The 120000-nt window shown below is 46.4% G+C and overlaps 2 long non-coding RNA genes across 3 annotated transcripts; both read right to left on the bottom strand.

Moving 5' to 3' along the window:
• Positions 1 to 26059: 26059 nt before the first annotated feature.
• On the bottom strand, positions 26060 to 68305 carry LOC134483614 (uncharacterized). The gene is made up of 3 exons (XR_010060415.1): positions 65436 to 68305; positions 37670 to 44914; positions 26060 to 37347 (listed from the first exon to the last, which is right to left on the bottom strand). It is a non-coding gene; the product is annotated as an uncharacterized LOC134483614 (long non-coding RNA).
• A 15371-nt stretch (positions 68306 to 83676) lies between these two features.
• Positions 83677 to 88457, bottom strand: LOC102555119 (uncharacterized). Of its 2 annotated transcripts, none has more exons than XR_597144.4 (3): positions 87956 to 88453; positions 86786 to 86903; positions 83677 to 83818 (listed from the first exon to the last, which is right to left on the bottom strand). It is a non-coding gene; the product is annotated as an uncharacterized LOC102555119 (long non-coding RNA). The 2 variants fall into 2 exon arrangements; XR_010060414.1 differs by lacking the exon at positions 83677 to 83818 and adding an exon at positions 85212 to 86581 and having other exon boundaries at positions 87956 to 88457.
• Between the last annotated feature and the right edge of the window lie 31543 nt (positions 88458 to 120000).

Below are 120000 nucleotides of genomic sequence, written 5' to 3'. Positions count from 1 at the left end.
TTCTGGAGCTGGGGACCGCACCCAGGGCCTTGCGCTTGCTAGGCAAGCGCTCTACCACTGAGCTAAATCCCCAACCCCGCCCTGAATTTTTATAAACAGGCACAAAGTCGTGGTCTACTTCTACACGTCTAGACCTCCAAACCCCAATAATCAGAGCCCTAACCAGGGCTATTATCTCCTCTAGTAAGCCAGCACACAGCTCTGTAGGAAAACTGCTCTCATCGATGTATAGACAGACACTGAAGCTCAAGCATTGCAAGGTCTAGAAAGCTAGGGAGTGGCCGAGCCCGAACTTCTTGTATTTAGGAGGTACAGGTAGAGGCAGGAGGGTCAAGTGTTTGAAACTAGCCTGGGACACGTGACAGGACTCTGTCCCCAATCCAAGCAGAAAAGAAGGAAAGAAGGAAGGAAGAGAAAAAGGAAGGGAAGGGGGGAAAGAGGGGTAGAGAAGGTAAAAATCCCTGCTCCCAGCTAGAGAGCTGGCCTGAGGTGGGACTATCCCTCCTTGGAATCATCCTGGTATCCCCCACTTTTTCCCAAGTAAGGCTCAGTGTCGATCCTTACAGATAATGAGATGGCCCTCCAGTGGTGTGTGGCACTTGTTTTCAGACACAAATACCTAAGTAAACATGCTCGGTGTGCCCACCAGCCCCGAGATTTCCCAAGTCTACCCACTAGACAAAAACTCTTCCAAGTGAACTGCTTTAAATCTAGTAAGGAAATGGTGACACAGCTGGGCACAGAAAACACAAAGCTAGCAAACAAAACTCCAATTTTAACTGACGTGAGAGAGCGTGGATCTCGGGCTCTTTGGCTTTAAGTTAACGGAGCAATGAGTTGAGTTTTAACAGTTCTCAGATTTGGTTTCTTAATCCGTAGACAAGGATTCTGTAGAATTCAAGGACCTATAGGATTCACGCGCAGGGTGTGCTCTGTCAAACTGTGGGTAGAGGCGTGGCATTCTGGGAAGATCCAAGGCATGCGTGTCTTGCTGTGAGCTGCTGGTCAGGGTGGGGAAGGACATTTTTGGATGGGAGATATGATGGGGAGCTTGGGCTAGGAACTGGGAATCCTTGGTGCCTAATTCCACTGGGGACCCACCCCAGACTGCTGAACCTCCCAAGTAATGAGATACAAATCCATTTAATCAAACATGGTTCTTAATTGCCAGAATTACCTGTAACATTAGCTTTCACAGCTGTGCCCTCTCTTGGGGCTGGTGCCAGTTCTCTGAGGTACACTGGGTCCTGGGGAGCCCAGCCCTGGTGAATTGGGCTGTCAGCCTAATAGCTCATTTTGCAATAAGGTTCTGTAATGAGAAAGAGGTGTGTGTGTAGCAGGGAGCACACGGTGTGCCGTCATGCCCTCTCAACTGGAAGGGCTTCTCTTCCCGGGAGCATCCTACCGGCCAGTTTAGACTCTTCCTCAGAAGCCTATCCTGATTAAAATGTTGAAGACATTATAATTCTATTGGAATAAAAAGATTAGAAGTCAAGACCAATGCCAGTGGTTTTGTTAGAATTCTATCCCAGAGCACAAAGTTCAAACAATCAGGTCAAAACATCGCCATGGATCTGTAGTAAGTGGAAGGGGCAGGGCCTGACCTCAATCCATAGGAAGTTGTGGAAGCCCAGGGCCTATCCTTGTGCCTCAGATGACCTGACCTCAGTAGCTATCACAAAAGAATTAAAATGTTCAAGTGAAGGAATAGAGTTTAGTAGAACAGGGCCTCTTTCATATAGGAGACACGTTTGACCTCAAGCAACACAATCACACACACACACACACACACACACACACACACACACACACACACGATCAGAAGAAAGAAAATAATTAAGAGTCATTAACTACCAAGGAAATGCAACAAAAACAGTGTGTTTGCCCATCAGAGTGCAACTGATTTTAATTTTTAATAGTTTAACATTGCGTGATGTTGAAAAAAAAAACCCCTTTATTTATCTTTTTGTTGTCATGAAGGATTGGAACAGGCCTTGGATGTGCCTGGCAATTCCTCCACCACTGAAGTCTGTCCCACATCGCAGGCACATTCCTACTTCTTTCGTATGCCAGGGAAGAGCAATTTGACTGAGAAAAATCTGTCAGGAGTTCTAAAATTAAAAGTGAAACGGGTTCAAGGATTCTACCTCTAGACACTTCCCTAGGAAACACTTGAACCTGAACCAAGGCCCGTCCACAGAGATGCTCCTGACACGAGTCTGATGAACAGTGGGAACAACGCAGCAATAAAGGATTGAGTGAAGAATGGCATCAGGGTAGACATCATCTCCTGGGGTAGCTTTTACCTCTGCAGGATTCATTCCACTTCCCAGTCCACTCGTGTCGACATGGGCTATCTGTCGAGACTAAGGCTTATGCAATGGCTAGTGTACTGTCAGCTCCATTAGTCTTATCATCCGCTCTAAGACACGCTTCTCGATGTCTCTGAGGGAGCTTCTAGAGAGGTTTAACTGAGGACAGGGGATCTACCACGAGTGTGGGTGGCACCATCCTCCTCGTGTCTGGGGTCCTAAATTGAATGGTGAGAAAAAGTGCCAGCCTCCTGGGGTCAGTCAGCTGAGAGTGATCCACAGCTGTGGGTCTGTCCCCTGGGGGCCATTACTTGGTCCCAGACTCTTGTTCCTGTGGTATGCCCCTTGGTAAGACTTAGCGTGGTAATGGAATATTGATACGATTCCTGCAGTTGGCAATGGGAGCCCTCACCTCACCCTCGATGTCGGAAGCAGAAACGAGGAAAGGGGAAAGAGCGTGCTCTTCCATTTGCATAGGGAGTCAGGGTGGGAGGAACGCGGGGCCAGAGGCAGAGGCAGAAAGGCACGCAGAGCGCTGCAGGTACCCTTCGCGCACAGCCCAACATGGCGATGACCATGGACAGTGCCACTGGTGGGCGGAACTACAAGAGAGGCAGGGATCTCAGCCATCTGCTCTTTGCACTGGGTGCTCAGACTCGAGCTCTACACAGATCTGTCTCTTCAGCCTCTTGGTTGTCACAAGTAACCATCTTACAACGCAGAGAACGGAGCTCAAGAGAGTTGTAGATGGAAATCATTGGCTCTGTAGAAAATGCAGGGACGTCAGACACCAGTGCAGTGCAGTTGAATCTCTTGGAATGACCCTTAATGGCTGGACTCAAAGCACTAGCCAGCCCAATGGAATGGCTTGCAGACCAAGAAGCAGACTGTTGGCACTGGCTGCAGAAAATGGCCACTGGGGCATGGGAAGCCTCTCAAGGAAGGCAGCAGAACTCGAGTCTGCTCGAGTGTCTTCTCGCCAGCCTGCTCTTTACTGGACCATGCCAGAAATGCCACTGTATGGTGCTCTCTTATGATTTTGCTGGGTTATCAGCTAAAAGCATGTTGTTCTTCATTGGTACCCAGACAAGCACAGACTTGATACTTTAGATGACATAAACATTGTACAAATGGGCTATGGAACAATTTCACTGAACTTTTCTTCAAAATAAAGATATAAACTAAGCTCTTCTGATTCATTAGCATGAGCTTTTGTTAATTAATTAATGAGGGAAAACCCTAAGACTTAAGAGCAAGTTAGCTTTTATTCATAATTCGGTGGAAACCTTTGGTGAGGTCCTGTTCTTTCTGAGGTCTCATCCTGGCTGTGTCCAAGCACTGTGGATGCTCTTGAGAGGAGCTGGCTCGTTTTGAGACAGTCTTGGTCTATAGTTTTGGTTGGTCTTGAACTCTTGATCTGCCTTTCTCAGATACAGAATGCTGGGATTGCAGACACGTGCCACAGCACACACTGAGGGGCTGATATTCACACAAGCCTGCGAACATCAGGGTTTGCCTCGTGGACAGGAGAGGAAGGAACCGTTTGACAGAGGGCAGGACATGAGAAAAGCTTTGGAGCAGGAGCCAAGCAGGCGGCTTGAGGTATAGGTCAGTAGGACAAGCAGTAGTGGAAGGACCCTGCAAAAACTGAGACAGGTCAGCTCAGCCTGAGAGTCGTAGTGAGAGATTCAGACTCTGCACACAGGCAAGGTTTTCACAAGGGAAAAACGAGACGTGACCTGGCTCTTAGAGCCATTGTTCCAGAAGGTATGGGTACCCCAGATGTCTGAAGCACCCCAGTCTTGGTGCTCCCACACTGTGGGACATCAGCCCCATGTATTGCATTCTAAACTACACCACCCCAGCTCATAGGAGCCAAAGCTGGGACTTGGGCTCGGCCTCATGCTCTCAGCTGGCCTCTCCTTTGCCTGCCTCACGCCATCAGGCTTTTACTTATCTTCTGAGGGGGATGAGTGGTTTTTAACTTTCGCCTGGAAATACACCTCTTTGAAAAAGACAACTTCACGACATGGTTGTCATTTAAAAAGTAAACGTTTTCCATCACCCCTTTCAAATACAAATCTGAGGTGGAGGGGCATCAAAGAAAGGGTCTGTTTATGGAACCCAAGTAAGCTTTGAACGCAACCAGTGTAAGCCATCCTCTTGCTTCAACCTTCCAAATGGTTGGATCATACCCAGGTGCCTCAGTGAAACTCTTATTAACTATAAATATATTTCATCGATAGGAGACTCAAGGGTGTGAACAAGGGATATCCTGGACAGTGGCCACACCCTAGGGGTTTTGGCCACAGGGTGATAGAGTGACAGGTTGCATGAAAGAGAGGCCTTTGGGACACAGGTTTGTGGGGTCTGTGGTGTGCTGCGTGTACCGGCGGCAGTCTCCCGTATTCGAGAAGTTAAAATGCTAAGTGCTCTGTGGGGTGAGTGCCATCTGGAAGAGGGCTGGCATGGGTCCGAGGACTTACTTCTCGTACATACTAGCAAGGATGGTGGCTTAGGAGGTTGGCCCTAGAACAGAAAGCATGCGATCAGCACCGGGGAATAGAAATCCACTAGTGAGCAGAAAGGCCTAGAAGGTGCCTCTCCCTGGCTTTGTTTGGGGGGGGTGGGGGGGACAGCACTGCCTGAAACTTGAGCCCTGGAAGCACATTAGGAACGTGACATTAAGATGCTTCACAGCTGTGCCAACAGGTGGATCTGAGAGGTTTGGGTGGGGTGGGGTGGGGTGGGAGGGATGAGTCACGGTAGCAGGAGACAGTGGTCTGAGCTCTCTGGCTACTGCCCCGGCCAGACCTTTGCCTCTCTGGGCCCTGGGTTTCCATGTCCTCTCAGCCCATCATCCCAGCTCCAAGTCAAGACTCCCTCCTCAGGCTGATTCGTTCCATGTCAGGACACTTCAAAGCATGGTAGTCTGTAGATTTTGTGGGTTTTTTGTTTGTTTTTTGTTTTTTGGTATACCCACAGCATAGAGGGTATACCAAAAAGAGCTCAAAGAGCTCAAAGATGAAATATATGAAACACAGGGTCAGCCAGGGAGACATTTGTAGCCTTAAAAGTTGCTCCCTCTCTTGGCTAGACACCTCTTTTTATTAAAATGAAATTTATAGGTCGAGATGTGAACGTGGACGTGGAGGAGACAGGGGGCTTAAAACCTGAGGAGGCCTGCAGCATGAACCAGGAAATCTCCCAAACTGGTGCTTTCGGAACAAAACTTGGTCACATTTATTTCAGTTCACCCTCTTCTCCACCACCTGTGATATGGGCCCCAAATTTATCATCTGTTCCCAAGGACTGGCCCCAGTCCAACAGCCTCCCGCCACCTCGCCATCAATCACTGGTGACAGCGGTCGGAACACAGCCTGGCAGAAGCAGTCAGCCCTCACGGAGGCCAGCCCTCGAGCCCTGAGTTGGCCTATTTGCCACAACCTAATCCTAAGGCAGAAGGGGCTGGGGATAGGATTTGGTATTTTCTGGGACTAGAATGCAAGCAGGGACAGCTGCCTTTTCCAGAACCCTTCCTCCTGGGTCTAGGTTTGGGGGTTCTTCAAAAAGGCTCAGCATCCAAATGTAACCGAGAGACTAGAGACTGCCAGCCTCAAGAGGAACATGCCCTGCTTTGGAACAGTCACAGCTCACTCCCCGAGTGGGCCTCTCATGGTAGGCTGCTGCGTTAAGAGTTCTATCAAGCCTCTGGGCATATTTATACAATTAGCACAGACATCGAAAGGAAAACAGCATGGTGGTGACACACCAGCCATGTGTGCTCTGATGAACTTGTTAGAAAAAATAAATGGCAGTGGCGCTGGACGACGCCTGTGCTGGTTGAAGCGAGGCAACTGCCTCTCATCAAGACCGATAGATGCTAGGCTAGGGAAGGTCTGGCAGCTGCCGGAAATGACTCCAGAAAAAATGGAGACCTTCATCTACTCCCATACAGGATGGCAAATCCCTTTAATAGTATGAGGTAGGGTGGCCGTTTAGGTGAAGCCTGCCTGTAGCAAGCCAACTCCGATTAACACAGGATCCGGGAAGCAGGCTGCCTTTTGTCAAACAAGCTTTCATTTTTGTTCTGATTTGGCTTGATTCTTTCATCGTCACTGGGGAGTGAACTCAACTCTTCACAAATGCTGGGTCAGCACACCCTTCTCTTAGCTATTTCACCCTCTGTCACCTCTGCCCCCTTCCTTTTTATATCAAATTTTAATTTAACTTTTCATAATTTCATACGTGAGTACTGTATTTGCATAATCTCCACCCCTCCCTCTCTCTGGTCCAACCCCTTTCATGTCCCGCCTCCTCCCTGAGTTCATGACCTCTTCTTTAATTGCATCCATCCATAATAATTATGCATAAATATATATTCTACTTAGCCCGTTCAGTGTTGTTCCTCCTTCCATGTGTTTAGAGCTGACCATCTGGGCTTGGATCTCTTACCAGGGAACTGGTCCCTGGAGAAAAACGGCCCCTTGATCCTCTCGTCAGCCATTGAGTCCTGGTAGTTCTTTATCCAGGAGCAGGACCTTATGAAATTTCCTCCATTCACGATGTCACCTGATGTTACCATTGTGCAAGTCCTGTTTAGGTAAGCATACTTTTGAGGTTTGAGGTGGTTGGTAGAGCGTCCCTGTCCTGTCTAGTAGACATCGTGTAACAGCAGGCATCGGGGCGTGGCTTTTACGGTCTGTACTCTCTTCCACAATGTTCCCTGAGCCTAATGGTTGAACTGTACACGCATCAAAAGGGCGCACTACCATTAATGTTGTCTCCACATTCTGACCAGTGGTGGATCTCTGTAATAGTCTCTAGATGCTACAAAAAGAACTTCATTAATGAGGGGCGCGACCTACAGATATAAGGATGAATATTTATAAGGCAGGTGAAATTACATGGGTTTAGGAAAATAGCAGTGGTAGCTTCTCCACTAGGGTCTAGGGTGAGCAGTCAGTTACTTGCCTAGGTTTACAGTACCAAACATGGGTAGACCTTCCTCAACTCCAATTGGACAGCTGTTGGTTACCCCAAGATAAAAGTGTTACTATTATATCACTGGGGCTAACTTGCCAGGCCAGTCAATGTGACTCACAGACTTATAGCTGGGTAGGACTATTGACTGAGTTTCTCCCTCAGGAGCTTACTGTGCCCCTTCAGACACAATGAGACCTAGTCCTCAGGAAGGATGCTTCCACATCCATTCCAGCTTGATCCCTCCAAGTCTTGTAAGGGTGTTGTGTCTCCTGCAATAGGGTTTTACCTTTAAGATCCGGAAGACAGCCAAAGACCATGGAAATAGTCTGTATTATTTTAGAAGTTTTCTGTGCAAAGCATTAGAGTTTTGTTAGATAGTTTGTGGCTCTTGGAGACAGGGAGGGAGTTCCTACTCTATAGTGCTTGATTCCATGGGCAAGACGGCTAGAACATGTAGTAGAGGGCACTCTTTCCTTCCTGACTGAACAGGAAGCTGGTCCTGAGACAGGAAGCAGGTACCGGTAATATATGCCGCCCTCCCCCACTCCTTCCAGCTTGACCTCACCTCTCCAAGTTTTTACAGCCTTCGACAATATTGCCACCAGCTGGGGATCAATCTTCAAAACCTAGTCAGGGAGGCGGTGCTTGTATTCATATTAAGTCTGTGGTAGTTTGTGCTCTTAGATTCTTCTGCTTCTCTCCTACCCAATAGGTAGGTGCTTTTGATGACAAGAGGCTACGGCTTCCTGCTTTGTAACCACCTCAGTGCACTTGGGGGATCCATAACAGAACGGATGTACCATGCATGCTTGTTGGGTGAATGGATGACTTGTGGTAGTGTCCTGGAGGTGATAGGTGTGAACACGACTGTGCTCTAGCTTGCCTGAGTCAGCAGTCTCTGATGTCACTTGGCTTTTCCTCTTGGATCTAGTCACCAGGGTTCCTTATATGTGAGGTCACCTGCTGCTGATTCCTCAGAGGGCTTCCCCCCCCCCCTTTGTTGAACTTTAGCTGAGGAAGAAAAAGAAATTTCAGCATTTTTCAAGGCAAAACAAACCAGACAACAACCACAGACCACGAACGGCCAAACTATCTTTCTCAGGGTTAATCAGTCCCGGTCCTTTTAAAGAGATACCAATTGCCAATTCTGGAGTAGTTTTTGAAGGCCTTTGAATGAAGTAGCAATCAAGAACCTTCCATCTCCATGGAGCAGCCTCTCTGGGCAGAACGAGGGCTTTGGACTGCGTACTTTCCATACTCCATACTCCAAGGTATGGCAGTTTTCTTCTGAAAAAAAAAAATTAAGGACATCGATGGGCTCAGGAAGTACATTTACCATAAGTGGGATTTTTTTTCCCCCTACAGACTTGGTGACACACACGTAGTGTCAGAATCAGAAGGCTTCCTTCTGTTCCAGACCCAGAAGGGGGGCTGACATCTTTTATCAGAAAGGCAGACAATCACAGTCCCTTGACGATTCCAGATTATGGGTCCCAGGAGGCTCGCCTTACACCAGGGCCTTATCACTGGAATCAGAGTGGCTGCTGTTTGTTTTCCGAACCTCGGCATAGTTTCCAAGGTGTTGCCTGCCAGCAGGGCCTGGGCTGACAGTGACATGTGTTATTTATTGTCACATCGCTAGATCTGAAAGAAGACGCGAGATAAATAAATATCAGTGTCTTCTTGGATCTCTCCTTGCTGTCGTGGGCACCAGAGATGCTGGCATTTGTTAATTCTCTGATCAGCTGTTTCCTGGCCAAGTTCCCTTTTCACATGGCAGGGACAAAGGGAGGGGAAGCACAGCTGGCAGAGGAACAGGAGCTGGGGAGGGTGTGTGGTTTGGGTCCTAGGCTGAGTGTGGAAGGGAAGTGGGCTTTGGTACAGCTCTACCCAGGAGGGAGGCAGAGCCTGGCTACAAGCCTATCTTCCTGTATTCTCCTCAAAATACGGGTAGATGACCTCTCTGTAAGGCAGACAGCGTCACTCAGGATAAAGTAGTGCTGGCTAATTTTTTTTTTTTTTTTTTTTTTTTGTCAACTTGACACAAACTAGACTTATCTGAAAGGTGGGAGGAATTCCCTTAATTAGTGATTGTTGGGGGAGGATCTGTCCCATTGTGGGTGGTGCCATCCTTAGTGTGGTCCTGGGCTCTATAAGGAGGAAGGATGGTCAAGCCATGAGGAACAAGCCAGTAAGCAGCACTCCTCCATGGCCTCTGTCTCAGCTCCTGCCTCCAGGTTCCTGCCCTGTTTAAGTTTTCATCCTGACTTCCTTCAGTGACGAACGGTGATACGGAAGTGTAAGTCAAATAGACCCTTTCCGCCCCTAGTTGCTTTGGTCATAGCAATTTCATCACAGCAATAATAACCCAACCGAAGATTCCCAGGTAGTTGAGATGATCCATGCTTTCAGGAGAGTCTCCCTCCTTCCGGCTATCTCCTGGTCCTCCTCCAGGTGCTTGCTGCACACACTCACCTCTCCCACGCTCTTGGTCACCCTTCTCTTTCTGCCTTTTACCTTCTTCGGATCTCCTTATCTGGGCATCAGGGAGTGACGTCAACACCTATGGGCCCATGGGCCACATCTGGCCTGTGGTGCTAAGGAAGCATGGCTGGGTCCAGGTGTCTACATGTTGTCAGAGGCTCCTGTTACTACAGTGTCAGAGGTCAGAAGTTGCAACACAGACCCTATGGCCACAAGGCTAAAAACACATTCTCCCTGGTATGCTACTGCAGAAGCCAGATGACCTTTGTTCCAGATACTCTCCTGGGCCAGTGGCACTTGGATTCCACTCATCCCTGAAGACCCTCGTAGACTCTTGACCTGCTTGGTGCCTGGGATGTTAACCAATACTATATTGAAAAATAGTTCCATGAGCAAATACAAGAAGGAGGTCCTAAGTAAAGGATGTATCTGGCATGTTTTTGTTTTGTGTTTTTTGTTTTGGTTTTGGTTTGGTTTTTTTTGCTTTTGTTTTGGTGGGGGGGGGGCACAGGACTTATTGGGGACTTTTAATGAGCCTACTGGGGTTTCCAAGGGGGGAATGTAGGGTGCACATTCCTCATTCGTACTGCTGAGCACGAAAGACCTGAGGCCCCTCATTATTAGACCATTCTGACACTATGGGTGGTGTTATCAACTACCATAGCTCCAGAACACTTGACTTTTTTTTTTTTTATTTAAAACTGGAACTTCCAATCTAGAACTCTCCCTGGCCATCACGTGCTACTGTCCAGTACAGATGTCTGACATCTCAACCCGAATAGCCTCCAAATTTCCCCGCTCTAACCTGGGAAGCAGCGACAGTGTTTAGCAGCTTAGGGTCAAGCGGATAGCTTGTCCTGATTTGTCCTCAATGCTGCTCAAACAGTCACACTGTGTATCTAATACATCAACACGTCTGTCCTCTAGGCCTTCAACGCCCATCCCATACGGGGTCACTTTTCACTGTCTGTGCCATGTCTGTGTGTGTCTGAGTCACACACACACACCCCTCACCCGGATTCCTTTGATATCCTCCTAGTGGGCGTTCTTTGCTCTCACCCCTGTGGCTTGAGTTCTGTACATTGAGTTCTTTCTGAGACTCTCATGCGGCCATGTCCTTTCAGGAAAATAGCTCTGTTCTACCGGGATGAAGCGTCAACTTCCTAGGCGGCTTCCAGGCTCTGTATGGTTAGACTTCCTCATACCTCTCAGCTCTAGGTCAGTTACTTCAAGCTCAGGGCCTTTGCACGTCATAAACATTCACCTCAGAAAGCTCGCTGTCATCCTATGGTCTACTCTCTGGCAACCGCCTCATCTTTTCAAGAAAGCTTTGATGTCACTGAAGCCTAAACTTCCTAGGTCATCGGAAAGTTCTTTGTTGAGTGGTGTCTTACTCCAGATTCCTCCCAACACTCTTCTCCTTCAGCATCTTTATGACTCTTGCTGGAGCGTGAAGCTACTAACTTGCCTATTGCTCCCCTGCTAATTCTGTTTCCTGCTGGATGCGAATTTTATAAGGGTTAGGACGAGGCCAGGCCTGCCATTTTCTTTTCCCACCACTGGGCATCCACAACTTTAAGACATGATGGCTGTTGAAAACCCACTACTTGCCGATAGACTGATTCCTAGGCTTGCTTGTCAAGAGAACTCTGTGCCCCGGTGTCTTACCCTGTTGTCGTGATAGTTACATGAGCAATGGTGTTTGACATTCACTGGGATGGCTTGTCAGAACCTCGCTGCAGGCCTGTCCCTTAGCAGCTCAAGCCATTCTCCCTGTGGACAGGCAGAGAACTCCTGAGCAGGAACCATGCCAGCCCCGCCTCACAGGTAGGGAACCGATGGCACAGTTCATTCAGCCTGACAGTTTAAACAGCAGATATTTCTTTCTCATGGTTCTTGGGGCTGGGAAAGTCAGAGGCCCCGTGTGCTAGGAGACTCCAGGTAGCTTTCTAGGTTTGCTAATGGCATCTCTTTTCTGGGTACACACACACACACACACACACACACACACACACACACACACACACACACACACACACAAAGGTATGAAAGTGCTCAATGGGTTGCTGAGTTCTCTGGAAATAAACTAGGTTCTTCTGCCTCACACAAGGCTTCATTTTCATGCCCCAGTCATCCACCAGTGTCATCTCTAGGACCAGTGTCAGCACAGGAATTGGGAAGATGGGGTGGCACAACCATTCCATCCATAAGCCCGAGGCTCCATGAAGCCACACATTCCAAAGGTGCCACTTCGATGTGTGGCAGGGCTGTTGGCTCTTAGTTTATGAGCAGACTCTGGCTGGTGTGGATTGGGGGCTGGCATTTGGCTTCTGAGAGTGAACTTTCAGCACAGAGCTTGAACACAGCTCTAAGAAGCTTCTGCCTGGGGCCATGGCTCTGTTCTCTCCTGTGCACCAAACTGGGAACGATGCTTACCTTTGTCCACACGGGAAACATCGGAGCAGCGTGTTTGTGTAACCTCCTCCCTGCCTGTCAGGCAGTTCTGCCTAGCTGGTGACAAGTTAGCTGTTACTTTCGAGGCACTTACCACAGCACCTGGCCCATGGTGTGAACTTTGTTTTAACTCGCGCTTCAGGAAAAGGCCTTCTCCTGAACAGAGCTCTGGTTCAAAAGGAGGAGTGTTCCAGTCTGGCAGAGTCCCTTCCCCTCGCTCTATGAGATGTTACCTGGTTACGGATGGCATGTTTGTGAGACTGACATTGAAAGGAAGTCCCCTTTTCCCTCAAGGAGGGTCTAGCCCAAGTTTAGCACCCCTCCGTCACCTGCTAATCTCCCTTTCCGTTTCTTGGAACCGACCTCTGGCTCAGAGCTTCTGATAGGCAGCAGTAGCATCTCAGACACGAGTAGTACTTTGCCTCACGCATACAGCATTTACATGCAACACACGAGGCTGTCCTGTCATTTAAATATTCATAAACGTGTTACTACGGGAAGCTTTGACTAAAGCACATCCCCATTTCCAATCACAGGAGTGGCATGGAGTTTTCTCTCAAAATGAATACACTACAGTTAGAATGTATTTGAAATGCACATGTACCGTGTGATCTGGGGATCCCACACATAGGAGCTCAGAACTGTGAAAACATCCACACACATTCTTTCTCACACATGCTCAGTGGCCATAGGCCACTTGAATACCCACCTGCTGGTGGGCAGATACGTTGCACATCCAGATGATACAGAGCTAGGAAGAATAAATGGGAACAGAATATGGAGGCACGGAAGTAACATGGTGCTTTACAAAAATGGGGTAAGCATGAGAAATCAGAAAGCGGTGATTACCATACACTGGGAACTACCTATAACGGCCTTCCTAGAAAAGGCATATTACAGCTGGTTTGGTGGCACAGGCTTATGACACCAGATAGTTGGGTGGCTGAGGCAGCTGGTTGCAAGTTCAAGGCCAGCCTGGGTGTCCTAGTTGTTTTCTATGGCCCGGATAAGTACCAGGACCAAAAACCAACTTGGGAGCAGGAAAGGGCTTATTTCATGTGATAGCTTACAGCCCTTGGGAAGGGATGTTATGGCAGAAACTCAAGGCAGGAACCTGGAAGTAGGAGGTAAAGCAGAGCCTGTGGAGGAACAGAACACAGCTTACGGCCTTGACCCTGTCATTTGCCCAGCCTGTCTTCGTGTGTGTGTGTGTGTGTGTGTGTGTGTGTGTGTGTGTGTGTGTGTGTGTCACTGTGTGTGTCACTGTGTGTGTGTATGTGTGTGTGTATGTGTGTGTGCATATGTGTGTATGTGTGTATGTGTGTGTGCATATGTGTGTATGTGTGTGTGTATGTGTGTGTGTTTTCTGTTTGGTTTCTGTTATTTACATTTATATTTTGAAATTAAAATATAACATCCCTTTCCTCCTTTCACATTAGCCATTCACATCAACCTCTCCCCTTCGCTGTCTCTCAAATATCTCTAAATATCTCTAAATATATCAATACAACCTATTCAGCCCACATAATGTATATGATTCCTGGGCCGATCACTTGGTACTGAAGAGCCAATCTGGGCTTTTCTCTGGGGAAGACGGTTTCTCCCCCTCTCGAATCCCTTACTTGCCTGTGGTTCTTTGTGTAGAGTTGGGCCTGGGAGCTTCCCCCACATTAGCATGTTTTGGGTATTGCTATTGTTCAGCCCCTGTGTTAGGCAGCCATGGTGATGGGACTTCATGGGTGCAGCTTCGGACGTTTCTAGGAGATAACCTCTCACAGCGAGTGTGTGTTCCTCTCACTCTGCGTGCTCGATGGCGCTGTGGAGAGCAGCCATTTGTTTCTGCAAGTTGACTCTGTGTCCTGCCTCATTGCTGATATTGTTGATCCCTTTTAGAAAATTTCCAGTAGAATTTTCAACATAGCTTATATGTCAGATGTCGTCAGCAAATGAGGATAGTTTGACTTCTTCTTTCCGTAGGTGTGGTGGTATGTCACCTCTAAACTACTTTCTTCAGGGCTTCTAATCACGAACCAATGTTGGATTTTGTGAAAGGCTTTCTATTCCATCTATTGAGATGATTATGCAATTTTTGTTTTTAAGTCTATGTTTTTCTATTTATTGACTTGCATATCCCTGAATCTCTGGGATAAAGCCAACTTGATCGTGTTGGATAATCTTTCTTATCTATGTCTGTATTCAGTTTGCAGGTATTTTGTTGGGGAGTTTTGAGTCTGTACTTGTCAGGAACATTGACCTGTGGTTTTTCTTTTTGTTTAATTTTTGGTGGTGGTGGTGTGTGTACATCAGTTGTGTTTCTTAATGTGCATTTGTGTTTGGTACATGTCTGCTCTGTGTTGAGTGTTTGGGTGTGTGTGTGTGTGTGTGTGTGTGTGTGTGTGTGTGTGTGTTTGGTCGGTAGATATGTATGTTTGGTGTGTGTCCTTGCTGTGTATGATGTGTATGGTATGTGTGCAGCATATGGATGGCATGATGTATCTACTTTAAACCCAGGGTGGTTTAAGATACCATTTTCCATAGTCATTAAGAACCATTCCTAGGAACCATCTTTCATTTGTGTTCCAACAAGACACACACACACACACACACACACACACACACACACACACACACACACACACACACACGTCTTGTAGGAGCAATGTCTTCTGTTCCCTTGATCTCTTTGTCGATCCCTAGACTGGGTCCACTGTTGGCTACTTTAGCTGAGACCACATCCACCCTCACTTGAAGGCCTGGATAGAGTATTGGTTCTTCCTGCCAGCCTCTTGCCTACTTCCAAAGCCTAAGGGTGTTTCCCAGGCCCCCTGAAACTTTACTCTATCTTGTAGGAGAGCTCAGCAGGTGGGAGGTCTCAGTTCTCAATACAAGATAGGAGAGGAAGACCCAGGCGCACCTGTCAGATCTTGCAAACCTCGAGAGATCTGAATTTCTCCTAAATTGCCACTTCCCCACATCCTAGCTGACTGCTAAGTCCAATTCAAGATAAGGCAAGTTCATCTTGGTTCCTCTCCAAAGACATTTGGTAAGGCCACGCAAAACAGGATTGTCTTGAGGCGCATTTCCCCTCAGGCCTGGAGGCAAGTCACAGTCATAGAGGGCACCTTGTCTTTCCAAGAAGTATGCAAATGGAGCTACTGGGGCCTCCTCCCTCAGACTGTGATGTGACCCCAGAAGGGGCTCAGCGAGGTAGGGCTGGTAAACAGGTCTGTTCTGTGTGCCCACAGATACATCTGCAGGGTCTGGGCACTGAAACCTCTTTCTTGGCTGAGCGTGGGTTGGGAAGGGACTGAGGGTTCTATGAATCTCTTGTCAGCCAGTGATAGATGAGTCAGGCCTACAGCTCCCTCTAGGTTTCTGGAAGGTGGGAGGAGCCGAGTGGAGCTGAGATGGAGTAGAGATAAAATGGTGAACAATGGGTATCCTGCTCCTACTCCTGCACACCCCGAGCACCTGGAAGGCCACCTGGCTGCTTGGCAAAAGACTCTCTGAGTAAGTACAGTGTCTCACATGGAAACCGGCAGCTCAAGGAGAAGCATGCTGGGATTGCAAGTGCAGTGGGCAGAGTGTCTTTGGGAGATAAACAGACATAAGTGGTCAATAACCAGTGATCCCTAATTGTAGTCATTATATGTCACCTCCCCTTTGCCTTTTACACACACATACAAGCTGAGTATCTGAGGCCTGGACTCATGGGTTCTTTATAAAAAGGACCCATGCACTGTCTACCCTCTGCTCTTAGCTGTGAGTAATGAGTCTCTTGAGTAGGTGGCTCTGGGTCAAATCCTGCTGCTGGTCCTAAATAGCTGTGTGGCTGGGTAAATTATCTAGCCCTAGTACAGGCCACTTTCTTCATTTGTAGAACAGACACCACGGTTTGGACCCCATAATGGTACTTGGAGGTTGATGGATGGAACTTGGTCCCTAGAAGTCACTTAAGAAGCTCTGGTCACACTTGGGGAGAAGAGCTGGGCTGCTGAGTTTGCCTGCTCTTCACGGCGTTTACGTTTTCACCCAATGTCCATCATCAGATTATGTCCTCTGCTGTCAGTTTCGAGTTGTGGAACTCAGTGTCAGCTGATGCCCATTCGGTTTACAGCTGTGAGGGTCACCACGTCTGTTTCCCTGGTTCTACGCTTCCCGTTCAATGGCCCTTAATGTCTGGATCGTCTAAACTTTAAAGTCATGAAAAGGCAGAGAATCTTACATTCATGCTAAGTTAAGAGACCTGGAACATGGCCAGGCGTCCTCAGCAACTCTGCTCACTTCATACCCTCCATCACAGCCAAAAAAGGGTATATGGTGTTCCTTTCAAAGCCTCATCATCAACTCTGATAGGGTTGTTTCAACCTAGTTGAGTTAGTTGCTGCTTCACAAAATCTACTGGACAGGACTTCTGTGTCCATTTTGAGGCTTTAAAAGCTCTTCTTCATAAGGCATTCAATGACAGAGACCAGGAGGACCCAGCAAGCCATCTTGGTAGGCATACTTGGTATAGTGTGAAAGGTGAACACTCCCTGAACTTCTGTCTCATTCATAATTGTTATTTTAAAATATCCTCTCCAGCTGTCACCCAGGCCACAGACTTCAACCCATGTGGGAGGGTGAGAATTTCCTTAAATGTCTGTGTCTACTTGGGGCTTTCTCTCTGAAAGGACGATTTTTTATCTATGGTCCCTATCAATTCTCTGAGAAGACTGGGGCTCTGCCTTTTGCTGGGCTCCCTGTACCTAGCGGGAGCTTCCAGGCTGTGCTCAGCAAGCTCGTTAGCTGGGCTAGATCATGAATCAGATGCCAGGGCATCTGATGGGACTGATATCATATCCCTACCTCCATTTTGCAATCGTGACTCTGATCAAGATGGGAAACAGGCAAGGGAGGAGAACAGGGCCCCTGGGAAGCATGCCCCCGCCTCACTAAGGCTAGCCAGCCCATTCTTGTTGAACAGCATGTTGGATCTCCATGAGCTGTCTCACCAAGCCTCCTGCCATGAACCATGCCTCTGGCAGTCTTGGCAGGGTAAACATTCTGTACCATTCTGTCCCCTGAGAACAGTGCTCTACATTTAGCTGCCAACTGGGTGAGTGGTGACAAAGGCTTTCAGAAACTACCCCTGGATTGTCTCGAGGTTGCAAAAGCATCCCTTGGTGGGTCCTTGACTGTCCTGAGGCCCAGACACACAGCTGTTTCTATCAAATTTTAATCCATCCAAGAAATAGGTACCAAGCACTCTGGTGTAGTTTGTTCTCCCGTGGTCCCCTACCCTACCCTGTTTCTCAAAACCATAGTCTTACTCTGGTTAATTTATCCTCCACAGCATTGTGTGCAGACACTTCTTGGCCCAGTGCAGGTATAAGTGAATGAATTCTGAGGAATGAGTACACTCCAAAGACTGCCAGTCCACTCTATAAGGTGATTTTCACCCTACTGAAAGTGACCACACCCTTCTCTGTCCTAAGGACAAACTTCAGTGACTAAGCCTGAAGGACACTGACGCTGGCTGGTTTGGTCCTGAGGTGTGGGTACAGCTGTTGCTGTGTCTAGAGAAGACAGAGTCATAAGGGCTGAGGGCTGCAGATGCATTTAGAAGGCTCTGCAGGGAGTTCTTGGTGAACTAACCTCAACTAGCCCTTCTGCAAAGTGACAGGGTTTGCAGTATTGTGGGTAGGAAGAAAAAGACAGAGCTATGAAGGCAGGCTTCAGGGAAGCAGATAACCTCCAACGTCAAGGCCCAAGTTCTGCTGGTTGGAATTTCCAAATATTGGGAGGGAAAGGTAGGGAGTAGATATAAAATAGTGTGCATGTATATATTCTATCTAGAACTACTTGAACTTATCATTAACAGGCATGCCATTTTTCTGACTCTTCACTGATGTAGTTGGCCTATGGTCCTCTGGTCAAGGCATAGGAATTAAATACTGATCCAGGAGGCTTGGGGGCCCTTAAAAATGTGCTTGCTTTGAGCAAAGTTCTGCAGGTATTGGTATTACCTTAGAACCTCACAGGGTGGGGAAGGGAAGATCAACTCTGACCTATGCAAGGGTGGGCCTGGAGTGAGGATTCTCATGGAGAAGCTTCAGCTCAAGAGAGGCCGGACATAACCTGTGCCACGGCCACTTGTAGCTCGCCGTAGGTAGATAGAACACACTAGCTATTTGTCTGTGTCTCTGCTCCATGTTGTGTTGGGCCTCTGTTGACTGACTGAAAGCCAGGAAGTATGGAACTACAGGTGGGGTCAGCCTCACAGGGGTTTGGGCTACACAAGAGGGGGGTGTGGCCGGCGGAAGGATCATCATGGAGAATAGACAGGGGAACCTTGATCCTTGGTCCCTAACTAAATCTAGCAGCATATTAGCCTGGGACCAGGGAAATCCTTTCTAGAAGACTGTCCCCCAAGTTGGTATTAACCTATATTTTCTGCTTTGAGGCAATAACATCTAATGTCCAGGGCTCCCCTAGAATAGAAAGGCAGCCTTCATACTTCTGTGTAAACATCCAGCTTAGCATATTGACAAACTGGAGGCTGGTTCACCCCAGGCTGCCAGCTCTGAAAAGCCAACCCAAGTGGAGCTTGGGGCTTCAGGTTCCACACACTCCTCCCCCACCCCCCACGGAGGGAGGGCCCAAAGCTGTTGTAATCTCCCGTACCTTGGTCTTTATCCTTATTTAGTCTCTACTTCCTGTAGCCCCTTAAGCTTGGCTTGGAGTTTGTTTAGCAACCTTCCTTCTTCACACCGGCTAGTGACTCATAAGTTCGTTTTCTTAGCAAGGCATGCAGCAAAATTCCAAAGTAGCAAATGACCGGAGTGAAAACCCTTAAACTCACATAGATTTAATCACTGCAGCAAATTGGAACCATTTGTGGTCAGGTTTTGATGACGATCTAGAAAGAATTTCCAACTCCCCCTCCACTTTCTCTTTAAGTGGCTTAGTTAAGGTTAGTGAGAAGGGAGTCCAGGGTCGGGGTGGGGAAAGAGGCTCCCATAGTTTCCAGCCACTCTCAGGGACATCTGTGGCCACCTGAGTACTTTTGAAAGGCAAAGAGCAAACTTCCGTGATAGACAGCCGCATGGCTCAGTGGTCCAGGCTCTGTGACCCAGAAATCAGTAAGAACTTGGCTCTGTGAGTTTCCACCAAACCTTTGAGGTATTCTTAGGAAAACACCGTGTTTTGTGACTTTTGTCGCCTCCAGTTATCCTAATAAGGCAAGGAAAAGGTCAGCACATTTTTTTTTCCCACAAAAAGAAAAGAAATCGAACCCGATCTGTTATGATTTCTCCTTAAGCAAAGCAAACAGAGAGATTTAATGAAGACTCAAGTCTGGGGCTGACCCCCACTGCACGGCGAGTGTCAGATCTGTTTCTGATAAAACCGACATTGAGGTTTTGAAGAATGAATCAGAAAGGAAGTTCAAATCCATTTCATGACTGAGCTGAACTAAATCGAAGGGGAAAGCTTGCTTGTAATTAAAGAGAAGCCTAAAAAACATTTTCCCTCTCTCTGAAACATCTTTAGAGGTTTCTAGAGCCAGGCTTGCTCGCCACCCATCAGTTTGTGGGGTTCCATGTGATTTCTTGAAAGCAAACGTGATGGTGACTTTGCAGGGACAGTGGCGGCAAAATTTCCTGCACAGATTATGGAAAAAGCTACCCACTAAGAGCCCTCTCCGGCCCCCCTCTCCCCCATCATCTCTGGTTTCTATGAGTCTCGTTTACAGAGAAAATTCTGGTTGAAAGAAATCGAATATTTATTTTCTGTGAACTTCAATAAAGAATGTGGCAGGTTTGAACATTTTTAGCTTTCAAGGTTCTTTGGACAACTCAGTTTTTAATTTTTCAAAGCTGTGCCTTTTGGTATAAAGCAGCTGGCACCTGATGGCTGGCCAGACTTGTCTGTGTTGAGGAAGGTTGATTAGAGACTTCTAGCGGGGTTTAGGTGGAGAGAATGCACTTTTCGTAGGATCCTCCTCTACCCCCCCCCCAGGACCTTTTTAAACTTTTAAAGACTCAGGGTTGAGTCTTTGCTTGAAGTCCTGTTTGTTTGGGCTTGTGGAATCCCTTTCCTTTCTTCAGCAGTCTCAGATGTCCTTGGTTTAGGCCAAGCCATCAGCCGTAATCCACTCCAGCCCCGCTGAGGAATAGCCCACTTTGTTCATAGGCACATAACATAACTCCAGCCCCCAGGGCCTCTGTCATGAAATGCAATCCCAGATGCTCTAAGATGTCTTGAGAGATAAGTGTGGCCCTAATCCTAGGGTCACCCTGGCCCTGGAAGAGCAGAGTTCTTCTATACCTCTTGACATTGTTATCAACCTAGCGAGCGACCCCAAGAAGCTACAACCCAACACATTTTCCACAGAGTCTGTAGTGTTAAGAAAATACCCTCTGGTGCTGTGTTATTTTAGGCTGAAACAAAAGTAGCCATGAATGGCTGTGGGGAACAGAGGGGACATTGTTCTCCCTGAGGTCAGGCGCTCAGAACTGGCCTGCAACTGGATTCCGAAAAATAGAGGCCAGAATGCCACCAAATCCAAATTTGATACTGAGTGTCAGGCAGGATCACTTGGTGCCCATAGAGGGCTTGGCCCAGGGTTCTGCCAAGCCCTTGGTCATGGGAAGTCTGATTTCCAAGGGAAGGCAGGAAGTCTACCCTATAGGCATTGGTAGAATGACTGAGTTTGAGAGAACGTCACCTGCTCATAAGTAGACCCCACAGAGGTGGCGAATAGGTGGGAGTGGGTTGACTTCCTGTGTAGCACAGGCAGGGATAGGCAGACACTAGTCTGAGCCCTTGAATGAACTGTTCCATTAGATCTCCCACCCAGCCTATAAGGCAGATGCTAATCCCTTTTACAGAAGAGGAAACTGAGGCAGAGCATGGCAGAACTGCCAAAAGTAAGTCAAATTGCCGGCAACTGAACAAGTCAGGATGCAAAGCCAGCAGCGTGCTTCCAAACCTACTTCTCCTGTGCTGGATCCTCTAACTATCATGTCTTCTCCACAGTTTTGTACTCCCTGGACGATACAGTGAATGCTCTGGGCCGGCCATGCCAGAATCATGTAGGTACCTTCTTTTGCCCTGGGCTTTCTTTGACTAGAGAGGAGTTTTGGGGGGAGGGGTCAGGTCTGTCTGTTCGCAAAAGGCTAGAAGTAGCTGAAAATTAGCCCTCCTATCCCAAGGTGTCTGGCAGCAGTAGCAAATAGTTCAGCTTGCTTGGAGTCCATGGGAAATCTTGGAGCTGGGGTTCTGTGTTCTACAGTTCCGTTGAAGTCTGGTTACCCACAGATTATACTTTTCTGGTATGTTTAACCCTTAAACACTTGGGATCTGCAGTGTCTGTGACCCTAACTCCTTCTGAGGCCTTTGGCAATGGAGAAAGCTAGTGTTCTCTGCTTCTTTCCTGCCGTCTGTAAAATGCATATTAACTGTGTCCAATGAAAATCCCATTTTCCCTATGAGAGCTGTTCTTACTAAAACAACCAACCAGTGAAGGCTGAAATGTGGGGAGTGGGCAAAGGGTGGCAGCCTGCTCTGAGCCCCGTGCTCCTGCCAATCTATGTTCCCCATCCTCCCACAGACTTTTTTTTTTTTTTCCTAGAAAGGACTTGTCTGACAGGCCACCAGCAATAGCTTCTGGGAGCTGTACCCAGCTTCCCATGGGCTCCTGGAGCAGCAGAGACAGGGCTTAGGGTGAAGGACAGGGACAAAGAGGTTGGTGGAAATGTTGGGAACGTTATCCTGAGCTCCCACAAAACTCCAAAGGAAACACAGCCGAGAAGCTACCAGAAAGTCCCCGTATCTCCCACTCTGGAAGCAAGTCCCATTGGGTGTTTCCAGAGGAAGTCAGGGTCACCTGACCTTAACTGATGTGACAAAGATGTTCTCTGCAGAGCCCAACATGGAAACCATATGACAGAAATATATAAATAGCAGGGCATTCATCATCTACAAGGACGAGCTCTCCTGTGGCTGGAGCTCAGTGCCCTGTGCTTGTGTAAGCAATAGTAGCCTGTGATATGCGGTGTTCAACATCCGTTTTTGTTTGTTTTGAGACAGGGTCTAACTCTGTCGCCTAATATGTCTGTAACTCATGATCCTCCTGCCTCAAGACCTAAATGTTGGGATTGCAAGCCTGTCTCATCACGCTCAGCACAGTTCTTCCCTTCCCTTCCCTTCCCTTCCCTTCCCTTCCCTTCCCTTCCCTTCCCTTCCCTTCCCTTCCCTTCCCTTCCCTCCCCTCCCCTCCCCTCCCCTTCCCTTCCCTCTATACCTTCCTTTCTTTTTTCTTTCCTTTGTTCCTTCCTTCTTTTTTCTTTTTTCCTCTTCCCTCCACCCCTTTCTTCTTAAGGTTGAGTCTGGCTAGGCTGTTCAGGATTATCTCAAACACCTGACCCCAACAATCCTTCTGGTGTAGTCTTCTGAGTAAATAGGGGTGAGTGTAACTGGGTCAGCCCCTCTAGCTTGTTTCTTTTTCTAGTCTGATATTTTCCCTTTGGAAACCGTGTAGCAATTCTCTTTATAAAACTTATTTATCTGATTTTAAGTCTCTGTCTCTTCTTCTCCCTGCTCCTGTGTGTGCACGTGTGTGTGTTTTTGTATGTGTGTGTGTATGTATCTGGGTGCGTGTATGTGTGTGTGTGCCTGCCTGTCTCTCTCTCTCTCTCTCTCTCTCTCTCTCTCTCTGTGTGTGTGTGTGTGTGTAAATGTGTGCATGAACGCAGGTGCCCATGAAGGCTAGAAGAGGACCTTTGAGCCCCTGGAGCTAGAGCAACAGGTGGTTGTGAGCAGCCTGACCTGTGTGCTTGGAACTGAACTCAGATCTTCCGAAAGGGTAGCAGCAAGCACTCTGATGTGATGAGGCCCTTTGTGCTAATTCCTGAAGACATGCTTCATCCTTTGTAATAGGTGTGACGCATTCAGCATCAAGGTGTGCCTTGCTTTGTTGAAGTGGTTGACTCTTGCTAATGTGATCTGGAAGGAGAAGAAAGGAAAGGAAAGCCCCAGCTCTCTCTAGCCTTCCACCCCAGGGCTGGGATTCCAGCCTCCAGAACCTCTTGCTCCTTTAACAATTTGGGAAATCCCTGACGTGCATAGTTTTTTTTTTTTTTTTTTTTTTTTTTCTCCTTCCTTGCATTGGCTCAAGTGTTGGGTTCCTGCTGACGGCCTAAACATGCCTTGGATCTCTTTATAACCCAGGTTGTAAGTGGAGGAGTCTTGATTTGGCCCACAGGACTATTTAACACCCCCCCTCTAAACCCTGTTAAACCCATGTAATGAGTTTCCCCCTGCTGCACTCCCAGCTGTGAAAGCTGAGAGCTGGCTCAGGACACTCACCTGTTCCAAAGATTAGCTACTCTGGAGGCCATGGGGGCAGAGGGAGGGGCAGCGGGGCAGCTGGGAAGGGAGTCCTGACCAGGATGGCTGTGCTAGTGCTCCTTAGGCAAGCGTAAGTATCTTCTGCCATGTTGGGCTCGAGTGGCTTGTTTGAGCTCATTACTCAGTGCCTCCATGGTGTGCCTGAACCATATGATGAGCCAGAGCTGACAGTTGCCCTTAAGGTGGAGTTGTGTGTTCTAGGTGGACCAGCGGGGCTCCTTTTAAAAACCAACAGACACAGGATGGCTGTCATGTGAGTCTCTGTAAATGTGTCTTCAGCACAGCAGTCTCTTCTGTTCTTTCCTTGCCTTGTAGGTGAGGTTTGGACCTGTGCTTGGAGTTGTGGATGGTTTCTTTTCTTTCTCTTATAGACCACAGGGGCAAAAGACACCAACTGTAGACCTACTCCTACCTGTTCTGGGCACATGACCCACCACTTGCAGAATATCAAGGCTTCTGTCCTGTGATTGGCTCAGGGCACCTCTTGCTCATCCATGATTGGTTACTTGGCCAGCTGGTGGCAGAATTGAGAATTTCTTGGTAATTGTTTTAGAGACAGTTTAAAGGCAGTTCAAAAATGCAACACCTAGACTCTTTTAGGGAATAACTAAGGAAGAAATACACATTTCCCCCCTTGTTAAGTGAGGAGAGAATGTCCTTTAGAAGTCTAAGGCTAACTTTTCACCAGAAGAGAAAGGCCGAGGAGAGAAAAATAAGACAGAAGTTAAAGGGCAGGCTGGTATCTGGGTCCACCCTTACCTGAAGACTTCATATTTATATAAACACATTCATTTTTATTTTAATTGGAGTTTTTTTTGTTTTTTGTTTTTGTTTTTGTTTTTTTTGCTTTGAGGCCATGGACTATTTTTGACCCAGAGTCCTAAAACATGTACAGCTAACACATTCCTGAGTAGGACCTTTCCAGGTTCAGTCAGACCTACCTCTCTATCTTTGTTTATCTGTTGCTGTGGTAAACACCATGAGCCAACACATTTTGCTGGAGGAAAGGGTTTATTTCAGCTCATAAATTCTAGGTCACAATTTACCATTAAAGGAAGTCAGGTCAGGAACTCAAATAGCAAAGGCAGAAGCCATGCAAGGAAGAAAGCTGCTTCCTGTCTCGTTTTGGCCTTCTGCTCTCTGATAGCTTTTCTTATACAGTCCAAGCTTACCTAGCAAAAACTGCACTGCTCACAGTATGCAGGGCCCTGTCACATCATTCACCAGTCAAGACAATCCCTCACAAACATGGCCACAAGACGAGCTTATCAGGACAATGGGGCTGTATCAAGTTGACAGCTGAAGCTACCTAGGACACTCTCCACACGCAGCTTGGCCTTTCCATTTGCCTTTGATGCATCCTACAGGAACCTTATTACTCAGCTTTTCTCTACATGGTCAGCTGTCTCCCACTCTTGCTCATAGTCTTCGTCATAGTGAATATTTAACTGGCATAAAATTCTCAGTCTTTCGAAACCCCTCCTATCTAATGCATAGCTTTTCATCTGCAATCCAGCTGCGGTTGCTTACCACAGAGTAGATGCTCACTAAAAAAGGGAGGGGTGGGCTGAAGGAATGAGTGTTTGAAGAACAGGCAGAGCTCACACTTGAACCGGTAGGTCAAGAAATTGGAGAGGAAATGGACAATTTCCTAAACTCAGATAAAAGTGAGAGCACGCCTTCTCAGGACCTTTGGGTTGTAGCTAAGACAGTGCCGAGAGGAAAGCCCATTCTGTGAACAGTCACATTGAAAACCAGAGAGAATTCGAGTCAGTGGCCAAATAAAGCATCCCAAAGTCTCAGACAAATAAGAAGCCAATCCCCAGTGCACCAAGGGGCACAACATAAAGACCAGGGCAGAAATGAATGAAATGGAGGCTAAAAAAGCAATATATTGAACCATAGAGTTGGCTCTTTAAAAAAACTAAGATTGACAAGTGTCAAACCATTCCAACCAAGCAAAAGACCCAAGTTAATAAAAGTAGACACGAAGAAAGAACAGATTCTAATGAAGTCCAGAATTTTACTAGGAAGCACTTTGATTCCAAAGTGCTTTATTCCAAAGACACTGGATAATAGAGAAGAAATAGGTAAAATTCTGGATACAATTGACCTATCAGAACTAAAACTGAAACCAAGGATACCAGCAATTTATGCAGATAGCAAGCAAAGGGACTGAAGCAATAAGAAGAATTTCACAACTAAGAAAAGCCCAGAACAGGATGGTTTCACTACTGCAGTTCAAGAAGAGTTCATCAAACTGTTCAATAAACCAGAAAAGCAAGGGATGCCACCCAACTCAATCAATGAAGCCAAAATTACCTGGATAACCAAACCAGGTAACTTAAAAAGAAAACTATAGATGGAATTTGCTGGTAAAAGTAGACACACATACATACATACATGCATATATACGTACATACACACACACACACACACACACACACACACACACACACACACACACACACACAGATAAGATACTTACAAACCAAATTTAAGAACGTATTAAAGATGACACAGCAGCACCAAGTTGATTTCATTCTAGGAATTCAAGGTTGGTTCAATGTACACAAATCAATAAATATAACATAGCATATCACATAAGTAGACATACAGATGGAAATTATGTAATCATCTCAATAGATATAGGAAATATCTCTGAGAAAGTTCAGTATCTTTTCACTATAAAGATCTTTGAAGTAACTAGGAATAGAAGGAATATACATCAACATGATACAGGCTATCTATACATGACAAATCTATTCCAAACATTATTTTAAATGAAGAAAAACTGAAATCATTGTCTCTAAAATTAGGAACAAGGTGATGGTGTCCCCTTCCTCACTGTCCTTGCTTAGTGTAGTGTGTGAGGAAGTATCAATAAGACCAACAAGACAAACAAGAGAGAGAGGAAAGGGATACCAGTAAGAAAGGAAGATGTCAAGTCATCCTTATTTGCAGATAGCATGATACTTCACTTAAAAGACCCTAAGATTCCATCAAAACAAAATAACAACAACAACAATAGAACCTTTTTAGTTCTGATAAACACTTTCAGCAAAATAGCAAGATACACAGTTCACCAAGTCGATGGGGAGATGGTTGTGTTTGTAAAATGTTTGTTGTGTAAGTGTGATGATCTAAGTCCGATGCCTACTGGCCATGTAAAAGCCAGGCAGTAGATCCTATAGTCCCAGCACCAGGGAGGCAGAGATAGGAGGACTCTCTGAGGCTTGTGGCTCCAGCCATCCTGTCTAGCTGAGTCAATGTGCTCCAGCATCAGTAACAGACCCTGTACCAAAGAACAAGGTAGAAAATGATTGAGAAAAATACCTGACATCAACCTCTGGCCTGGACAAAACACACACACACACACACACACACACACACACACACACACACACACACACAGAGAGAGAGAGAGACAGAGGAGGAAGAGGACGAGGAGGAAGATGAGGAGGAGGAGGAGGAAGAGGACGTGGAGGAGAGAGAGAGAGAGAGAGAGAGAGAGAGAGAGAGAGAGAGAGAGAGAGAGAGAGAGAGAGAGAATTGATTTATGGGGCTGGAAGAAGTTGACCTTCAGCATATGGGAAGGAGAGTTTTGGTGGAATTTTTCTATTTCTTGATTGGGATTGTAGTTCTACAATTGCCTGTGTTTGTCAGAATTCATAAAATTGTACATTACAGTGAGTCACATTTATTCAGGTGAAGTATACTGTAAGTTTTACTTGTAAGTTAAGTTGGAGTATGGCTAGAACATCTTCCCTGCCCAAGGTTTGAGCCCAAGGTTTCTTTTTGCTTTCTTAAAATAGATGACCAAGTGGGGAGGCAGAATTGACAGTTTCTTAGTACCAAACTGAGCCTTTCTTGGATCTTCTCAGATGCATACCTTGACTTGAAAGGAATGTCTGTCTCCATATGTGATCCAGTGTTAGAAAAAGCTGTGTCCTCAGCTCACCCCAGATCATCTCTGGGCCCCCTGAGAAAATGGTGCCAGGTTTAGGAGCAGTGCTCTTCTCGGACAATGGTCCCCTCCTAGACCTCCACTCCATTTCCTATCTCCTCACTGTCTATTTGAAATCACTCCCAGGTAACCAAATTCTCCTGTTTCTTGTACGCCCATAGTCCTTGATGTGTCCCAGGAAGCCTGAACACCTGGGAAAGCTCTGAAGCTCTCTGGGTGTTTTGGGATCTGCCAGAGGCAAGTTCTTGGGATCACATTGTTTTTGCTTGAAGGAACTCTTCAGTGATGAAGGTACACATCACGTCTGCACTGCCACGTCTCCTATCTGCCTGCCCTCTGCATCCACCTTTCCATGGCCAGTCAACAAACTTCCACTTTCAGAATGGCCCTGCTGGACCCACCAGTCAGCCTCCAAGAACACAGTGTGGAGACAAGGTGCTGCCTTGCACTAAGGGGAAATGCCCTGTGTTTTCCTTAAAGGTGTCTCTATATCTACTGGGACAGCCCCCAGAGCAGTGAGCTGCAGCCATGCAGGGCCATCGTTAATAGAATGTCCTTCTTTGTGTTATCAAGGCTATGTGATGTGACAAGTTCGACTCTACCAACTTTACCAGTGTATCTGATAATCAACTTAGTCTCTTCATTACTGGCTAGATGACTATCACTCCTTCTTAAAGCTTTTAATTCCACATGAGGTTGGCAACTGTGGCTGGTGATCTCCCCAGAGGAGTTTCTGAAGCACTTATTCACTCCATTCTCTCCTGCTAGATCACCCAACATCACTCTGCCCTTCTCTCCCACTAGAAATCTCCCACAGAGAACAAAGTCACTACTAAGCAGCTAAGGGCTTAGCACTCTCTTCCAGAACAGCAGCAGCCCAGGGCCACATATACTATTTGGGTTTTGGCTATGGCTGATGCTTAACGCGAGGCTTGGCTTCTAGTACAACACCCTCCAGAGCTATATCCTTTCCGAGCTGGTTACTCTCTGTCCCGAACCTTTGGCTGGACAAGTGGAGAGAAACCTTCACAAGACTGGTTCTCAGGCTGGTTTTGTTTCCCAAGGGGATATTGGCATCTAGGAGGCTGAGGCTAGAAACTATGATAAATATCCTATATTGCATAGGAGTGCAAAGGCACACACACAGATTATCTGTCACTCGGTGACGGGAGTGCCAGCAGGAGAGACTCCGCTTTCACAGGCTGGACTGTGCTTACCCTGCCTGCTCTTACCCAGGCTGGCATGCAGTGGGGCCAGAGGAAGCCCCACTGAGGCTCTGAATGTTCAGACTGATTGACATCTGGCTGCTTTATGGGGATGGCGGCTAATGAACAAGCCTGCCTTGATGGCTCTGTAGAAGACATTGTTCAAAGGAACCAATTACAGAGGATTTTTTTAATGTCAACTTTTAACCAGGTAGCCCGAGGGCTTGCTAAACTTGAAAGTACTATTTAGAAAGACACAAGGTTTCCCAGGAGGCCCCCAAGGAGAGATGCTAGCATCAGAACTCCAGGGATGAACAGTAACCAGAAACTGGTATGTTTCCCTGGCCTTACCTCAGTAAAAGGCCCAGAGAGCATTATATGAAGAGGGCCCAAGTCTGAATAGGACACTCTGGAACAGGATTTCTCTTAGCTATGGTTTCTAAGATGATCTCTGCCCCCACCCCTACTCCCCTCAGGAGGGACTACTCTGACTGACTCCCAGTGGCTAACAGATTCACTGCTCTCTTGCCTTCATTCAAGTCTTGGAGTTTGGAACAGGGTAATGACTTATTCCCTCCTTCCTTAGCAATGTGGACTGTGACACAATGGAGTAACAGAAAGGCCCAGGCAAGAGCCTGCCTGGATCTTCATGGATTCTTATCTCTCTAGCTCCAACCTCCCTTTAAAAAGGGGTGCAGCAAGGAAGGACACTTCCTCTGGGGAAGTTCCTCCCATTACTTTCCAGTCTGTCGGTTCTCATTGCTCCCAATCCTCTCAGACTCACTCATCTTTGGGTCCTCCAACAGCCATTTAGAACATTCAGTTTTCAGGGAAGATTCAGTTCGAAGATCTCTGGTTCCAAGTCCATCCTGCCACTTGGTGTTCAGCAAATTGGCATTCATGCAGGTAGATTGGGCTGCTGTGGCTGACTGGGGATTTCTGACCCAGCTCTAAACTGGTGGCTTCTGATATCCTATTTTCTGGGTATATGACATTTAAATATCTTTACTATTTTTTCCCTGTGCAATCAAATCGTTTGTAGAGTTAAAACATATGTCTTGAGAGTCTGCAGAGCTCTCAACACTATTCTGTGAGGAGAATGGTCAAGAGACCTGTGCAGTGGTAAACAACAGCACGTTAAAGAGTTGTACGTCACATTAGTGATGAATGCACTGAAATAAAGTGTCAGGAGCAAGGGCTGACTGGAGGGTGACCAGTAAGGACACCATTTCTGAAAGGGAGAAACAAGTCTCTGGGCAGAGATCTTTGAACTAAATCTTCCCTGAAAACCTAAAATTCTACACAGCTGTTGGAGGAGGTACTCTATGGCAGACAAGAGAAAAGAGGGCCTTGAAGTAGATAAAATGGTTTAGGTACCAATCAAGTGGAAGACCTAGAGGTGAGAAGCAGGAAGAGGAAACATCACTCCATGTTAACACTGAAGTCCAACAAATGAAACTAAGCAAATCACACATAAGGGAAGTCTCCCAGCCCCTTCGAAGCTGTGTCTTTGCACCATAGGCAGGCCGTGGAACAAATGTGTGTGTCTACTTCTAGCCACTTCTAGCACATCTATGGAATGCCTGTCTCTATCCTCTGTCTCTATGCCTTTAAGATTCCTGTGAGAGCAGATTGAATAGGACCCACGGCACCTTAACTTTTAAAATTAAGGATATTAAACTTTAAGAAACATCCTGGAAAGGCTTGTAAAGATACCTTCTGTCTTGGAGTTTGCATTGCTGTGGAGAGACACCATGACCAAGACAACTCTTATAAAGAACAACATTTACTTGGGGCCGGTTTTCAGGTTCAGAGGTTCAGTTCATTATCATCATGGCTGGAAACCTGGTAGCATCCAGGCAAGCATGACACTGGAAAAAGAGCTGAGAGTTCTATTTCTTATTCCAAAAGCAAAGAGGAGAAGATTGTCTCATAGGCAGCTAGGAGGAAGGTCTCAAGGCCCAACAAGGCCACACCTCTTCCAACAAGGCCTATCTAATAGTGCCTTACCTGAGCCAAGCATATTCAAACTACCACACCTTCTATTTGTGAGTGAGTCTGGTGGCTACCCTTGGAACCATGTTTTTATACTCCTACTGTTGCAGGTGGGTCATTATTGTAACGCACGAGATTATTAGCTGGATGTCTCATTTCTCCTCTAGTGACTTGGTCTCCTAATCAAAGTTTCTCTAGCTGTGAGGAAACACCAGGACCAAAATCAGGTTGGGGAGGAAAGGGTTCATATCACTTACTCTTCCGTTCACAGTTCAGTATCAAAGGCAGTCGGGACAGGAACTCAAACAGGGAAGGAACCTGGAGGCAGGAGTTAACGCAGGGGCCATGACAGAGTGCTGCTGACTGGCTTGCTCCCCATGGTGTGCTCAGCCTTCTGCCTTAGAGGACACAGGTACACTAGCCTAGGGGTGGCTCCACCCATATTGGGGTGGGCCCTTTCACATCAACCATTAATTAAGAAAATGCTCACAGTATTTATTTCCCTGAGCACTTTCAGCATCTACCTGGAAGAAATTACTGCATCAGTCCAGCAGATACTACGAGAGGGAAATACACATATTGAGTATATAGTGGGGTGCCTCCATTGCATACGGTCCCAGAAGTACAGTTGCTGGGTTAAAGGGGATGTGTGTATTCATCTTGACACTTCTTGACAACTTACCTAGGCAGAGATTACACCAATGTATTTTCCTTACTCATCTCCAAAGGCACCCATCTCCAAAAACACCTATCACCACCATGCTTAAGTGAGTGCTTTGTTCTCCCTTTGTCCAACTGGCGATCACACCCCATTTTTGCCATGGTGGATCCATCTTGTTCATTTCCAGTGGAGTTGAACATCTTTGAGACAGCTTACATTTCTTGTCCTGCAGACTGTCTGGTTGTGGGCTTGGTGAGATGAGGGGGTCTATTTTAAATGTCTACATAAAGAGAGCTGATGTCCAAAGTGAAGCTTTTGGGAACCTTCTGGAATGGGACAAGAATTTGAGAGTCACTGTTTATTGATATTTCAAACCATGAGGACAAATGAGCTCACCTTTGAGAGATGACAGAACTGAGAAAACAGGTTAGTTTCTAGAATCTAATGAAAGTAAGGTGGAGACTGAAGAGTGCTTTGGGGGCACAACAAGAAATGGCTGCTGGAGGGGTGACAGGGTGAGGCCAGAAGCCAAGAGAAGAGACTTGGGAAGAAGCCTGGGCTATCTGAGAACTAATATGAAAGGACCTGTGGACTTGATGGCCCAGGGCTCACTGGTAGACATAACAAAGAAAACTAGCCAGTTTCTGCAAAGCACAAAGCCACGTTAGGCTTAACCAAAAAAACAGAACCCAGAACTTGAAGATGACACTGGTTAGGCACTTCACCCAAATGAGAAGGAAGAGAATTAGACATACTTAAGAGTAAGGAGGAAGGCATGCCTGGCTTGGTGTTTTGAGATAGAAGTTATGTATATAGAAATTTCTGGTGAGAAGTCAAAACAATGGGTGTTTGAATGACCTATGTGAACAGTGGGAGTGGGGAGGGATTTTAGTCAGGCCAAGAGAAGGATGTCTCTTATGGAGAAGAGAGACATAGCTTGCACTATATCCGGCTTGCACTATATCTGGTTCACACTGTATCCAGGTTGAAGGAAGGTGGGGTTTGGTTATAATCCAGTTTGTGGGAGGGGAATGTCTTGGTTTGGAGCCTTTACTCCTCCAAAGGGAAGGCAGAGCCCTCAGCCCAGTGGGATGTGAATCCCAGTGTTTGGAGCCAGGAGGAGGCATGAAGCAGTCTTCCTTCTAAACAGGATTTTAACTAGAGACCCCTGACGCCAGGAGTTTTCCTGTGACTGGAGCTTTGCCTCCCATGGGCAGTTCTCCCTGGGAACTTAATCTGGCCACAGAGAGGTTCGGGTGGCAGGGTGTAGTTAATTTTTCAGATGTAAGATTGTCACTGTCTTGAAGTTATTCGTATCTGGGATGATGAAAAGCCATGCTACCCCTCCATTCTGGGCCTGCAATTAAAGAGCTGGGGAAGTGGCCAGTCTGGAAACCTGCCTTGCTGGGCCATGAAGATCAGGATTGTGGGGGCTGGTTTGCCCCCTCATCCATCTTCAGCCCAGTCTCCCCAGCTCCTGCCTGTCAGGACGAGCCACTGATCCCCACTTCGCCCAGCTTCCTGCCTCTGGGCAGCATGGGGCCTGAGCACAGCTGCCAGCAAGTGATTTTAATAAGCGTCAAGTTCCCGCCTGCCCCCATGCTCCTTCTCTGGCCTCTTTCATGGTGTCTGGACAGAGCAGATCTCCAGCTCCCACTGAGTGTGGGGCAGGGTTTCCCACGAAGCACACACTTGTCTCAGAATGGGGTATGTCCTGACACTGTGGGGATTATGTCCACTGGGGTGTTGAGTTACTGCACCACCTTGCCTAGATTTAGGAAGCTTGTCTGGAAAATCCTATCCTAGGAGAGGTGCAGGCTGAGGCTTACCTCAGATGCCATGTCCTGGAGATTTAAATTCTGGTGTCAACAAAGTTTCCTAATCCTGAAGGAACTGTCTGCTCCTTTCTAAAATGAAGGTGATTACACCTGCCCTAATTAGGTACCATAAAAGAATGATGGGGTTGTAAAATTAAAATGAAAGAGTGAATAAAAATTACACTTCCATCAAGGTTTATTTTTTGTTGTTGTTGTTGTTGTTTGTTTTTGTTTGTTTTAGTGTTTTGGGACAGTGTTTCTGTGTGTAGCCTTAGCTGTTCTGGAACTCGGTCTATAGAGCTGGTCTCAAACTCTGAGCGCTGGGATTAAAGGCATGTGTCAACACCAACAGACTATCAAGGGTTGTCTTTTGTCAGTCACTTTCCTTGTTGCCATGACTGAATACCTGGCAGGAACAACAGAAGCATTTATTCTGACCCACGGGTTATGGAGGGATTCAGTCCATCCTATCAAGAAAGGCATGGTGTTAAGCTCAGGAAGGGGATGGTCACATTGTATCTGCCATTAGGAAACAGTGGGTCAATAGAAAGTAGGAATAGACTATAAAACCTCAGGTCTCACCTGATCTACTTCCTCCAGTGAGGACCCACCTCCTAAAGGTTCCCCAGTCTTCCAAAAATAGTACCGAGAGCTAGGAACGAAATGTCCCAGCATGTAAGACTAAGGGAGGGATATCACCTCACAAACCATGTCTGTTACCCAGCCAGGCTCCTCATAGGTGTTCAATAAACATCTGAAGAACTGCTCAGTGGATAGAATAAGCGCATGCACAGGTAAATACCTGTGCGATGCTGTTAATTAAATAATTAATTAATTAAGGCAGGGCTTCTCTGAAGCGCTGGATGTCTTGGAACTCGCTCTGTAGACCAGGCTGACCTCGCACTCAAAGGTCCATCTGCCTCTGCCTCCCAAGTGTGGGGACTAAAAGCGTGTGCCACCACAGGCCAGCTATACTAGCTGTCTTTAAACAGTGTTCACGTAGCTCTTATTTCTCACTGATGGTAAGCAGTCCCGTCTGATTCTTCAGAAGAGACAGCACGGCTTGTTGAGCATCTCGGTTATGTTTCTGTTTCTGTGTTAAAATTCCTGACAAAAGGAAGAGTTTCTTATATCTTGTAGGTTGAAGTTATAGACAGTTCTTGTAGGGGAAGCACCATCAGGAGCTTGGAAAAACTGGTTATGCTTTATGGTCACGGCCATGGTCACAGTCATTCATGGTCAAGACGCACGTTCAGCTCACACGTTCCTTTCATGATCTCGTCCTTGGGAATGGTTCTACCATGTAGTGGGTAGTTTTTCCCCACTTCACTTAATCTCATAAAGATAGTACCCTACAGATTGCCCAAAGACTTCTTTCCTAGGTGATTCTAGATCTTATCAAGTAAATAATTGAGATTAACCATTATAATACCATGCCTTGTCAACATGGCACCCAAATATATCACTTTAAATCATGACATTTTACCCCTTGACCCCATAGTTATTTGTCTGTTTGTTTGTTCGGGTGCCATGGGGGGGGTTGTTTTCAACTATACTGATAATTTAAAAGCCTAAACTTCAAGTTCCATCCGAGATTTAAGATAATCTGTTAACTGTGAGTTCCTAGAAAATCAAGAACAAGTTCCAGCAAATATTGGCGCACATTGAACATTCCTGTTCTAGGAATTGGAACATAGCAAGGAATGATCAGAACAAAGGAATACTAAAGCCCAGAAAGGAAACACCAAGTCCTGAGGTTCCATGTCTGGCATCTGGGACTCATAATCATCTGGGACCTAAAGATTTTGGGTAGCCTCACTCCTTTATTTCTGCCACCTGCAGCAATTAGTCTCGTAGGGGAACTCCATCCCATGCCTTCAGCTTTCTTCAGTGGACGTCTTATGGTCCTGGCATCTCTAGTATCCTAGGGTACTCAGGCTTTCCCTTCACAGATTTATGCAATAGTCTGCCACTCACTGCTCTGCCTGAGCTGCTCTCTGAAGCAAGACTTCATGAGACTCTCGATTTTGCACCTTGCCCAGATCCACAACCAATACCACATGGACACCGTTTCCAGAACAATCACCCCACGTCAGGTTGACAACTGAGATCAACCATCACAGTGAGGACTGGCTTATTTGTGTCCTCCCTTGCAAGCAGTGGGTTTGAGATTTGAACCCACATGTTTGTCCTTCCAGAAGCTATGTTCTTGACTTTGGTACTTTGGCAGCAGAGGCACTGACATTAAAAAGTTTCATGACTGCCCTGTGCTAAAATCAGGTTATGTCTTAGGACTGGAAGAATATTATTCCAGGGAGTCGGGGGCAGGCTCCTGAACGCATCAATAAGTAGGAACTGAGTGAATACATGAAAAGTTTTCTGTTCTGAAGACAGAGTTCTCTGTGGGTGTCTGTTGCCAGCACAATGGTGTCCAGTCAACCATTCCACCAGTTGGATAAAACAAACAAAGTCACAAGGATGACCTTCCTGCTGCCTTCCTGAATCAGGTGACTTTGGACTTGAGTGGGGCTAACTAACTGTCATATCATTTTCTTTTGTCTTCTCTGGGAGTGAATTCAGATGAGGTGGCCAGCAGTGCCCTCTCCTGTCCTTCTGACTTTTGTGTCACTGGAGTCACACGCTACCTACCCAAGGTGTACACAGACAAGCTAAGTACCCCACTGAGATCCCTCTTCAATCTTAGCACACAGGCCCTCTTGGGCTTGGTGGTTGCTGCCTGAGACCTGTTGCTTGTTCCTCAGACAACTGAACAGTGGAAGAAGGCAGGGAGCAGTAAGTCTGGAAGCCTGACTCCCTCAGCTCTCTTGTATCTCTTAGTCAGTAGAAGGTGTCCTGTGAAAGTGGAGGGCTTGCCCTAGGGAGAGCCCAGGGAGCTCCCATCTGAACTTGGGGCTGTACCCACTTGGGAATGAGAATGCCAGTCTCACACAAGGCTCTCTCAGGGACTCTGCTGGCTGCTGCCTCCTCGTTTAATAAATTAAATCTGTTATATCATTGCTGTTATATTCCTGAGACAGGCACTTCCAAGGCAGATTAGAAAGGAACTTAAGGGGATTAAAAGCTTCTCTTAGTGAAAAACAATGTTTCAGATGGGAAATCCATTTACCAATATGAATTTCAGCAGAAAAGCATGTTTTCTTTAATGCACTGCTACTGTTCTGAGAAACGGGGCTTTCCCCCCATGCTGCCCGCCCTCTGTTTTGCATAAGTTATAATGTGGATTCTGTTGAGCGTGGCAAGGCTTTCAAGGAGATTGATGGCTTCCATAAAGTTGCACGAAAACATTTCTCCTTTGTTCATGGGGGAAAAGAAAAGTGTCTAATGGATTTGGAGTGTTAAGAGAGTGTCAGTTTGCACTGTAAACCAGAAGAAGTCGAGGGCTAAATACCAGACACCAGAGGAAATGGATTAATTGAAAATGGAAGCAGTCACTTCTCAGTTATCTGCACGTGGCCTATCTACTACAGTAAGTTTAAAGGGGGAGGGGGAGAGAAAAGACTCCCCATGTTTCAGCTGGCTGCCTGGTTGCCTCTTTCTATATTCCTGGGAACTGAAAGTCGTTTTAATAACTTGGACCAATATAATTTGGAAGGCAATTCTGCTGCCACAGCTATAAAAAAATATTAGAGGGCAAGCCAAAGGAGATGTAATTAATTTTCCCCTGTTATCCTTAGGTTGGGCTTCTTCAGTCCATTAGAAATTTGACTTACAGAAATAGCAGGAGACTGGCACCAAAGCCTACATTCAACTCCTTCAGGTGCTGAATGCTTCCAGAAAGTATCAGTCAACTCCAACATCCTGGTCTGGTCAGCAGTGGGCTTGGAGTTTGTCCCTGGTGATCTACCGGGGCCAGTCAGTGAGTGAGTGTTGATCTGTTCTGGTGATTCTCTGGTATGCTTGGATGGTTCCCCGGGCAGATCCTGGGGCCTTTTGTCCTCTCTGGATTTGGTAAGTGTGAGCACTGCAGAGAGCCCCTGGTGGCAATAAAACAGGACTCCTTCATGCCATCTCAAGCCGGAGAAGAGTTCCAAGCAGGGGACCCTCGTGGGACCTATGGCAATGGGGCAGAGTTATTATGGCTACATGACAAGGATTCAAGTCCCATTCTTTCTCCCTCTCTTCCTCTTCTGGTTCCTCTTCTCCTTTCTCTCTTGACTGAGGGAGGCTGAACCCCAGTTCTTTAAGGTTTCCGGGTCTCTGTGGCATATCTATGTCCTAGGGCTTCTTTAAGAGGAGAATGTGGGTTCTCAGCCAAGTTCTTATCTGGATGCTAAACAGACTTGGCCAAAGAACCCCATGAATCCCCACATGAACCTTCACCTTCCCTATTGTCTACCCTTTGGGACTGCCACATGCCTCAGGAGGATTTGTACCTTCACAGGAGAAGCTGGACATCTGCAGGTCCTGTCCCCGGCTTTCCATCCTGCCAAGGACAATGCTTGCTCCCAGTTGTGGATGCTGACTAGGTGACAGGCACAGCGTCACAGACTTAATGTGGAATTCTCCATTGGAGCCACTCTGCAACTCTAGTGATGTCGATGTCCTATTTTACAGGAGAGGCCAAGAGAAGTCAGCTTGGCTAAGATCAGTCAGCTAGCAGCTAGCACGTGGAAAGCAAGACTGGAAGCCAGGTGTCCTGGCTCTGTAGTGTGTGCCTCAACTACAGTAGTGTGCGACCTGGATCTAACTCACAAAAGGCTGTTGTTGTTTTGTAAAGAAGCTTTTGGGTTGAAAATGACAATCTGTGGCTGAGAAAAGCCAGTTTCCTTTTCTTTTCTCCTCTTTCTTTCTTTCTTTCTTTCTTTCTTTCTTTCTCTCTCTTTCTCTCTTTCTTTCTCTCTTTCTCTCTCTCTCTTTCTTTCTTTCTTTCTTTCTTTCTCTCTTTCTCTCTTTCTTTCTTTCTCTTTCTTTCTTTCTTTCTTTCTTTCTTTCTTTCTTTCTTTCTTTCTTTCTTTCTTTCTTTCTTTCTTTCCAAACATACAGATACTGTGAAAATAGAGGGTAGAAAAATTCAGACTCCGGTGACAATCTCCTCACCTGTGCTCTCTAGCGTCCTGGCCTTCTTCCCCTGGGCTGCCATACAGCCAGGATCCTTCCAGAAAGCCTGGTGCTAAAATGTTGCTCAATTTTAATTACAGTCCCAGTCGTTGCTGTCAGATGCCCTTCTGAAATTGTTTTAATTGAAGTCCCATGAATCCTGGTGAGTTCAGACGGAGTTCATCTCTAAGCCCATCCTGATTTCATTAAAGATTTGATCTTTCTTTTTTCACCAATAAAGCATTTATTATCGCTATCTGTTTCGTAACCGTTTTCTCTCTCCAAAGAGGAGGGAGGGAAATCAAGCCCATCTTCATGCCAATAAAAAGGGAGAATCATCTGTTGACTTTTCTGGCATGGAATAGCAGTGACATGTTAAAATAATAATTAACTTATGTTCCTTTTAAATGAAGGCAACGCTCATTCCAGAGAACATTCGAGACTGCAGGTGACGATTTATGTAACAGCACACAGGGATCGGGTAAAAACGGCTTTTAAAATATTGGTAGTTCTGTGGTTGTGTTTGTGCACCTGTGACTGTGTACATGTGTTCATGTGCATCTGAGTGAGTACATGTGTTTGTAAGTACGCGCATATTTATGTATTTGTGTATGCATGAATAATACACATGTTTGAGCCTACATGCATGCATGCGATTGCATGCACGTGTTTGAGTACATCTGTGTATGTGAGTGCATGCATGTGTTCATATGTATGTGAAAATACATGCACGTTTGTGTGTGTGTGAATGTATACATGTGCACATATGTGTGTGTGTGTGTGTGTGCGCGCGTGTGCGCAGGCTTGTGTCTGTATGCATTTATCTGAGATTCGAAGGCTGCAGAATACCTGATATAGGGATGGCTTTTGAACCCCCCCACACGCACACACACAGAGGAATAAAGTTATAGGAGAATCAAATAAAGCAGAAGTAAAATCTCACGTAATGCTGTGTGTTGAGCCCTGGTGGTTACTTAAATAGACTATTATTTGGCCAGTATTGGCTTTACCTTCTGAAGACGGGCTGTCTTCATTTGTGTCAATCTCCTGCCAGGTCTGGGCCAGTCCACTGCCTACCTCCCGCTCCTCAGATCCGAGTCACACTTGTGAATGCTTTTGTTAAGATCTCAGCAGCAGCAGCACCACCAGCAGCAGCAGAAGTTCCTCCCAGATCTGCGTTTCGTGTATTTAGTAATGTACCTGAAATGCACTAAATGACAGTTTATAATATCATTATCTACAGTTAAATATATTAGAACTTCAAAAATCTACAGAAAGTGCAGCCATATGTGGAAATGGCCTATCCCATGCCCTTTTAACCTTCTCTCTCAAAGTTTCAACCGGACCAGACAGGCAACATATAAAAATCGTAGGTCTGCACAAATCATCCTGTTATTTTAGCCCACGGTTGTCATGAAAGGAGACCAGGTTATTTAGACAGTAAATAACAATCGAGGACTAATTTATTTTACTTTTCCCTTCGTTTTCTCTCGGTACCGGGTTCCAATGTGTTCTTTATTACACGGTTTGATAATTCAAGGATGCCTCAGTCAAGCCCTACTGCCCTGCTGCTGCCTCCCCAGCCCCCAATAACATGGGAGTTGATTTAAAACTTCACTCTGAACAGCCCTGGGGTCATTAGGAACAGTGCGGATGGAGTATGGATTAGGTTTAAAAGTAATAAAAAAGTAGACCTGTTGGTTAGGTGAAAAATTCGCTATCAGATTCCTGAGTACAGCGTTCCTTTTCATGTGCAAACAGCACTAAATGAGGCATTTAATTCAACAAATCCAAAGTTCTGATCCGCCAGAAATCGAGGCTGGGTTAGTTCAATTTGTTACAAACGATCCCAGCATGATCAAAGTCCCAAACGCTGAGTTCAGCATGCTGCTTAAATTAGTCTAACACCAAAGTCTTCGGCTGGGAGACAGTATTTGGAGTGTCTTACCAGAGGAGAAATTCTTTCTCACACATGGTTCTAATATCGTAGCATGCCAGCTTTCCTTTTTAATGGGCTGACAAGGAGGCGCAGCGCTAACTTTCTGACTCCAGAAACTTCTTGTGCTGTCACCCGCAAACCAGCTAGGATAATTTTTCCTCGGCTTCCTTATTAAAGCCTGAATGAAGGGATTGTGCGGCTTTCTTAATGTCACTTGGTCCTGTTTGCCATAAATTCAGGCGCTCACGATGAAAGCTGCACTTACGTTTGGCTGGGAAATGGAATCAAGAAGCATGCACCCCCGGTTCACAATAAATAACTAAGCGGGAGTTATTAAGGGAATTTCATATTGCTGCCTTATTACAGCGGCAGTTTAGATAATGGCTTCTGAAAAAAACACATCTCCATCTTCCTTGGCCAGAGCGTGGGGGTAGGCGGGCGGGGTCATTCCCTGGTGCCGAGGTGGACGGGCGAAGGCAGCTGGGGTGAGAATGGAAGAGGTGGTGTTTGAGAAAATAATATAATATTTACATTTTTGCATGCTGTTTGCCTTTTTCGCTCAGCAGGGAAACTCAAAGGCCTGTTGGCCAACGTGACGCCCACCGCTGCAGGCTTCCTGCCTCCGATTGTTTGTTTTTTTGTACGAGAGCGACTTGGAGTTGTTTAGACTATGAGCCTAATTTTAGAGGATTATAATTATGTTGCTTCTAAACCACATATTTTCCAGAATTTGCTGCCCCATGAAAATAACTCACATGTGTGTCCAGCCTGGCTGTCAGCCAGGCTGGATGCCCAGGGCCTTAGTTCTCTGAACGATTATGGGGGTGCTCCCAGAGATAGGGACAGGAGCCCAGGGGACGTCCTGACTAACAGGAGGCAGGAGAGCTGGGTTTGAGATCCTCTCTTCCTGCTGTTGGGTCTTGGATAGATAACATGCATTCTGGGGTAGCCTTTTGAAGAGGGTATTTTCTTATGGAATGGTGGATCTGCAAACATCCTGCAGGGCACCAAGATACAAAAAGTCTGGGAGTTTCTGCAGTTCCTTCCCCCTTTAAAAAATCCTACCTGCACAGGGATTTGTCTAGGCTGCATCCTATCCCATGAACCCTACCTACCCAGTGATGGAGAGTTGGCTCTGTTGGTAAAGTGTCTGCCCTGTAGACGTGAAGATCTGAATCCCAGCACCCCCATGTAAAAGCTAAGCATGGAAGTGGATATTTATAACTCCAACAATGGCGGATGGAGACAGGCAGATCCTAGGGGCTCACTGACTATCTAGTCAGCCTAGATACAGCTCCAGGTTTACTGAGAGACTCTGTCCTCAAAAGTAAGGTGGATGTCTCCATCTGTTTTAGTCAGCTGCCGGGAGGTCAGGGACCCTTATGGAGGAGTCGAGGGGAGGATTGAAGGCCCTGAAGGGGATGGGAACCCTACAGGAAGACCAACAGGGTCAACTAACCTGGACCCCTGAGAGCTCTCAGAGTCTGAGTCACCAACCAAAAAAGCATACAAGGGCTAAAACGGAGCCCCTGACACATATGTAGCAGACATGTAGCTCAGTCTCCTTGGCTGCCTTGTTTGGCCTCAGTAGGAGAAGAGGTGCCTAATCCTGTAGAGACTTGATGTGCCAGGGTGTGGGGAAATTCAGGGGGCCCTACCTTCTCAGAGGAGAAGAAAAGGAAGAAGGGGGGAGGACCAGGAGAGAGAGAGAGCATCATTTGTGATATTTGGAAAGAAGAAAGTAAGAAAGAAAAGACAGAAAGAAAGAAAGAAAGAGAGAAAGAAAGAAAGAAAGAAAGAGGGAGAGAGAGAGAGAAAGGAAGGAAGAAAGAAAGGAAGGAAGGAAGAAAGAATGAAAGAAAGAAAGGAAGGAAGAAAGGAAGGAAGGAAGAAAGAAAGAAAAAGAGTAGAGGCAAAAGAAAAGAAAGAATTTTCAGGTTTTTTCTAAAGCACTAGATAGAGATGCTTGTCTATCTCTGACCTCCACACATACAAATGTCTGTACATACACAGGAAACATGTATGTAGATCACACGTGCACACGCATACCAAAAGTTAAATAGATAAATAAAGTAAAAGGCTCTCTGGGTCTCTGGTTTGTAAGGATGCTTCCTTTATGGTAGAAATCAATAGCATGGGTCCAGAGGACAGTTTCTCATGACACATTTTTATGACGTCTTCATTCCCTCAAGATGGATTTTCTGACACTGGGTACACCATCCTCTCATGAATCCTCAGGTCAGTGTCATCCACACACTCCTCAGTGGTGATCAGTGGATACACTAAATCACACAGTGTTCAAACTAACATCGGGGCCAGAAGAGCCCGGATTGTTGAAATTGAGGAGTCGAGCCCTGCTGGTCAGGAATGGGGTCCTGGTATCTGCCTGCTCCTGTGTGCCATTGGCTTTGCAGTGTGAATGGCGAAGACTTCTAGAATTCATCTGTTCCATCCAAAGCAGGCCAAACACTGCTTGTCTTTCCCTGGTGTAAAGCCCTAGCCCCATCCCTGAGCTGAGCTTCATCTATAAAACAGTCCCTGTGTTTTCCCTGTGATTCGACTACACAGCCATTTGACTGATGCTGTTGTCGAGTCACCACTGACTCTGGTGCCTGGGCAGAAATGGATGCTTCTCAGGGTCCTGGAGATGTCAAAAGGGAGTGATAGAAACCTGCCGGAACCCTTCTGACGTAGTCAAGATACCGAGGGAGGCAGCTAAGTGTATAGTCATCGTACTAGCATCGCCCTCACAAATTTTCTGAGCCTGGACATGTGAGGCCAGATGGTAGAACATTCCATGTGTTCTGAACTCGGGCTTTGCAGAGGCAGGGAATCAGGGAGCAACACGGACAGAGCCATCCCAGAGACAAGAACATTATGTAAATACACAAAGAAATCTCGTGAGTCAACAATAAGAAAGCACGAATCACATCATTTTGAAATGGGCAAAATATTTTAATAGCCACCGTACCAAAAAAGATATGTAGATTCTGCTGGAGAGATGGCTCAGGGGTTAAGAGCACTGACTGCTCTTCCGGAGGTCCTGAATTCAATTCCCAGCAACCACGTGGTGGCTCACAACCATCTGCGATGGGATCTTCTGGAGTGTCTGAGGAGAGTGATGTGTACTCACATACATTTAAAAAAAAAAGACACTTAAAAAAAGTCAATGTCATTTATCAGTAGCAAGATTCAAGCAAGTAGAAAGAACAGTGAGATATCACTACACATCTAGTTGAAGGGAAAAATCCAAAACCTGGTGGCACTGCTGGCCCGGTGTGCAGCCTCTGGAGTTCTCATCCATTGCTATTGGGAATGCGAAACAAAAATGGCGTTGGAAGACCGTTGGATGGCTGGAGAAGCTAAGCATGGTCTTAGTGTGTGACCTTACAATTGAACCTCTAGATATTCACTTAACAGAGTTGAAAATAAGTAAATAAAAGTCTTTGCATTAATATTTATAGTGGCTTTATCAAGAACCATCTCAAAAGTGGAAGCAACCAATATCCTTCAAAAGGTGAATGAGAGAACAAATAAAAAGCCATAAAATGGAACATTATTCCTCGTTTTAAAATAAATGGGCTACCAAGCCACAAAGATGAATCTTGACGTGTTGTTAGATGAATGAAGCCAATTTGAGCTCATCTCACTTATGCTCTGTACAGAGGCCTGTGATAGTTGAACTTTTGGTTTTGAATGTGCGAGTTCCCTGTGTGTATAGCAAGCAAAGGTGGAAAGGAAAATAACAAAAGCAGACAGATAGAATCAGACGTGGGTTAGCAAAACACCACTAGACTGAGCACTTATAGCAGGTAGCAGAATTGACAGGACTTGTCCAGTTGGGAGAGCAAGCAAAAGTAGCATCATTGAACGAGGTACTTAAAACACCCAGCAGAAAGGGCTGGGGAGCCCTGCTGAAATCACCACATTGACGTTCCTGACCGAGAGATTTTCAGACAGAGGACATTCTCTCCATGTGTAGCTCCTCTCCTCATCCCTATGCCCAGTGCTCTGTTGTGAGGACACAGGAAGAGTAGGAGCTAGGCTTAGTCCTCAGCAGCATGGGCTCAATAGTACTTTCTACCCCATGGGCTAGAGGAAGGGCTAAATGATAGTCTCCATCTCATTCTTGATCTATTGAGCATGCTTCCTATTTATTTGAAGAGCTAACCCAAACTTTGCCAGTCCTTCCCAGGTCCAGGCATTGTTCTCGCTTCTGTTCCCTGACTGTACCTAGTTCAGCCTTTAGAGAGGAGTAGAGGTCACCAGAGAATATAGGCAGATAGCAGCTGCGTTCATGGTGTTGGGGCAGGATGGAGGTGTGCTTTGGCCGCTGACTTGGACGACAGGTTTCTGGGTACTTGCCATCAGGGGATGCCTAGAGCAGGTGCAGAGGCTATTTCCCAGGGCTGTAATGAAGATCAGTCCCTGTACCCCCCTCCTGAATATCTCTGTGTTGTTCAATATGTACGTACCTTGTTCCTGCTTGCCTGGTGCTGGCTGAAGACCTCTTACCTGGTTCTCTGTCCATCTTCCTCGTCCTCCCAGAGAAGCTGCTGCCCTCCCGACTTCTCTGTGGGATTCTGAGAATTGAACTGGTAATAACCCACGAGTGCCCTGTGGGGGGCAGGACCAGCAGAACCTGGAGTACAGCATGGTAGCAGAAATAAGAAGAGAATTAAGGCCAAAAGCTGTCCTTTGACCTCCACGTCCATGCGGTGTCACACACATGCTCACATTCATATTCTCTCCCTGACTCTGTCTCTTTCTCTCTCACACACACATACACCCAGAAAGAGACAAAGAGAGGAAGAGACAGAGAGAGAGAGAGAAGGAGGAAATGAACAAAGAAAGGAAAGAAGGAAGAAAGGAGGGAGGGAGGGAGATAGAGAGGAGGGAAGGAAGAAAATTATGGAATACCTTGAATGACAAGTGAACCTAAATATTCTGCTGGGTCCCAGCAGGTGACACAGATATCACTTTGTGGGATACAGAGCCCAGAAGCCACTGCAGAGGAAGCCTTGTCTCTCTAACCTACTCGAGTATGGAGGATAAACGTACCCTTCTGTGGCACCCAGAAGGATGAGGTAATGACGGCGGCAATGAGGCTGAGCAAATCCTTCCTCTTCAATCTCACAGTGAGAGAAGGCTTCAAAATATCTGACTTAAACATCTCTCAGTGCGCTCTTGGACACGCCTGGCAGCACCCCTCTCAGGAGACTCCTCTCTTTCAAACAGCCACTACGACGGGGTGTAAGTATTTTTGTTCCCCCCACTCATGTTGTAGAGATACATGTCATTTCTAGAAGTATGGAACTAATTGAGGAATATGTCCAACTCTTGTAGAGGTGAGCAGGGCAGATAAATAAGGACCCCGGTGCACGTAAATCTTTGCTTCAGACATCAAAGGAGCAGGAGCCTGCTAAGTGTATACGTATAATGCAGTAACTTATGCAAAAGGCAGCTTTGATAAATGTCTCCTAATTTATTGTCATGTATCTCAAATCAAAGTCAAGCGTTTATGGCCTGAGCATGAAGGAAGCCAGACCTCTGAGAGCCAGAGGGGTTTGAAGTGGGCAGAGCTAGGCTGAACAAAGGTTAACCGGGATCTGGTTTGAATGTTAAGAAAAAGAAAAAAGAAAAAAAGAAAAAAGTGAAAGACAGAGGGGCCTAGCCTGGCTCCAGGGACAAAGTGGGATTAGGTTCCCAGGATAGACAAGGCTGACCTGGTCTCAGAGACCCAGAACAAAGGGCTAACTCATACTCTTTCCTAGGTCACAGTAACATGTCAAATAGCCACCGTAATGAGAGAGCTACTGTAAACACCACCTTACTCTCCTAGATCAGTGCTTCTCAACCTTCCTAACACTAAAACCCTTAACATGGTTCCTCATGTGGTAGTGACCCCAAAATGTACAAATCTAAAACTATTTCATTGCTACTTCACACACTGTAATTTTGCTACTGTTATGAATGATAATGTAAACATCTGTGCTTCCTGGTGGCCTTAGGTGACCCCTATAAAAGGGTCATTCGACAGCCCCCAAAGGGGTCTCAACCTACAGGTTGAGAGTCACTGCTCTAGAGCAAGCATTGGACTTGCCATCTTGCCATTGATTTTCTTAGAACTTGTCAACACAAATTTAGGAAGGAATATTTTTTCGGTCTCCATATGTGTGTGTATTCATGTGTGTGCAGGGCAAAAGGACAGAGGACTATCTCAGGTGTTGTTCCTAAGGCACAGGTCATTATCTAGGTATCTATCTATGTACATACACACACACACATCTATCTATCTATCTATCTATCTATCTATCTATCTATCTATCTATCTATCCTCTATCTATCTATCCATCCATTCATCTATCCATCCATCCATCTATTTATCTATCCATCCATCCATCTATCTATCTACCCATCCATCCATCCATTCATCCATCTATCTATCCATCCAGTGTCTCTCATTGGTCTGAAACTCAGTAAGCAGGCTAGGCTGGCCAACTAGCCTTAAGGCTATTATTCATTTTTCCCTGCTTCCCCAGAGCTGGGATTGCAAGTATGCACCAGGATACTCAGCATTTTTTTCCACGTAGATTCTTGAGAGGGAATTCTGGGTTTGGTGCTCAGATGACAAGTGTGATGGTTTGCATACATTTGGCCCGGGACGTGGCACTATTAGAAGGTGTGGCCTTGTTGAAGGAAGTGTGTCACCATGGGGTTGGAGACCCTCCTCCTAGCTGCCTGAGGATGCTCAGTCTGTTCCTGGCTTCCTTCCGGTAAAGTTGTAGAACTCAGCTCCTCCTGCACCAGGCCTGCCTGGATGCTGCCATGTTCCTGTCTTGATGATAATGGACTGAACCTCTGAACCTTGTAAGCCAGACCCAATTAAATGCTGTACTTTAAAAACTTGCATTGATCATGGTGTCTGTTCACAGTAATAAAATCCCCTAGTTAAGACAGAAGTTGGTACCAGGGAGTGGAGTATTGCTGTGATAGGCCTGACCATGCTTTTGTTTGGAGGAATGTGGATTTTGGGACTTTGGGTTTGGAAAGCAGTGGAATGCTTTAAATGGGGCTTAATGGGCTATCCTAGTAGGAATGTGGAAGACTTTGTTACTGAGGGTGATTTGAATGGTTCGGACCTGACCCAAGATGGTTCTGTGCAGAAGAATTTCAGTTTGTGGCCTAGAGACTGTTTTTGTGGTATTTGGGGGGAAAATGTAGCTGCCTTTTGCCATTGTCCAAAGAGTGTGCCTGAGGTTAAGGTGAAGAAATTTAGATTAATTGCTTTGAAAAAGGAAGTCTCAAAACAGCCTGGTGTAAATTCTATTGCGTGGTTACTAAAATTCACTCTTATGAAGAGCATTTTAATGAAAAAAAGGGAAGTCGAGAAAGGAAAAACACAAAATATATGGTTCGAGTATTAAAGGGACACCTGGAAGTGAAATGGAGCTAAATCCAGTGCTCAAGAGTATTAAATTGAATTAAGGGAGTAATGACCTCGGGGCAAGGTCCCACCCAGCTAAGTGAGCTCCAGGCAACTTAGTACAAACCTTTAATCCCAGGAGACAGGCACACAGATCTCTAAATTCAAGGACAATCTACACAGCAAGATCCAGGACAGCCAAGCTTAAGCAGTGAAGAAGTTAAAAATATAATAAAACAAGGGGGCCATGCTCCAGCTCCTACAAGCAGCAGAACTCAGCAGCTTTGGCCATGTGTCTCTGGCTTTGTATGTAAGAGGAGTAGGAGAAAATTGAAGCTGGTCAGCTGGAGCTAAGAAAGAGACCAGCATCATTGAGGTGAAATCTAAAGGGAAGAGTTTTCTGAGAGCACAAAGAAGCTGTGTTCCAGAGATAGCCAAGGTTGTATCTCATGCTGCAGCTGGACTTGGTAATGTGTAAGAGTCACCCAGGTGGGACTGGTTTTGAAGGCATGAAGGGGTCATGAAGAGCAGCTGAGGCTGGGCACCATGAGAGACCATGGAAGGCCACTGGTGAAGGTGCAGCCTCAGTTGCAATTGATGAGCCAGGACTGAAGGGGTCATGCAAAGGAGTTGAGGATTGGTGCCCTGAAGAGAACCTGTGAGAGGCTACTGGTGAAGCCTAGTTGCAACAGAAGACCCCAGTGTCTTGGAGATGCTGGTACCATGGGATGATCACCAAGAACGGCTGAGGCAGTGGAGTGGATCAACCCGAGTGCTACAGAGGACAGAGCTGGAGAAGTGAAGCCAGCCCTTTGGAGGATCCTGTGTGGATCCAAGACATTAAAACAAGTTGCCTTGAAGACCCAGAGATGTTAAAGATGCCAGAGCCGTGGGCTATCTGTTGAGGAAAGCTGCTAACAGGGAGTGGGACCAGCTCAGGAGAAAGAAGTTTGTTTCAGTCAACAACGATGAAAAAGGAGGTGAAGATCTAAAGACTGCTTTGACATCAGACATGGACATGGCAGAGTGTGAAGTTTGCCCAGCTGGTTGCCTGTCTTAATTCGGGGGTTACAGTTCAGTGATTGGATGGATCTCAGAAGAGACTTTGAACTGTGGACTTTTAACATTGTTGATACTGCTATAGACTATGGGGACTTTGGAACTTGGACTAAGTGTGCCTTTTTTATTGTTATGTTTAGGTATGGCCTCCATAGACTCATGTGTTTGAACAAGCCAATGGAGGCCAGGGAGTGGAATGTGACAGTTTGCATATGCTTGACCCAGGGAGTGACACTATTAGAAGGTGTGGCCTTGTTGGAGGAAGTGTGTCACTGTGGGGTGGGCTTGGAGACCCTCCTCCTAGCTGCCTAAGGATGCTCAGTCTGTTCTGGCTTCCTTTGGGTGAAGATGCCTGGATGCTGCCATGTTTCCACCTTGATGATAATGGACTAAAGCTCTGAACCTGTAAGCCAGCCCCAATTAAATATTGTCCTTTATAAAACTAGCATTGATCATGGTGTCTGTTCACAGCAATAAAACCCTAAGACAACAATTATTTGCCCAACAGCCTGTCCTTAGCCCTAGCATTCTTATTGGTAACATTTTGTCAGCCTGGACCCAGAATACAAGAGTGTAGAGTTTCTTTTGATGGTTGTTATTGGTCGTCAACCAGAAAACCCAAATGCCTGGGCACAACCGTGAGGAATTTTTTTCTTAATTAAATCATTTGAAGTGGGAAGAGACATTTTCAATCCAGATCTTTTGAGGTGGGAAGATCAACCTTTAATCTGAGCCACACCTCTGCTGGCCACCTATATAAGTACTAGACAGCCATTGTTGAACTAGCTGGACCTGTAGCCAATTTAATAAATCACATTATGTATGCATGTATGTATATTACATGTGTATGTATATGCATGTGGACACTTACATGTATATGTATGTAGTGTGTATATATATATATGGGATTTATTAGATTTATGTATATATATATACATATATATTCATTCTGTAAATTTCATTCCTTTAGAGAACCCTGACTAATATAATTCCCAAGCTAAATGTGGGGTGCAGCCAGAGGCCCGAGACACCTGGAATATAAACCCATCTCTGCACCTTCTCAGTGTGGAGGACTCTTCTCATCCACGATCTCTATAAACTAATCTTACACTCCAGCAGGGGCATGCCGAGGATGGCAGCTGCTTAGAAGACTTCACTGTCCATCTGGAGGCTTGGCACTCTGTCCAGGCTGGTTTGAGGACACAGGGCTTTGCTGTGTGATTCCACCAGCTGGTAAATGGTATTGCAAACCCAGCCTCAGCTCTCCGCCTTCTGGTTAATAAACTCTGAGAGGACAAACTTGCAAAGGGCAGGATGATTTCCCCGTGAGGGGCTGGCCTTGGAGGCTTCCATCAGCACACTGGATTGGTCTCTGTCTAAAAGGAGGCCCTCACTATGGGAAAACACAGGAATCAGAATATGAAGGCGTTCTGGGTTCTGGAAGTTTGACTTTTTCTAGGAGCTGTAGACACCATAGGAGGACTTGGCTGGGAAGTCCTAGTGCTTCCGTTTTGCAGCCTGCTGATGCTGTCCTTTGCTTCTATCTATACCAGTCAGGGTGGGGAAGGGACTGCCCCTTCAACAGATCTGCCCAGGACATGCTTTCTCTTGGCCAGGCCCCTTCCCAGACCCTCACAAAGCACATGGGATTTGCAGATTATCTGATGCCCATGTTCAGTGGGAGATTCTCAGTAGCCCACAGGACTCTGGGTCACTATGGTCAGATCTGACATCCACAAGGGTCTTGTGGATCTTCCTTTCAGTCTGGATGAAGTGCTGCACCCTGCCTCTCCACGGCTGCCTTTGGAAGTCCCCACATGTAGTAGGGCTCGACATGCACCCTTGCTTTGGGAAGGAAGCAGAGGCAAAGGGAATAAGTCTCTCAGGTCCTCAGATGGTTCCCATGCCAAGAGGGTTCATCTCAATTACAGGAACCTTGACTCTTGTCTGTAACTACTCTTGACTGTATTTTCCTCATCTGCCAAGTGGGAATTCATAGCAGTCAGTCTACAGGGTGTGAATAATGTAAGGTCAGCCACCTCCTGGGTCACACTGAGGAAAGCTGGTAGTCATGGGGCAGCAGGACTTTTCTCTACCCCTGTTTCTATGTCTGGGGGAAGGAAAGGATTTGCTCTCAAATACCGCCATGCAAATTCATCCCTGCCACATTCAAAGTGCTGAGCACAGACAAGGTTGCTCCCTGGCTTTGTCACTCCCAGGCTACCACAAGCTGCATGCATAGACATTCAGGCCAGTTCCTCTATCTCCTCCTTGGCATGGAGAGAAAGTCTTACTAGTTGTGAGAGCTTCTAGAAGCCGCTGGGGAAGGCAGAGTACAAAACTTTATCCAGGCAGAAGGGAGGGACCACAAGTCCTCTGTGGAGGTCAGATCTGCTCTTAGTGGCTCAGAGCCCTGTGTTCTGCTGAGCATTGTCCACTGAGGTCCAAGGAGGAGCACAGCTATGGAAGAGCTTTTTCAGTCTGTCGGAGGGCCGGGGGTGGGGGGTGGACATAGTTTCCCACCCTGCAACAATCATCTGGGTTTCACTGGGTCTCAATCCACCCTCAAACCCTTTCGATCCGATCCTTGGCTCCCAAAGCTCACCAGAAGCTTACGAGCTAGGTCAATCTACCAAAGTCTGAAGGGATTTGTGCTGTGTTCCATGGTCTCAGGGGACAAGCTCATTTCCATGTACCTCCATTGATAGCGTATGTATGTTGAAGTATTGTTGTCTTTTACCTCGATAGGTCACCAAAGTGCCCCAAGATATCTGTAGATATTTGGTGGAAACACATCCAAACACATCCTGAATCCGCGGTGGCCCAGGCTCTCCTGCTGCCGCACACTTTCCTACACTCAAACCATCACATAAAAGAATACACCACACAGTAATCATTGACCCAATTGGTAAGATATAATTGCCTACCTAGATAAAAGCCCAGTACCATACATCCCTTAAGAACATTAATAACAACCTGTAAACACACAGAGTGAAATCTTAACGTTACCTGCCATGGCTTCTTGCCCTCTCCCTTCTGTCTCTTCCTCCTTTCCGTTCCAGTCTCCTCCTCTTCCTTCAAACTTTTCTCCTGCCTATCCTTCCTTCTCCTCCAATGACAGGTCTGCTTCTATCCTGTACCTGCCCCTCACCTGCATTTTTACAAATTCAATGGGGAGAAGGTTATGGTGAAGTCACCTGAGTCCTGAGCACATGACTAGGCAGCAGTCCTTGGGGCAGTGAAATGAGCATCAAAATACAGATAACTCCAGGGCAAACCACAATACCTGTAAGTTCTTTCAGTTGCTTGCAAAGCTTCTCTGGGGTTCATCTCAGAGAGCCTGTGCAACTCTGCACTCCAGGACACTTTTACACAAATGATACCACATAGACACATGGCATAACTGTACAGTGGCCCTATTAAGAAAATGGTGCCATTTTCTTGAGGAGTGTGAGGGCTAATCTTGGTTGTCAACTTGACTCCATCTGGAATCAACTAAAAATCCAAATTAGCTAGGCACGCCTGTGAGGGAGTTTTCTTGATTGGATTATTTGGTCTGGGAAGACCCACCCTAAATCTGCACCATACCTTCTGGAGGGAGCCCACATCAAAGGACATGGGAGAAGGGACCTATTGCTTTTTGCTTGTTTGCCCTCACTCCCAATGTCAAGTTTGTCTATTTGTTACTGTGTTGTTGGGTTGCTGTGACCAGGAATTAAACCATTTTTTTTTCAGGGTTCTAGTATATATCCAGTCTCACAGACTGAACAACTACTGGTTTCTTGACCAGTTCTGTGAGGAGATGGCCATTGCTGGACCCAGACCATATGCTGTAAGTCAGTCTAACGAATTCCCTGTTAATATCAGTCCTGTTCCTTTAGAGATCCTGGCTAACACAGGCAGCTGTATGTAGCACTATGTTGGCTGCCCACATAAGTCATTGCTGCAGGGGTCTGGTTTTTGTCCTCATCCATCCCTTAACAAGGGATGCCTTCTGAGGGTAGCCCTGTTTCCGGACTGGGCTGCCCTCATCCTCTGCTGTCCTGGAAGATTAGAAGCATTATCCTCTCTGTCACTAGGGGCTTCTTACCCATCACTCCTCAGGAGTTCCTTATAACATGATTCTACTTTGAAATAATGCCCCAAAAGAAGGGTTTAGAAATAGAAAGTCTCTCAAAGAGCAGTTTTGGAGCCGTGATGGAGCCTACTTGGGACCAGCCTCCTAGAGAGCTGAGGTGGTGAGACCAGTGAAAGGCCGGAAAGAAGGGGCAGAGAAAGTGGGGATTGTACTGTGTCCTGAGACTATAGGGTGTGGTTAGGGACTGTTCCCAAACCTTGCCCCTCTCCAAAGCTCTAGTCTCTTTGACCCCAAAAACAGTCCAGGCAGGCCTGGTTCCACAAGTGGAGATCTGTGCATCTACTCACAAAGTTCCTCTTGCTTGGCTTAAGGCTTGACTGTCACTGTGTCAGGACTCTTAATATTTGGACCTGGAGTACTGTAGTTGTTTTGGGCTTGGTAAAACACATCACAGGTCCTGCTGTGAGGGTTTGAAAACCCTTGGAGGAGTGGCATGGGGATCTGTGTTTGTCTCTAGGCCTCTTGCCTCAGTCTATCCTTATTGGGCCTCGAGTGTCTATCAGGAGCTTGAGATGCAGAAACAGGAAAAGTCAGCAGGTTCCTGGCTCCAGGTCAGCATCCATCGTCCAAGGGAGAACTCAGGCCACCATGTGTGGAAGAAGAAACCCAAAACTTGAATGATTAGGACCTGTACTGAGGATGGGATGACCTGGGGGAGAGGGGATATGAAGAGCAGGCTGCCGGCAAGAAATAAGCTGAGGCTTCCCTGAATGAGGACATGTAAGGAGGCCTCTAGGACATGAGAGCCCCATGATGAGGTAGCAGCCATGCTGTGGGCTTTAGAAGAAGTAGCCATGTTAGTCATGTATGACTCCCACATTTCTGATGGAGAAACTGACATCCTACTGGCTCTTTAAGTGAGCTGTGGACAGAACTCAGATCCAATCCACAAGAGCAACCACCACTATTTAGTCAGGGTTTTACTTCTGTGATCAGACACCATGACCAAGGCAACTCCTATAAAGGACAACATTTAATCCGCTCTGTCTTACTGGTTTTGAGTTATCATCAAGGTAGGGTACATGGGAACACCCAGACAGGCACAGTGCTGGAAGAGCTGAGAGTTCTACATCTTGTTTTGAAGGCAAGCAGTAGAAGACTGGCTCCCACATGGCTAGAAGGGTCTCAACACCCACAGTGACACACTTCCTCTAACAAGGCCACACCCCCTTATAGTGCCACTCCCTGGGCCAACCATATTCAAACATCACAACCCCTTTGCGTAGGAGTGTGAGCCAGCCTTTGTGTTCTGACTGTCTGAGGGTAGGTGATGGCTCCCCTCTGTCTCATGTCTCCTCTTGGGCCAAGAAACTCTGAGCACTGGCTCTGGGGATCAGAGATGAAGCAGTCTTTCATCACCTTGGCTGGAGATGAGGAAGAAATTTTATCCTGTGATCACTTAAGCAAAGCCAGCTGGAGGTAGCTGCTTGAGAGATGAAAACAAATTCTTGGTCCAGAATATGTATGTTGGACACAGGGTTTTCAGCTGTGCCCACCTTGAAGTCCAGCAGAAAGGAAGAGGCCAAAACATACCATTAGCCCCCAAGGAAGCTCTCTGTCTGCTTATGCCTTCCACTAGCACAGGGTCTCTTTGTGGACAGGTCCCAAAGCTCCACTCCATGTGCCAATCTCAGAACCAATCTAGGTGGGGCATAGCATTGCACACAAATGCAGACTTGGATGGAGTTGGTTCCAGAAGTCCTTGGCCTGGCAGGGAAGCCAGACTACAAATATGTGCAAGTGGATGCGTGAGTTTTAAATGGATGAGGCTGAATCCGAGGCGGAATGCATCCCTGTTCTTGGACATTCAGAATTGGGTGCCTACTGGGTGCTTGGTTTGGAATACAGCTTTGAGCTCGAAAACTCATTGCCCCCCAAGCCTTTTCCCAAAATGGTGGCTCATGCCTGTAATCCTAGCACTCAAGAGTTTGAGGCTGGAGGACCACAAATTTGAGGTCAGCTGAGGCTACGTAGTGAGTCCCAGACAGCAAGTAAACAAATAGATGGACTAGCATCATGATTACCATGAAGGAAATGGGCAAAGCCTAGAAGCTAGGAAGTAGAGACTGGAGGGAAAGGTGACGTTGAGTTGAGGCCCTTTGAACGGGGCCCATCTGGCCAGGAGCCAGATCATAGACAAAAGTAAAGATAAAAGGCCCTCTCTAATGGAATGAGTCATGAAAACCAAGAAACTCCAGATCATCTCAGTAAGACAAGATCATAGCAGTCTCTCTGAATGGTACCCAAATTGATCAAGGCCCTCAGAAGAAATGTCTCAGTTGCCTCATTTCTTTGGCAACATTCTAGGCAAAACAACAAAACAAAACACACACACAAAAAACAACCAAACAACAAAAAACAAAAACAAACAACAACAACAAAACACCATTAATATCTAGATGATGCCTTCAGCTCTACTATGCTCCCCATGTGACCCGTGAAAGCCATTTAATCTTTCTGGGTTACTCCCCTGAAGAACAGCAGACAAAACTCTGTAAAGCTTTCAGAAGTTTGAAAGCCAGTGATTCCGCATCTAATAGGTCAAGAAAAAACCTCTTGAGCTGATACTGGGGCTATACATGGAGTCCCTGATTTACACAAGCAGCTTCTGCCCTAAGATCATGGCAAAGGCTGTGAGCTAGGAGGTTGAGCTCTCAGCCTCAATCCCTTGTTTGGGCTGCTCCAGAGCTCTGGGGACATGTCCTGGCCTGCACCCGCATGTGTCTTATATTAGTGTTATTCTCTCAATGGCTACAGTCCTAAAGCTGATTGAGTTATTTGTGTTGCTCATACATGGATGCCGCCTCTGGCCAAGGCACTCAGTGCTATTTGTCTTTCTGCCTCAGTGTGACTACATCATCAAAACCCAAGTGGCTGTCATGGTGTAGACTTTAACACAAGCCCAGATGCAGGCTTGAAACTTGGCTGTGATAAAGAAGGAAGATAAGGTTTCTTGTTTGTTTTGAGAAATCGTGAGCCCTGTTCATGTGGGACTCTCACAGAGTGATGGAGAAGATACAGGACCCTTCCTGATGGATGTGGACAAAGACATAAGACAAAAGCAGAACCAGCCACCTCTCCTTAAATTCTGCATGTCTGCAAGGGACATGAAGCCATGCCCTTCGCTGTAATCTCACAACACTTGTGAGAATTTCAATGAAAATGAATGGCCTCCATAGGTTCATAGTGAAGGGTATTATTAGCAGGCGTCCTCTTGTTGGAGTAGGTGTGGCCTTGTTGAAGTAGGTGTGGCCTTGTTGGAGTAGGTGTGGCCTTGTTGGAGTAGGTGTGGCTTTGTTGGAGGAAGTGTGTCACTGGGGGTGGGCTTTAAGGTCTCAGATGCTCAAGCCTGGCTAGTATATTGCTGTCTCTTCCTACCACCTGAGGACCCAAATGTAGAACTAACTCTAAGCTACCTCTCGAGCATCATCTCTGCCTGCATCACACCATGCTTCCTGCCATGATGATAATGGACTATAAACCTCTGAAACTGTAAGCCAGCCTCAGTGAAATGTTTTCTTTTACAAGCATTGTCACAATGTCTCTTCACTGCAATACGAACCCTAACTCAGACAATACTCTTGGTATGTTCTGTTTCTGGGGACCCGCAAGATGCCCCAGGTAGCTCATGGGTGGGAACAAGCTGGAGTTGAGAGGATTCAAGATCAACACCAGCTTCTCAAGCTTTTCCACAATGATGGAGGGTGACAATGGGGATCACTTGAAGACCTCTCCGCTATCCGCAGTTTTCCCATATATTAATGTTTTCAGATCTAATATCCAGTGGCTTCCTCTGCATGTATTTCCTGTGTCCAGGTCTACCAGCCCCTATCACTGGGTAATGCTAAGCTCAATGGTTAATTGGGGTCAGTAGATCTTACCCAGTGTCATGACTCACTATGTGAGATCTGACAAGTCTGTGTAGAAAATGCTCCACATGCCAATGGCCAGGAAACCCCCAAAGGCCAATGTGGTAACCCAAGTAATGTTTCTCACACTTGCTTTAAGTGCCCTCCCACCCCCACCCCCGGAGCTGAGGACGAAACCTAGGGCCTTGCGTTTGCTAGGCAAGAGCTCTACCACTGAGCTAAATCCCCAACCCCTTGCTTTAAGTTTTTAGCAACTTTTTGTTGTTAATAAGTACTATATTTATATGACTTGATAAACCAGGAAAAGTATTCATGGAAACGCTAATACAGTCCCCTGCCACAGCACCCAAACACATCAGCACACACAAAGGTCTTTTTTCTCCCCTCCATTACATGCTGTGAACACCAAAGACCATGAGTTAAAGGTTTAGCATCTATCTGTGGCACTATCGGGAGGTGGAAAACCCTTAGGAGGAAGTGGGGTGACTGAAAATGTGTTCTTGAAGGATACCCTCGCTTCTGTGAGGAGAGCAGTGTTCTACACACACGCTTCTCTTCATGGTGCCTGTCTCCCACTGACCCACAGCAATAGACAAAGCTAACGAACCCTCCACCCCCACCCCAAGAAACCCTTCTTCCATGAGGTTGATGTAGCTTGGACTTTTTATCTTGGTAATGGAAATCTGACTGACATTAGACAAAGTTAATACAGTCCGCCATCACCTCACTGATACTTTAGGGAAACCTATGGTGTGACCTTCTACCTGCCAGGCTGTGTAGTGGTTTCCAGGATCCAGTGAAATGGGAGGACATTTAAAAAATGCTTCAGGACGCGACACACACTTGGAAGGGAGAAAGAGAGAGTTTCTGTTCTGGCTTTATTGCCCACTTGATATAAACTGGTGCTACATGGGAACAGAGAACGTCAACTGAAGACCTGCCATGACCAGACCAGCCCGTGGTCTCATCAGTGGGAGATTTTCTTGATTACATTACAGTAGAAAGGGAAGTTCAACTCTTGACATAATATTCACATGGGCCTTTCCTCATACGCCCTCTCTCTGTCTAAAAGCCTTGTCCCCAAATACAAGAGTATTTCTAATAAGGGACTAATAGAGGGGAAGCCGGCTTCTGTACAGGGCAAGCACACAGTAAAGCTATTAAATGTGAATTTCCACATCAAAGACTCGGACCAGCCAGTGACCCAAGGCTCCTCTCCTAGCCACTGGCTTTTCCTTGAAATGCTTTGTTTGGGGAGGCATTCTGGCACCTCTGGGATTGCCCAACCAGCTGAGCAGCAGTAACTGGCTACTGGCCACAGGCAAAGACAAGCTTTGCTCAGAACATGTGACCCAAAGTGTCAAGGCAAAGAGTTCCCATGCTGTGGAGCTGACAAGTGCTTGTAGTGAAGTCCCATAAACAGCCTCTTCATGGTGGCAAAGACTGCTTTGTAAGTCTCTCCCCAACTCAGAAAACCCAGCAAGATGGAGCTTCTCTCCTCCTACCTGTAGGTTTCTCTTTGATTTCAAGATCACTTTGTGAGGTGGCATAATACAACACCGATGTGAGGTGTTCCACAATACAACATTGATATTGGGTGCAATTGGGAAGGATACAATGGGAAATATAGAATATTTTCAACCTTGCCCCTCATGTTCTATTAGTTAAAAACATATTTTTAAGATATGTATTATTAATGGCACTATACAATCTCATCAGCAGATGGGTTTGCTAGATGTAGTTTTCCTAACATAAAGCAGAAATTGACAGGTTGAGGGGGCATATCAGGACTCTGGGATCCAGACACTGGTATTGACAGACAGGGCCAGGAGCAATAGTTATTGATTAGATGGTGCTAGTAATTATATTTTCTGAGCTGTTTGACTGGGCGGAGCAGAGGGGAGGTATACTTCAGGGTTGGGAGAAAGCATTTTAACAATGTTGTCAGTGAGAAGCCTAGAGCCAGGGCATTTCCCGATCTTTGCTCACAGCACCTGCCATAATTGTTCAGCCACACAGCACAGCATGGTTAGACACCCTGGGTCGCCACTTGTGTTTTTAGGCAGCTTCCCAATAGATGCTATAATGGGCTAGTTCAGTGCTTGCCTCCACCTTCCCTTCTGTCATTCTTGCTGGAATGATCATACCCATCACTGTCATCACTGCAGTTATGATTGTACAATCATACCTACATTGTACATACATGCATGCATGCATACATACATACATACATTGCTACCATTACTACCATTGCTACCAACACCTCCATCATCACAATTCCTGCCATTACCTTTACAATTGCATCGTTACTGCAGTTACCACCAGCACTGCCATCAGCACCGATGGTGCTGTTACCATCATGGCTGTACCACTACCACCATTGACATCACTGCCATTTCCACCATTAACTCCACTATCATTGCTATTATTGCTGTCACAACCGTAAATACCATTACCATCATTGCCGTTACTACCATGACTATTACCATAACGATGGCCATTGCCACACCACCATTACTGCCTCCTGCCACTGTTAGCAGCGTTAGGATTTCTACCCGTGGCAACATTATCACCAGTACCATCACCATCACCACCAGCGCTACCACGAGAGTCTATTAGCACCATCAGTTCTGCATCAGCAAGAAAGTGCCACCACCACCCCAGCAATGTTACTGCACCTCAGTTGTTACTGCCATCTCTAAAAGTGTCATGGTCACCAGCCACTAGTAACACTCAAACCCAACACAAATGTCATTAGCTACTGTCATTTTTATGACTACAACCGACATCACTTTCATTATCATTGTCCTCTCCATGCCCAACCTCCCCAGCCCCAGAGCCTTGTTTTCAACAGCACTGTAATACCATGCTTCTGCTGTGAGGAAGAAGTCACCTAAGAGTCAACAGCCATTCCCTGTGTCTTCCTAATTGGCATCAGCATCTGGCCCAGAGGACTTACTTCCTCTATTCTTGGATTCCATGGCCGAATGACTTGTAAAAACCTTCGTTCATTAAAAATACCATTGTCTTGGTTGAGTGGGAACCTGGATGACCAGACCTATGTGCACACTCCTGTGTCTTTAAGATAGAGCTAAACGCCTGCTCAGAGTTCAACACATGTGTCCTGATCAGATATATGTGTCTAGATATGTATGTATAAACACATACACAAACAAAACCAGTCTTCAGGATGAGCAGAGCATTCTGACATGGGTGGCAGTGGGTGACCTCTCTGAGGTCATTTGAACAATTTCTGACTCCAGGTAAAAGCAGCTGGATTGGGGAGGATTTCAAGGAAGCAGAGGAAGGATACCCAGGACTCCGTCTTTTCTAAGGCAAGGACACAGGAGGCCTTTTCTTCTACTGACTAAGGGAGGGTTCTCCTAAAATTTTCTCCGTGGACTGTCTTAGTTTTGGTTTTGCTGTTGTGAACATACACCATGACCAAGGCAACTCTTATAAGAACAACATTTAATTAGGGCTGGCTAACAGGTTCTGAGATTCAGTCCATTATCATCAAGGCAGGAACAAGGTGGCATCCAGGCAGGCATAGTTCAGGAGGAGCTGAGAGTTTTACATCTTCATCTGAAGGCTGCTAGTGGAAGACTGACTTTCAGGTAGCAAGGGTGAGGGGGTCTTTTTTTTTTTTTTTTTTTTGGGTGAGGGGGTCTTAAGGCCACACTCACAGTGACACACCTACTCCAACAAGGCCATGCCTCCCAATAGTGCTACTCCCTAGGCCAAGCGTATTCAAACCGTAACATTTCACTCCCTGGTCCCCATAGACTTGTTAAAACATATGAGTCGATGGGGACCATACCTAAACATAGAAAATGCAAAATACATTTAGTCTAACTTCCAAAGTCCCCATAGTTTATTGTAGTTTCAAAGATGTTAAAAGTCCAAAGTTCAAAGTCTCTTCTGAGAGTCATCCAATGACTTAACTGTAATCCCCAACGCAAGGTGGGAAACCAGCTGGACAAAGCCCAAACTCTCCATGTCTGATGTCAAAGTGGTCTTTGGATCCCCAACTCCTTTTTCTTTTTTTTTTTTTTTTTTTGGTTCTTTTTTTCGGAGCTGGGGACCGAACCCAGGGCCTTGCGCTTCCTAGGTAAGCGCTCTACCACTGAGCTAAATCCCCAGCCCTCCCAACTCCTTTTTCATCTTTTGACTGCAACAAACTTCTTTCTGCTAGGCTGGTTTCATCCCCTTTTAGCAGCTTTCCTCAGCAGATAGGCCATGGTTCCGGCATCTCAAACATCTTGGGGTCTCCAAGACAACGTCAATGTTACAGCTTCTTGTTTCAATGTCTGGGATCCACACATGATCTTCTGGGCTCCTCCAAAGAGCTAGTGTCACTTCTCCAGCTCTGCCCTCTGTAGCACTCTAAGCTCAGGCTGATCCACTCCACTGCTGCTGCTGTTCTTGGTGATCATCCCATGGTACTGGCATCTCCAATATGCTGGGCTATTCCACTACAACTAGGCTTCCCCAATAACCTGTCATAGGCTCTCTTCATGGTGCCAAGCCTCAACTCCTTTGCATGACCCTTTCAGTCCTGGGCCATCAACTGCAACTGAGGCTGTGCCTTCGCCGATGGCCTTCCATGGCCTCTCACAGTGCCCTGTCTCAGCTGCTCTTCATGAACTTCACTCCTTCACGCCTTCAAAACCAGTACCACCTGAGTGACTTTTACATATTACCAAGTACAGCTACAGCATGAGATACAGCCTTGGCTATCTCTGGAACACAACATCTTTTTGCTATCAGAAAACACTTCCCAGAAGATTTCACCTCAGTGATGCTGCTCTCTTCTTAATCATCGCTAATTTCTTAGCTCCAGCTGACCAGCATCAATTGTCCCAGGAGTCCCTTCCTTTTTCACTCTAAAGCCAGAGCCACATGGCTGAAGCTGCCAAGTTCTGCTGCTTCCTGGGGCTGGAACTTGGCCCCCTTGTTCTTGCTCATTACACCAACTCCTTCACTGCCTAAGCTTGGCTGTCCTAGATCTTGCTCTGTAGACTGACTTTGAACTCTGAGATCTGTATGCCTGTCTTGTGGGATTAAAGATGTGTACCACCATGCCTGGATTTAAACCTTTCTTCACCTAGCACTTGCTCTGTCCTAGGCTGTCCTTGAACTCAGAGATCTGCCCCGCTTTATCTCCTGAGATTAAAGGTGTGTACCACCCTGTGTGAATCTAAATTTAACTGGGTCCAAAGTCCTACTCCCTTAATCTTCTCTCTCCTAGAACACAGGATTAGACTCCATTTCACTTCCGGGTGCCTCTTTAATTCTTAAATCATGTATTTTATATTTTCCCTTTCTAAGCTTGCTATGCTTGTTTTAAATGCTCTTCAGGAGACTTAGCCAGAGAACAAAGTCTATGATGGGCGTTTCTGAAACTTCCTTTGTCAATGCAATTAATCTGAGTCTCTTCACCTTAGCCTCAAGCAGACTCTTTAGACAAGGACAAAAGGTAGCCATATTCTTCACCAAAATAAAACACACACACACACACACACACACACACACACATACACAAAACAGTCTCTAGGCCACATTCTGAAATTCTCCACTGAAACCTCCTGGGCGAGGTCTGCACAGTTCAAATTATACTCACCAACAAAGTCTTCCACATTCCTACTAGGATGGCCCATTAAGCCCCATTTAAAGCATTCCACTGCTTTCCAAACCCAAAGTCCCAAAATCTACATTCATCCAAAGAAAAGCATGGTCAGGCCTATCACAGCAATATCCCAGTCCCTGGTACCAACTTCTGTCCTAGTTAGGGTTTTACTGCTATGAACAGACACCATGACCAAGGCAACTCTTATAAGAACAACATTTAATTGGGGCTGGCTTACAGGTTCTGAGATTCAGTCCATTATCATCAAGGCAGGAACAAGGTGGCATCCAGGCAGGCATAGTTCAGGAGGAGCTGAGAGTTTTACATCTTCATCTGAAGGCTGCTAGTGGAAGACTGACTTTCAGGTAGCAAGGGTGAGGGGGTCTTAAGGCCACACTCACAGTGACACACCTACTCCAACAAGGCCACGCCTCCCAATAGTGCTGCTTCCTGGGCCAAGCCTATTCAAACCATGACATGGACTTTCACAGAGTCCCTGACCTTTCCACTGTTGAACTGTTTTTACTGTGTCTGCCAGCACTCTCAATGGTGAAAACATGGATTGTACCTCAAGACAGGAGAGAGAACACTTCCCAAGAGCTCCCCTCCCTCCCACACCCGAACTGTCCCTGTTGTCTTGGTTGCAGCACCTTCTTCCCCACTGACCCCTGAAACCTGCAGCAAAGCCCATTGTTCTTCATCAAACTCTCAGTGCTGGGCTGTGTGAGAGAACAGTGTGCCTGCTGGTCAGGAGGCCAACCTTTTGTTTAGCAAATCTGTTTTGCCTAAGTACAGATTGAGTTGGCTTGGTTTATTGGGACATTTGGTTTTAACATGCTACATGTTAAAGGATAACATAGCCATTAAAGAATGTAATTTTTATCTATCTATCTATCTATCTATCTATCTATCTATCTATCTATCTATCTATCTATCCAAAGCTGGATGCTGGGCTCTATACTGGGATATAAATATGGACAAAAAGATCCAGCAGGAGAAGAGAAATCCACGAACAGCTCATCCGTTCTTGACCATCCTCCTTGATAGGTGGAAGGGGGCCTACAGAGTGTCTGTGCGAGCATCTGTGGTGAGGAGTGGGGTCCTTTGCATGGAAGTCCCTGCTGACTTAGTATCTTTTCGCTGACTGAAATAAAAGCTCCCTTCCTCAGCACACCCTTTGCAGTGTTGAAACTGCTATATAGCCGTTGGTATCTGTGAAAGATGGTTCCAGAACCCACCCTGGGTCAAAATCTGACGATGCCAAGTCGCGGCCTTTCAGTAATTTGGCACAATATCCATGCATAACCGAATCTTTTTTCCTCTCTCTCTCTCTCTCTCTCTCTCTCTCTCTGTGCTTTTCATCGGCTCTAGGTTACTTGTTAGCCTCAATGTAGCACCGGTGCTGTGGAAATGACTATTGTTTCACATCGATTAGGGAGTAATCGTGAGAAAAATGTCCACCACCACCCCGGCCCTGTTCAGTTCACCACACAGTTCATGGGTGAGATTCAAGATGCAAATGGTGCTTGATGGAGACTGAGGGTTTGAGCTGGGGAAGGCACAGGCTACGGCAATGTGTATCAAGCTTGCTATTCACACAGAGTGCCCAGCATGGGGCAATGCCAAGATTTATTCCTCAGAATTTTGTGAAAAGGAAGCCCCCCCCCCCCCTGTTTGTCTGGAGACGTGGAGTCTATGGATCTGAGGATTGGAATGGTCATTTGCCAGAAAACCATCATCATAAACACAGAAGTCTCGAGGGGCAGTGATGTAAAAGTCATCCTTGGGTGTGAACTTGTGCGCTGTGCAACCTTTGCAGTTGTAAATTCACACGAAACTCCATCTAGGTGGGCCAAGAAGCCCGAGGTGGAGGAGGTATCAACTTGTGCTGACCTGATTAAGAGCTGGAACAGACATGGCTCCATCTGGTCCCAAATGTGATGGTTTGTATATGCTTGGCCCAGGGAGTGGCACTATTAGAAAGTGTGGCCTTGTTGGAGTAGGTGTGTCACTGTGGGTGTGGGCTTAAGACCCTCATCCTAGCTGCCTGGAAATCAATCTTCCACTAGCAGCCTTCAGAGGAAGATGTAGAACTCTCAGCTCTGCCTACACCATGTCTGCCTGGATGTTGCCATGCTCCTGCCTTGATGATAATGGACTGAATCTCTGACTGGTAAGCCAGCCCCAATTAGATATTGTCTTTTATAAGACTTGCCTTGGTCATGCTGTCTGTTACCAGGAGGAAAACCATAAGACACAAAGCCTAGGTAGATTAATGTGAAGGTTATACTGGCAATGTGTCACAGTCCTTAATTATGTCGTTGGGGTAGAGTGAACCCACAGCTGACGCTCAAGGCATGAGCAGGACTGGAAGGGAGATATCAGCAAAAGTTAGTTGGCCAAGAAGGTGAGAAGGACAGAGTGGAAACAGAGTCACAACTCAAATGGTTTAAGAACAAGAACAAAGGCAACTGGTTCTTAAAATGCTTCCAATGTGCGGTGCGGCCTCTTCCAGATAATCTGAAAATCACCTGCCCTTGATTAACCCCTACTCGTACATAGAGCATCTCTATGGGGGCCCTGGAAGGTCCTGGTAGGAAGACATCTGCCAGCAAGGACCACAGTTAGGGCTGAGATAGTGGCCAGTTAGTTCTCCTTCACTACCCAAAGAGAAGGCACAACGAACTTTTAGAGGGAGAAGCGTTGTTAGGGCTCACAATTCTGAGTTTTCAGTGGCTGGCTGAGGGAGCCCTTTGTTTCAGGACCCTGATGAGGCAGCCTCTCATAGTAAGAGCGCTCGGTGAGACAAACGGTCCACCTCATTGGCCAGGAAGCAGCAAACAAAACTAAAACTAAAACAAAATAAAACTAAACAAAAATCCACCCAAAACAGGAAAAGGGAAGATGCCAGGTTCTCACAATTCTTTCTGAGGCATAGATTATCTTTAATGACTAGGCGACTCTCCAGGAGGCCTCATCCTTTACTGATCCCACCACCTCCTAACATCGCCCCCTAGGGGATCAAACCTTTAGCACACCGACCTGTGGGGCAGACAGGCCATCCTCAGACCTCAGGTGGACCGCGGGGCTGAACTGAGAGGCCTCCTTTTCAGCACAGCACAGCGCAGCACAGCATGCCTTTTCTTCCCATCTCCACACACCGGCCCGGGAGGGCAGGGGCCCCATCTCCAGGCTCTGGAAGCAGCGTGGCTCTGCAAACGCGTCCCCTTGGCATAGCCTGATGGGAAGAGGAACTCCAGCGGAAGCAGATACATATCTGCTGCTAAGCAGCTTTGTGTGTCCACACATGATGGATGGCACCGAAGGAGGAGCTAGAAAACAAATTATTGTGTCTCTTCCCCACCGACAGGTCTTTAGCGGGGCCGACCGGGGAGAGGAGATGCTGACGATTAGAAGGTACCTCACAATGGGCGCTCCGCACAGGAAAAGTGTCCGGAGCTTATCTATTGTTAAGTGATATAATTTATCGTCGCCGAGGGTTAAGGAGCAATTCCAGTTCTTTCCTACTTCGGGAACAGAGATTTGTGAGACAATGCCCAAATTTAGACACTGAAGAACTGTCTGCAGAAACGTTCCCCAAAGGCGGGTGGCTGGTGCACGCTGGAAGCCAAGTCATTCACAGAGCTAATTTGAGGCTCTCCTCAGAAACTATATTTGCTTTCTGAGCGCATGGTGAGTTTTCATCTGGGCTCTGACCAGCTGACAGCTATGCAAGTTTGTAGATACCAGTAATTGCGTATAGATAACCTTGATGGTTGACCTCGGCGGAGCCAGGCCCGCCCAGCTTTCCATTGTTTCTGGCTTTGCCAGTTGCTACTCCACTGCTGCGGGATGAATTTATATATTAAGAACTCGCAGCAGTGGGAATTGCTTATCATTCCTCATTCTGTCCTGTAAGCTTCTATTTACTTGCCTTAGTGAGCTTGGGAATAAAAGCCGTGCTCTGACTGTTCACTCTGAGTAGCAGAGGGCAGTGTGTTGAAAAACTATCCTAATTTCTAAAAACAAAGGGAAGGGGAGAGCACTTGTTTGTCTTCTCAAATCTCAAGGAGAGGCCCCTCGTCTCATCCAGCCACCGCGGCTGTCTAAACGGGTTCCCAGCCGCCGTCTCTTAGCGTCGTCGTCCCGTTTAGCTCGGAAGCAGACGAGTTTGAATTCTACCCACCACCATCGCCAGCCTGAAACCCTTGTGTTTTAAGAGAAATGCTGCAAGCAGCTCGGAATTTATGTTTAATTCAGAGAGACACTTTAAAAAGTCTCTGGGAGGGAAAGGGGATGATGATCCTGCGGTGAGGGGAGGGCGGGTGACGGGCCCACAGGAAGATTGGAGTCCCCGTTAGCATCAGGCATCAGGCTCGAGGCTGGTCGACAGAATGTTAATGCTGTGAGCATGTGAGCATCTCTGCAGTGTGTGGTGTGGCCGTCTCTATCTGGTTCTTTCTTTTTTCTTTTTTGGATGGTTGAAATATCATCTCTGAATATGACTGGCCCTGAAATTAGGAAGAGAAGACGTAGCAGCCAGAAACAAGCTTTTTCTGGACGTGTCATTGGAGAGAGAAGCCCGTCTGTGTTTCCTTGGGGGCACTCCTCCTATGACCTTTGAACTTTGAGGCGGTTTCAGAGAAGGGCGAGCAGGGCCCGTCTCCGTCAGATGGTGGCTTCAGAGGCAGGTGAAGAGGAGCAGAAGGCAGGCCAGGTTAAGTCTGGGCAGAGGTGGTAGTAATGACACAGGGGACATTCAAAGGGTCTGGCTTCAGCAGCAGTGGGAGTGGTGTTCTGGAGGCCTGGCTGCTGAGCCTCCCTCCCTCCGAGTGTCACTACTCAGCTGAGGGAGTCTGCCTTTGATGCTCTCAACATCAGAACATCAGACCTTCTTCATCCTGGGAAGGGAGGTTTGGGTTCGTCAGCCAGGGCAAATAGCTCAAGGGAAATTTCATTTTCTCTTTGTTGGACCCCTGCTTTCATCTGCTTGGTGATAGCTGTCCGACCACCACACAGAGAGTAAAGAAGGCTCCTCGGACCCAGGCGAGCACGGCCAATTTAAGGCCTGTGCTGGAAGCAGGTAGCCGCTTGGGTGCTGGAGGGCTTCTGCGGGACTCAGGCACAGAGTAAGGAGGGGGCAGTTGCAGATCCTCGTAATTTCTGGGAAACTGGGCCTTCAGAGTTTTCGGCCCTGCCTAGACCAACTGGTTTGGCCTCCCTTTCAACAAGGATAGTCTTGTCGGCTTCTCTGCCTGTCGGCACAGCTCCCGTATGAGGAAGAGATCAGGAGCAAATGTTATGCCAGAGACCTACAACCAGCTCATTTCCATAGCTGGCTCACGAGCCAGAGGCCCCCAGGTTCAAAATCTAAACTTTGTCCTACCTAGGTACTTAACCAGGAACAATGTGTTTCAGTGTTCCCTTGATTAGTTTCATCTGTAGAATGGGTTCAGGGTTAACAGCAGCTTGTGGTATGGGTGTTCAATAACATGCAGTGAAGGCTCCATGGAGTTACTGTGCACACAATACCCATGATCCTTCCTGCTGTCAGAAAAGGTTTCACCAGACTCAGGCACAGTGGCATAGTCTGTGACCCCAGCACTCAAGAAGACTAAAAATTTGAGGCCAATCAGAATTATATAAGATGGCCAGATCTGGTTGGAAAGAAGGAAGAGGGAGGGAGGTGCGGGGGGAAAGAGAAAGAAGGAGTTCTGTAGACACCAGCTATCACCGAAAATATCCGCTTAGCCATTTCATTTTCACTTGAACGCAGTCCAGAAAGCCTTAATATTTTAAAAGCAGCCTCGTAGCCGCGGAAAGAGTGTTTGTGAAGCCAAACTAAGACGGCAGAGAAGTTGACTACAGCTCAGCCAGCCTGGCTGCCCGTCCCCAAATGACAGGTGAGCACACTTGAGTCCTCAGACAACTGCTCTTTTCATTGTAATGAAGGACTGTAGGAGTCGGTTCTTAGGAGATTAAATTCGCTAAGTAAGGCAGATCTCAGGAGGAGGGGGAGAAGTGGGCACAGGCTGACTCCAGAGGAAAAAGAGTCTGCATAGACAGTGGGACAGTGGCCTTCAGAGCCAGGGTTCAAGGCCCTTTGGTCCAGGGGGAAAGCGATGTTCAGAAAAAAAGGACCAATGAAGTGGAAGGAGCTACTAGACTGGAGGTGGAGCAGGCCACGGCCTGAGACCTCAGGGACGTCTGCAGAGATGACCCTGCCCCTGAGCTTGAAGTGATATGTTGAATGCTATCAATGAAACGAAGGGTGCATTCAGAGGTTTGGTGACAGTAGGTGGCCCCAGAAGGTTGGAGGAGCAGTAGGGGGAATGTGGAATTTCCACAAAGTACTGTTGTCCCCTCCTTTTGGAAACCAGGCATAGCCCCCTGGGTTTCCAGGACCTGTGTGGCAGGGAGCATCTGACAGGCCTTCATCTCTTGGGACCAAATGAACATGAAAATCCCTCTGCTACCAACGGAGATGATTAGCTCACCTGGTCAATAACTCATCAAATACCAAGTACCTATGAGAAATTAGACAAGGGCTAGATATAATTTTCCTATGGATACAGAATTATCTGTGAGCTCACATGCAAGGCTCTCAATGCCACAAGCTCTTCAAAGTGCAGAGGCTGCGTGCGGTCCAGTGTGTCAAGGGTGGGCTGAGGGATTCACACTCTAAAGATGGTGAATTTTGCTTACAGAGGCTGTTATAGGTCAGATAAGAACTATCTCCCTAAAGATGCATGTGTTGACAACTTGGTCCCTGGCTGGCAGATCCAATCATTGAGAGCTGATTGGATTGTGAGGGCTCTGACCTAATCAATGGATTAATCCTAGATGGATTTCTAAATCCAAAGACATTATGGGAGATGGTGGGAACTTCTGGAGGCACAGCCTGGTTAGAAGAAAGAGGTCACTGGGGGCATGTCTTGAAGGGCATGCTTCCCTCTCCGCTTCCTGGCTAAGGTGAGGTGAGTGTCTCTTCTGCTACACGTTCTCTGTCATGATGGACTCTTCACTGAAGACTCATGGTCATAGGACTGAGAGACTGTTGGCTAAATGAGTCCTCTGAACTCAGGAGCCACAAAGAATGCTTCCTTTTTACTTGTTTCTCTCAAATGTTTACCACAGTGATGAAGACTGACTAAAGCAGAGGTAGATGAGCCATGTTGCTATTGGCAGACCTGTCTAGTCATCACTTATTGGACACACTGTAACCAAGTGTTTACCCATGGTGGGTGGGACTGGCCAACGCATATATCTTGTCCTTGAATGTCTCCTGATTGGTGGAAAGTGTTGGGCTCAAGGGTAGTATGGGCTATTACAGTCCACAACATTTCAGATCCTATAACCTTTAAAAAGCTGTTTTTGAAAACAGACATCTTAAACGAGACAGAATCCCTTTCCCTGGCATCCAGCCTGTTAGGCTAAGTTGTCATAAAGTTTATAGCCCTTAAAAAATTACAGGATACTAGGCAAGCGCCAGACACTTTCCTAAGTACTATGCCTACTTTAGTCTTTGTAAGCACCTTGGGAGGCTGGTGGGCTCTCAGAGTTTCTATTTTACAGAGAAGGGAATTGTAATTCAGGAAGACTCACAGGATCTTGCAGCTAGGGGCTGTCCTGCCTGATCTGAACCCAGGCATCCTCACCCCAGCCTCTGCTCTCAGCCACAGTACGAGCTATGTAGTAGTAGAGGGCCTCTACAGCCAGAAGAGGAAAGATTGTCTGCTGGGAGTGTGCATTAGAGACTCTTATATGTCTTAATAAGGAGGATCTCAATTTTCTTGAGGGGGCTGAAGTCAATGGGCCTGAGAGAGACGATGGGTGGGGGGGTGGGGGAGGGTGGGAGGGTGGGGGCTTATTAACTTCACCACTAACAAGTTCAGTGGTTTCATTTCACAAGCAGCCAAACAAAATCTTGACTTTTGACAGATGTATTTGCTATAGCAAAACTTAAGGAGTTTAAGAATATCAAATAGGCAGGTTATTCCCCTGACCCCTTGCTGTTACTCTCATCATCTTAAAGAGCAAGTGTGTATGCAAGTGTGTATAGTTCTTCTACATACATAAGTATGTATATATAAGTATACACACTATATATGTGTGCATATATGTATATATAAGTATACATACTATATATGTACACATATATGTATATATAAGCATACGTGCTACATATGTACACATATATGTATATAAGTGTACACACTATGTACACACATATATAAGTATACACACTATATATGTACACATATGTGTATATATAAGTATACACACTATGTACACACACATATAAGTATACACACTATATATGTACGCATATATGTATATATAAGTATACACACTATATATGTACATATATATGTATATATAAGTATACACACTATATATGTGTGCATATATGTATATATAAGTATACACACTATATATGTGTGAATACATGTATATGTACACATATAAGTATACATGTAAGTATAAACACGCGCGCGCGCACACACACACACACACACACACACACACACACACACACACACATATTCACCACTGTGGAAAATGTGCCAACATAAAGCCAGCCCAGCTGATGAAAGCCATCCTGACCTCAGTTTGCTGTTTCAGACCCCGGGTTTAAGGAACTTGCCCAAGCCGGGTAGCCTATTGCTTGCATTCGAATCCCTGCGCTTGCCTGCTGTGGGTGTGACCTAGAGCAGTTTTCTCCACCTCATCTACTTACACTGTATTTTCCTTTTCTCTGAGGTGGGCAGGATAACTGTACTCTGGTCCTGGAGCTCCTTTTATAGAGACTAAAGGCATGCGCGTGGGGACTCCCATGTGTTATGTGGCATGGCAATGAAGCCGGAACACAGGACTGGGTGAGGAAGTGATGGAGAGAAAGATCACCATGGAGATGATGGAGAGTCTGAGGACTTCAGACAGCAATGGGGAAAGGTACAAGCATGCCACAAGAGAGAGTGGAATGGCTGTTGAACCAAATTCCAACCTGCACTCAGACTGGAGGAGATAAGGGGCAACAGGAAATAGGAAATGATATGGCATATAAGGGAGGGGAGGGGCCCATCGGAAATGAGTCCTCCCACAGAAGACAGCCTTTGAGGTTCGCTGGGAACCATTGGTGTTGATCATGTCTCCTGAGGGTGAACACAGGCATCCATGAGGCCACAGTGAGACTACCAAAAGCTAAAGCCCTGGGAGAAGGTCACTGCTGCAGGAACTATGGGAAATATTGCCCAGTCACTCCTCAGAAGCTGCACAACTGTCCTCAGCCACCTTGCCTGATGTCCCTTGGGAGTGCAGAGGACAGTGTAGGGTTGGTTCTCTTGATCCTCAGCTTTCAACAATATCAGCAATCCACTCAGGAGCCCAGCATCAAGGAGACAGCCGTGCCACCACAGTCGCCTGGTCACCTGCTTCTGCTTCTGCATATTAGTAACAGATTCTCTGTCCTACTGCAGTCGGGTGGCACCTCCAGCCTTAGGGAATTCTCTGGTCTGCTACAAAGCAGTGTTCATTTCTGTAAAAGGTGCAGGAGGCTGGATCCATCTACTGCCCAATAGCATCAAGGGAGCCTCTCGGCTTTGTTTACCAACACAGTTAAACTAAAAACCACCACAGCTGACGGTGCAGTCTTACCCACTTAGCAGGCCGATTAAGTCATGGACACAAATTGGTAAACAGATATTAGAGCCAGCCCATAAGTGAGTCATCTGCACGGAGTGGAATATCGCAGCAGGTTCCTAGGCCTGAAGGTGGAAAAGTTCACACCTTCCTGACACCGCTATAAAACACTGCAATGGTTCAACTTTTCAGCCATATCTAAAAGGCCAATTTAGGTTTATTCCCATCCGAGTTTATGGCCACGGTTCAGCGGGTGTAAACTGGTAATAGCGGGGCCGTCCAGCTCTGGGTGGATGCCAGCACAGATGTGTTCAGTCAAATGACTAATTGAAAACCTTCGACGAAATCAGCAGCTTGGCCATTCTGCCTGCATAATAAAACAGGCGAGGATCAAGGCAGAGCCCAGAGAACCCACCCATCTCATCATCAGCGCCATTAACAATCATGAGTAAAGATGAAAACAACGCATGGTTTATTCTGCAAATGAAGGCCTATAACTAGATGCGTTCCCAGGGGCCCATTACCCGTTTTAATAATACATCAAGGAGCTTGAGCAAACAGTTTGTATGCGCAGACCAAACAGAGCAGGCTGTTTACAGTCGCTGCATACAGAGACTACTCCCAGCACTCTGGATTTAACAAATTTATAAAGGTGCATAACATGATAGCTATTAGCAAAATTAAAAGAGAACCATTATGGACTCAGAGGCGGCTCTGCTCTCCAGCCAAACAGAAGCACCAACCCTGACTTCCAATTCAGAAATATCTGCCTCCCCCCTCCACCTTTCTTTCCTTCAAGGGAGCAGTCAGACTTCGACACAAATTATGTGCATGAATAATAAAATACCATCTAATTAAAAACTGTAGTTAAATATGCAAAAATTAATGATAATGAGATTGGCAATACCTCTGAGTACAGACACTTTGCGAATTACCCACGAGTGTTCCTTTGCTTGACCTAAACAAAGAATTCCAGACAGGCTTCCAGCATGCCTGGTCCTAGTTCCAGGGTGCCACATGATTCTGACCCATGCAGCATGCATGAGCCAAACCCGAATGGGACAGTAGTCTGGCCGGGGCATGCTCGAGCAGTTCTTGTAGGAGAGCTGGGTTGGCATGGGGGTAGGGTGGATGGGAGGGATCCAGCAGGGGCTTGCTGTGACCATTGATGTTGGAGGGCAATGAGGCCTGGAGAGGAAGAGACAGGTGGAGGAACTTACTTAAGGGTATGTTCCTGAAAAGGATCCACAACCTTCTTTCCTTTCCAGGTACTGAAGCCTTTGAGAGAATGTCTTCATGACATTATGTTGCCTGGAATGAATATTGCTTCTTGAAATTCCTCCCCAGTGGGAAAGCTGCTTTTCCCCTTTGTAGACCCCCCAAGTCATTGCTACTTATCAGCATAAGTGCTTGGTCCAGGTTTCTCACACTGTTTAAAGAGGCTGCCCTTACCCCTTCTTTAATCCCAGTATTCCAGAGGCAGGAAGATTTGAGACTTTGAGGGCATCCTGGTCTACAAAGCAAGTTCCAGGACAGCCAGGGGTGTTATGTAGAGAAACCCTGTCTCAAAAAATTGTAACAACAACAACAACATGATGTTGTTGGTGATGATGATAGTGATGATGGTGAAGATGATGATGATGAAGAGGAAGAAGAAGAAGAAGAAGAACAAGAAGAACAAGAAGAAGAAGAAGAACAAGAACAAGAACAAGAACAAGAACAAGAAGAAGAAGAACAAGAACAAGAAGAACAAGAACAAGAACAAGAAGAACAAGAACAAGAACAAAAAGAACAAGAACAAGAAGATGAACAAGAAGATGATGATGATGACGACAACAACAATGATAAGTTAAGAGGCTTCGCTTTCAGTATTGCTTTGAGGTTCTCCTGGAAACCCGGTGACTGTGCCTTAGAGACTGACATGCCACGTGAGCAAGCCTCTTCCCTAGAGTTCAGTCCCATCCCTTGACCCCAAAGCCATGTGAAGGGTGACAGTAGTCACTGTGATGCTAGGATAGTGGAGATTTCCTTCAGTGCCATAGCCTTGACCAATTCCGAGGCATGGTGAGCTTCACACGCCATTGCGATTTGACTTTCCACTGTGGAAAAACGCTGGTCTTCTCTTCCTATGAGATACGTGCCAAGGCCACAGTCATCTGACTGCTCTGGAAATAGAGACTCATATAATTTATAAATGATAGAATTTTGTGTGAAGGCATATCATTAGGTTCTCAATTTTATGTTCAATGCACTGTTCAGTGGTAGAGGAATATTAGACTTGGAACTCTGAGCTCCCTGGAAGATAGAAGGGAAAACCCAAGAGAGGAACCAAGGGAGGCATGTGAGGTCAGCTGCAGGGGGCATTTTTAACCTTTACTAAGTTCTTGGGGAGTGGATGGCAGGCATTCTTGAATGAGATTTAGGAACAACACAGCTATCCAAGGTGACTGCTGGCACAGGTTTTACTACTGCATAAAAGAGAAGTCTATGCAACATTTCGTTTTGTGTTAATATATACACCAATCTCTTGAAGTCAGGTTTTGCCGAACCTTAAAAAGTTTGGCAGAGGCGCTAATCTCTGTAGTAATGGAAGTTGAGGACCAATAGTCACATGTCAGAGACATCATTTAGGAAGCGTTTTTGGCAGAGGGGCTGGGCTTTGGGGGATGTGCATTTCTCGTGTCTCATAACCACAGCCTTTCACGCCTACTTGGAAGGTTGAGAGGGCAGGCTGTCTGCTGTGGATTGCTTTGAACTGGCTCTCGGTTCAGACAGCCAACACTTGCAGAACTTCATTGGCTGCCCATGGGCTTCGCTCCTAGGCCCGATTCCTCACACTGGAAGGGCTAGTTGAAGCCAGCCTCCCCACCCCAGTCTCCTCATCCCAACCTCCATATTCTAGTTCACTGTGCAGAAGAGCAAGCGATTTACGCAAGCTGCCGCCGTTTGCTGAGTCATCGTCTTTCGAGCATCCTTAAATGAGTATGTCCTCTGTGTCTATCTCCAGAGAACATCCCACTGGAGGAGCATCTAGCTGACTCTGTCTCTGGCTAATAGTTGAAAACGGGGGGGGGGGGGGGGTCACCTTGAGCTGCTCCTGCCTGCCTCTCCAAATTCATTTGACCTCGTGGATTTACCAAAAGAGGAGCTGCCTGTGTGCATGGCCAAGGGAAACCACTGACCACACATGCTCCCCTTGGAAATTGTTCTGGCCTAACGGGTCCCCTCCACTGCCTGGCAGGGCCTCGAAGGCAGTGACCTCACCATTTGGCTGGTACGTGAGCACTGCCACCTTGTTTTGAGAAAAGGTCTGTTTGTTTATACGAAGGAAATGAAGTACTCACTGCCCCTGGGGAAGCTCCTCCTGTGTAGTCAGTATTTGTCAGCCTGATTTCTGGAAAAAAAAGAATTATTTAAGCCTGTGCTTTTTCATTTCTGGAAGAGGTCAGTAACAGGCGAAGGAGAGATCTTATTAAGGGCTCTGTATTCGTAACATTTTCTCCTTCCTGGGTTGAAATACACGACACAAGCAACTTGAGGAGCGAAGGGTTTACTTTGGCTCAGGGTATAAGAAGGGATATGGTTCGTTGTGGTAGGAAAAGCATGGACATAAGAGAGCCAGGTGGCTGCTCAGACTGTATCCTGCGTCAGGAAGCAGAGAGAAGAACATTGAGGCTTAGCGGACCTCCTTCTTATCCAGTATGGACTCAGCCCATGGGATGTCCAGTCAGGGTAGGTCTCCCCCTGCCTCAGTTAAAGTTCTGTGGAAATGCTTTCATGGGCACACCCAGGGTGGCAAGTCAACCCAGTCACTCTGACATGATGAGCCATCCCCAGGGGTGTCCATTGAGGTGACACATTTGAAATCTTTTGTCAAAATACATGCTGCTTTGGCAAAACTGCTGACATAAAGAGTTGAAGGGAGGAAGAATTCACTTTGGCATATCGTTTCAGAGCGGCCCATCCGTGTCTGCTTGGCCCACTGAGTTTGAGCAGGACAACATGGAGGCTGGTGTGTGTGTGGAGAAGCTTTCTCACCTCCTCACAGAGAGGAAGCAGAGGAAGACGAGGGGGCTCAAGCCCAGGTGATATCCTCAGAGTTACACCTGGAGATGGTGCACTGAACACCTACCTGCCCATTGTCTGTACCAAGCTCAGTCTCGGGGGATGTGGAGAGGCTGATGACCCCATGTTCAGTTCTCCACGGTCAGTCAGCATGACAGAGCAGGAGGGTCACATGGGGCATGCAACTGTTTTGAGCTTTGGCAACTCACCCAAACGGGTAGATGTCCCACAGGGCACATGATGCTTCCCTACCTCGGAATGCTGGTCTGCATAAAGAGGACCTCCAACTTCCTAAGAATAGCAGGAAGTCTAATTCTATGTGAATGCCTTCTGCTCTTGGATGTTAATATGATTTTAACTCACAGCGGGAAATTGAAGGCACCAGTCTGCTGTTTCCTCTGATATTTGGGGGGGGGGGTGCTGCTTTAGTACCATGAGAACTGGATGGCACTCTTTTTCTGTCTCGCAAAGAAATTAATTAATTAATTACATGTACAACAAGTAAAGACACCTTTGAACCTTTAAACCGTTCGATTCTCATTTTTCAAGGTGAAAGAATTCCTTTGTAACTAGCCAGTTACCTGGCTGTGCTGAGATGCTGGTGTGTGGGGTGTCAACTTTGCTTCAACCTTTTGTTAAGACTTTTCTGGTCACAGAGGAGGAGATGGTTAGAGAGAGGAGAGTGTGCAAAAACCCAGAACTTAGAAGCAAGCATTTTATCAGTACGTGGGTTTTTATTGAGCATCTAGTATGTGCCAGTCCATAGTTTAAGTGATAATGGTCTGATAAGTAGATTATGGTTCATGAAGTGCTCATTCTAGTACAAGTCTAGAAAAAGACTGAAGAAGTCAACAGATTCGTTTGACTGTCAACAAGTATGGAGGAGGGACACAGCAAAGAGTGACATGGGGAAAAGAGACTGGGGCAGCCTCCAGGACAGGAGAGCATCTGCATAGGTCTGTAGGGAGGTGGACAAGCATCTACATGGGTCTGTAGGGAGGTGCAAGCACACAGGAATAAATGCCTAGCTGTAGTACACTGAATGCATTCCCCATCTCTGTTAGAACTAGAGACTTCTGCAACCCACAGTCTCAATACATTCCATACAGTCTCCACTGTACCTGAGCTAGAGGCTCCTGCAAAGCTCAGGTGCAATATATTAGAATAGACTATTTCAAGAGGTGAAATGAACATTTTAGCCGGAATGGATGAGATGTTGTAATAGAAACAGGTAGATCCAGGGAGCCACTGAGATCCCAAGGAAGCTTATTTTTACCCTGTCCACAATGACCCACTAAAGTTGTAACCTACAGTTACAATACAATTTGCTACCAAATCAGTCACCAGTCAACAGGCTGTATCAGGAAAGTGGGACCATTAGTCAGCTAATATTATTCTGTGATTGGGGTGTGTGTGTGTGTGTGTGTGTGTGTGTGTGTGTGTGTGTGTGTGTGTGTACAAGAGTCTTGCACATGCCAGGCAGGAACTTTGTTACAGAGCATAACACCAGCCCTGTTTTAAGCCCTGCATTTTGAAATGCAGTCTCATTAAATTCTCTAAACTGGTCATTGCTCTGTAGTCCAGACAGGCCAAGTTTGGACTTGTAATTTTCCTTCTGCTGCTTCCTAAATAGACAAAGTTATAGGCCTGTGCCACCAGCCCAGCTATACTTTTAAATATAAACTTGCCCCGGAGGATTCACAGTTATGGAAATACAACTCCAAAAAAGAAAGACAAGAACTATTTTCAGTACCTTTCACTGTTGTTGTGACAAAATATATAGCAGAGCAGTTATGGAAGGAAAAACAACTGATTTGGGCTTCCATTTTCAGTCCATCCTGATGGAGAAGGTGAGTAGGTTTCACAGGGGTGGGAGTATTGAAGGAGGCAAGTAAGTGGGGATCACAGTGGTGAGAACAGGTAGGGAAAGTGAAGAGGGTTGGTGGCAGAACATAGGTACAAGTTTTCTCCTAGATCAGGCAGCTGGAGCATAAGCAGAAGCCTGCCAGCCAGGCCCCGTACACCAAATCTTAAGTACTCAAAACAGTACCAGCTGCAAACCAGGGGTTGAAATGTGAGCCTGTGTAGGACATTGAAGGGCGGTGCCATAAGGAGGTGCAAGCAGGAATTCGGAAGTACGGGCATTCTCAGGTAGCAGATCTGTGCAGCAGAAAAAGTATCAAATATGTTTGCAGAGATGGAAATGTATTGTGGTCGAAGAATCAAAATTAGAAACCAGAGCTTTAAAACTCAATCCAGGGCTGGAGAGATGGCTCAGCAGTTAAGAGCACTGACTGCTCTTCCAGAGGTCCTGAGTTCAATTCCCAGCAACCACTCGGTGGCTCACAACCATCTGTAATGGGATCCGATGCCCTCTTCTGGTGTGTCTGAAGACAGCTACAGTGTACTCATATACTTTAAATAAATACATCTTAAAAAAAACTCAATCCAATTAAACAAGAAAGAGCTGTGTAAATTCAGAGCAGGGTTGCAGACATGACAAATACACCATGAAGATTAATAGGTACAGTTGAAGAGACCCCTCAGGAATTGAAGCCCTTGGAAAAAAAGAACAAAAAATGTAAAACTGATATCAAACACAGCTCTGACATCCTGACTGCTAGGCATTCTATAAAAAAAAAAAAGAGTGAAGACACACAATGGGAGAGAGGAAATTCCAAGCAAGGAAAACCAAGGATGGTCTCAGAAGTGAGGGGCATGAATTTCCTTATTGGTTGGAAGCACAGCATCATATCTCTAAGGCCTACCTTAGGCACATCAATGTGATATAACAGATCGACAAAAACAGAGACCATAGACTCTTGAATTTTCTAAGAGAAACATGAAATTATACAGTATACCAAAGATGTAGAACAATTGAATGAGATTATTAGTGACAATAGAAGATAACATATAGCCTTTAACATACTGAATAAAATGAGTTTTCAACATAAATTTTATACCCAGCTATCATACCCAAACTATCAAGTAGAATCAAGACATCTTCTATATAGAAAATTGACCTCCAGCAGACCCTTCCTTGGAAACACAGAGAAGATGCATTTTAATGACTAAGGAAATTTGGGATCCAGGAAGCAAATCTCTTGTATGAAAAGGGTAAAGAAATTTTCAGAATGAGGTAATGAGCAGCTCTACTCTAATTCTAAAGAACACTTTAGAGTGAGGCAGAAGATTCTGAGAGAAGGGTCTGCTGGAGAGAAAACAGTGGCTCATGTTAAGAGGCTCTTGGAGGAATTAATAAAGCTTTAATTATTAAAAAAGTGTTGTGTATGCATTTGAACACACACAAATATGTGTGTGTGTGTGTGTGTGTGTGTGTGTGTGTGTGTGTCTATGTAGAAGCTGGAGGTTGATGTTAGGTTTTCTGCTTGATCACTCTCCACATTTTGTTCTTAGACAGAGGATCTTTCTGAAACCTGGAGCTTGCCTATTGGCTAGACTAGCTGGCTATGGATTCCCCAGGATCCTCTTGTCTTTACCTCTCTAGAGCTCAGATGTTTTACATTGGTGTTGAGACTGTAAACTCATGTCCTTCTGTTTGCATGTCCAGGGAGATTAAAAACAAAACAAAACAAAACAAAACAAAAAACTAAGGGAATGATAAAGGCGGGGTGGTCTTTCATTCCAAGGAGAGGCACAAAATGAAATGTGTTTGTAATGCTACATATTACATGTCTGCAATAGTGGATGCAATAGCCACTTCTTAGCTGGGAAATTTTACATGATTTCATTGGGAAAGTCTGGAGAACAGAACTGGGCAAGCATGTATGTCTGAGAAAGAAAGTCAGACAAATCTTTGCTGACTAAAGTAGAAAGGCAATTTTAAAAGCCCCAAATTAAGGGATATAGAGAAAACTATAATTTTATTATTTGTTCAAAATTACTTTTAACAAATCCCAAAACTAAAATTATTGCTTTTATAGAGAGGCTTTGGAGTTAGCAGCAAAAATATCATATTTCCTTTATAAGCCTTTTATATTTAACTATTTCAGTTATGTGCCTGAGTCATTTTGGCAAACATAAAACAGGTTTAAAATAAAAGAAATGTTATAGATACTTCACATAGGGAAGAAACTTCTCAATGCCTCATCCCTTCCTCCTTTCATATTTTGAAATGGAACCCGAAATCTTCACTGACTGTTTGTTCAATTGGGAAACAGTAACAATAACAAACAATAACAAAACCCTAAGTTTTCTAGAATCTCTTGCAGCTAGCTCTTGGGCCACCAGTTAGAAAGAATGGTAGTATGTGTGATTCCTTAGATTTGTCCTTCAGGGAAGTGGCCTGTCTCTTGTCCCATCCAGCTTCCCACTGGAGCCCTAGTCACCCATGAGGATTTTGGAATGGCAGCCATGCATGGAGGAGTTGGGTTTCTACTATTCCATGTCCTGAATTAACTACTTCCAGATGTTGGAAATGAGGAAAACATTCATTCTTTTTCTCCAAAGCCAGCCTTATTTGGGGGCTGTTATATACAGATAGCTCCAACGAATACATTTGGTTATGTGACGCTCTGTGGCAGAAGGATGTCAGTAACATAGTTTGGGGCATGAGTATCTAGAGGGTGGCAGTGAGGTCAGAGGACAGGGACAAGAAAGGAATAGATGAGGAGGGGCCACATAAGTACCAGGGCCCCAGCTCTGTGGAACTGAAATACAAGAAAATAGTTTCAAACAGGAAATCTGCTAGTTACATGATGACACTCAGCTCAGTGCCAGTTCTGATGTGGCTTGTGCCCTTAAGGGGAATTCTTGACAGGTATCTGCTTTGACCAGCTTAGACACAGAGTCACACACAGTGGGTCCTCTTGCATTGTGCACATCTCCTAGAACCTTGGGTCAACCATGCTGCATGAACTACTCCTCTTGCTTTCCCTCATTTTATGTAGGAAAGTCAGAGGTTCCTGAAGGTTATACAAGTGACTATAGCTATATGGATGGAATTGTAGTCTGGCTTAATCACAATACCCAAGGACAAGATGAAAGACTACAAACTGAGGTTCCGTAGCAGGAAGAAGAGAGAGATGATCCCTTAGCTTGGGGAGAAGAGTCTGACCCATACCCAGCAGACTGACAGGCAGCTGAGTGTAGTACCACAGTACAAGTGCAGGCCAAACAACACCAACCGTGAGTGGCTGCGTCCAGCTGGAGGAGGGAGGAAGTGGGAGCCAGGGAACAGCAACGAAGGTATGGAAAGGTGATTGCTGACTATAGGGCATCTGGAGGAACCACCCAAGCTCTGTAGGACACAAGAGCCATGGGGGTTGTGTAACCTGGGTGCTTGCTTTCCTCTCAGTACAGGATTTGGAAGGTGGACTGTCCCCTGTATGAGGTAGGGTCACCTTGGAGGGTCTGCTTGCCTCCTCCTAACATGCTCTCTGATTCTGTTTCGTCTTGGAGTGTATCTGATCTGGTTTTTGGCGATTCCATAGCCTTACAGCACCAGGCCAATTGTCTCACCAGGCCAATAATATTCAGGTAACACAAAACTTTAACATATTTAAGCGAATATTTAAAAACTTTGTGTTCTGAAAAGGGTATTTTATTGCCCTTTTTTTTTCTTCAAGCAGGAGAGATTGAGGCCTGGAACCAGTTTCTAGGAGGGACTGTCATTGCATCAATCCGGAGAAAGGTTGAGTCCCGCACCCTCCCTCATCCCCACCCCTCCTCCTGCAACCCTTCATTCTCTGCAGCTAGGCTGACCTGGGAGCACCTTTGCAGAACACAATGCTGTTTCGATTGCCAGCTCCTCTGTGGCAGAAGCTGGAGGTCAGATGAGACTTCAGCCACACTCACAGGATTAATGATGAGCTGGGGCGGGAGGCAGGGGGGAAGGGTTGGGTGGTGAGAAGTCTGGAACTAGCCCAGGATTGCTCAGTAGAAGTACTGAGGAATGAGAGACAAGAACCTTCTGCTGTCAGCTTGCTCTAGTGGAGAAAAAGCAGTATGCTGACAGTCAGGGAACCTTGTGTGACATTGTGGGTGCCTACATCATTTGAGGGTTGCTCTTTCTTCAACGCCAATATAAAAGGCGTAAGCACTCATCTGCAAGGGAAGGGGACCCTCATGCCTCTCTCCAGCCCTACAGTGAACTAAATTGCCATGGGTCACCTGCTCTTTTGACCCAGCCTCTATCAGTCACAGTCCTGACCAAAAGCTTTAGGTACATGGGGCCAACATCTCCTCAACATTTGTGCACACTGAGATTAAAATGGAGAACCAATGACCAGAAGTAGCACTTGACTTTAGAATTCTTGAACTCTTCAGAAGCAGGCCTACAGCTTCCTTTCTCCTGTCCTAGGACCTTTGCACACAGAGAGAGGCTCTTCTTCATGGCTGTTGACATCAAATCCGGCTCATGTCCACATGTGGCCTAGCTGTTTGATACCTAAAGTACATACACTTTGCTCCTGCTAACCCTTGGAAAGCAAGAAACCAGCCCAGAAATGGCATTGGGAATCAAAATGGGAATCTCAGGGTTTTGGACATATCTAGACAATGGTTACCACACTATGACAAACATGAGATCCAGCCACCAACCTACCAGTCTCAGAGGATTTGTACATTTTTTTAATGATTGAAAAAAAATAGCACACAAGAATATTTGTGGAATATGCAAATGGGACAAACTCAGAAATCTTGTGTGCACATGAACTCTGAGTCCCAGGGAGGAAGCTGTGTCTCCATACCACCGGCTATGTCATTGGCAGAGCATGACTGATTGGCCAAGTGTCGTGTCACTCAGGAAAACCCTCACCCCCTCTCTTATCCACTTACCTCCCTCTCTCAGATCACAGATGCCTCAAGGACTCCTCTGGCATTTACTATGCAGTCATTAGGTCGCTGTCTTTTGCTCACTGGTTTCATATGATGACAGTCGTGATAGCCTTGAATTAACCTTTAAAAAAAAAAAACACTGCTAAATTGTAGTACAATTCACACAATAGCATTTGCTGTCATGGCTGTTGTCAAGGTCAGTGACAGAGGGGCAGTCATGTCCTCCTGCAGCAGTCACCACCATCTGCGTCCAGAATTCTCTGCTTTTCCCAATTTGATATTCTGTCCTTATCAGACAATTTCTCTTCATTCCTATCCCACCAGTCCCAGCAGGTACCTTTCTACTGTTGGCCTCTTAAGCTTCACTTCTCTGGGTAGTTCATGTACAACACTCATACAGTATGGTAGTTTCAATTAGAGTGGCTAATCTAGTTGAACATTTGGTCTCCATTTAGTGGAACAGTTTGGGAAGGATTGGGAGGGTGTAGCCTTATTGGAGGAGGTATGTCATTGGGAGACTGGCTTTGAGCTTTCAAAGAAAAAAAAGCCCCACCATTCCCAGTGTCTTGTTCTCTCTGCCTCGCGTGTATGTCTTACGATGTACCTGGCTGCCGCCATGCTCTCTGCCATGATAGTAATGAACTTTCATCCCTCAGGAGCTGTAAGACCCCAGTAAGCTCTTCAATAAGTTGCCTTGGTCATAGAGTCTCGTCACAGCAACAGAAGAGCAACTAAGACACACAGAATCTGTTCTTTTATCTGTTTTCACTTCACCTGACATGATCCATGTTGTAGGCTGTTTCAGAATTTACTTGCTTTTAAAGGTTGAGTAATATTCCATCCTCTTCCCGTAGGACAGTTTTGATCATATATTGATGGGTCTTTGTGTGGCTTCCTTGTGGCTGTTGCGAACAAGGCTCCTGTGAAGCAAGATAGATACATTTGTCTTGAGAGCTATGCTTCCGGTTCTTTGAAGTATATGCCTAGAAGCAGAATTGCTCGACCCTCGGCGATTCTGTTTTTAATGTTTTGAAGAATTACCACGCTATCAGCCATAGCAACCATACCATATAACCTTCCTACCGACAGTTGCTAGTATTGCATTTTTTAAAGCCAGAGAGGCTCATGGAATCCTCTTGCCTGAGAAAAGTGCCATCCATCTTAAAACAGACAAACAGATGAACAAAGAAACAGAAACCCCTATCTTTCCCTCCAGAGCAGTACACTTCTGTCTCTGCACACAAAACAATGTGTGTTCGGCATGTTCTAAGCCCTAGGTTTGATGTACAGTACTCCAGCCCCCGAAGTTGCCCGCCTCCACCCCACCCCACCCCCAAAAAACCCAATGCGTAATCCCAGCACTCAGGAGACCAAGAAAAAGAGAATGGAGAATCTAACTTAATTCAATCTAAAAATTTAAACAACAAAACCAGAAAACCCCTATGGCTTCTGTGTATTCAAGGGCATCCCCCAGCAGTGAGATCAGAGTACAGGTTCTTCTCTGTTTTTCCAGCTCAGCCTCCAAAGCAGCCAGGCTTGCAAATCTCTGCCCTTGAACCACCAGCCTGCCCTGTGCTCGCTTTTAAAATAACTTGTCTTTTGGCTTCTGAAGCACGAGGGCTGTTCTAGGGACCAAACTCCAGGAAGCAATTGACATGTCCCTGTATCATGAGTGGTGTTGGGTGCAGGGGTGGTGACATGTGGCTTCCTGGTGTGATAGCGGGTGTGTGGGAGACAGACGCCATCTGGAGAAGGGGGATGGGAGCCAGCACTGGTAAGCTGGTCACACCCTGTCCCTTCAGCACCTTCTTCCTCTCAGACATCTACACTCCATCCCAGGCTCTCAAAGCTCTGTTTCTGGGTGGGATAGATGTCTTCCAGGATAGATTTCTTCCAACCTACCTTCAAATCATAGTCTCAGCCTTCGGGGTGCGGAAATCTTCTTTGTCCTCCATGAAGCCCAAATCCTGAGTTCATGGAAGTGAACTCCACAATGGAGTCAGACTAGAGCTTCCCGAAAGGAGTTACACTTAGTTTCCTGCAACTCCTTGGAGCAGAAGCCCTCGGGAGCAGGGCTGGGTTTTCGTGTCTTCCTAAGAGGAGTAGATGTAAACGGACACTCTGGAGACGTTGGACTCCACATCTCCTGGATGGAATGAATGAACCCAGTGTGCGCTAAGATCACTGAAGGGGTAGACTTCCCCCTCTGAGACTGGACATGTAAGTTTAATTGTGAAGAATAATGACTTCAAGACATGCTAATTTGTTGTGTACAATATAAATCAGCAGAAGTCCATAGAATCATGTTTTTAATGAAGACCCCAAATAAAACGTTCTTTTACATTACAGCAGATGTTTCTTAATTCACTAGCAGCATACATTGGGGTATTAAGATTATTCCTTGGTATTTTATTATGAAGAACATACTTGCTTCATCAATTAAGTGGGCCATTAAAGACATAAACAAGCTTTTATGCCCTGCTTTTCAACAGCTGCTGGTGGCCTACCAAGTGGTAATCCAGCTTTCAGCAAATATTCTTCAGCTCCAAGACGCAAATGCATTTAATAGGGCAACTCCGGGTCAGTCCACAGTCTCTCAGATCCCAGCTTGCGGAAATTCTTCCACTGGGAAATGGACTGACAGGGTGTACTTGGGCAAGTTGCTTCCAGAATGTTCTGAAAGGAAAGGGCGAGCGTGTGTGTGTGTGTGTGTGTGTGTGTGTGTGTGTGTGTGCGTGTGCGTGTGTTTAAAATAAATGAAATGTGCATTAGTGAATAAATGCAAGAGGAAGCACACATTATGAAGAGAGAGTTGATGCTCCACACTCTCGAAAAATGTGGTAACATGAGCTTTGAAAGAAATCAGCTGAGTCTGTTTTATGCCACAAAGGACATGGAGAACAATGTAGGTCACAGGCCCCTTCAGTCACTGGAGTCCGTTTGAGCGAGATTTGACCCCGACGTGACAATGTTCCCAAGGTGTACAGGAGGGGCTTTGCATCTTATAACTGGGATGGGAGCCAGATAAGATTTCCCTCTCCTCCACCTTGCACTTCCTAAAGATAACAACCGGGCTGAGAAGGATCGGGGCAGGCAGCCTAGGAAGTGCTGAGGCCTGTATTATCCTTGGCTGGTCGGCTCCTTGTTTCCTATGCCAGCAGTGGCCCAGAGGGTGCTAAGCTTCACCTTGCTAATGTACACAACGACATCCTCCCCAAGACACATGGTGAAGGAAAAAGGCGCTGGGGGCAAACCCCTGGAGAAATGTGCAGCGAACCTGGGTCTCCCTCAAGCTGAGAGATGCTCAGACACCAAAGGATTTGTTATGCATAGGAAGCAGGAAAGAGAGAGAGAGAGAGAGAGAGAGAGAGAGAGAGAGAGAGAGAGAGAGAGAGAGAGAGAACTACAGTTCACAAAATGCATCAGCTAACAGGGAGCCACTGTCACCATATATAACTCAGCAGATCTGCTGGCAGTCCTATCTGCAAGCCTTGGGGAGGGCACCTGGGTATGTGCAATGCACTGTGGGGAATGGAGGAAGGCCTTCTGCCTTTTGTTCCTTTTTTAAAATAGGGTTTAGTCATAAATTTTCTTTCCCTTTTTTTTTTCTTGTGACCGACGAGGGTTTATTTTTCTTTTTGTGTTCTGGTTCATTTTGCAGTTGGACGCACCATTGTTCTGGGCTGGCAGAAAAAGGAGAGGGGAGAGAAGGCAGGAACCACATTGTGAGTGAACTTGGCCAAAAGAGTTAGGAGGTGACTTCCCCAGGAGACAGGGACTCCGCAGTGCATTCTGGCCATCAATCCTCCCCTGGTCCCAGCTGCAGTACTCCTGTGCCCTGATAGGACCAGGATGTCCCCACTGTGGCCTTTGATTTTCATGCTCACCTGATTGGAAAGTGAGGCTCTGTGTTCTTTTTCTATCGGGCTAATTTCACTGCTCTGAGGAGCAATGTTTCCAATGACATCACACTGGAAACTCCATCCCATTGGGCAGTCTGCATTTCTGAAGACAAAATAAACACAGAAGCCTCCTTTTTATAGCATTGTCTGGTGTCTCCAAAACACATGCACACACTCTTTTTTAAGCACGTCAGAAAGGAAACAGGCTAACCAGCCCGGCAACTTTATAACCTTCTACATGATTTTAAATTAGTATTAGCCTATTAAAAAAGAGCCACAAACAACAAACAACACACACACACACACACACACACACACACACACACTCTTCAGCCGGATTTGCACAGCCGACACATTTCACATTGTTTTGGACATGAGAGCACTTAGAGTCATGTACAACAGGTCTGTCATGTTATCATGGCAAGCGTGTTCTAATAAACACCGGGTTGTTCTGTGTTGCTTTCTTTCTGTCACAATAATAGAAATAGAACACCATATATCACTGTAGAACGCACTTCCACATAAATGCTGATAAGCACAAAATATTTTTCATCATTTACACTTCAACTGTGCTAATACACGGCAGGATAAGGGCTGCATCCATCATTTGTCTAACTAACCTTGCTGTAATGAATTTTTAAATGTAATGGTTTCTGTCGCAAAGGAATATCATGCATAATGTCGAGTGACACCACACGCTGGCCGGTGGGTGGGTTTTAAAATGTAAATGCAACTTCCTCTTTAATTAGATTTATAAGAGGCGTCCCTTCCATCCGGCTCCTGCTCCCGATTATTTAAAGCAGGAATAGTGGAAGCGAGGATACCTGAGACCAAACGGCTTCCTTCTTGACCTATTCACAATCACTTGCTTATGGGAAATGTGTGTGTGTGTGTGTGTGTATGCTCATGTGCACGTGTGTGAGTTTCAGAACAGCAAAGCCCTTCCAAGTAAGATGACAGAAAGGGCTTCTGTCTCCAGCAGACTCTCTACAACAGCGCTTAGGATAAGATTTAGGATGAGGGGCAGCATGAGGGTGTGGACTAGGGGGATCTGGGTCAAGGGCAAGTGCGTTTCTTCTCTCTCTCTCTCTCTCTCTCTCTCTCTCTCTCTCTCTCTCTCTCTCTCTGCTTGAAATAACAAATAAGCCGACTTACCAGAGAAGAATCATTAAAAATAATTTGCACAAGCTTTCGGTTGTGCGAGCTCCCTTTTGATACAGTATTTCCTCCCGTGCTTATCACTGCGGACATGTTCGCGCCATATGGAAGCGAGCCGGGCTGGGAGCTCCCACAATACCTGAGTGGTTAATTAAGAGCCGTTGCCCGGCCACAAGAAGCAGGCTGGAAATCCCTCTTCAGTCTCCGACAATGAGTAGCTTTTTTAGCAGCAGAAGTCGCCAGGGACAGCCAGAAGCGAGGGTAATTATTTGAGATAACATACAGCTGAAGACAGCATGCATGAGCCCAGGGCGGGCGGGGGATCTGGGGGAAGCCATGTGCAGTTGAAAGGAGGGCAACAGCAGAGAAAAGTCTATAATAAAAAGGTCAACATCTCCTATTTTTCTGTACAGTGTCGACAGTCTGTAATGCCTTTTTAGCATGAATGACAACGGATTCTGTCTTTTTTTTTTTTTTAAAGGGGGAATATCTTATTTTGTATTCAAACTTTGCAATTGTGAGTTCAGGCCTGCCAGCGCCGTCTGAATGAGCTAGTCTCACTTTATCAGGGTTGCTGAACTGACTTTGATTGCATTGTTGCAAAATACCAGTAATTTTTCCATTAACCCATACAAACCCTGGGCGGGCAGAACAAAGAGGTATCGGAAAATGAAAGCTGCAAGCGCCGGGAGTTTCCTAACCGGCCCCAAGTAGAACTGCTGACTGCGATGAGCTGTGCCATCCCAGGCTGTCTGGGACTCTGTAGAGAAGCTGCTGTGGGTTTCCTTCGGGGGTCCCTTGAGCTTTGGGTCTCAGTGGGCACTCTTTGTGCTTCCTGCCAAGTCCTAATGGTGATGGGAGAGAAGAGCATCCCTCCTTCATCAGGATAATGGCTCTTTACCCTCCCAGAGCCAGGTACCTGGAGCTTAATACAGACCACCCCCGCCCCCACAGACCTTGAAAAAGTTAAGCTTAGGTGAGCATGGAAGGATGCTGGGAAGTAGGGGCTAAACCAGCTCTTATGGCAGCAGGAAGCCAGTGGAGGATAAACAGCAGTTCCCAATGACCCTGGCCACATCGACGGCACTCCAGTGGGTTCCGGCGGGTCTCTGTCAGTGTTAAATCTCTGGTTATAAAGGAGGTATGTGAGGCAGTTGTTTGACATAAGTGGATATAAGTGCACCTATTGTTTTAAGGGAGGGCAGCTGAGGTTGCCTTTGGAGCCAGCAGGGAGTGCATTTGGAAGCCTAGACAGCGCTAAGAGATGCCGTGTTCCTATCCCAACATCAAGTTGCCCAACATCAAGGGTTAGTTACCTCCTCCTTCCCCTCCTCCTCCTCCTCCTCCTCCTCTTCCTCCTCTTCCTCCTCCTCCTCCTCCTCCCTAATTTGAAATGTCAAAAGTCCATCTTTGATTTGTGGGTCTATGGGTCTGGACAGAGCTAAGGTCTCCCCGCCTCACCACCCTCCCCTCCCCTCCCCTCCCTTTCCCTCCCCTCCCCTCCCCTCCCCTCCAACTCCGTGGTGATTTTTATGCAGAATCTATATCTCAGCTTTGTTTAGAAACTGCTCGATATGTTAATTACCTGCTTTACCGCCTCAGCATGGTACTGTCAAAACCGCACACCAGTCTTTAGGAAATAAAAGCGGATCTAGTGAGCCTGCGGTCCCCACTCTGCAGTATCCAGCCCCTGACAACGCCTGAGCTGTCAGATGAGAGGTGGCAGCAGCAGAATAAAGGTGGGCAGATGCGTGGTAATGAGACAGAAGTGTGCAGATGCTAATAGATCTCCTCATCAGAACAGGCCTGCCTCGGTGAGACAGAGCCAGGTAGCAGCTGTGGACTGTCAGGAAGCCCGGGTACCACTTCCTCCTGATTCTCATTTAAGCTCCTGCCTGTCAGTGAGCCTCTCCCTCTCAGGAGCTCCAACCCCTGGGTGATCAGTCACATTTCGACATAACTAGATGTCAAAAGAAGTTTAAGTTGTATGACGAACTGTGATGCAGTCACCCGCCAGCCCCTGGCCTCTCCAAGTGCTCCTTAATGATCTGCCTGAGAACTCGGCCGCGTCCTTTCCTGCGTTTTGTTTTCTTATTAAAGCACCGGCTAAGTCTTTGTCAACATCCTGTCAGCAACTGTGTGCTCAAGACAATATTATCCCAGGCATAATTTAATTTCAAGTGTGGAGCTCACACCCAACCTGGGTCCCACTGAGAAAGGCTGCGTTTAGCAAGCAGGAACTCCCTCTAAATGGTCCGTTTTAGCATCCTTAATTAAAATTAAGGTCATTTGGGGATTTGGTGTTAGCCCCAGTTGTGCTGTGGTGGAGGGGAGGGGAGGACCTGGGGCTACTTGATGGTGTCACTCCAGTTGTTCTTGAACCTGAGCTGTGGGAACGAAGCTGACAATAACAGATGGGTGTCCGTCATACACCGACAGGATCTTGGACAGGAGTCTGAGCGCTGTTGGGTCTTTTCCCGGCCTTGGTGGACCCTGAGATGGGATGCGCTATGGATGAGTGAGACAGCCACCTAAAGGCAGAAGATCAGGGAGAGTTTTGTGTGTGTGGCGAGTGCCATCAGGATGAGTGGAGCCCGTCAGCGTCTGTCCTCCTTTGCGAGACAGGAATTTCTTGGAGCACTTAATTGGGTCAGGTCAGTTTGTTCTGTAAATATTTTCATCTTCTCCCACCACTATTTATATTTCCCTTGGGAAAATAAATGCTTCGAGTCCCCCTCAGCCTGCCCTATTTTCTTAGAGATTTTAATTCAGATTCCCCGTGAAAGATTTAAACACACGCAGGTTCATGCGTGTGCCTGAACACGTAGCCGCTCCCCTCCCCCATCTCTCCTCTCTAGGCCTGGTGTGGTAAAAAGGGACTAAGGTTCCTAAAATACCGCCCTTCCTTTTTTTTTTTTTTTTTTTTTTTTTTCAGAGCCTGAAAGATGAGCTGAAAAATGCCAGAGGAGACATTTGAAGGAATCTCACCGTTGACAGTTCTCATTCAGAGAGCCGGCTAGCCTCAGCTAGAACCTTCTAAGCCACCGTTTCTCATCCCCCTGAAACCGCCCCACACTGATGTCTCTCCTAGACTGTCCTTCTTGAACCCCAGACAGACTCCTCTTAGGCTCCTAGGAAGCAATGTTGCCCTCCTGGATGCCCAGAGGGAGCAGCCTGAAGCTCATTAGAACATCCTTTCTCACTCTGGAGTTTTAAATTATTAAGCAGCTAGGATTCATCTAAGAGGTCTTAACCTTATAATTTCTGATAATGTAGAGACTGGGCATCTAATATTTTTTTAAAGGCTTTTCTTCTTTCACTAGTTACTTGTTTCATACCTTAGATGGAAAAAAAAATACCCAGCAAGACACAAGCGATTACAGAATATTTCTTAGAATGGATTCATCTTGTTTTACACGAAACCCCAGACTGTCTGAAGCTTGGGAAGGGAAGGGGACGACCAGGAGTCCAAGGTCCACCTGATGGAACGAGACTGGATTTCTGTCAACTTTAGCTTCTACCTACCATGGGAGTGCAGGCCAGTCTCGCCGATTTTTGATTGGTCCAGGCACTGCACTAAGAAGACACCAGAGAGAAAACTCACCGAGGTTTGAGCTGGGGAATATGAAGTGTTAACAGAATGTGCACCATTAGCTTGCTATCAACGTTAAAGGAATGAGCTTAACCAATTGTTCAACACATGCTGCTGATATTACAGCTAACAATAGAACACCGTCCACACAAGGGAGGAGAACACATACAAAACCCGACTCCTAGCCCAGCCTCTGTAAAGACATGGTCTTTAGAAGGGGAGAAGCAGACCCACACAAATGCGGCTAATTACACCGTGTGGAGACACCATGAGGAAAGGGTCTGAGAAAAGGCTGGGCTCCTGCCATACTGACTAAACTTTGTCTGAAGATTATCTAAGGACCACCTAATGTGTGTCGATGCCACACACGTCAGATGTGTCAGCCTCTCCCGGTAATGACTCTCTGACATAAACAGTAAGGAAAAAAATATTACAATTACCAGGGGTGCCGAGGCCCAGCATGCATTTTCATGAGAGCTCTGGTGAATGGCAGCGTGGGCTCCAGCCTCCCTGCCAACCAAACCACTCAGGCCAAAGAAAATGCTCAGCAAACCCCTCCCCCCCCCACACACACGACAATTAAAAGGAGCTAAATGAATTAAAAGGGCCCTTCCGAACTAAAGCACAGGCAGAGACTAGAAGCAGTAGCACTTGGGTCTATGGGAGCCACGGCTGCCAAGTCCTCGGAAGTGTGGGTCACGGGGGAGTCGTTTCAGCGGTAACCTAAATGGTTTATGAAATTGGAGGCAATATGCATAATTTTACATTTCTGGGAGGCAGTTTTCATGCCTCTGTTTATATTGGCTTCTTAGGTCAAGAGAAATAAATTTCCACCCGAAATCAGATTGAGAGAGAGAGAGAGAGAGAGAGAGAGAGAGAGAGAGAGAGAGAGAGAGGGCAAAGGAGGGAGATGGGGAAGAACAGAGAAAGGGCATTTTTGCATTTATTAAAACAATTCTCATCTGTTCCCTGACAACCCAACAGGGATTTTCCTCTTTTCAGACAATGGGGGTCCAGGCCTAGAAATGGGAGTGCAGGGGGGGCATGTGTGTTCTAAGCCACAAGTGAACCTCTCACCCCCTCTGTACCTCAGTTTCCACACACGTAGCTTCACTTTCGCTGTCTTCGCCTTGGTGAGTGGTTACAATGACTCTGGATGGCAGTGTACACCGCCTTGTGTGCTCTGGATAGAGCTCTCCCATCAGCCCCGGAGGGCACTCTAATTGTGTCTAGAAGATAGTAACTCTGGAAACATAGGGCTTGGGGTGGGGGGTGGATCCTGGAATTCAATTCTCCCCAGAGCTCCCAAGTACCAGATGTTGACAAGCCACTAAGGCCAGGGGAGGGTGACCACTCAATGTCCCACACATGCTGGTCTTGGGCATCAGGATCTGGCTTTCCTGTCTCCTGTCTCATTCTGTCAATTTTACAGGACCCTGAGCAGCTTTGCGCCTTCCTGAGCTGGCCCCCCCCTCCACCCCGCAACGTCTTCAAGTGTGTGTCCTTGCTTACCCATTACATGCACAAACTCCATCAGAAAGCATTTGTCTATACCGCTTTTATTCACTTTCAAAGGGTTAAACAGCCTATTTACTGGGCTGTCAACAAACCCGTCTGGTTTTGTGTGGTGAGGAGCCTTGTGTCCCCTGGCCTGTTCTTGTTACTGTCATGTAATATCCATGACAATTGTGTTGCGCTTTTTTTTTCCCCTGGACTCTGTGGGGCTCAATCTGAGGGGCCACTTTAAGCCAGGAAAGACCTTTATTTGTGTGGATTTGAAAGAGCCCTGAGACCGTTCTTCCCCTCAGAACCCTCTCCAGCAGGTCACTGCGGCTTCAAAAGGGTTTAAATACAGAGACAGCAATCAGCACTTTTATCACGTTCTAATACACTGACATGGGCATTTGAGCCTGAAAGACAGGGGAGAGAGGGATGCAGATTTCCCCTAAATTGGCCTGAAGCACAAAGCTGGGAGAGCGATTGAGTGAGGAGGTAACCCCTCACGCCCTCTTTTACACTTCTAACCAGCGCCGCACAAAGAGAGCCGTGGGAAGCTGGGAGCCCGGGCTGGGCCATTTCCATGGGCCATATGGAAATTTTGTTTTGTGTACAGAGAAAGTGTCTGATAACAGTGACCTTAACGGCCATATGCAGCCAGTGAATAGGCCTGAGGAGCCTACTCAACAATCTGACCCTCAACATATGGACTAGCCGGCCCAAGGAGACTGGCTGCCATCAACCTGGCAGCCCTGGGGATTTCATTAGATTTGTTAATGAATTGCTCTATTGACTTAGATCTGAGCTTGCCTCATTAGAGGAGAAGAACACAATTTTTATCTATGTTTCGTGAAGGGGACCAGAGCGTTCCCTCCTTTGTGGGGTGGTGGGCAATCTTCCGGGCTGTCATCGGCTTTGAACTAATTTATTGTGTCAGCTGAAGAAGGCCTTTCCTCCCTTCCTTGCTCACGGAGGCCCCAGCCCTCTCCAAGCCTCTTTGGATCAATGTTTTTTCCTGAGAGAGGGTGCTTCCTCTGCCCCAACTCTGCTTACAAGTAGCCTAACACGATGTCTTCCTGGTGTTGTGTATCTTCAGGGTGTGACAACAGGCTAGTTCTAAGCAACCTCACAGCTGCACCTGTCACAGGAGATATTTTAAGGCCATTGAATGCTTTGGACAAGGGCTGACCACTAGCCTGCCCTGCCTGCCACCAGTCTCTTGGCTGGAACAGACAGAGGGGTTCTGGGACAAACTCTTGCTACGGAGTCTCTTTCTTCCTCTGGACAAGATTAAGAGTGCTTTAAATCCCCTACTATGTGGGCCTTATTAGGAATGCCTGGATGGTTTGGGAGTCTCCATGAGAGGGAGCTTGGGTTTTAAGCAACAAGGACTATCAATTAATGTATTATTAGGTGAACGCCAATAAAGAGCCCATTAGAGCTAATAGTGCTTATAGAATCATAAGGAATTAGCAAAATGAGATTCAGTAGAAAAATAGAAACCATAAAGATAAGCTTCTAAAGACTGGGCCTGCTCTTCTCTTTTGAGTTTAATAACAAAGGCTGGTTGATAGCTCCTTGAGTCCCATTGGCTCATCTTTTCAAGCCTACTATAGACAAGAACTTGAACAGGAAAAGAAGCTGATCTGTATTGTACCTGAGAGCTGCTTCCCCTGGGGGTGGGGGAGGCCAGGAAGAAGGCAGCACCTAGATGTCTTAGCACTTCCTGCATATTTCCCATGAAAGGAGGTCCCACACATGTTCAGGAGTCATTGTGGCCACAGGAACGTTAGGAACAGTGAAATTTTCCTATGCACATCATGTGAAAGTCTGAAACTCCCATAGATTTTCCCAGCAACATCAATCCTATGCTTCCAACGGTGCTTTTCCTCCACAGTGCTGAGAGAGGGGTCGCTAAGCCACCACACATCTCTCAAAAAGTGGAAAAGCATAAACAGGAACTCTAGTATGTGACTGTCCTCTTTAGATGTGAAAGCATGCTGAATTGTGTGGAAGGGAAGTGTGTTAGTAGTATTGGTCCCAAAATTTTCCAAGAAGGAAGAACTCTCATGTTTAGGAGGCAGGGCTCAGTGTTTGTCTTAGGCAAGGAGCATGCTCATTGGAAATGAGTCCTGCAAGATCTGAATGTTTTTGTATGGGAAGATTGCTTTAGAGGCTACTATAATCTATGCATCTATGAAGAAATCTTCTCTGCTTGTTACCAAGAATGCTGTCCTTACCTTACTTGAGGTTGGCCTCAAGTTCAAGTGTGCTTGACTTTGCCTGTAGCTCTTATAATAGAAGGGCCACTTGGCTGGGTATAAAATTCTTGCTCCCCCCCCCCCAGAACTCTACAAAGTACTATTCTACTATATTTATTGGTATCAAATGATACATGCCCTTTGTATTGTTTGCTTAGTGATTGTATTCATCTCTGGACAGGTTTTTAAAGTCTCAAAATGAAACAGGGGCACCCTATTCCATAATATATTTTATTCCTCCCCCACAAAACATTCCCCTCTGGCTTTTCTTCTTCTATTATAACTCGTCCGGGTATAATTTACTTGAGTCACACTTTCTTTTCCTCAGAACTCTGCAGACCCATGCCAGTCATCTATGAGCTCCAAACACTCCTCCTCGGGATGACTTTTCTGGTGCCAATGCCTTGATGTGGTTCCTGGAGACCAGCAAATATTTCTTGCCCTTGAAGTCTGAGAGCTGGAGCAGGAAATGACTCAGGGTCAATCATGTTCATGAGCATTTCCTGGAACACAGCACACCTCCCGAGCTCCAGACTCACTTCTCTTCTCTTTCAGGGAAAAGCCCAAGTTATTGAGGCTTGGGGTTTCTTGGTTCCACATATGGATCTTTCTGATGCAAGGTCATTAATTATCCTTATCTTTGTAAAAATCCAACTGAAGATAAATGTCAGCTATCAGGTTACTGTCTTGTATATTTTACCCACACTCTGGTCACTTAAAAGAAGCAAAGTATTTTGTTTGTCTTTGTTTCCTCCCTCGGATCCCAGCATGAAATAGATGCTCAACTGGCCACTATGAAATTAACCTACAGATGACCTTGACAGAGTTTAGAGTTTATTTTGATAGGAGTCCAAAGCATGGAAGTGTTTTGATGTGGTTGGCAGTGATTGACAGCAACTGATGTGGATACATATCCATTCCAAGTGTGCTGGGACACAGGGGGAGGGTGGAGCCCCTAGTTGGATGGTGGATGGTGGCCACAGATGTAGTTTTATGGGGAAAGTGGCTACGGTGAGAAAATGTGAATATTTTGGACTTCCGCAAGTAGAAGGTTTCAGACTTACATCTCTGCTTAATAGCGGGAATTATGTGTATCCTTTTGTTCCAGGAAAATACGTATGAAGTTCTTGACACACCCTTTCCTCTTGGGTTACACATGCAATTTGTCAATTGATCTCTAGCACCAAACTCCCCCCACCAAAGACTGTGGTATTCTGTTCGAGGAGAACTTTGCAACCATGGGGGTCCTTTCAGGAAGCACATGACTCATTTAAAGGGCTTGGCTGTGGTGATGGTGATAGTTTGACTTGTAAGATGGGACTGGGTTGGGAGCTTGAAGGTGCCAGTAAGAAGGTGTTGTCACCCTTGGGCCTAAGGAAGCAAGGACGGAGAGTGAGGCTATGGGTCCTGGTAAGAGGTTCAGTCACATGAGAGGTTCTCCTTGAAGGCTTTGCACCACAGTTGAGCCTTGCCTGGCTCAACTAATGGAATACCAGAAGAATATAGTAGGGCTGGCAGGTGTCTCCTTCCACCTCATCCCTCCCACAGGCTGAGCCCACTTAGCCAGAGGCAACGGCAACTGAATGATGCAATCGTCTGTAGAAGCCAGCCTTGCAGGTCCAAAAACTGGACAGAAAAGCAGAGCATAGATCTTGGAAGTATAATCTACTCCGAGGAGACAACTTGACTATCCAAAAGAAAATCAAGTTAAATAAATTGGATTTTTATTGGGTTGGCAGGTGTGTTAGCTACATTTCTGTCACTGTGACGGCACTTCTGACAGGACCAACTTGAGTGAGGGAGAATGTGTGGCTGGCAGGGTCACGAAGCTTCGCCTGATATTAATGCCCACAGTCGGGAAGCAGAGATGGGTGAATGCTGGTATTCAGCTTCCTTTCTCCTCTTTATTCGGTCTCTGCAGCTTACACTCCGAATGAGACTTCAATTAAAGCCCCTTCCAAAATGCCCTCACAGACAGTCCAAAGGATGTGTCTCCTTGGTGATTTCAAATTCAGCAAAGATGACAGTGACTTGAGTCAACTTTCACAACAAGGGAGTAAATGTTTAGGACAACCTGTGTGGATGAGACGAGCAGGGGAGGGTACACAGAGTTGAGGATGTGGAAGGAAAAGATGCCACTGTGTGTTGTTTTTGTAGGAAGGTCAGTAAGAAGAAACTTCAAGAAGGGGCTTTGATAACATCTTTCAAAATCACTAGTTTGGACACTGGTGGATGGGAGAGATCCCACTTCCAAGAAGCCATACAACGGGTGTATTCAGACATGGACACATGTTGCATACATAAAGCTACTCACCACCACCACAATTGTTACAGTAGAACATTGGCCAACACTCAAGGATCCATCAATGGAGGACTAGTTAAATAAGTCATGATCTGCCCACACAGTGGACTCAAACAAGACCCAGGAGTCTATGCTTGCAATGAGTTATGGATGAGTCAAAGGAGCAAGGTGTTAACATTTGTGCCAGACACGTGTTGAGGAGGGGAGATGGACACATAGTAACTTGCTTTCTCTTTGACTGTGGACACACAAGGCATGGAGGGCATTGAGGACTCTTGTGGTCTGACAGGGAGTTCTGAGTGGGAATGACATAGTAGGGAGGTTTTGTCACATGACTTAAGATTTTAAGTAGTCTTTCTTACTCAAAAATGAATAGAATTCATACTGAAAACCCCTTTACAAAAGCTCATACCTGACTCTTTTTTTTTTTTTTTTTTTTTTTTAGCTTTGAAATAATTATGTCGGAAGTCAGATGTGCAAAGAGGAAGAAACTAGGGAGTGTGGCTTCCAGACTCCCAGGGTCTCCTTGCTACCATGATCCTGATCTCTCCTAAGCTTTAGCCCCACCGAGGGTGTGAGGATCTCACAACTGAATGAAACCACTCTAAAGCAAGCCGGCTTCAAAGTAGACTGGGAACAACCTGTGACCCTTAGCAGGCCCTCTCCTCCTGGGCATGTGTCACTGCTGCAGCAGTAAAGGTGGACAGAAGCACTTGGGTCTGGTACTGCAGTGTGGCCCTCCCCACTAAGCCCCTTCATAATTTCCAGTTTCTTCCACACTACTAAGTGATAGGCATAGCCTTGAGTGTTCTTTCATGGGGCTTGAATAATAGTTTAAATGGCCAGGCTGTCTCCAACTTCTTCTCCACAGTGACCTTCAGGACAGCCAGCTCCTTTTATCTGACGCTAAGATACTATGTGCCATCTGTGAGCTACTGTGAGAATATTTGTCTTCAACTATCTTATACTTGGGGTAACCATACTGTCCAACTCTTACCCTATACACCCCCTGTTCCTTTACCAGAAGTCAAGTTCCCTGACTGGACCCAGAAGCAGAGCAAGAGCCACACTAGCATGACATGACACCACAGGCATCACCAGATATTCACGCTAGGGCCTCTCTTCACTCTGCACACTGGCCTGGCTGGGCTGCCCTTCAGCTCCCTGCAAATATCCGTTGTGAGGTTTCTGTCTTGGACGTTCTCTCTGCTTGGCTCCCTCTTCCCTTGGAATCAATGCGGTGCCTTTCCTCACTTCTTCCGTGCTCCTGCCTAAGTATCTCCCACCCAGTGAGGGCTTCTGTACCACCCTACAGGGGTAGTTCCTTCCCACCAGGCACATCACATTAGCCAGCTTCAAGTTCCCCATTAGATAAGCCCATCATCTATCGGGAAGTAGATATCCTCTATGTATTTGAAGTCTTAGCAGTATAGGAGTGGGAACAGCGGTGTCTTAAATATGGGGAATTGGTTTTCTTTTAAGCTGTTTGTTTTGCTCACAGATGCACCCTGGAATAGTACCTAACACACTCCCATGCCAGTATTTGTTGAGTGTCTGAGAGAGTGGTGTTCTTACCCCTTGCCTTAGTCAGAGTTCCTATTCCTGCACAAACATCACGACCAAGAAGCAGGTTGGGGAGGAAAGGGTTTATTCAGCTCACACTTCTGCATTGCTGTTCATCACCAAAGGAAGTCAGGACTGGAACTCAAGCAGAGCAGGAAGCAGGAGCTGTTGCAGAGGCCATGGAGGGATGTTTCTTATTGGCTTGCTTCCCCTGGCTTGCTCAGCTTGCCCCCTTATAGAACCCATGATCACCAGCCCAGGGACGGCACCACCCGCAATGGGCTGGGTCCTTTCTCCTTGATCACTAGTTGAGAAAATGCCTTACAGCTGGATCTCATGAAGGCGTTTCCACAACTGAGGCTTCTTTCTCTGTGATAACTCCAGTTTGCGTCAAGTTCACACACAAAACCAGCCAGTACAGCCCTACTATTTGTTTTATGTATCTCTTTACTCCAGTAGATCACCCACTAGTCCACTAACTCCTTCCACAGCTATGGCCCCAGAATCTCCCATGATGCTTAACTGTCTGGTGAGAATTATGGTATTTTCAAGTGAACATGTGAATGAATGAATGAATGAATGAATGAATGAATGAATAAATGAAGGCAGTTTATCTCACTACCTGAATGCCTGACGATGTTTATCCTGGGCATTCAGGACCAGGGTAAGTCAGATGTGTGAGTGAAGGGATGAGTACAGTCCTCCCTGTTGGGGATCGTTGCAGACTGACAAAGGGACTTTCTGCTTTCTCTCTCTACTTTTGGGCTGGTGGGTTGGGTTGGGTCTTGTTCACAGGGGAATGAGAAACATTCACATGCCTCTTGGCCTGGATGTGTTCTCAGCACTTAATTCCACACATTGGTTTAAATTTTAGGACAACCCCTCAAGATGGGCGTCTTTAATACTCTATTCCCAAAAGGGGGGAACTGAGCTTCAGGGTAAATGATCTCAAAGTCCACAGCGAACTCTTGTTCTGCATGCTGTTTCCCAGTGAGTGGCAGCATTTGGAGTCTATGGGACCTTGAGGGAGGGCAGCCTAGATGTTCACGAGGGACTGGCTTATGAAGGTTACAGTGGACGGAGCCATCTCTGTCTCCTTGGCTGCTTTTGGACTCACCAGGATGTGAGCATTCTCTCCACATACTCCTGCAGTCAGGAACAGAGCTGTCTCCTTGTTCCCCCTGCACCTCCCTCACCTTTTCAGAACTCAAAGCTGAGGTAAGCCTTCAGTGCCCTATGCTGTTTCTTCCAGGTATTGTGGTCACCGCAGCAACACAGCTCAGAAACTCTGGAGCTAGGTGGTGACTGACATCCAATTCCTGAGTATCTTCAGGTCTTAGGATGAGTCCAAAATGCCTCTCATCCATCATCCTTGCAAGACTGATTCCCTGAGAAGACTATCCACAAGGACAAGTGACACAGTAGCTAGGCAAAGCTGGCTGTTCTAACACTGCTTCTTCAGGGTTATGACAACATAATGATGGTTTATTTCTCAGTTATGATGGTGCCCAAAAGGTCTGGTGTCTGTGTGTGTGTGTGTGTGTGCACTTGGGTATACACACATCTGTTCAGCTCCATATAGTTGGTGGATTCAGTCTTCTGATGGCTTCCCATCCCTAAGGCCTGTAGAGTATTATTCTGGATATCCCTTGCATGGTAGTCCTAGGTTCTATAAGAAATCAGGCTGAGCAAGCCATGGGGAGCAAGCCAATAGTAAGCAGCATTCTTCCACAACATCTACATCAGCTCCTGCCTCCAGGTTCCTGCCCGACTTGAGTTCCTGTCCTAACTTCCTCCAACGATGAACAGCGATGTGGAAATGTTAGCCAAATAAACTGGTCATGGTGTTTTATCACAGCAATAGAACCCTAATTAAGACAAGGCTTCATCTCTTCAAGATGTCATTATTTGCCAAAGGTACTACCCTGAAGCAATAGTGGGTCTCTGGGCACTTCACGTCCAAGCAGGATCACTGTTTTTAAGGGAGTCTGGGGGATTGGGGATAGAGAGAAGAAAGTTGGAAGAATGGGAGATGGGAAGAAAGGAAAAAGATTTAAAAGATAAGATTTGTTATTTATAGTGTCAGATAATTAAGGGCCATTTGTGCTCCAGTCTCTCCCCATCAGACCTCCCTGTGAACATACTGTTTGGTCTAACGTCATATTTTGGTCAGTGTGGGGTAGCCCTGGGGACTCTTGCAGGAAGTTTGTATGGTGGATCCACAGGACATTTTCTGGGTTACTGAGGCTTACTCTGGTGCTAGATTGTCACTCTAACTAAAAGAGCAGCTGTCAGGAGGCAGCCAGACACGAGATGGGAGGAAGGTGACCAGAGTCAGCAGCACAAGATGTCTTCTTTGAATTATTTACTTTTTTTTTTTTGTCCCAACTTCTGTCATCTATTTGTTTTTGCTTTATTTTTTCCTATGGTGAAAAAACAAAACAAAACAAAACAAAACAAAAAACAACCCACAACTATTTGTGGTTGTAAAGATGCTGGTCAGAAAAAAGTAAAAAAAAAAAAAATCCAAGGTCGGGTACAACACAGCTTCTCACTTTAGAGATTAGAAGAGCCGCTCTTCAGTTCTGGGTCCGTTTGCTGTCTTTTTTCTTGCTCTCTCTATCACTCCTCCATCCATGTGGCTGCGTGTATTGTGAATGCTAATTACGTGCCCCCAAAAGCTGTTAGTACAAGAGTGTCTGAATGTCTGCGCAGAGCTTTTGGAACCCGCCCCCAGTTGGTTCTGATTGGTAAATAAAGATGTCAACAACCAATAGCTGAGCAGAGCAGACAGAGGAGGGATTGGGAGATTCCCCAGGCTTGGGGCAAGGAGGAGAGAGGAAGAAGAGTTCTGCCATGCTGAGAGAGCGCAGGACAGAGAGGCCTGGCTACCATGTGAAGGAGCCAAGAGAGCCTGGCCCAGTTGGGAAGCCCTCTGGGTCCAGAGCAGCCAGGATACATAGAATTAGGAAGTAATAAATTGGGACTAACCACATGGAGGTTAGGAAGTGGCCCAGCTATTGAACTGTTTAAGCAATATCAAAATATAAAGGCTGTGTGTGTGTGTGTGTGTGTGTGTGTGTGTGTGTGTGTGTGTGTGTGTGTGTGTGTGTCTTTCATTTGGGAACATAAAGCCCTGAGGTAAGTATCAAACTTATTATCATTGATATCATTAATTATTATTTCAACGCATCCACAGCTTCTAGTGAATTCCAAGAATATGGTCCTCTGTCCTTCTGTCCATCTGCTAGGTCAGAAGCATGTTTCTTTATTACCAACACCCCTGGAAAACACCATTTTATTTGTGTTTTGCTTCAGGCTGGGTCTCGTGTTGCCCAGACTGGCCTGGAATTCCTTGGTGAGCAGAAAAGACCTCGAACTTCTGATCCTCCTGTTCTCATCCTCCACATGCTGGGATTAAGGCATGGCTGCCACACCCAGTTCTAGATTGAGCATGGTATCCACTGTGAATGGATGCTGCAGTGTTCTGTAGCTGGGCAACCTTCTTCCAGGCCAGCATTGTGGATAGCACTAGGGCAAACAAATTGACATACAAACTCTCTCTAGGGGAGTTTCACCTCTGAGCTACACTCCTACACTAATAAATGGTTTCTTTTGGTTTGCATCCTTAAAATGAAATGACCAAATCCTTGGGTATAAACAATTTCTTTTTTCTTAGTATCCCTCACCAGCATAGAAAATCTCACATCTTGCTCTTAATTTTGTTTTGCACTTCCTCAACGACTGTTACATTTTCAGGAACTTTTATTTTTAGTTCCTAAAGATTATTCTTCGTCTTTGCCTGTATTTCACAATTCCTTGGTGTCTTGAAGAGATTTTCAATAACCTGTTTATTTGCTAAGGATAATATGATTGCCACTCTGGGGGGGTTACCTTACCATTTCATTGTCTTAAGCTTAATGTTATCAACTTACCAACTTGTCATTTGTCTTCCTCTCTTTCTCTCTACAATGCATCATAAAGAGATATGATTCTGGTTAATTGAGAGTCCTAATTAGTGGACTTCTAGTCAATTAGCCAGTCAAGATTCTTCTCAGTCTCACTCTTGGACGTGTTGCAGACGCAGATAAATTTAAGGCCTAGCGACAAGTGACGCTGAACCAGTTTCTTTATTGTAGGCCTCCGAACTCCAGAGGGCCAATGCTTTCTTCTAGCCTCTGAGGGTGTCGGTATACATGTTCTCTCTCTCTCTCTCTCTCTCTCTCTCTCTCTCTCTCTCTCTCTCCCTCTCTCTCTCTCTCTCTCTCTCTCTCTCTCTCTCTCACACACACACACACACACACACACACACTCACACACACACACCACAGCAAATGTACACACGTGTGTTTTTTTTAAAGAACATTTGCCTATGGCTTTCCAAGGCAAGGGGCTCAACAAGTCACATTTGTTGACTGAAGAACGCCCTTCTTGAAGATCATCTGTTGAGAACAGACTTAAAAAATTCTTTCCGCACTGTCACCTGAACCTAAAACAATGATTGCAGCCACGTGCCTTTCAGGCATGGTGACACGAGAGCAGGTATATTTGAGGGCACAAATAAACAATGTGTAAATACGGGCTGGAGAGGAGGCGCAGTGTGAGGACACCTCTTGCTCTTGTAGAAGACTCAGGTTTGATTCCCAGCACCCATGTGGCAGCTCGCAACCGTTCATAGCTCCAGTTCTCTCCTCTGGTCTCTATGAGCAGCAGACATGCATGTGGTACACTGAGATGCATTCAGTCAAAACACTCATACCCATGAAATACAATCCAGGCCTGATCTCATGGACCAGAATGCATTAGGTACCCAGCCCCTTCCGGCTTCCCTTTCCAGAGAGTGCAGATCAAATGAGCTGCCACGCCCAGTACTCAGGCTACAGCAGGTGGAAAGTTCTCTTCAACAGAGCACGTCACCCAGGCTGCTGATGTGCATTTGACAAATGGACGGAGATTGTTATGAGTCCCCAAGGAATGGTAGAGATAGGAGAAAGAACCAAGTTGTCTAAATCACCTCTGGGGGGAAAAGAGTGTCTCAGTCCAGGCATCCTACTCACAGAAGAGAGCCAAGTTCACCTCAACACCCTGCAGCTGCTGCCGGCCAGCCTTGTTTATTACAACAGATAGCACAATGCCCTGTTGTTAGTGTGTGTGTTTGGGGTTGGGGTAGACAGGAGCCTTCTCCCAAGGCTTTCTGGACATTCCTCTAGGCATTCAGAAAGCCCCCTGTGTTGGGGGGTGTGCTTGTTAACAACCTCTTCTTTAAGAAGCCTCAGGACCAGGATGGGAAAGGAAAGGAGGGAGAGGGGAGGGGAGGGAAAGGGGGAGGAGAGGGAAAGGGGGAGGGGAGTGAGAGGGGGGGTGGAGTGAAGCAGGTTCTTTGTAGCCCCATCTGCAGCTTTCGATCTCACCGATCTCACCAAGCACACTTTGACTTTGTCGTCAAATGTTTACTGCCAGTGCAATGAAGGGTGTTAATAAGGAAGGGAACACCAAACAGCCAGCATAAAAGCCAGAATTGCTCATAAAGCTGCTTCAGCCATTTATGGTCTTTCTATAGTTAGAAGAGACACTTTTCCATATAAAAGATATAACTATATATCTTCGCATTTTATGGGCTGCTGATTACTCTAATTATCATAAAAAATTACTGCCGCTAATAAAATTTCTATTATAAGTTACTTATAGTAATCCAGGGTACCACACTTAGCCAAGAAGAGGTGATCAGTACATTGCTCTCCAGGGAGTTTGTTTCTAGACTCCAGAGCCCCTGAGGCTTTTAACACCTCCCACCTCCCTGTTTCCAGTCCCCTGCTTTGTCCCACCTCCTCTCCAGCTTCTGGTCAAAGGTCTCCTCGCTGTTTTCATTTTGCAGGATGTGGTTAGAGTCTAAAATAATGACCCATCTTGGGCACAGATGACGCAAATGAAATTTCAGAGCTACAAATATCTGGGTGGATTTCTCCTCCCTTGGGGCTGAGGGTATGTCAATAGAAGGATGTCATGGGGTGGGTGGTTGGGTGGGGGAGACTGGACATGCCCTGCCCAAGGGGAAATGTGCTTGTAAAATTGGTGGAAGCCACAGTGTGTTCACGCAAGACACAATGGTTAGCTTTGTGTTTGACAAGACAACAACCGGCGTTTTCCCTTTTAGAACCGCTATTTTTTTTTTCTGGAACTGTCATCTGTGAGGGTGGACGACACTGCCGTGACCTTACAAACTCTTGCCAGCGATACCAGTTCTAACTTGTGATTTTAGTCGCTCCTCCCTCAAAAGGCCCTCTGCCTTGGAGTAAAATATTAAATTGATGTACTCTCCAGCTCTCCTCCAATGGCCAGGGAATGAATAAACCTCAGAACTCAGCTTGAGTGGGGAGAATGGTCATTCCTCCACCGGGTTTCAATTGCTGCTCCGGATGACTCAGCTTCTTAATGAATGGGCTACAAAACGAAATAGACCCCTTGAGTTGCTTTGAAACAAGCAACTTGTTTTGGCAATGACTCATTACACATTAATTGCTACCACTAAGAGCAAAAGTATGTCTTGCAACTTTCATGGTTTGTCTCTAACAGATTTTTCTCTCATTTCTAACAGGCATGTTGGAGCGGGACTGGCAGGGAATCCTGGGTAAGAACTCCTGGGGTCATCTGGGAAGGGAAAGGACCTCTATTGGGCTTCATAGACAAGTGGTTCTAAATACCCTTTAAACTATGCCCAGGCCTCCTGGTGGGGGAGGGGTGGCCAAGCTCAGTATTTGTTGAGTTTCACCCCAGATGAATTTGTTCAGACTTTAATAAATAGACACTGGAGGTTGGTGGGGGGAAATGTGTTGTTTTCCTTCTCCAAACAATCTCTAGCTTATTTCTAAATTTAGAAAACACACACGTTTATTTAGGAGAAACCTCTGTGTGACCTTTTTCTTCCCAGAATGCAGCTCTCCCTGAAGGTAGGAGTTACCATTGTCCCCTTACAAATATTAAATATTGGAATATCAGCACCATGGGCCATGCCTCTGTTGGGGGAGGATTGTGCACGGAAGGAGGGAAACAAACCCAGGGAGACTACAGAGTACCCTCTTGGGTGCACTGTCCCAGAGGGCTCAAGGCTACAAGATGGCGGCACCTTTCCTTTACGAAGAACCGGTTTTAATATTCAGGCCAACTTCATCAGCTGACGGTAGCTATGGTGGCCCAGACACAGCTGCTAAGAGCTCTGAGCTCCAACCTTAGAGAAGTACAGGCAAAGAGACTGTATTTTTGTCCTAAAATATAGACGCTCGGGTGGTGGCATTGCCTCTTATGTGGGCTTGGAACTAGGTTTGAGACTCTGTGCTGGTCACTGGTTGTATGACCCTGGGTAAATTCCTTGGCAAGCCTTCTTGTGGAACCAAGTAATGACTTTGTAGCACAGGCTAAGCACAAATTTGGCCCCTACTGAGTTTTGCTTTTCTTGCTTCGTTTAGAATTATGTGCTCCTCCACTTCCTGCTGTCTGTCACCTTAGCCCCGCCTCTTCCGGCCCAGTTCACCTACTGTTACTGAACTTTTCAAACACTTGGCAAAGCTCAAGAGCTTCGTGAGCAAGCATAGCTCACCCGTCCCAAAGGAGGCCGTTCAGGACGCGGAAATGGCGGCTTGCTTCTGAAGCCAGAAAGACTTCCTGTTGCTGATCCTCATTTCCTCCTTGAGTGACTTCAACTCAGCTGTGTGATTTTAGAGATTCTCAGCCTTGTCACCTGCAAAGTGGGGGTTTCAAGAGAGCTTTTCTTGAGGGCCACATCTGGCACAGTGTCACCAACTTTAAAAAAAAGAAAAAGCATAATAATAAAACCTTCCTCTGGGAATCGAGAAAGGGGAGCAGACCTTCTCTTGACTCTGGCTCCTTGGTAATTTTTTACCTCCAAGAAATAAGATGTCAATTTGGCAAAGGAAAAGCACTGAGCAGGTATGGATCCCTGATCAGTTCTCAGCATACATGTTGGGGAGGTGCTGCAATGCCTGTCGGGAAATGTGTTGGACTGGGTGTGGCGTTCTGTCAGCTTTAACTTAGAGTAAGCTGGGAGATATTTCATCCTGTGCACCACCGCACCACCCCTGATGCTAGCATCCGCTACTCTAGAACTCAATTCATTCACCCCAACCTCGTGGTTATAGAGCCACCATCTTTCATTGTGTGACCATAGAGGACTTTGTATCAGTGGTTGGTTTCTCAAGGCACCCGAAGTTCTCATTGCGCCGGGCACCGGAAGTTTTCATCATTGTGAATGACAGGCAGGAGTAGTTCTGGGGTCTGGGTAAAGCTCAAAGTTTCAGAAGCTACGAAGAGGTGACAAGTCGTCCTTCGCCACACATTACAGGGCAAAGGAACTAACAAGGTACTCAGGTACTTCTCTCTGGGTTCGGGAGGAGCCTGGCTTATGAGAAGACCCTGAGGTTGAGAGAACTTTACAGCCATCTTCAAAAACACCCAACGCAGCCCTCCGGAGCTCACCACAGTGGCCTCCCTTTCAGCTTGCAGAGTGCCATTTCTCCACCCACTTAGAAAATGTGACAATATTGAGTCCAGAGGGAGACGAAGCTCCCAAGAAAAAGTTCTTCAGAAGTGTGCAAAGTCAGAGAAACACTTGTGTGAGGTCACGCTCTCAAAATGCCATGCAAAAAACGTGGTAGAGGGGTCCTGGTAGACCCTTCCATCAAGGGAATCCTCTGAGCACTCCCCACCCTACAGAAGTTGGCAGCACCCTCCTCAGGGCCCGTTTTTTTGTTTTTTCCTAGAAGACTGCCCATGATCCATTTTACTCTCAGCTTTTACCTCAGTTCCTGGAGCTTTTGATTTGCCCTCTTTGAGGTCCTTCCATCCTCACAGGAATCAGGTCTTGCTGCACCTTGAGGTAAAGGGCAGTGATCCTCCTTCCTTCAAGAGGCAAAAAAAAAAAAAAAAAAAAAAAAAAAAAAAAAAAAATTCCAAATTGCAGCCAACCTCGGCAATTTACTGAGCCTCTTATCTCGTGATTCGAAGTAAAAAGAGGACTTGCTATATAGCTGAGTGGTAGAGCTCTTACTTCTCAGTGCTTGAGGACATAAGCTGGATCCCCAATACTGCGAAACAAACAAACAAACAAACAAACAAACAAACAAACCCTGAGCTTCATCCCTACCACCTCTAGCTTCAATTCAGATTGGCCAGGCCCTGACCTTCCCAGGTTGGGTGAGCCATGGCCATGGAGAAAGACGGGGATCTTGAGACCCTTTCTTTCACACAGAAGAAAGATGAACAATCGTCTTGTCCTCATGGAACTTTGTCTGTCTAGACTGGAAATGTGGGAATGTAGAGTCCAGGATCCTGTTGACCTGTCCTGAGCTTGTAGGCCTCACTTTGGATGATCTTCTCTAGAACAGGCTTCTACATAGCTGGTGCCCCCACCACATGCTCACTGTTGTGTTAATATTTAATCTCAATCAGATGTTTCTACCCCACCCTAGATCATTCTGTTCTCAGATAAAAACACGCAAAACTTTTATATCTCTAATAAGCCTTAGACGGTACTGGAGCAGGGCAGATAACAACCCCCTATGCTATTTTGTCTACTTCCCTGTCAATAACCCCAAGATATGACTTGCCATGTTCTGCCTGGGCCGCTCTTACTCTGACTGGCCAGCCCTCATGGCAAGTTCTCATGATGTCTTACCCAATGGAATAGTCTCTCACTGCTCTTAAAACTGGGAGGGCTCAAAGGCCCCTTTTGTTCTGGATGGTTCCTGTCACTCAGGATCCACAGAGGTGACGCTTCTTCCCACAGAATTTTCCTGAGTCTCGTGTGGGTTAGCTATGACTCTTAAGAGCACGTATTTCATGCTCCAAAAGCTGTGTCCACAATCCCTGAAGCTTGTTTTAGAACTGAGTTTTTACAGCCTAGTTTGGCCTGGCTAAAAAAGCTTACCAGCTTTAAGCAACTTTCAAACTTTCCATGTCCTTAACAAGGGTTTTATGGCGGTGCCCTGACGTCATTCCTGACTTTGAGAGTAATTTTGCAGGCTGGAGAGACTCTTCTCTGTCTGTTGTATTTTCTCCAAAATCTGCCTGAGAATTTACTAGCTTCTTCTTCAATGTACTTTCCCAACAACACTGTTAAACACAGCTATAAGATAGCAGTCGGGGTCTGGGGAGACATCTCCACGGTTAAGAGGTTTGGCTGCTCTTGCACAGAAAGCTCATGTTCAGAACCCACGCCGCCGCTCACAACCAAATGTACTCCAGTTCCAAGGGGGACTCTAACGCCCTCTTCTGGCCATCGTAAGCAGTGCATGCATGAAGTGCACAAACATTCTAACACATAAAATATTTTTAATTGCTTAAAAAAAAAAACAGTTCATACTTTGTATATTCTTCCTAAATTCTAACAGATTCGTGGTTTTTAGTTATCTTTTGATGTGTAGAAACTTATTTGTCACTGAAAATGACAACAGTAACCATTCATTCTTTCTTATTTGTGGAAAATATAAGATATAATGTAACTCATTTTTATTTTTGTTTAATACAGGGTGTCACCATGTAGTCCAGGCTATCCCAGAAATCACACTGTTACCTGGGCAATCCTCTAGCCACTCTTTGCTGAGTTTGAGATTACAGTCGCAGCTCTGCCCCTCTCTTGGGAGTGAGGAGTAGCCACTGAAGCTCGGCTCACCGGCTCACCGGCTCACCGGTTCCTTTGCTTCTCCTTGCCCTCTTTCCGCTCTCTCCACTGGTCTACTCCATCTCACCCCTCTCCAGGCTCAACACGGGAAATACCATCTCAGTATTTGTTAAATACTGAGTAAAGCTAATTGTTTCAGGGCTTACAAACCCAGATCCCCCAGTAGCTAAGAAAACAGAACAAACTCATGGAGTGGGGTTTGTGTTGCCAGGACAAACTGAATGCAGAAGCCCCACCTCTGACGTCGTGAATTTCAGAATCCCCTGAACTTATTGTTCCCCTGGTGACTGAGAAATCCAGGTTCCCTCATGAAACCATGACATTCAAGGACTGGAATGGCATTGTCCAGGATTCGGCCCACAAAGCTTTTCTGTGAAGAAGGCCTATGCGTTATGGCTTGAGCCAATGAAAATTACTTCTTGCCCATGCTCCATGTCTTACAGTGTGCTGGGTTTGCCTTGTGCCACCTTTTCTTGGGGACATGGGATGCAGGTCCCATGACTTTTTTAAATCTTGCATTTTGTTTTGTTTTGTTTTGTTTTTTCTCATCTCCTCCCCTCCTTCTCAAGCTGGGGAAGTGGAAGCATGGATATGCTTGTTCTGCCTCATGAAGTATCTCCAGAAGCGACAGATACTCCCTTGGCTCAACGTGTAACTGGACAATGCAAGACGCAGAGCCATCCCAGATCTGTAGGGTGAGCCTTCCTATGTACCAGCGACGGAGCTGGGACTCAGACGAGACCAACAATACCAAGCATGATGCCAGATAGCACCAGAGCATTGCTTAGACCAGAACGGATCATCAACACCCAGCTTCTATGTTTAGGTTCTAGGAGGTGAACACCTGTGTTTGGATATATCTCTCCGTCCTCTGTGGATTGCGTCTATGTCCCTCCTGCAGTTCCCTAAGCCCCACTGGTCAAGGCACACAGATGGGCAAAAGCAACCAGGCAAGTCTGCTGCTATGTGAGGATGGCTGCGCCACAATCTCAAGGCATGCTCTGCCCTGTAGGACCTGCCACAACTTTTCTAGCCTCTGACCACTGGATACCAGCAGTGTCCATGTGCCATAGAAACACCAAAATAATCTCCAAACATTGCCTCCTTCCTCTAGGGTGGCTGAGATCTACTAGCATAGGAAAAAGACCTCCAGGCTTCAAGGTTTTGGATTTCTCCACCTCAGTCCCTCACCCCTACCCTCTGTGTGTGTATCTGTCAGTATGCATGCATGGATGCGTGCACATGTGTGTGTGTGTGAGTGAGTGTGTGTGAGTGAGTGAGCGTGTGTGAGTGTGTGTCTGTGTGAGTGTCTGTGTGTATGTATGTGTGTATATGAGTGTGAGTGTGTGTATATGTGTGTATATGTGTATGTAAATGTGTGTGTGAGTATGTATGAGTGTGTGTGAGTGAGTGAGTGTGTGTGAGTGTGTGTCTGTGTGAGTGTCTGTGTGTATGTATGTGTGTGTATATGAGTGTGAGTGTGTGTATATGTGTATGTAAATGTGTGTGTGAGTATGTATGAGTGTGTGTGAATGTATATGAGTGTGAGCGTGTGTGTGCATATGTGTGTATATGTGTGTGTAAGTGTGTGTGAGTGTGTGAATGTGTATGTGAGTGTGTGAGTGTGTGTGTGAGTGTGTGTGTGAGTGTGTGTGTGTGTGTGTGTGTGTGTGTGCGCATGCGTGACTCTCAGCATCTTTCCCTTTCTCCCTCCCATTACTCTCCTTCCTATCTCTTTTTCCTGGTGATGATCAGGACCTTGCACTGACTGGCCAAGCACTCAGTGCTGAGCTCCATCTCTAACATCCCAACCTCCGTTTCAGTTGGTTTGGATCTGACCTGGCTGGCAGTCATAGAGATGTGACAAGGGCCTGGGGTTCCCCCTTTAAATGGAAGTAACATGGTCCTATTCTTTTCTTCATGGAGATTTATCCTGACAGCCTGGGAATATGAGAATATTGAATCTGTGGTCTGGTGTGGCCTGTCCTGAGGCTGTGGGACTCCTTTGGGTGATCTCTCTTTCAAATAAAAGTTGTTTTATGGGGTCCCACCAGACATCCATGGTCAAGGACCATGTTGATCATCGTGAAAATTCATAGCCAATGTCCACTGGGTGCTTACAGCACCACAGAACTTATATCCACTATCTCCACAGAAACTCACATAGACCCCGAAAGGCAACAACTACTATTTCTGCTGTATGGGGACAAAATAGGGCTTCGGGAAAGTGGGGGATCATACCATGCTGGAAATGGGGGAGTGGCCAGTGGTGTTACCTGTCCAAAGTAACACCTCTTTCTGTTAAAAGGACAACACCATCCAAATGGATGGAGTGTGGAAGTGTAAGTCTGTGTCGAGAGTTCCAGAGGGCCAGCTCGGCCCACCATCCACAGACAGCTGCAGCAGAGCCCAGACTGCAACACGATTCCAATCGGTGCAACCATCACTCGTTCATTGTGGGGTCACCACATGCCAGGGACTCTGCTAGGGATGCAATTGAACTCTCTCATTCAGTCCCCCAAAGCAGCCTATGAAGTCTAGGTGTCACTACCCTCTCATACCCTAGATGAGCACACAGCAGTTCCATGGGTCCCTGGTTCCAAGCCAGATCTGCTTCTCTCCAGGCTGTTCCTTGTCTCCACATTCTTCAGATGCTTTATGCTGTGCTCTGTAGAGAGGCCTCTGGGACAGTGTGTGCAGACCCTCTCCCTTCTATCAATCTTCCTGCCACCCAACATGAGGCGAATTCCAGGAACCCTCGGATTGCTGCAGCACCAGCTGGGAGCTCAGCAGGTAAAGGTCCCCAAGCCAGCCCTCCTGCCAGCCTGGCCATACTTCTCCTGACATTTGATTTCTGGCTTTGCAAACTCCATAGCAGCCCAGGAGGTGGTGGCCAGGCACGTGAACTAGGTGTTGGGTAAAATTATAGCATTCATTCATTGAACATTGATGGTAGCAGGCAGTCACCCCACCCTGGCTGGCTTCTCCTTCAGGGCTGTCGTCACCCAGGCAGGACTCACACTGCCACCCACAGAGGACTATAACTGTGTGACATCTGCAAGGAAGGAAAATAACTATGGGCATGAGTGGCCTGCCCGGGCGATGAGCGGGTTTTCCTCGGCACACACATAAACAGTTTACAGTCCTGGAGTCCTGTATTTAATGTTCGTATTTTGTGCTCACTCCTGGGACAGGCTCTGAAAGGAGCCAATCTTGCAGGGGCTGCTGGAACCTCAGATCAGCTCCTTTCACCTTTACAGATTGTTTTATTTTTTATGATGTTGCTTTTAAAGGAATAGAGAGGAGAAAAGAGACTGGTTTCACACGAAAGGTGCTCAGAAAGGGACACCTCTCTGCCTTGCTTCAACATCCGTTTATTGAGGACCTTCTATGTGACAAATGGCTGACTATGGAGTTTACATAATTGTGGTAGTTTGAATTAAAATGTTCCCCATAGATTCACAGGGAGTGGCATTAGTGTAGGTGTGGTCATGGTCACTGGGGGTAGGCTTTGAGGTCTCAGATGCTCAAGCCCAGTCGCTCTTCCTGAAGCCTGCCGATTCAGATGTAGAACTCTGACCTACTGCTCGAGTAGCAAGTCTGCCTGCTGTCATGCTTCCCACTGTGACAATAGTGGACCAAACCTCCAAGCTGTAAGCCAGCACCAATTAAATGTTTCCTTCATAAGAGTCGCCATGGTTATAGTATCTCTTCACAGCAGTAGAATACTGACCAAAACAATCGTGACAAATGTCTGCTATGCTAGGTGTCTGGCTGAGTGTCTAGGATGTCCCTATACAATGAGTTATTAGGACAAAGGACAATCCTAGGTTCTCCTAGGTATGAATGGCTGCCTTCTCACATCAGAGGATCCAAGATGAAAGTCAGATTAACATTTTTTAAACAAAAATCCGAAGCAAACACACTCATATTTAGTAGGCCACAAGGTCCGGGGCTCCACATACAGTCATGGAGTGCGCCCTCAAATATGGGCAATGAACCGATGCACCAGTCTCATTCTTGGAACCAAGAAGCCAAGGGCTAGACTATCTAGAGACAGTAATCAGGGAGCAGAAATGGGTCCTTTAGTGAAGGATGGTAACAGGGATTACGAACAGCCAATGGAACTAGGCTAATAGAACAGTAATTCATAACATAGGATGCCCTATGTTTCATGCATGTTACTGTTGCTGGTTTACAAGGATTACCTGGACACTTTATAAACACAACTCCCACTGCTCAGTATGGGCGCTCCAGAAGCTAGTCCACATTCACACCAGAGTTTAGTGAGAGAGACAAAACCATTTCAGTTAGCTAAGTCAAAACACAGTAGCTCCTACTAAAACTCTTAGAACAGGCCCTGGTGTCAACTCAGGAGCCAGCACCCAGCAGAGGCCAGTGAAGCCAGGACGGATGTACTAAGCGGCTGAAATGGAACTGCTCAGCTGGAGGTGAAGAGGCTGCACTTTGACACTCTGTTGAGGTAGAGCTGTGGCCTCAGACAGACCTGCCCTGTGAGGCAGGGAAAGGAGAGAGAGAAAGAGGAAAGAGGAGGAAGAGGGGGAGGGAAAAGGGGAGAGGGGGAGAGGGGAGAGGGAGAGGGAGAGGGGGAGAAAGGGAGGGAGGGAGAAAGGGAGAGGAAGAAAGGGAGGGAGAGAGGGAGAGAGGGAGAAAAAGGGAGAGAGGGAGAGAGGGAGAGAGGAAAAGAGAGGTGCTCTTTTCCTTTCTCTAATGTTCTATCTCCAGAAGCTAAATGCTTCTAGGAACCACTGGGCCCAGCCTGTAGCAGTGAGCCCCTGTCATAGGACACAAACCAGGGAAGGAATATATGAGTCAGTCAGCAATTAGGCTGAATATTAGGTCTTTGCTAATTTTGTTAAGCTCTCCTGCTTTAGTGTGAATAGAAGACGCTACTGCTTTTTAAATAATTGTACCATATCATTTCCATTTATCCAGTATTGCCTCTATTCGATTGTATTGCTTTATTATATTTATTGTTATATTCTGCAAGCTATCTGCAACTCTCCCTGCTTAACGGCTGTCACAAATCCCGCTGCAGCACACTTCCACCTGCTTGACGCGCCTACTGAGGAAAGGCCGGTTCCTTGATCTGGGTGGAGTTCACAGCTTCTTCAGGCCCAGCGTGAATTTGTATTGCAATAATGTCCAGATACAAAGCACAGAAGAGGCTGCAGGGGAGCATCAGCTTTGGGCTGCCCTGGCCAGCAGCGAGGCTTTTTTCCTGCCTTTCTCAGAAGAGAGAACAGAAACAAAACCGATTGCTATTCCCCCTCTCGGCCTCTTCCCAGAATTAAGATTCAGCATATACCACCCACATACATCCTGTCTCTCTGTTCTTCCTGATTATTTCCTTTCTTTAGGAGTTGCCACACCCTTATTGACCGTGTGTTTTACTTACCGTGTGTATTAGATTTGTCTTCTAGCTTTTCAAGGAGGATATATCAGTGCCCCGATATTAGGAAGTTTTGATGTTTCCTTCATTGCCGTCGACCTTGTTCACAGAAGGATCTCACCCACAACATCTGACAAACCACCGTGGGTGAGTAGAGGGACAGACAGGCCTCTGGCTGACTGGATCCCACAGACACACTGTGGGCCGGCATCGGCAGGCATCAGAGATGAAGCTGGTGGGTTACGATGTGAGTGGTGCTTCATGAGGCTCACCTCCTTCAACTCATCGTGCCTAATCCCATGCTGCTCTAGCCATGACTCGGAGCTTCCCAAAGTCACCTGCTTGGATACACAGACCACCTGCCTCCTGCACTTGAACCTCAATGAAGGATGGTTCTGCACACTGGGTCCTGTTCCTCTAGAAGGTCAGGCATCTTTGGGCAAAAGATTAGCTTATTCTTTCCTTCTTAATGATGTTCAGCAAAGGTCAAAGTGTCTACCTGATGGAAAGTAGACACTTTTAGTGAAGGAGACTGATGTTTATAACATCCATCTAACTCTAGAAACTTCTTAATGATCACAGATTCGGGTCACGGGACATGCTAACAAAAATGGCAGGTTATCATGGCGGTAAAACTGAAGCTTGTGCAAGGCCAGGTATTAATACCTGCCTTGAGCTGTTGGCCCTCAAGCTCCATGAGCAGGCCATGCTCGTGGGGTGATTCCAACAGCCCTGTGATTCCCACAAGGAGGACAAAGTTCCCAACCAATCAGAGTAGGAAGCACAGCTCTCAGGACCCTCTGCAATGCATGAGTTATACAGCGCATGAACAGAAGTGACCTTTTTTCCCTTGTATTCAAAGAATAGAGATAGTCTGTTTCAGGAAGGAGCAGAAGTGAGGTAGGAACTAACCATCCACAGGGGCCATCCCTCCTGTGGGAATGAGGCAACTGGGGAAATGAAGAATTCACTATGCTCCTTTAGCTCACTGTTTGTTTCCCAGGGATTCTGAGCGACTATGCTTACCAGGATCCAATCTATGGAAACCGCTTACTAGCCTGGAAAAGAAAAAAATGCACATGCCTCAACCTACTGCCTCCTCGGAAGGCTTGCAGGGCATCAGCCGGCTCACGAGCCCCTGAACATGGAGGGCATGAAGTGGGCAGGATCCTCTACCAACAACACAGTGCTCACCCGAGGATCAGGGCCATGGCCAGTTTTTGTCTCCAACCAGGACATATAGTAGAGTGTTCTGTGTAAATGTGCACGGAATGAATGCTTTTTCAGACACTGTCACTAATCTCTCTGGGACCTAAGATCTAGTTCCTCTTTCCAGCATGCCCCATCCCCATTAGCTTCCTGTCATCTAAGGGGTTAACATTTTATTTTTTATTTTTTTTAAAGATTTATTTATTTATTACATATAAGTACACTGCAGCTGTCTGCAGACACACCAGAAGAGGGCATTGGATCCCATTACCGATGGTTGTGAGCCACCATGTGGTTGCTGGGATTTGAACTCAGGACCTCTGGAAGAGCAGTCAGTGCTCTAACCACTGAGCCGCCTGTCCAGCCTCCAGGAGTTAACATTTTAAAGCACCACACCAGTGTTCTCCCCATCCCTTCCAGTACAGGCAAGAAGGCCCCAGCTTGATTCCACCCTCAGAGACTGCCTGACATTGGTCAAGTGATTTTAATCTTGAGTCTCAGAATGCTCATCTATAAAACAGGATAATTATAACCCTTACCTTGTAAAAACAGCGTGAGGAATAAATAACTCGTTTCATATAAAATACCATGGCGATCACCATTGCTACCATCATCTGTATAAACAAGACAGTCAGTTACTCAAACCCTGCCAGCTGCAAAGCACACACACACACACACACACACACACACACACACACGCACGCACGCACGCACGCACGCACGCACGCACGCGCACACGCGCACACGCGCACACACACACACAAAGCATGAAATCAAGTCTCTCCATTCTATGCAAATAGAGGGGCACACTCCTTCCAGAGCAGCTCCTTTCGGTCTCCTGGAAAGTCTGTGAGGGCTACGTGAGACAGAGCAGAAGTTGGTCTCCCAGGATGGCCATGCTACTGGCATTTCTTCCTGGAAAGGTAGATAGTGTTCAGATGTGACCAGGTCCATTAGAGGTGCTGGTTTTCTGTTCTTAAGACCTAAGCCTTTCCCTTGAAGCTTAGGTGCTCTGCTCTTTAAAAACAAGATGTTCTTTCCATTTGGGAGAATGCTGTGCTCATGGAAAATCCAGCCTGGGTTTGTCATCTCTCAGTAGTTTCTCAAAATACAACGCCAATCCTTGACCCAGGAGAGGCAAATTAGGGATCCTGCCTACATTTAACCAAGAAAGCCCAGGCAATGGTGGAGTTGCCAGAGAGCTCCTTTTTGCATGATGGTTAGGCAATGCTTTTCCAGGAAAAGATTACATTCCTCAGGACAGGGCACAGATGTGAGTGCTGGTCCCTGGGACACAACCTTAGTCCCCAGAGCTTTAATCTCTAGGCTTCTTGGGTGGAGAGCTCTCAGGTTCTTCCGATTTGGTTTTTTCTACCCTGCAGGGATCAGCATTGGGCAAAGAACTATGGAATTCACGTGATAAAAAGAAAAACATTTACTTCCAATTTCCCAAATTATTGTTTGCTAATTGGAGTACAAAAGGGGCATTTTATTTTCTCCTCTGCTTGGTGCAAGAATTCCTTTTCCAAATCTCTTTGATTGAGTAACAATGCTTTAGGAATGCTCTTTTAATCCATACATCATTTTTCTGATTAGTCATTGCTCAGTAATGTCCCCGTTTGCCGAGTCAAGCTTCAGCCAGAGGAGCAGAAACTGTTGTATGACTCCATCTGTGCCACTTGGGCTCTCACTCCTGACATGAATATGCGTTTAGAGGACAAGAAGCTCCTCTGTCATCCCGAGACCATATTCTTTCCCATACAGATCGTCATTGCCTTCAGTTGGGTTTTCTGGAATAGACCCTGTGAGGGAGGTCTGTGCATAGAGGATGCTCTTAGAAACAATCCAGACACCCCGTGAAACAGATCTCAGGATGCCCAAAGTATTCACACAACGAAACCAGAAGGCTTGCTTTCCTGTCTTGATTTCTGATCAGTCTTCAGACAGGAACTTCCCAGAGAAAGGCCACGCCGACCTGCGGCAGAACAGGAGCACCCGTGATCAGTTAGCAGCGTGAGCAGCTCCAGAGTGGAATGGAGAGTTGAACTCGGGGTGGGGAGTGGGCAGCATGCCACAGGATCCACCACACTCACCTGCCTCTTACCAAACATAGCATAAATGCCATCTAGAGATTGATTTGTGTTGTTTCTGAAGACACATATATTAAAAAAGAAAAAAGAAAAAAAAAACCCTTCTCGCCTCCAGATGCTGCTGCATTGTGGTCCTCCAGCTGTTTGGCGAATAGCATTCTTCGAGGCCTGTGGCATCCGTTTAATCTTGGCAGATGCGACACAGTTATTCCTGGGCTTCTGCTGGTGATCAAAGGAGCCGGTGGTGTCGGAGAGCTCCACGGGCACCTCCTTCCTGCCCATCATCTATCATCACAGGCCCTCCACCTTTTTGTTCTAACTGATGATTGTACCCTAAACACATAAAATTAATCACCACTCGAGGCCAACCAGGTGTCTTGCCTCCAGAAATCATCTCGCTGGGCCAAAGGAACAGCTCAGATCTGATCACTGCTCACACTTCCTCTGAAGAGACCACAGAGGCCCATGGGAACCGTGAAAGGTTGACTACTCTGAAGAAGCAAAGAGCCACGAGAGGCTCACTAGAGGGTCCAGGGTGAGGGCCAGTTTTACATAAAGAAGGTCCACCTTGGGAGAGGGAGGTTGTTTGATAAAAGTAGCTGCTACCAAAAGCTAAGGGCTTACTCTTGTGTGTGTGTGTGTGTGTGTGTGTGTGTGTGTGTGTGTGTGTTTATGGATATGAATGCTCTATTTGCATGCATGCCTGCATGACAGAAGAGGGCATCAGATTCCATTATAATTGGTTGTGAACCGGCATGTGGTTGCTGGGAATTGAATTCAAGACCTCTGGAAGAGCAGCCAGTGTTCTTAACCACTGAGCCATCTCTCCAGTTCGTTCTTGAATGCTCCACGTCAGTGAAAGATTGTGACTCAAAAAAAAAAAAAAAAGGTAGATGACATAAAGCGGCACCCAGAGTCGTTTATGAAAAGTACAAGCACAGCCCTTCATATATACCTTCCCATATATGACCAGCAACACATGCTTTCAGAACACACACACACACACACACACACACACACCAGAGAGAGACAGACAGAGAGAGAGAGAGAGAGAGAGAGAGAGAGAGAGAGAGAGAGAGAGAGAGAGAGAACTACAGTGTTGTGTTCATTAAATCACCAGCCTAGGAGCAAGTCAGGTGCTCTCCCAGACAATTCCCTTCAGAAGCCTCATGCTGGTTTCACAGAATTGCAACCAGAGGCTAGGAGGAACCCTACAAACTACACAGGAGTCAGTGGAGCTTGGAGTTTGACATTCCACGGGACAAGCCTGGCTTACCTGAACAAGTGGCTAGGAGTGGCCTTCTCTTTTACCCCATACGTATGGTTGATTTTAACTCTACGGTCCTCTGGCAACATCGTGTATGTTTCAGTCAATCAGAAGTTCCATTTGCCAGGTCCATGTAGAGGTCAGTGCCTCTGAGG

The sequence above is a fragment of the Rattus norvegicus genome, chromosome 19 (assembly GCF_036323735.1).
Source record: "Rattus norvegicus strain BN/NHsdMcwi chromosome 19, GRCr8, whole genome shotgun sequence".
Taxonomy (NCBI): Eukaryota; Metazoa; Chordata; class Mammalia; order Rodentia; family Muridae; genus Rattus; species Rattus norvegicus.
The sequence above is the reverse complement of the archived record's forward strand: the minus strand, read 5'-3'. Positions and strand labels throughout refer to the sequence as shown.